Source organism: Esox lucius, chromosome 2 (genome assembly GCF_011004845.1).
Source record: "Esox lucius isolate fEsoLuc1 chromosome 2, fEsoLuc1.pri, whole genome shotgun sequence".
In the NCBI taxonomy this organism is placed as follows: domain Eukaryota; kingdom Metazoa; phylum Chordata; class Actinopteri; order Esociformes; family Esocidae; genus Esox; species Esox lucius.
Window position 1 is genome coordinate 39,124,817 of NC_047570.1, and position 121,896 is coordinate 39,246,712.

At 43.7% G+C, this 121,896-nt stretch overlaps 1 protein-coding gene across 2 annotated transcripts; it reads right to left on the reverse strand.

Annotated features, from left to right (window-relative positions):
• Positions 1-31,865: 31,865 nt before the first annotated feature.
• On the reverse strand, positions 31,866-109,306 carry fbln2 (fibulin 2). 2 transcript variants are annotated; one of them, XM_029125757.2, is made up of 19 exons: positions 109,184-109,292; positions 107,010-107,119; positions 97,652-98,231; positions 94,831-97,339; positions 71,474-71,594; positions 70,332-70,461; positions 65,678-65,849; positions 61,675-61,890; positions 61,254-61,358; positions 52,437-52,538; positions 44,113-44,247; positions 42,349-42,486; positions 40,598-40,741; positions 39,623-39,751; positions 38,295-38,420; positions 37,254-37,370; positions 34,744-34,872; positions 34,105-34,228; positions 31,866-32,491 (listed from the first exon to the last, which is right to left on the reverse strand). In XM_029125757.2, the coding sequence occupies exons 3-19, from the start codon at positions 98,108-98,110 to the stop codon at positions 32,131-32,133; spliced, it is 5,217 nt and encodes a 1,738-aa protein (XP_028981590.2). In that variant the 5' UTR covers positions 98,111-98,231; positions 107,010-107,119; positions 109,184-109,292; the 3' UTR covers positions 31,866-32,130. The 2 variants fall into 2 exon arrangements, with proteins under 2 accessions (XP_028981590.2, XP_034142655.1); XM_034286764.1 differs by lacking the exon at positions 107,010-107,119 and having other exon boundaries at positions 109,184-109,306.
• Between the last annotated feature and the right edge of the window lie 12,590 nt (positions 109,307-121,896).

The window sequence follows — 121,896 nt, forward strand, 5'->3', positions numbered from 1 at the left end:
CTTACACACACATCTCAAACACCTTACACACACATCTCAAACACCTTGCACACACATCTCAAACACCTTACACACACATCTCAAACACCTTACACACACATCTCAAACACCTTACACACACATCTCAAAAATCGTACACACACATCTCAAACACCTTACACACACATCTCAAACACCTTACACACACATCTCAAACACCTTGCACACACATCTCAAACACCTTACACACACATCTCAAACACCTTGCACACACATCTCAAACACCTTACACACACATCTCAAAAATCTTACACACACATCTCAAACACCTTACACACACATCTCAAACACCTTACACACACATCTCAAAAATCTTACACACACATCTCAAACACCTTACACACACATCTCAAACACCTTACACACACATCTCAAACACACCTTACACACACATCACAAACACACCTTACACACACATCTCAAACACCTTACACACACATCTCAAACACACCTTACACACACATCTCAAACACCTTACACACACATCCCAAACACACCTTACACACACATCTCAAACACCTTACACACACATCTCAAACACACCTTACACACACATCTCAAACACACCTTACACACACATCTCAAACACCTTACACACACATCTCAAACACCTTACACACACATCTCAAACACCTTACACACACATCTCAAACACACCTTACACACACATCTCAAACACCTTACACACACATCTCAAACACCTTACACACACATCTCAAACACACCTTACACACACATCTCAAACACCTTACACACACATCTCAAACACCTTACACACACATCTCAAACACACCTTACACACACATCTCAAACACACCTTACACACACATCTCAAACACCTTATACACACTTCTCAAACACCTTACACACACATCTCAAACACCTTACACACACATCTCAAACACACCTTACACACACATCTCAAACACACCTTACACACACATCTCAAACACACTTTACACACACATCTCAAACACCTTACACACACATCCCAAACACACCTTACACACACATCTCAAACACCTTACACACACATCCCAAACACACCTTACACACACATCTCAAACACCTTACACACACATCCCAAACACCTTACACACACATCTCAAACACCTTACACACACATCTCAAACACCTTACACACACATCTCAAAAATCGTACACACACATCTCAAACACCTTACACACACATCTCAAACACCTTACACACACATCTCAAAAATCGTACACACACATCTCAAACACCTTACACACACATCTCAAACACCTTACACACACATCTCAAACACCTTACACACACATCTCAAACACCTTGCACACACATCTCAAACACCTTACACACACATCTCAAACACACCTTACACACACATCTCAAACACACCTTACACACACATCTCAAACACACCTTACACACACATCTCAAACACACCTTACACACACATCTCAAACACCTTACACACACATCTCAAACACCTTACACACACATCCCAAACACACCTTACACACACATCTCAAACACCTTACACACACATCCCAAACACACCTTACACACACATCTCAAACACCTTACACACACATCTCAAACACACCTTACACACACATCTCAAACACACCTTACACACACATCTCAAACACCTTACACACACATCTCAAACACCTTACACACACATCTCAAACACACCTTACACACACATCTCAAACACACCTTACACACACATCTCAAACACCTTGCACACACATCTCAAACACACCTTACACACACATCTCAAACACCTTACACACACATCTCAAACACACCTTACACACACATCTCAAACACACCTTACACACACATCTCAAACACCTTACACACACATCTCAAACACACCTTACACACACATCTCAAACACACCTTACACACACATCTCAAACACCTTACACACACATCTCAAACACACATCTCAAACACCTTACACACACATCTCAAACACACCTTACACACACATCTCAAACACACCTTACACACACATCTCAAACACCTTGCACACACATCTCAAACACACCTTACACACACATCTCAAACACCTTACACACACATCTCAAACACACCTTACACACACATCTCAAACACACCTTACACACACATCTCAAACACACCTTACACACACATCTCAAACACCTTACACACACATCTCAAACACACCTTACACACACATCTCAAACACACCTTACACACACATCTCAAACACCTTACACACACATCTCAAACACACATCTCAAACACCTTACACACACATCTCAAACACTTTACACACACATCTCAAACACACCTTACACACACATCTCAAACACACCTTACACACACATCTCAAACACCTTACACACACATCCCAAACACACCTTATACACACATCTCAAACACCTTATACACACTTCTCAAACACCTTACACACACATCTCAAACTCCTTACACACACATCTCAAACACACCTTACACACACATCTCAAACACACTTTACACACACATCTCAAACACCTTACACACACATCCCAAACACACCTTACACACACATCTCAAACACCTTACACACACATCTCAAACACACCTTACACACACATCTCAAACACACCTTACACACACATCTCAAACACACCTTACACACACATCTCAAACACCTTACACACACATCTCAAACACACATCTCAAACACCTTACACACACATCTCAAACACCTTACACACACATCTCAAACACACCTTACACACACATCTCAAACACCTTACACACACATCCCAAACACACCTTATACACACATCTCAAACACCTTATACACACTTCTCAAACACCTTACACACACATCTCAAACACCTTACACACACATCTCAAACACCTTACACACATATCTCAAACACACCTTACACACACATCTCAAACACCTTACACACACATCTCAAACACACCTTACACACACATCTCAAACTCCTTACACACACATCTCAAACACACCTTACACACACATCTCAAACACACTTTACACACACATCTCAAACACCTTACACACACATCCCAAACACACCTTACACACACATCTCAAACACCTTACACACACATCTCAAACACACCTTACACACACATCTCAAACACACCTTACACACACATCTCAAACACCTTACACACACATCCCAAACACACCTTACACACACATCTCAAACACCTTACACACACATCTCAAACACACATCTCAAACACCTTACACACACTTCTCAAACACCTTATACACACTTCTCAAACACCTTACACACACATCTCAAACTCCTTACACACACATCTCAAACACCTTACACACACATCTCAAACACACTTTACACACACATCTCAAACACCTTACACACACATCCCAAACACACCTTACACACACATCTCAAACACACCTTACACACACATCTTGTTTTGCTGTTCGCTGGGTGCTTGTGGGCGTGTTTGTCTGTTCCGAAAAAAATTCTGGTTTTCTTTTCCACAAAGGAATTGATTTGCTCAATAACTGCATCTAAACTGCAAGTAAAGTATAATTGTGCTCAGAAGTTTGCCTATCCTTGGAAAGTTGATAATATATGTACCATTTGTAAAGAGAATATGAGTGAGCAGGCGAAACACGTCTTTTATTTCTTATGGGATTCATATTCAATTGTTGGTCATAACAGCACAATCATAAAACAAAACATTACAACAACGAATATTAAGAACTAAGTCTGTATACGCTTAGTTCTTAATATTGTGTATTGCCCCATTTAGCATCAATGACAGCGTGCAGTCTTTTGTAATAGCTGTCCCTCCCTGAATTATTGCAGGTGGTATAGCTGCCCGTTCGACTTGACAGTTTTTTTCTGCTCCCCATGGCTCAGTGTCTAGCCTGCTCAGTGCATCCATGTGAGAGCTAACAAACTCATTGACTATTGATGCACAGACACTAATTGCAATTTAAAAAGCCACAGGTGTGGAAAATGTACTTTTAATTGTGTCTGTAACAAGGCCAAACATCCAAGGGTATGTAGACTTTTGATCAGGGCCATTTGGGTGATTTCAGATTTCATTATGATTTAAAAAGGAGCCAAACAACTATGTGATAATAAATGGCTTCGTATGATCACTATCTTTAAATGAAAGAGAGTTTTTTTGCATGATCAGTCATATTTTCAAAATCAGTGCTATAATTTCTCAATTTCTACCAGGGTATGCAAACTTCATATTTTTCATCTGAACAAAAACATTATTTTTGCCACTTGCTTGTCCTTTTGTATGATGAATGAGAAAAATGTATAAAAAATTAGAAAAGTAAATAATTAATCACAACATATCACAATGAGGGAGCAAAATCACAAAATAAAGGATTGCAATATAATTGTATCGTGAGTCAGTATCAGGATTATTTTGTATTGTGGGGTCCCAGGCTATTCCCAGCACCAATTACAACTCAAATATCCACTCTGAATAAGCCCAGTACTTCACCAATTCTGTTCCACCCGAGGCAAGCCTCAACTCTCACTGCCCATTGTACAAAGGAGGATAATTTATTACCTTAACCATCCATTTAGAAAGGACAACATTCCTACACTGATTTGTTACTGAGAGCCACAACAACTCAGCCCACTCTAGTCAGTTGTAGAGTACAGGTGGCGGGAGGAATGCTCCTAAGAAATATGGAGAGGTGAGGAGAAGAAAAAGGAGAAGTTAGGAGAGCTGAGGTGTGGAAAGGAAAGATTAGGAGAGGAGAAAAGAGAGGTGAAGAGAGGAGGAGATGAAAGTTTAGGCGAGGTGAGGAGTGGTGAGGAAAGGAGAGATGAGAAGAGGTAGACTCCATTTTCAGAGAGAAAGTGAGACAGAGGGAGGGCTGGGGAGGTTAAGACAGGGAGAGGGAGACAGAGGGAGGGCTGGGGAGGTTAAGACAGGGAGACAGAGGGAGGGCTGGGGAGGTTAAGACAGGGAGACAGAGGGAGGGCTGGGGAGGTTAAGACAGGGAGACAGAGGGAGGGCTGGGGAGGTTAAGACAGGGCGACAGAGCGAGGGCTGGGGAGGTTAAGACAGGGAGACAGAGGGAGGGCTGGGGAGGTTAAGACAAGGAGAGGGAGAAAGAGGGAGGGCTGGGGAGGTTAAGACAGGGAGACAGAGGGAGGGCTGGGGAGGTTAAGACAGGGAGACAGAGGGAGGGCTGGGGAGGTTAAGACAGGGAGACAGAGGGAGGGCTGGAGAGGTTAAGACAGGGAGACAGAGGGAGGGCTGGAGAGGTTAAGACAGGGAGACAGAGGGAGGGCTGGAGAGGTTAAGACAGGGAGACAGAGGGAGGGCTGGAGAGGTTAAGACAGGGAGACAGAGGGAGGGCTGGGGAGGTTAAGACAGGGAGACAGAGGGAGGGCTGGGGAGGTTAAGACAGGGAGACAGAGGGAGGGCTGGGGAGGTTAAGACAGGGAGACAGAGGGAGGGCTGGGGAGGTTAAGACAGGGAGACAGAGGGAGGGCTGGGGAGGTTAAGACAGGGAGACAGAGGGAGGGCTGGGGAGGTTAAGACAGGGAGACAGAGGGAGGTGACGTCTGAATAAGCCTCAGGTGACGTGACCAGCGTCTATTGCTTCAGTTGGTTAGAAGGAGACATCCTGATTAAAGTGCTGGTTAAGATGAAATATTTCTGTAACTGGAAAATGTTGAAGCCCGCAAGAGACAGTTCCTAACAGATTTTGTGAATTTTTATGTGCTCATAAATGTAAGAAATGTTGTATTATAAATTGTATATATTTACAAAAGCCATGAATTTAAGTCATGAAAAGGGCAGTTATCCCAGGGAGGAGATTAAACCAAAAACATACCTGGTTGTGTTTTCAGCACAGTGTGGTTGTGAATCACCTGTTTAAACAAACTGCTTGACTCTGTCTCCACTTTGAACAAGAGGCTATGATTGAGGCTTGAGTAATGTAGCAATGAGTCTGGGACAGACTGAATGATTGAGGCTTGAGTAATGTAGCAATGAGTCTGGGACAGACTGAATGAGTGAGGCTTAAGTAATGTAGCAATGAGTCTGGGACAGACTGAATGATTGAGGCTTGAGTAATGTAGCAATGAGTCTGGGACAGACTGAATGATTGAGGCTTAAGTAATGTAGCAATGAGTCTGGGACAGACTGAATGATTGAGGCTTGAGTAATGTAGCAATGAGTCTGGGACAGACTGAATGATTGAGGCTTGAGTAATGTAGCAGAGAGTCTAGGACAGACTGAATGATTGAGGCTTGAGTAATGTAGCAATCAGTCTGGGACAGACTGAATGATTGAAGCTTGAGTAATGTAGCAATGAGTCTGGGACAGACTGAATGATTGAGGCTTGAGTAATGTAGCAATGAGTCTGGGACAGACTGAATGATTGAGGCTTGAGTAATGTAGCAGAGAGTCTAGGACAGACTGAATGATTGAGGCTTGAGTAATGTAGCAATGAGTCTGGGACAGACTGAATGATTGAGGCTTGAGTAATGTAGCAATGAGTCTGGGACAGACTGAATGATTGAGGCTTGAGTAATGTAGCAATGAGTCTGGGACAGACTGAATGATTGAGGCTTGAGTAATGTAGCAGAGAGTCTAGGACAGACTGAATGATTGAGGCTTGAGTAATGTAGCAATCAGTCTGGGACAGACTGAATGATTGAGGCTTGAGGAATGTAGCAGAGAGTCTGGGACAGACTGAATGATTGAGGCTTGAGTAATGTAGCAATGAGTCTGGGACAGACTGAATGATTGAGGCTTGAGTAATGTAGCAGAGAGTCTGGGACAGACTGAATGATTGAGGCTTGAGGAATGTAGCAGAGAGTCTGGGACAGACTGAATGATTGAGGCTTGAGTAATGTAGCAGAGAGTCTGGGACAGACTGAATGATTGAGGCTTGAGTAATGTAGCAGAGAGTCTGGGACAGACTGAATGATTGAGGCTTGAGTAATGTAGCAGATAGTCTGGGACAGACTGAATGATTGAGGCTTGAGTAACACACTGCTGTCCATCGTCACAACTATTATCCATTGTTGCAGCCAGCCCCTCCAACAGTCTTTACAGCAGGCCTGTCCCTCCCCAGACCTCAAACAGTCTTTACAGCAAGCATATCCCACCCCAGACCTCAAACAGTCTTTACAGCAGGCCTGTCCCTCCCCAGACCTCCTACAGTCTTTATAGCAGACCTGTCCGTCCCCAGCCCCTTCAACGGTCTTTACAGCAGGCCTGTCCCTCCCCAGACCTCCTACAGTCTTTACAGCAGACCTGTCCCTCCCCAGCCCCTTCAACAGTCTTAACAGCAGGCCTGTCCCTCCCCAGCCCCTTCAACAGTCTTTACAGCAGGCCTGTCCCTCCCCAGACCTCCAACAGTCTTTACAGCAGGCCTGTCCCTCCCCAGACCTCCAAAATCTCCTGGCTCTATAACTATAGCCGCCCCCCTTCTACCTCTCGGTCTCTCTGTTTCTCTCTGATTGTTTCTGCCTCCCCATCCACCCAAAAATAAATGTAAGGCTTCTATAAACATCTTAATGAAAAAAAACAACATGAATATTCCAGTAAGAATCATAATAGCAAATCCTGGAGTATTCTTTCTTACGTTACAAAACCGATCACAGGCCAAGTTCACAACTATTAGTATTACAGAAAAATCACTACTACTTCATTTATAAATGCGTATCACCACATCTTTTTTATTACTCTACGGTTTCACAGACACAATTGCTCCTAGTCTAAGACAAGAAAAAAACAACCTCAATGGAGTTTTCTATTGAACTGAGAGTTAGGAACTGATTAGTCCAGCTAAGGCTAGGATCAGATCAGACACAGTAACACATGAGTTTTTACCAAGTGAATAGGCTACGAGAACGACCCGTCGTTGCGGGTCTGTCCCAGGAGTCCTTGCATTGAAATGGGGTATTTTCAGTGCCAGTGCATAGGACCAGACTCATAATTTAAGCAATCGAATTAGGTCCTCTCGGTTTGGACGTATGCACTGGCATTGAAATCAATCCATTATCCCCATCAGAACTCCCCATGAGAGACCCACAAAGACGCATTGCTTTTGAAGCCTATTCACTTGGAGAAAAGGACCTTGTCATTTTCCCAAAAACCTCTTGTTTTTTCTAAAGGGCACTACTACTGCCTACAGGCTGGTTCACGAGTTATGGGTCCTGGTGTTGGGAGGTGTTTCACTGTCAACCCCAATGAATGTTATCATACACAGAATGTTTCAAAAAATATGTTTCAAAACACACTGAAACACCAATTGTTTTAATTTAATATGAATATTGCTGTTTTAAAGAGGGTAGTTAAATCAAAACATACATGTGAGTAGGTGCAAAGGTTTTTAACCCTAAATAGTGATGATAAAGAAAACCCTGGAGCACCCAAGTTCACTGGACCACCATTAGACACTGGAGCACCCAAGTCTGCTGGACCACCCTAGAACATTGGAGCACCCAAGTTCACTGGACCATTATTAAACACTGGAGCATTCAAGTTCACTGGATCACACTAAAACACTGGAGCAACATTGTTTGCTGTACCACACTAAAACACTGGAGCAACATAGTTTGCTGGACCACACTAAAACACTGGAGCAACTTAATTCGCTGGACCACCCTAGAACATTGGAGTACCCAAGTTCACTGGATCACACTAAAACACTGGAGCAACATTGTTTGCTGTACCACACTAAAACACTGGAGCAACATAGTTTTCTGGACCACACTAAAACACTGGAGCAACTTAATTTGCTGGACCACCCTAGAACATTGGAGTACCCAAGTTCACTGGATCACACTAAAACACTGGAGCAACATTGTTTGCTGTACCACACTAAAACACTGGAGCAACATTGTTTGCTCGACGACATTAACACATTGGAGCAACTTAGTTTGCTGGACCACAGTAGAACACTGGAGCAACATAGTTTGCTGGACCACAGTAGAACACTAGCTGTCTGAGAACATATCAACTCTGCAACAATTTCTAAAGTTAGTGTTGCATGTTGGTTCTCTTCCCAATAGTTATATTCTAGAGTTTAACCATTTGTGCTATTAGCAACTGTGAAACCAAAACGTGTGAATCTGCCTTTCTGTACCTTTACACCACTCTCCTTTACACCAATTAACTTTACACAAGTCACCTTTACACCAATGACCTTTACACCACACACCTTTACAACAATCACCTTTACATCATTCACTTTAACACCACTCACCTTTACACCACTCAGAAGTCACAGGTCATGCAGGAAGTACTAAGGAAAATATATAAATGCAATAGTCATTTTCTGTTCTAATTAAGTAATTTCATGATTGTTCCTGGATTTTCTATTAATTCAAAGAATACTTAAGTAAGACTAAAATGTGTATTGTGGTCAACCTTATTTGACCTATTATCTCTGGGTATAACGTACATTTTTATTTTACAGATTATTTCAGCTACACTTTCAGCATTTTTTAATTTAAAAAATATATATACTGTATATATATACACATATATATATATATATTTATATATATAAAGACTGGCAGATGGGCTAGTTTGGACTGTAACAGTTTTAAGGCTAGTGTACAGGTTTACACTGGGGTTCTAATAGCAGGATTTCTAATGATAATTTCATGTTGGTTTCAACTTTAGCCTACATTTTTTGACTGTCCCACCCATTAACTGATCCAAAGGTTGCATTTATCAAAATACTTTTTAAACCTTGTAACAATGTTAATGAATGTTACTATATTGAGCAACCAAAGCACAGAAATAGACTGGATATCCACACATTTCATATGTTCCTATCAGGTGGTGTTTTCCATGTGTATGTGGATGCGTGTGTGTGTGGATGTGTGTGTGTGTGGATGTGTGGGTGGGTGTTTGGACCTACCCAGCAAGAGGGCCTGGGAACAACCACACAAATGGAAAATAACAAACCCCATCTCCCCTGGGACAACCTACTGCTTCCCCAATGTTCCCTGTGCTTTCCAAAATTCTAGTGGGAAGGGCTGAGGGCTTGTCTATTGGACTGGGAGGTCCCAGCTGAAAGAAAAGCCAGGGTCAAAGGTCATAACTGAACGAGGTGCCAGGGAGAAAGGTCACAGCTGAACGAGGTGCCAGGGTCAATGCAGTCAAAAGGCAAAGATTAAATAAAAGCTGAGATGAGATAGTGAAAGCTAAGATGAGATGAAGGTTGAGATGAGATGGAGGAAGAGAGGAAGCCCAAGATGAGGTGGAAGCGGGAGGAAATGAAGGATGAGGTGACATGGAAACTGAAATGAAGGTTAGGATTACGGGGAGGCAGAGGTACAAATGCTGAGATTAAATTTGAGATGACAGTTGAGATTAGATGTTGGCAGAGATGAACGGAAAACTGAAATATAGGTAGAGATAAAGACTGAGAAGAGATGAAGACTTAGACGAAGGCTGAGTAGAGACGAAGGCTGTGTAGAGATGAAGTCTGAGTAGAGACGAAGGCTGAGTAGAGTAAAAGGCTGAGTAGAGATGAAGACTGAGTAGAGACAAAGGCTGAGTAGAGATGAAGACTGAGTAGAGACAAAGGCTGAGTAGAGATGAAGACTGTGTAGAGATGGGATGGAGGCTGAGATGGGATGGAGGCTGAGATGGGATGGAGGCTGAGATGGGATGGAGGCTGAGATGGGATGGAGGCTGAGATGGGATGGAGGCTGAGATGGGATGGAGGCTGAGATGGGATGGAGGCTGAGATGGGTATGGAGGCTGAGATGTAGTATCAGGTGAAGATCCATTGACAGTTAGCTGATGATTTGATGATAACAATTATTAATTAATTGGATTGAAACAACAACAGACCGTTTGCACTCCAGATAACAAGGACATGCTCTGAAAAATGTACACATCCTACGTTTCTGGTGTACATAGCGACAACTGTGATAATGTAACAAAATTAGGTCTGTGCCTACTCATTTCTGCTAATTTGATTCTGGGGGTGTGGAGTCCGGTGGCTTGTTGTACTTTTCGCAAGAGGCAATCTTCCTCAGAGCCCGCTTATCTTTAATGAATTTGTCATAGAAAGGTATGCACTTTCATCCAAAATGTACTTGAACAAAAAACATTGCCTTGATAGTTACCATGAGTTGCGATTTCACACGCACAGGTGCTTGGGCCTGGCAGCTTGTGAGAACTAAAATATGATTGCATCATAGTTAGACTGCATAAAATAAGGAACTTTAAGACTGACAGGCGTGGTAAATCATGATAACCTGTCACATTTAAACAGGCAGTAGTTCGGACCAATCAAAAAACAGGACCAAGTGAAAATACGGGACAAAACGTGATTTATTCTAAATAAGTTGGGACACCTGAAAACGGACTGAAATACGGGACGTCTGGTCACACTAATTCTGACCAAACGAGGTGGTCTCGGAAGAAAGGAAAGTGGATTCTGGAACAGTGTTGTGGTTGGTGTTATACAGCTCCCCCCAGTGTTCAGTTTATGGAACTGGACTCGTGTTGGGAACCGCCAGGGCTGCTATCTTCTGAACCATATTATCAAAGGACCAATCATATGACCTAAGTGACCCCAAGATAAAAGACTCAGAGCAGAGCAGAGATCTGTAAGTGTGTGTGTGTGTGTGTTGTTTTTGTGTGTGATGTGTGTCAGCATCACTTGTTGAGTACAAAGACTTGCCCTGTCTGCCTGAGTGAGCCAACACCCGAACCTTCGAGGAGGTAGAGACAGACAGAATAAAGAGAGAGCGAGACAGAAGGGGACAGGATGGAGACAGTTAAAAAGGAGAGAGACAGAATAGGAGCCTCAGTAAAACACATTTAACAGCGACTCTACTCTGAAGTCTGTCAGTCTGTGCATATCTGCCTGTGTCTGTCTCGGTCTGTCTGTCTATGTCTGTCTGTGTCTGTCTGTGTCTGTCTGTGTCTGTCTGTTTCTGTCTCGGTCTGTCTGTCTGTGTCTGTCTGTGTCTGTCTCGGTCTGTCTGTGTCTGTCTGTCTGTCTGTCTGTGTCTGTGTCTGTCTGTGTCTGTCTCTGTCTCTGTCTGTCTCTGTCTGTCTGTGTCTGTCTGTGTCTGTCTCAGGGCTCATCATCTCATTAGTCCACATGAAAGACAAGACTCAAACATTCTCCTGGAGTTCCACATTATCTCCACCAGAACGAGCTTCCGCCGACTGCTGTAGCGTGATCTGTAGAGCTGTTTGATATGGGAGGAGAAAGTTATTTAGAGACATTGAGAGATGGACCATAAAGAGGCAAGACTTCAGAGCCTAACGCTTTCAGAGCGGATTTCAGCCCTGTGAAGCCAATCATCTGACTTCCACCTCAGTCGTGGCCCCTGTTTGTCTATTATTTACAGCTGTGAAGGGCAGTTACAGAGGACACGATTTGTCACAGTTCATGAGGTAGGATTTCGAAACGGGCAATATCTGGTTTTTGCCGCTATGCTAATACTGAAAAAAGAAGCATGCTACCAGATGAACAGTGGCGATATGGGTCAGGGTTAGTGTTGGTTGATTAGCAACATGGAGATGTGAGGGACCCAGATGGGTTGGTTGATTAGCAACATGGAGATGTGAGGGACCCAGATGGGTTGGTTGATTAGCAACATGGTTATGTGAGGGACCCAGATGGGTTGGTTGATTAGCAACATGGAGATGTGGGGGACCCAGATGGGTTGGTTGATTAGTAACATGGAGATGTGGGGGACCCAGATGGGTTGGTTGATTAGCAACATGGTTATGTGAGGGACCCAGATGGGTTGGTTGATTAGTAACATGGAGATGTGAGGGACCCAGATGGGTTGGTTGATTAGCAACATGGTTATGTGAGGGACCCAGATGGGTTGGTTGATTAGTAACATGGAGATGTGAGGGACCCAGATGCGTTGGTTGATTAGCAACATGGAGATGTGAGGGACCCAGATGGGTTGGTTGATTAGCAACATGGAGATGTGAGGGACCCAGATGGGTTGGTTGATTAGCAACATGGTTATGTGAGGGACCCAGATGGGTTGGTTGATTAGCAACATGGAGATGTGGGGGACCCAGATGGGTTGGTTGATTAGTAACATGGAGATGTGGGGGACCCAGATGGGTTGGTTGATTAGCAACATGGTTATGTGAGGGACCCAGATGGGTTGGTTGATTAGTAACATGGAGATGTGAGGGACCCAGATGCGTTGGTTGATTAGCAACATGGAGATGTGAGGGACCCAGATGGGTTGGTTGATTAGCAACATGGAGATGTGAGGGACCCAGATGGGTTGGTTGATTAGTTACATGGAGATGTGAGGGACCCAGATGGGTTGGTTGATTAGTAACATGGAGATGTGGGGGACCCAGATGCGTTGGTTGATTAGTAACATGGAGATGTGGGGGACCCAGACGCGTTGGTTGATTAGCATCATGGAGATGTGAGGGACCCAGATGCGTTGGTTGATTAGCAACATGGTTATGTGAGGGACCCAGATGGGTTGGTTGATTAGTAACATGGAGATGTGGGGGACCCAGATGCGTTGGTTGATTAGTAACATGGAGATATGGGGGACCCAGATGCGTTGGTTGATTAGTTACATGGAGATGTGGGGGACCCAGATTCTTATAGGACAATGAACCATAGCCATCACAGTTCTTTGTTTCCCTCTTCTCTCTTTATTATTCTCCGCCTCTGACATCGTCACAATGACCTGCCCAGTTGGACCCGTTGAGACTGCATCCATTCGCTGCGACACCAGCCGTGAGTTATATCTGAACTGGTCTGATATGCTATCAGCTCAAACTGGGTGATTCATGGCTGTCTTTCCACAGGACGATACTCAACACAAGCCCAAATGGAATCCTAATCCCAGAGCGCACTGGTCAGAGGTGGTGTATCTGGGGGATCGGGTGACCTCATGTTTCCATAGATGGGACTCCGCACCCTAGACATTGAGACTGTTCTTCATTCAGTTTAAATGCAAATCTAATCTCTGTTATGATGTTATTTTATATTGAACATTTTCCATTCTGTGCATCTTTCCATTTCGTCTGTGTAGCTAAAACAAGTGCCATAAAAATACGAAAGGCAATTTTCCATAAAGCTTTGTTCCAATGTAAATATCTGATCACTTCCAATAAAAGCCTATAATTACAGTTCTGATAAGATGTAGCCTGTCTGCAAGTCTGATGCTGTGACAAAGAGGAATGCAACAACCTGCACACTTGAATATATCACCTGTATCCAACAATCAGACAGTCTTTCAGAAACTGTGTGGCTGCATAATGAGGCTATGGATCAGAGCCAAGTGCAACATAAACCAGTGTCTTCCAGGCTCTCTAATTGTTCCCAACTGCAGAAACCCATTCTAACTGGTCCAGTGTTGTTTAGACCAGTTATGGTAGACTAAACAGTAACAGGAGTTATAGTAGGCTAAATTGGAGCTGGCATTGTGGTAGGCTGGCTAAATTGGAGCTGGTATTGTGGAAGGTAAAACTGGATCTGGCATTGTGGTAGGCTGAACTTCAGCTGGCATTGTGGAAGGTAAAACTGGATCTGGCATTGTGGTAGGCTGAACTTCAGCTGGCATTGTGGTAGGTAACACTGGATCTGGCATTGTGGTAGGCTGGCTAAACTGGAGCTGGCATTGTGGTAGGCTGGCTAAACTGGAGCTGGTATTGTGGTAGGCTTGCTAAACTGGAGCTGGCATTGTGGTAGGTAAAACTGGATCTGGCATTGTGGTACGCTAAACTGCAGCTGGTATTGTGGTAGGCTAAATTGCAGCTAGCATTGTGGTTGGCTAAACTGCAGCTGGTATTGTGGTAGGCTGGCTAAATTGGAGCTTGCATTGTGGTAGGCTGGTTGAATTGGAGCTGGCATTGTGGTAGGTAGAACTGGAGCTGGCATTGTGGTAGGCTGGCTAAACTGGAGCTGGCATTGTGGTAGGCTGGCTAAACTGGAGCTGGCATTGTGGTAGGTAAAACTGGATCTGGCATTGTGGTAGGCTAAACTGCAGCTGGTATTGTGGTAGGCTAAACTGCAGCTAGCATTGTGGTAGGCTAAACTGCAGCTGGTATTGTGGTCTAAACTGCAGCTAGCATTGTTGTAGGCTAAACTGCAGCTGGTATTGTGGTAGGCTAAACTGCAGCTAGCATTGTGGTAGGCTAAACTGCAGCTGGTATTGTGGTAGGCTAAACTGCAGCTAGCATTGTGGTAGGCTAAACTGCAGCTGGTATTGTGGTAGGCTAAACTGCAGCTAGCATTGTGGTAGGCTAAACTGCAGCTAGCATTGTGGTAGGCTAAACTGGAGCTGGTATTGTGGTAGGCTAAACTGCAGCTGGTATTGTGGTAGGCTAAACTGCAGCTGGTCTCAGGACACTACGTAGACTATTTTACGTAAATCCATGGCACCCGATTTCATATGATATGTGATGTTATGTTAGGTTACATTACAATGTGCCACCAAAACGTATGAAACATAATAAAACATATCTTACAAACGCTATAACAACGTATCAAATGTTACGAACGCAATTAAAATGTAAAATAACATATGAACGCCAGACAAACGTATGATATTTACGAACGCTATGAAAGACACATTTTTCACAAAATGTTTAACCTGTGTTTCAAATCGGCAACATTTGGATAAGAAGGTAGTCACCCAACCCACTGACTCACACTGGATATACAGATGTAAAGGTAAAGTTAGTTTAACATAAGGCATCACAGCACTGGGGTTAAGGTTAGGGTTAGATATCACAGCACTGGGGTTAGGGTTAAGGTTAGATATCACAGCACTGGGGTTAGGGTTAGATATCACAGCACTGGGGTTAGGGTTAAGGTTAGATATCACAGCACTGGGGTTAGGGTAAAGGTTAGATATCACAGCACTGGGGTTAGGGTTAAGGTTAGATATCACAGCACTGGGGTTAGGGTTAGATATCACAGCACTGGGGTTAGGGTTAGATATCACAGCACTGGGGTTAGGGTTAGATATCACAGCACTGGGGTTAGGGTTAGATATCACAGCACTGGGGTTAGGGTTAGGGTTAGATATCACAGCACTGGGGTTAGGGTTAGATATCACAGCACTGGGGTTAGGGTTAAGGTTAGATATCACAGCACTGTGGTTAGGGTTAAGGTTTGGGCTACGGTTAGGAAACAAAAAAGGTTAGGTTAAGGTTTGGTTAGGTCGCACAGCTCCAGGGTTCAGGTTAGGGTTTGGGTTAAGGTTAGGTATCACAGCACTGGGGTTAAGGGTTAGGGTTTGGGTTAGGATTACAAAGAAAACCACTTCAAACATATTTATGTTGTGACAACACCACTTCCCCTCACAATTGACAGGTTCCTCACTGGTGCAGTGGGTAGAGCTCTTGTCTGGAATGTGGAAGGTTGCTGATTTGAAACATGACTTTCACTTTTTTTTTCTCCATTCTGACTCTAACGTTATTTTACTGAACGTAATATATCTTACAAAATCCCCTGGCTAAAATGTACGTAACATTGTCTACGTAGTGTCCTGAGACCAGGCTGAAACCGCAGCAGGCAAGTTATTCAGAGTTCGTCTGGGTTGTTTTTAACCACTCAGTCTGTCAGACTACTGGAATCACGGAAAATGTGATCTACATTTATCTGATGATCTGCTGACCCTCAGAGAGACAGAGAGACTCAGAAAAAGAGAGTGAGAAACAGAGAGACAAACAGAGCGACAGGCGGGAAAAGGGGGGTGGGTGTTTACGCAACATGTGTGTGTTGCAAGGGAACATTCTTCCACACTGTAGAAAAACTATTCTACATGTGCTGCCACCTAGTGTTCACCTATGAAAAACACACTCAGATTCATGGATAACAGTTATAGATAAAAGCATCCTGAATCCTATCGCTGTTCAACCTCTCAAGTTTGGCATCCACTTGGACTAGCTATAGCTATAATTAGCCTGTAATCTGCTACTATGTGATATAAAAAATGATAGATATAGATGTTTTTTTTTTAACACCTATAAAGTATATAGGTATATAGATTCCCTCTAAAAGAGGAACAGTCTGCCTTCTCTGTCTGTTACCTCATCCTTGTCTGGCTTCCACTTCACTTATCGAATAGACATTTAATTACAAGATGATCTAGTCCACTAGCATATTCACACACAGCTCTGCTTTCAATAAGGAGAGGGAGAGAGAGAGAGAGAGAGAGAGAGAGATAGAGGGGGAAAGACAGAGAGGGAGAGAGGGGGAGAGAGATGGAGAGAGAGAGAGAGAGAGAAAGGGAAAGAGAGAAAAGGAGTGAGAGATTGCAAATGGAGACAGTGCTGTAAGGATCATTATCAAATCATTTTCAATGCACACAATGTAAAAAAAGACTTAATGTGCCCTTGTTAAAATGAGACTGTGGCGTATCTCCTTGCCAACGCTACAGTACATTTTCTAAGGAAGACCTCCAGCTACATAAACAAACAGTCTAATCCAACATGTGTTTTCAACACGCTGTGTTACACCAAGATATGTGCACTGGGGGTATTTTAAGTGAAAGCAGCATAATCCATCTGATGGTGAACTGGAAGAGATGAACTTGTTCCATGATGACAGGCTTTATAACCACACTGTGTTTACCAAAGGCCCTGATCACAGGCCAGAAGGTCAGGTTGGATGAGTAATGTTCTGCTAGTAGGAAGGCTGAGCAGCGTACTTTGATCTGCTGTCTCTCCTCTGGATCAAAGTCTAGCAGAGGGCCACGTAGCATCAAGGGGTTTCTCTGGCCTAGCTGCTGACCACAGATCAGAACAGCAGGGCATTGTATTGTAATGTAGATTTCAAATACAACTTAATTACAATCATCTTTCAGTATCCTGAGCAAATATCAAATAAGATTATTACCAAGAATACAATGCATCAGATCATACAGTCCACCAAGGAGACCCTCACTGACAAACAGACTCAACTAAATTCTTCTCATGTTTTGTTGATTTGAACAGTTATTTTTATTTGTCATGAAAGGCAGTACAAAGCAGGATGAAAGCAGTGTTGCAGGAAAGCCATACAACATTATAATACCCAAACAATACTTGTGTACTTAAAATTGTCAAGAAACACAAGGATGTCTTCCCTCAGGGCTGGGGTGAGACTGGGATGTCTTCCCTCAGGACTGGGGGTGAGACTGGGATGTCTTCCCTCAGGGCTGGGGGTGAGACTGGGATGTCTTCCCTCAGGGCTGGGGTGAGACTGGGATATCTTCCCTGAGGGCTGGGGTGAGACTGGGATGTCTTCCCTCTGGGCTGGGGGTGAGACTGGGATGTCTTCCCTCAGGGCTGGGGGTAAGACTGGGATGTCTTCACTGAGGGCTGGGGTGAGACTGGGATATCTTCCTTGAGGGCTGGGGATGAGACTGGGATGTCTTCCCTGAGGGCTGGGGTGAGACTGGGATGTCTTCCCTCAGGGCTGGGGGTAAGACTGGGATGTCTTCCCTGAGGGCTGGGGTGAGACTGGGATATCTTCCTTGAGGGCTGGGGGTGAGACTGGGATGTCTTCCCTGAGGGCTGGGGTGAGACTGGGATGTCTTCCCTCAGGGCTGGGGGTGAGACTGGGATGTCTTCCCTCAGGGCTGGGGTGAGACTGGGATGTCTTCCCTCAGGGCTGGGGTGCGACTGGGATGTCTTCCCTCAGGGCTGGGGTGAGTCTGGGATGTCTTCCCTCAGGGCTGGGGTGAGACTGGGATGTCTTCCCTCAGGGCTGGGGGTGAGACTGGGATGTCTTCCCTGAGGGCTGGGGGTGAGACTGGGATGTCTTCCCACAGTTCCTTTATCATCAATTCTTCTTACTTCCTCAACTCATCTTCCATCCTTTTCAACTCCTTCCAATAAATCCCTCCTTAACACCTCCAGCTTCACCTCCTTCTCCCTCTTCCCTCAACCTTCGGCTCCACCCCAGCATGCACTGCAGCAGGCCCCTCAGCACATTCCCGTTCAGGCATATCAGGGTTAACTCACTGGAGGACAATCTCCTATATTTAGCAGTAATGACAACGCCTTGCGAGGAGGTACAGTAGATAACCAGGACCAGTGAGGTGACTGCTGTGTGTTTGTATGTGGGTTGAATCCTAAATGGAAGTGTTGGAGCAGCTCTGTCAGCAGAGGAAAGGGACCACTTAATATTTTTTCTTCTGATTATCTATTTTTATGAGTGTTTTTCTTTTGAATTTATAACTACACAGATAATTCTAGTTTCCTTACTCACCTTTTAATAGTTGATTTGTAAAATACATTAAAAAGTAAATAGTAAGAAAAAAGCTTTATTTAATTTGATGACATTGTTTTTCTGTCATTACTGAATCTCTTTACGGCAGTGAGAAGAGACTGCCCAGGGAAACCACCACATTCCCGCCAGCGTAGAACACAGAGCTTCAGTATCCCATCATATCTATAAAATAATCTATATGAACTGGGCCTTTGCTGCTTGAATAACCTAAAGAAGAATATTTCTGAGTGTGTGTAAATATACCATGTAACATATTGCAGAACCCTGTCCTGTGTAGAGTTTATCAGATGTCAGGGTTGGTTGCATTCACCAAGCCCTGGTTGAACAGTAGACTGCCCTTCCTTTCATCAGTCAGTGGGTATCAGGAACAGGGTGGGACAGGCTAATAAGAGATAATATAGTTCAGAGAGACCGGATGAGTCCCAAATGGACCCCTATTCACCTTATGGTAAACCACATAAAGAAGTGCTCTGCATAGGGAATAGGGTGTGATTCGAGCAGTGAAGGGAGTGGTCATGTCTGAGTTAGCACGTCATCTGGTCTTGAAATAAAATCTCTATATTCAACATCCTAAGTCTCAAAATAAACCTCTCTATATATAGAACACCCTAAGTCTCAAAATAAACCTCTCTATATATAGAAAAAAGTCTCAAAATAACATCAACATTTCAAGCAGTTGATTCTCCTATACTTTGGAATTGAACTTAGCTGTGGTTATTTGCAGGAAATGCATGGAGAAAACAAAGAAATCCAGACAATTATCTGACATAAATCTTTAGCCAAGCATGACCAAAGTCCATCTACAGAGAACATGGTGTTCCTATTTCCACCGGACATAACGTTTAAGAAGTTAAATGTCATTGTGACTGTAGAAATCTTCCCTGGACCCAGCCACAACTTAGATAACATTTCTAGCAAGGATTGTTTGAATGGTGGAGTAAATACTTTGATCAACTTTATTCAAACTGATCTTCAAAACACATATTTTTATCTCACACCATCATTCACTCACTCAGTGAACCGGGGTTTTATGGAGACCCAGAAGAACCTCACTGCCGTGAAAGACTTAAAAAAACCTGACTGCAATTTGCCACAACACACCTGAAGATGCAACAATCGTTCTGGGACAATATCCTGTGGATAGATAAAATGAAAAAAAGGTTTTTGGTAAAGCACACCATCTCTATGTTTACAGAACACAAAATGAAGAACACCTCCTGAGTCAAACAGGGAGGAGGTTCAGTAAAGAACACCTTCCCCACAGTCAAACATGGAGGAGGTTCAGTAAAGAACACCTTCCCCACAGTGAAACATGGAGGAGGTTCAGTAAAGAACACCTTCCCCACAGTGAAACATGGAGGAGGTTCAGTAAAGAACACCTTCCCCACAGTGAAACATGGAGGAGGTTCAGTAAAGAACACGTTCCCTACAGTCAAACATGGAAGAGGTTCAGAGATGTTCTAGGGTTGCCTAGCTGCCTCTAGGCAATGGGTGCCTTGAATGTATGCATAGCATCATGAAATTAGAAAGATTCCCAAACATTTCTGAGCACAATGTTGAACCCAGTGTCAGAAAGCTGGATATCTCTGTCACAGTTCATGAGTCTTCCAACAGGACAATGACCCCAAACACACTTCAAAAAGCACAGAAAAGTCCACATCAAAATCCCTTCGAAAACCATCTGAAAATAATGGGCCAAACAACCAGTCCAGAGGTGCAGGGAACTCATCCATGACTATAGCAAGGGCATGATTGCAATTATTTGGCAAAAAAGCTGTGCTACAAAATATTGAGTCTGGGTTGTCAACAATTTTGTGCTATGTTTCTGCTATATCTTATGATTTAAAATTATTTCTGGTTCTGTGATATTAACAGTGCAATATTGAACTATGGAGAGCAAATTCTTTGGTTCATTTTAACTTATTCTTAGGGACAATATGATTTACTTGAAGAAAGTGCTAGTGTGCCAATACTTGTCGCCATAACTGTTTATTGTAACGGTTATGGCCGTCACAATTGGGCCAATGGGAACCAACAATGAGGCCAATTGGAACCAAGCGACAGAGATTAAGCTTGTGTATTACGTTCTTTAGAATCTAACAGCACCTCAGAAACATACAACGGGGAACAATAATCAGTGCTGAACAGTGAATTGTGAACTAATAACAAAGTGAAAACAGGTGCGTCCGCGAGGGGCGCTGCTGCCATCATTCTCTGGCCAGTGGTTAGTACATCGACGAGGAAGGAGAGCTTCGGAGCCACGTCATATATACAGTATATTTATAAACCACCACTCTTTCTGATCAGCAAGAGAAGCTGTTGTTCTGTCATGGTTCGTGTTGCACCAGTAAAGGTAAAGAAAACTAGGAGCAAACAGAAAACTCCATGGAGAACCACCATGATGGTAAGCGCCCTGAAAAGAGAATGTAGGAAAGTGGAACGTAAATGGAGCAAAAACTAAACAAATCCACTATGACATCTATAAACAAAGCCTTGGTAGCGTCAACTATGAGTTACGCAGGGCCAGACAGCAACATTTATTGGGAATGATCAACAAGAATATCAACAATACCTGCACTCTATTTGTCATGGTCGACAAGCTTACAAACCCAATAAAGCAGATAGCATCAGAACTCATGTCCACTGTGAAATGTAATGCGTGTGAAAAAATAAGTATTAGACGGAACATCAGAACTACACAGTCTAACACGGACTCCGTACCGTCACCACAACCACCAAGACATAACTTGGTTATTATGTGGCATTTTAATACAATTGATCAAACATCCCTAGGAGAAACAGTTTGACATCTTAAAGCTTCCACATGTTGTCTCGACACACTGCCATCAGACTTTAAAAAAAAAAAAATTACTTTATAACAATTGACCTACAGCATAGTTAATAGCTCTCTGCTATCAGGCATTTTCCCAAAAGTCTCTAAAAACAGCTGCCCCTATTAAAAAAGAACACTGGATGCATCTATATTGAACAACTATAGACCTGTATCAAATCTCCCTTTTATAGCAAAGATCATTGAGAAGGTTGTCTTCAATCAACTCTGCAATTTAGTGAACCCAAGCAGTCTCTTAGACAACTCTCAGTCAGGCTTCTGACCTCACTACAGTATTGAAATAGCCCTGATAAAAGTTTTAAATTATATATGGCTGAATACTGACTCAGATAAAATTACAGTTCTGGTTTTATTAGATCTCAGTGCAGCATTTGACACTGTAGATCATAGAACACTTCTAGATGGGCTTGAAAATTGGGTAGGACTCTGGGACAGTCCTTGATTGGTTCAGATCTTATCTAGATGGCCATTGGTAATCATGAATCTGATAGGGTGGCTATGACATGCAGAGTTCCACAAGGATCAGTTCTCTGACCGCTTCTGTTCAATTTCTATATGCTACCTCTGGGCCAAATTCTACAGAACAACAACATTAACTACCACAGTTATGCAGATGATACTCAAATATATATGGCTCTTGAACCGTATGACAACAGCTCAATAGACTCTCTGTGTCACTGTATGAAGCACATCAATTCCTGGATGAACCAAAATTGTCTACAATTAAACCAAGATAAAACAGAGATTATTGTGTTTGGCAACAAAAATGAAATAACTAGTATTAGTAAAGAGCTAGATTGTCTGGCTCTAAAAACCAAGATCAATTTCATAATCTTGGTGTTCTGATCGACTCGGACCTCACATTTAACAGTCATATCAAAGCGGTCACCAAAACAGCATTCTATCATCTTAAAAATATAGCCAGAATCAAGCCAGGCTTTGTGTCCTAAAAAGACTGAGAAACTCATCCATGCTTTCATCTCTAGTAGGGTTGATTACTGTAATGGCCTCTTAACTGGACTTCAGTTCATTCAGAATGCTGCTGCTAGAATGTTAACCAGGACCAAGAGAACAAAGCACATCACTCCGGTTCTTAAATCTTTGCACTGGCTTCAGCTAGTAGAACCCAGACTCCAAACAAACATGGTCAAGCTGTGTTTAGCAGTTATGCTGCACACAACTGGAATAAATTACCAGAAGATGTTAGACATGCCCCAAACGTATCCATTTTTAAATCCAGGTTTAAATCCATTTTTAAATCCTTCGTATTTATAGTATTTGTTTTTATGCTATTTTTTTATTTTCTTTGTAAAGCACATTGAATTGATTCTATGTATGAATTGTGTTACATAAATTAACTTGCTTGCTGTTCTTTATCTGTTTATTTACAGTAAACCTTACATCATCAAAAGCTAAATACAATGCAAAGACAGGAGAAAATGTCTCTGGTAGACAGCTTGACTATATCAATCAAAATCAATCAAAATGTATTTATAAAGCGCTTTTTACAACAGCAGTTGTCACAAAGTGCTTTACAGAGACACCCGGCCTTAAACCCCAAGGAGCAAACAACAGTAGTGTTGAATTTCAGTGGCTAGGAAAAACTCCCTAAGAAGGTCGAATTTTATGAAGAAACCTAGAGAGGACCCAGGCTCAGAGGGGTGACCAGTCCTCTTCTGGCTGTGCCGGGTGAGATATTAAGAATCCAATTGGAGGAATAAATACATTTCTCTTGGCTAAATCCAGAGTATATTTGATTTTAGACTAGGTCAGAAGTATGACCAGGTGGACAAGGACAGGAACAGCAACGGTCCCCCCAAACCAGGTAATCCGCAGGTGTGGACCAGGACCTCATCTCCTTCTAAAATTTAAAATTGGAGGAAACTGAGAAAAGTTAGTAGTACATCCCTCATGTCCCCCAGCACAATAATATAGCAGCGTAACACCTTGGAAACTGAGACGGGGGGGTCCGGTGACACTGTGGCCCTACCCGGGGGAGGCCCCGGACAGGGCCCAACAGGCAGGAAATCAATCCAACCACATTGCCAGGCATCAACCAAAGGGACACCCACCAACCGCAACCCCCCTGAATGAGGGCCGAGTATTGCTAGCAGCGTACAGCCCAACTGCACAAGTGCGCAATAGAGAGTCAACAACAAGCCAGTGACTCTTCCCCCGAAGGGCATTGGAGGGAGGGCATCCCAGTGGCGACGAGAGCCCACCTGGCAAGACAGCAAGGGTGGACAGTATCAAGCCTACTGGTCACCTTCACGCCCCCGGGCCAGGCTACACCTAATTATAAACCGTGCTGTAAAGATGAGTTTTTAGTAGACACTTGAAAGTTTGCTCTGAGTTTGCATTTCTAACCTTAATTGGCAGATCATTCCACAGGAGTGGAGCTCTATGAGAAAAGGCCCTGCCGCCAATTGTTTGTTTAGAAATTCTAGGTACAATTAAAAGGCCTGCGTCTTGCGATCTAAGGTTACGTGTAGGTATGTATGGCTGGATCATTTCAGCAAGGTAAGTAGGAGCAAGTCCATGTATTGATTTATAGGTTAAGAGTAAAACCTTAAAATCAGCCCTAACCCTAACAGGCAGCCAATGTAAGGATGCCAGGACAGGAGTAATGTGTTCAAATTTTTTTGTGTGCAGCACTAATTGAAGTGTATTTATTAATTTGTCAGGATAACCAGAGAGAAGAGCATTGCAGAAATCTAATCTAGAAGTAACGAAAGCATGGATACATTTTTCTGCATCAGTTTTTGATAGGAAGTTTCAAATTTTTGCGATGTTTCGAAGATGAAAATAAGCAACTCTTGAGACATATTTTATATGTTCTTCAAAGGAGAGGTCAAGGTCAAGGGTAACGCCAAGGTTTTTTACAGTTTTTTGGGATACGACCATGCAGCCGTCGAGGTTCACAGTGAGATCTGCTAACAACGCTCTTTGTTTCTTGGGTCCTAAAAGGAGCATTTCTGTTTTATTTGAGTTTAAGAGCAAGAAATTCTCTGTCATCCACTTCCTAATATCTGAAACGCATGCTTCCAAAATAGCTAATTTAGGGGCTTCTCCATGCTTCATTGAAATATATAACTGTGTGTCATCAGCATAACAGTGAAAGTTAATATTGTGATTTCGGATTACATCGCCCAGAGGGAGCATGTATAGTGAGAAAAGTAATGGGCCCAGAACCGAGCCTTGAGGAACTCCAAAGCATACCTTTGACTTGTCAGAGGATATGCCATCCACACTAACGAACTGATATCTTTCAGATAAATAAGATTTAAACCAGGCTAGAACATGTCCACGTAGCCCAATATTGGTTTCCAGTCTCTCTAAGAGAAGGGAGTGATCAATAGTGTCAAAAGCAGCACTAAGATCAAGAAGCAACAGGACGGATGCAGAACCTTTGTCTGAGGCCATTAGAAGGTCATTTGTTACCTTCACGAGTGCAGTCTCAGTACTATGATGGGATCTAAAACCAGACTGGAATATTTCATAAATGTTTTTTGTCTTTAGGAAGGCATTCAGTTGTTGGGAAACACATTTTTCTAAGATTTTTGAGAGGAACGGGAGGTTCGATATTGGCCTATAATTGTTTAATATGTCGGGATCTAGATTGGATTTTTTTAGAAGAGGCTTAATTTCCGCAATTTTTAGTGAGTTTGGTACGCATCCGGAGGAAAGGGAGCAATTTATTATGTTCAGCATTGGCTGACCTAGCACAGGAAATAACTCCTTAAGTAATTTTGTAGGAATCGGGTCTAGCTGAGAGTTTGTGGGTTTAGAACTCATTACAAATTTTGTAAATGTGTCGAGCGATACGGTATCAAAAAACTCAAGTGTCCCCATTGACACCTGATCAGGGAGGCTCCGGAAATTTTACGGCCAACCGAGATTTTTAGGACCATAACTATTTAGGGATTCAGTTATTTGTTTTCTAATGGTGACGATCTTTTCATCAAAGTAGTTCATGTATTCATTACAACTAAAATGAAGACCCACTTCTCTTGCTAAGCTTTGCTTTTTTGTTAACTTTGCAGCTGTATCAAAGAGAAATTTTGGATTGTTTTTGTTCGCCTCAATCAGGTTGGAGAAATAAGCTGATCGAGCAGACGTGAGTGATTTTCGGTATTGTACTGTACTGTCTATCCAGGCTAGTCTAAATACTTCCAACTTGGTGGAGCGCCACTTTCGCTCCAATTTTCTGGAGGCGTGCTTAAGTGCTCTAGTATTGTCGGTGTACCAAGGAGCAAGTTTCTTGTTGCGAATTTCTTTAGTTTTTAGTGGTGCAACTATGTCTAATGTATTTCGCAGTATTGAGTTTAGATCCTCGATTTGATCGTTTACAGATTTATTTACTCTGTCATTTATGAGCGAACTAGTAAGAATATCAAGGAATTTATTTGTAATCCGAGAATTTATAGTACGGCTTTTGAAACTCATTGTTTGGGGGGCAAGTGAATTTCTTGTTTTAACGGTAAATGTAATAAGACAGTGATCCGATAATCCAGGATTTTGGGGGTAAATTATTAGATCTACAATATCTATTTCTCGTGACAGGACTAAATCTAAGGTATGATTGTGGCAATCTGTTGGACCTGAGACATGTTGGATGAAACCCATTGAGTCGATTATGGCTTGAAAGGCTTTTTGAAGAGGATCATAGGGGTTTTCCATATGGATATTGAAATCGCCAAAAATTAGAATACTATCTGCCATGACTACAAGGTTAGACAAGAATTCTGGAAACTCATTGAGGAACAATGTGTATGGCCCGGGGGGCCTATAAATAGTAGCTATGTAAAATTATTTATCGGCCTGGTTAACTTTCATGAGTAAAACTTCGAAAGAATGAAACTCTGTGATATGTTTGAGAGTAATTTTATATTTACTGTCATAAATATTAGCGACACCCCCTCCTTTTCGGGATGCACGAGGGATATGATCACTAGTATAGCCAGGAGGAGAGGCCTCATTTAAGGCAGTGAATTCATTAGGCTTTAGCCACGTTTCACATAAACCAATAGCATCTAGTTTATGATCAGAGATTAATTAATTTACCGCAACTGCCTTTGGAGCAAAATATCTAATATTTAGGAGTCCCATTTTGAGATGCGAAGTGATACAATTATTTTTATTTTTGACCGAGGTGGAGGAAGGCTTTATCTTAATAAGGTTGTTTTTGTTAGCACTACCTTGTTTAACTTTTCTCAGCCTAGAACGAGTCACAGTGGCAATAGGTAAAGCTGTACTAACTACTCTGGCTATGCTATTGACAGACTCCACTATGCTAGCAGGCTGGCTAACAGCCTGCAGCCTGACCTGCACCCTATCTCATGTTAAAGCTATAGGAGTGAGACTCCTGTCAATGTTCCTAGACAAAAGAAGAGCACCACTCCAGCTAGGATGGAGTCCGTCGCTCCTCAGCTGATCAGGCCTGGTCCTATTTCTGGGAGAGTCCCAAAAAGAAGGCCAGTTATCTACAAACTCTACCTCCTGCGACGGGCAGAACTCAGTTTTCAGCCAGCGATTGAGTTGCGCAAGTCTGCTGTAGAGCTCGTCACCACCCCTAGCTGAGAGGGGGCCAGAGACAATTACTCGATGCCGACACATCTTTCTAGCTAATTTACACGCTGATGCTATGTTCTGCTTCGTAACCTCTGACTGTTTCATCCTAACATCGTTGGTGCCAACGTGGATAACAATATCTCTGTACTCTCTATACTTGCCAGTTTTAGACTTCGCTAGCACCAACCCGCAGATTTGCGGCTACGTCGGTGGCTCTGCCCCCCGGTAAACAATGTACGATCGCCGGCTGATTCTTTAGTCTAATACTGCGTGTGATGAAATCGCCAATGACTAAAGTTTTCAGTTTTTCAAGTCCACCGGTAGAACATGCCTGCCGACCATTCCCCTCCGAAGACGGCTCGGGCCTTGACTCCGACTCCAGTGGGGAAAACCTGTTCAAAGTCTCAGTTGGTTTTAGCAACGATTCAGGTTTAACTGGCCGACGGCATTTCTTCCCAGTGACCAAGAGAAAGTTATTGCCCGGCTGCAGGAGCTGTGCCGGGGGGCTAACAAAACTATCGTTTCTACCTGGTGGCACTGACGCAGATTTTTCTATTTCTACACTAGCATAATCCTTGCCTGGCATTTGCGTCAGAAGCCGAGCCTCTAACTCTGCTATCTTTAACTTAAGACGAACATTCTCCTCCGTGTTGTTGCTACAACAATTACAGTGAAAAGGCATTGTAATGATACTTAGCCTCGGGTGTTCAGGGGTGAGTAGTTCTGTTAATTATGTCCAAAAAGAGTCCCGGTGTAGAAAAGTTGGGTAAGAGGTCAACAGATAAATATTGCGTTGGTAAAACTCTTAAAATAGAATTTTGACCAATTCGTTAATATCGAGTAAATTCGAAAAAGTTTGGCAGGTAGCCAGGTAGGTAACAGCAGGCAGGGTACAGCACGTCAACAATCCCACAATGCAGTTCGTCTCAGCTCGTCTTCATAGCCAAACACAGACATCCACCAGAGATCTACAAGTATTTGCCAACAGGAGACTACAAGTGAATAGGTAAGAGGTATTAAACTGTTCTCTGTGATAAGCAAGGTCTCTCACATGGTGTCCCAGGTCTAAATCAGACCTCTTTACCCCTGGGACCCTTTTAACCTTGTGACCCATCTACCCCTGGAAACCCTTTACCATCTCGTACCCCTTTAACCCTGTGACCCCTTTAGCACGGTGACGCCTTTACCCCTGTGACCCCTATACCAATGGGATCCCTTTAACCCTGGGACCCTTTAACCATGTGACCCCTTTACCCCTGTGACACCTTTATCCCTGGGACCCCTTTAACCATTTGACCCCCTTGACCCTGGTATATCTGTATGTTTAATGCTTATAACAAGGTGTGCAGTTTTGATTTTCAAAGAGACAAAAAATTCTATTGCATTTTATTGAGACGGTTTGTTGATCATTTAATAGGTTGATTGATTGACACAAAACACCATACGTTGCTAGTGTTGGCAGCAAGTGTTTACAGGGATGTCCAGCAGATTCAGGACGTGTATGATGCCCAATCAGAAGGGTCCAGAGTACTGTCCAATCAGCAATAAGATCTTCTCTACTGAAACTTCTCTACTGAAATCATGATGAGTAAACGAGATAAATGTGTTGAATGTTTTAACCCTGAGGTAGTTATACAAGACAGTAACACATTGTAATACATTAAAATATGTCCAGTTACAAGAAAAATCAACGTTAGAAAATGACACAAACAAAGATACAAACAAACAGAAAGTAAACATCAACATCAGTGCTAGAAGTTAGTTTAACTCTCAAGGTAACAATCTCATGTGGGTGTCAACATTTGATGTTTGAGAAAAGGTGACGTCTATACTAGAATTATGTAGCACTGACTTTTCACTGTTAACAATCAATAAGCACTTTCAAAATAAATGTACATCAATGTTATACAATATGAGAAAATGGGATATGACATTTGATGTTTCTCCATTTATCCTCCAGGAGAGATGAGAGAAAAGGCACCGACATAGAAGGTGATTCTATTACACTGACATGTCTTGTATTTGGCAAAGGGTTATGGTATAGCTTGCGAAAGCAAAAGAAAAACAAATTGGTAATGGTGAGAAAGGCTTAAGGCATTTTCTAGATCCATGGTAGAAAATGGGTTTGGTGTGTCAGAGTATTCTACCTTCTGTAGTGTCTCCACTAGGGGGCTTTTAGTGTCAGATTATTCTACCTTCTGTAGTGTCTCCACTAGGGGGCTTTTAGTGTCAGAGTATTCTACCTTCTGTAGTGTCTCCACTAGGGGGCTTTTAGTGTCAGAGTAGTCTACCTACTAGTAGAAATGTATTTACTTCATGTAAATGCATTTACAATCTACAGTCTTTGCCAACATTTGACTCTCCATTTTGGGCGCCTTAGTGATTTAACTAGTATAATGTTTAGCAATATGGGAGACAGTGATTTAACTAGTATAAGGTTTAGCAATACTGGAGGAATTGCTATTTAACTAGTATTAGGTTTAGCATTATGGGTGACATAGTGATTTAACTAGTATAAGGTTTAGCATTATGGGTGACATAGTGATTTAACTAGTATTAGGTTTAACAATACTGGAGGAATTGTGATTTAACTAGTATTAGGTTTAGCATTATGGGTGACATAGTGATTTAACTAGTATTAGGTTTAGCATTATGGGTGACATAGTGATTTAACTAGTATTAGGTTTAGCATTATGGGTGACATAGTGATTTAACTAGTATAAGGTTTAGCATTATGGGTGACATAGTGATTTAACTAGTATTAGGTTTAGCATTATGGGTAACATAGTGATTTAACTAGTATTAGGTTTAGCATAACTAGAACAAAAAAATTTGAACACATTACTCCTGTCCTGGCATCCTTACATTGGCTGCCTGTTAGGGTTAGGGCTGATTTTAAGGTTTTACTCTTAACCTATAAATCAATACATGGACTTGCTCCTACTTACCTTGCTGAAATGATCCAGCCATATATACCTACACGTAACCTTAGATCGCAAGACGCAGGCCTTTTAATTGTACCTAGAATTTCTAAACAAACAATTGGCGGCAGGGCCTTTTCTCATAGAGCTCCACTCCTGTGGAATGATCTGCCAATTAAGGTTAGAAATGCAAACTCAGTGCAAACTTTCAAGTGTCTACTAAAAACTCATCTCTACAGCACGGTTTATAATTAGGTGTAGCCTGGCCCGGGGGCGTGAAGGTGACCAGTAGGCTTGATACTGTCCACCCTTGCTGTCTTGCCAGGTGGGCTCTCGTCGCCACTGGGATGCCCTCCCTCCAATGCCCTTCGGGGGAAGAGTCAATGGCTTGTTGTTGACTCTCTATTGCACACTTGTGCAGTTGGGCTGTACGCTACTGGCAATACTCGGCCCTCATTCAGGGGGGTTGCGGTTGGTGGGTGTCCCTTTGGTTGATGCCTGGCAATGTGGGTGGATTGATTTCCTGCCTGTTGGGCCCTGTCCGGGGCCTCCCCCGGGTAGGGCCACAGTGTCACCGGACCCCCCAGTCTCAGTTTCCAAGGTGTTACGCTGCTATATTATTGTGCTGGGGGACATGAGGGATGTACTACTAACTTTTCTCAGTTTCCTCCAATTTTAAATTTTAGAAGGAGATGAGGTCCTGGTCCACACCTGCGGATTACCTGGTTTGGGGGGACCGTTGCTGTTCCTGTCCTTGTCCACCTGGTCATACTTCTGACCTAGTCTAAAATCAAATATACTCTGGATTTAGCCAAGAGAAATTTATTTATTATTCCAATTGGACTCTTAATATCTCACCCGGCACAGCCAGAAGAGGACTGGTCACCCCTCTGAGCCTGGGTCCTCTCTAGGTTTCTTCCTAAAATTCGACCTTCTTAGGGAGTTTTTCCTAGCCACTGAAATTCAACACTACTGTTGTTTGCTCCTTGGGGTTTAAGGCCGGGTGTCTCTGTAAAGCACTTTGTGACAACTGCTGTTGTAAAAAGCGCTTTATAAATACATTTTGATTGATTGATTGATTGATGGGTAACATAGTGATTTAACTAGTATTAGGTTTAGCATTATGGGTGACATTGTGATTTAACTAGTATTAGGTTTAGCATTATGGGTAACATAGTGATTTAACTAGTATTAGGTTTAGCATTATGGGTAACATAGTGATTTAACTAGTATTAGGTTTAGCATTATGGGTGACATTGTGATTTAACTAGTATTAGGTTTAGCATTATGGGTAACATAGTGATTTAACTAGTATTAGGTTTAGCATTATGGGTAACATAGTGATTTAACTAGTATTAGGTTTAGCATTATGGGTGACATTGTGATTTAAATAGTATAAAATTGAGCACCATATGATCATCCTGGTGAGTCTCTGGTGAACGATATTCTCTTTCGGAGAAAAGTGATTGTTACTGTTAAAGTATTATGACTGAGCACCATTATGTGTGTGTTTGTTTGTGTATTTGTTTAGATTCTACAACATATTAGCTGTAATAAAGACATATATTCGGGCAAGGAAGCTGGTTAATGCTCCTTGTCTTAGAAGTTTCATCTCCACGTCAATCAGGAAGTCCCTTGGCTCTCGAACCTGCCTCTGCAGGTACACAGCACCCATAAAACTATTCAGCTTTCGTGTTGAGAAGTAATTCTCCTCATTGCCACGGATGATGGAGATTGCGATGTTGTCTCCAGAGTGGGCAGGAGAAGGTCCAATCCTGAAGATCTGAGCAGGGATGATGATGTTGGTCTGGAAGGAGAGCTGGTGGTAAGTGATTCTGAGAGGAGTGGACTGGCAGTCTAATGAGTGAGCTGGACAACTGCTCCGCTCACAGCGCCTGTAGAGACATGGATAGAGCATTAGAGAGAGATGATGGGACACTGTCCACATTGAGAAAGTGAAAAAAAATTGTCAATTTATTGAAAATAAGAAATGTAAATCTGTACATAAGTATTCAGACCCATCATTCAGTACTTTCTAAAAGCACCAGTGGCAGCAATCATAGCTCAGAGTCTTTTTGGGTATGCCTCTACCAGCTTTGCACACCCTGGCGGTTTTTCCAAATAGTCCTTGCAGATCATCTCAAGCTCTGTACGATTGGATGGGAAACATTGGGGAACAGCAATTACCAGGTGACTCAAGCACATTTGCTGACTTGTCCCGAAGCCACTCAAGCATTGTCTTTGCTATGGATTGTTGTCATGCTGAGGACTATTCACCTTAGTTTCAGGCTCTGTGCGCTCTGGATGAAACTTTCCTCAAGTATGTATCTGTCATTTTCTCAATTAATTATTCCCTCAGTCTCTTAGTCCCTGCAGCTAAAAAGTATCTCCATAGCATGATGCTCCCACCACTATGCTTCACTGTAGGGATGATACTGACCAGTAGATCAATGGTACCTTCTTCTAAGGCCGTTATTGCCTGCTACTTTAAATCTTTTAAACTGCTAAATTAGTTTGGCCGAACAGCCGGCTCAAGGAAAAGTCTTAGTGGATCGAAACTTCTTCCATTTCACAATGATGGAGCACACTGTGTTCCCTACAACTTTCAATGCATTAGCACTTCTTTCATAACTTTTCCCAGATCTATACCTCAAAACATTATGTATCTTGGAGGTCTACGGAAAGTTTCTTGGGTGGCTTGGTGTTTGCTCTGACATGCACTGTGAAGTGTGGGACCTCATTTTAAATTGAGTCTGATAAACAGAACAAAATGTGGAGAAGGTGAAGGGGACTGAATACTTTCCAAAGACAACTGTTTGACAATGTCAAAATGTAACCTAACATTTCATGTCAATAAAGGCTATCAAATTAAATTAAACTAAGAAATGTGGCCAAGAAGCAAATAGAGGCAAACTGAGAGATATAGATGTTAACCTGACAAAGACAACCCAGATACTACCTCTAGCAGACAGGGACAAGCAGAGGGATGATGAATGCCCATATAATCCCACTGGGTACAGAATGCTGAAATCAATGATCAGCCTGTGGCATGATGAAAGGTTGAATGTAAAATATTAGATGTGTAATCTGTGCCTAGCTGGCAGTGTAGCAGAACTCCTACGAGGCAATGTCACACTGGGTAAAAGCATTGATTACATTGTTCCTAGGGCTGTGTCTACCTGTGTAGGCCCATTCGCCTACACAGGTAGACTCAGTGATATTTAAGAGCTGTAAAAGCAGGGTTTGGTTGGACAAGAATTACTCTTAATTTTTCCTTTTTTAATCTGTTTTACTGTTTTGATTTTACTGTCTGACCTATAATAGTAAGGCTATTCAGTTTGGATAGCTGTTTCTAGGGTAACTGCAATGTGAATTTATGGTGGTTGTCCTTAGTTGCAGGTTTACTGTCTGTGGATACCAGTGTGAAAGACTTTCACAACACATCCACTCCTGCTGTTGGTTCTGTTATATTTTGGTTTGTAGGCCAGGTAGCCATGTGTATCCTTACATGTCTGAGACCTTCCTGTAGTTCAGTGGGCAGGAGAAGGACAGACACTTATAACTTCCCTGGACGTTGTAGCAGCTCTGACTGCTAGAGCAGTTATGCCCTCCTGTAGCACACTCATCAATATCTACAGGAAGACATGAACACACTCATCAATATCTACAGGAAGACATGAACACACTCATCAATATCTACAGGAAGACATGAACACACATCAATATCTACAGGAAGACATAAACACACATCAATATCTACAGGAAAACATAAACACACATCAATATCTACAGGAAGACATGAACACACTCATCAATATCTACAGGAAGACATGAACACACTCATCAATATCTACAGGAAGACATGAACACACTCATCAATATCTACAGGAAGACATGAACACACGCATCAATATCTACAGGAAGACATAAACACACATCAATATCTACAGGAAGACATGAACACACGCATCAATATCTACAGGAAGACAAACACACATCAATATCTACAGGAAGACATGAACACATTTATCTATATGTCTTTATTACGAACAGGCAGGCAGACAGGCAGACATGCAGGCAGGTTGGCAGACAGATAGATATGCAGACAGACAGACAGATAGGCAGGCAGACAGACAGGAAGACAGACCTCGACAGGTGCGTCCATTGGTTGACATGGTGAATCCTTTAGGTGGGCAGGCACACTGGTAGCTGCCTGGAACATTCACACATTTGAATGCACACAGGTTCCCTATACTCTGGGAGCACTCATCGATATCTATCAGAAAAAAAGACAGAAACATGTCAACACACAGATTCCCTATACTCTGGGAGCAATTCAAGTATATGAAGTAACTCAAGAATGCTGGGTATCGTGGTTTGAAATTGCTGTCTATTTTGGGATTAGTAAGACAAATGTTAATAGTGTTCAAGATAGCATCAATGTCTAGCAACTATAACGAGTGGCATGGGACTGATGTGGGACTGGCATGGGACTGACATGGAGCAGCAGGGAAGTGAGAACATATCTGACATATTGGAGAAAGTCCACATAAACTCAGAGGTGCGATACATTGAGGGAAAGGGGATTTTAGTGAAGAGTGGATCAGTGCCTCGTTAAAGTAAAAGTTACAGCTCAAGAAAAATTAAGAGACCACTGCACCTTTTTCTTTCCTTTCCAAAAAGTCGAAAAGGAAGGTTTTGAGTGAGGAACAGAAGGGTTAAAATGAAGAGACCATTGCAAATTGAACGCATCTGTTCCTCACTCAAAACTTTCCTTTTCCACATTTTGAACATCAGTAAATTAAATGGTCTGATACATTGCACCAAGGTGCTGGCTCTGGGGATGGAAAAAGTATGACAACCAATGAATAGAACTAATTAATATCCACAATACATTACAAGATCCGGGGGCTCAGCACAATCAAATCCAAATATCTGCCAAATGAGTGAGAGTTTTTCGACCATGTGACTTTTGCTAACAAAATGTATTCTGTTTAAATTTGAGCTGTCTGAAACTAAACTGGACTAAATAGAAATGGAATCAAAAGTACCAACTTGGCTTTGATGTGGACTAAGACAACTGACTAATAGGTGATTCAGACTAATTAAAGGGACTAAAAGATGAGAAAACCTTACTCTAAGACACTCATACAGTACCACAGTTTTGACAGACCATACCCGCCCCCCTCGCAAACAAATTAAAATGGCGCATTCCTATTAGCTCAACCAATGCAAGTCATTTATTTGGCTGATTTTCAGATGTCCATCGGATGAAGGGACTCGTGTCGTTCATAGCTGGTTAGTCGTCGGATGGCTTTCGTCTTGACTGACATGCGTTGATGCCCATCAGCATGGAACCCCCTGAACCATGTGGGCCTACCCGCCTTGAATGGGTTGTGGGCATGTGTAGTATGCCCATTGGCTCAAAACCTAAATCTGACAGAATGTGTGCAGAAGATCTAGATGCTTCTGTAGGCCCTTGCTAGTTGGAAGCAGAAGATCTAGATGCTTCTTTAGGTCCTTATTGGTTGGAAGCAGAATATCTAGCTGCTTCTGTAGGCCCTTTTTGGTTGGAAGCAGAAGATCCAGCTGCTTCTGTAAGCCCTTGTTGGATGGAAACAGAATGCCTTGATGCTTCTGTAGGCCCTTGCTGGTTGGAAGCAGACAATCTAGATGCTTCTGTAGGCCCTTGTTGGTTGGAAGCAGAAGATCCAGCTGCTTCTGTAGGCCCTTGTTGGCTGGAAACAGAATGCCTTGATGCTCTTGAAGGCCTTTGCGGGTTGGAAGCAGACGATCTAGATGCTTCTGTAGGCCCTTGTTGGTTGGAAGCAGAAGATCCAGCTGCTTCTGTAGGCCCTTGTTGGCTGGAAACAGAATGCCTTGATGCTCTTGAAGGCCTTTGCGGGTTGGAAGCAGACAATCTAGATGCTTCTGTAGGCCCTTGTTGGTTGGAAGCAGAAGATCCAGCAGCTTCTGTAGGCCCATGTTGGTTGGAAGCAGAAGATCTAGCTGCTTCTGTAGACCCTTGTTGGTTGGGAACAGAAGACCTAGATGCTTCTGTAGGCCCATGTTGGTTGGAAGCAGAAGATCTAGCTGCTTCTGTAGGCCCTTGTTGGATGGAAGCAGAAGATCTAGCTGCTTCTGTAGGCCCTTGTTTATTGGAAGCAGAAGATTTGGCTGCTTCTGTAGGCCCTTGTTGGTGGGGAACAGAATACCTAGATGCTTCTGTAGGCCCTTGTTGGTTGGAAGCAGAAGAACTAGATGCTTCTGTTGGCCCTTGTTGGTTGGAAGCAGAAGACCTAGATGCTTCTGTAGGCCCTTGTTGATTGGAAGCAGAAGATTTGGCTGCTTCTGTAGGCCCTTATTGGTGGGGAACAGAAAACCTAGATGCTTCTGTAGGCTTTTGTTGGTTGGAAGCAGAAGACCTAGATGCTTCTGTAGGCCCTTGTTGATCGGAAGCAGAAGATTTGGCTGCTTCTGTAGGCCCCTTGTTGGTTGGGAATAGAAGGAAAAGATAATGTGCAAACAGTGTCTTTGTCCAAGGAATGACAAAGTTTGCAAAAAGTGGGGCTCAATTTACATCCATTTCATCCAACTAAACTGATCTCCCTCGTTTCTCTCTCTCTCTCAATGTCGTTCTCTGAGTATCTGTGTTACCTCCACAGCTGTGTCCATCCTCCTTCAGATAAAAGCCCTGTCGGCAGTAACACTGGTAGGAGCCGTAGATGTTAGCACACTCCTGATCACAAGGGCTTGAGTCACACTCATTCATATCTGAGGGTGGAAAGGGTGACAGTGAAAAGACAGATTAGGTAAATCATCCAGGAATAATCCCCAAATCACCTAGCCAGTCAGGTCACCCCGGAATAATCCCCAAGTTACCTAGCCAGTCAGGTCACCCCGGAATAATCCCCAAGTCACCTTCCCAGTCAGGTCACCCCGGAATAATCCCCAAGTCACCTTCCCAGTCAGGTCACCCCGGAATAATCCCCAAGTCACCTTCCCAGTCAGGTCACCCCGGAATAATCCCCAAGTCACCTAGCCAGTCAGGTCACCCCGGAATAATCCTCAAGTCACCTAGCCAGTCAGGTCACCCTGGAATAATCCCCAAGTAACCAAGATGTTAAAGTCACCCAGAACCTATTTTTAAGTCACACAAGACAATTTGCCAAATCATGCAGGACAAATCAACAAGTCACTCAAGAAAAATCCCTAGTAGACCTACTGCTAGTGTCATAGCATTCTGACAGGGAAGTTCTACAGTAACTTTACAGTCCTAGTAAATTGGTTTACCTTTACAGCCCTAGTAAATTGGTTGACCTTTACAGTCCTAGTAAATTGGTGTACCTTTACAGTCCTACTAAATAGTTTTACCTTTACAGTCCTAGTAAATTAGTGTACCTTTACACTCCAAGTAAATTGGTCTACATTTACAGTCCTACTAAATTGGTTTACCTTTACAGTCATAGTAAACTGGTGTACCTTTACAATCCAACTAAATCGGTTTACCTTTACAGTCCAAGTAAATTGGTGTACCTTTACAGTCCTACTAAATTGGTGTACCTTTACAGTCCTAGTAAATTGGTGTACCTTTACAGTCCTACTAAATTGGTTTACATTCACAGTCCTAAAAAATGTGTGTATGTTTACAGTCCTACTAAACTGTTTTACCTTCACAGTCTTACTAAATTGGTTTACCTTCACAGTTCTTGCCATCGAAGGCCAAAGAAAAGCCAGCAGTACAGGAACACTGATAGGACCCTGGTGTGTTCTCACACTTCTGAGCACACAGCCTGCCAGGGTAGAGCCAGCACTCATTCACATCTTGAGGAGTGGGGAGGGGACAAGAGGAGAGGGAAAAAACAGAGAAGTGAAGAGAGGGGCCGACATGACAGGGGAGGTGTGGGGACAAGAGGAGAAGTGAGGAGAGGGGACAGGAGAAGAGGGGAGATGTGAGGGGACAAGAAGGGACAGAAGAGGAGAGTGGAGGACAGGATAGGGGATGAGAGGAGAAGTGAGTAGTGGGGACAATAGGAAACGGGATGAGAGGAGAAGAAAAGGGATGAGACAAGAGGAGAGGAGACGAGAGGGGACAACAGGAGAGTTGGCAATTTTATCCTGTTGTACAATATCTGGGTGTATATTATCTGGGGGTACATTATCTGGGTGTACGTTATCTAGGAGTAGATTATCTGGGTGTACAGTATCTGTGTGTGAATCATCTCGGTGTAAACGCAACCTGGTTGTGGATTATCTGGGTGTACAGTACCTGGGTGTGGATTATCTGGGTGTACAGTACCTGGGTGTGGATTATCTGGGTGTACAGTACCTGGGTGTGGATTATCTGGGTGTACAGTACCTGGGTGTGGATTATCTGGGTGTACAGTACCTGGGTGTGGATTATCTGGGTGTACAGTACCTGGGTGTGGATTATCTGGAGGTACAGTACCTGGGTGTGGATTATCTGGGTGTGGATTATCTGGGTGTACAGTACCTGGGTGTGGATTATCTGGAGGTACAGTACCTGGGTGTGGATTATCTGGAGGTACAGTACCTGGGTGTGGATTATCTGGAGGTGTCTTTGTGTGTGTTGGTGTGTGTACGTGTATGTGTGTGTACGTGTGTGTGTCGGTGTGTGGATGTGTGTGTCGGTGTCTGTGTGTGTCAGTGTCTGTGTGTGTCAGTGTCTGTGTGTGTCGGTGTCTGTGTGTGTCGGTGTCTGTGTGTGTCGTGTGTGTGTCGGGTGTCTGTGTGTGTGTTGGTGTGTGTCGGTGTGTATGTGAGTGTGATAGTTGGTATGTGTGTGTGTGTGTATGTGTGTGTATATGTACGTATGTGTATGTATGTGTGTGTGTGTGTGTGTGTGTGTGTGTGTGTATCGGTGTGTGTGTGTGTGTCGGTGTGTGTGTGTGTCGGTGTGTGTGTGTGTCGGTGTGTGTGTGTGTGTGTGTATGTGTGTGTGTGTCGGTGTGTGTGTATGTTTGTGTGTGTGTCGATGTGTGTATGTGTATGTGTGTGTGAGGTACCGCTGCATCGTTGGCGTGTAGCATCATACTGGTAGCCAGTCTGACAGTCACAACGGAAGCTGCCAGGGAGGTTATAACACACCTGACCCTCATCACATCCATGGACTCCTGTCAAACACTCATCCAAATCTAGACAGACAGACAGACCGGCAGACAGACAGAGAGGCAGGCAGGCAGAGAGACAAGCCGACAGACAGGTTGACCGACAGACAGACAGACAGACAGGCAGCCAGGCAGAGAGACAAGTCGACAGACAGGTTGAAAGACAGACAGGCAGAGAGACAGTCCGACAGACAGACAGACAGGCAGGCAGGCAGAAAGACAGGCCGACAGACAGGTTGACAGACAGACAGGCAGAAAGACAGTCCGACAGACAGACAGGCAAGCAGAGAGACAGGCCGCCAGACAGGTTGACAGACAGATAGGCAGACAGACAGGCAGAGAGACAGTCCGACAGACAGCCAGGCAGGCAGAGAGACAGTCGACAGACAGACATGCAGACAGGCAGAGAGACAGGCCAACAGACAGGTTGACAGACAGACATGCAGACAGGCAGAGAGACAGTCCGACAGACAGACAGGCAGGGAGGCAGACAGACAGGCCGACAGACAGGCAGACAAGGAGACAAACAGGCAGACAAGGAGAAAAACAGGCAGGCATACAGACAAACAGACATGCAGACAGACAGGCAAACAGACAGACAGGCGGACAGGCAGATGAACAGACAGATAAGCAGGCAGATAGACAGGCAGACAGACAGGCAAACCGATATGTGTCTGATCAGATTTAAAACACTGACTGATTTTTGTTGTGACTGATTAATTGAAATGCTTTTGACAAAATAGACATCAGGTTACCAATACACATTGCACACACAACCACCACAAACACATATTTACAAACACACACTCACAGACACTCACTCACACAGACTCACACACAGAGCGAAACACAGTCACATGCACCAGTACTCACCGATGCAGTGTGTTCCATCAGGACTGGAGTGGTATCCCTGACTACACATGATGGCCTTCCTCTGACAGGTGTAGGAGCCCACGTTGTTGATACAGTTAAAACCAGCACTACACGGCTCCAACAAGGTACTGCACTCATTAACATCTGGAGGGGTTGATACAGTTAAAACCAGCACTACACGGCTCCAACAAGGTACTGCACTCATTAACATCTGGAGGGGTTGATACAGTTAAAACCAGCACTACACGGCTCCGACAAGGTACTGCACTCATTAACATCTGGAGGGGTTGATACAGTTAAAACCAGCACTACATGGCTCCGACAAGGTACTGCACTCATTAAGATCTGGAGGGGTTGATTCAGTTAAAACCAGCACTACATGGCTCCGACAAGGTACTGCACTCATTAACATCTGGAGGGGTTGATACAGTTAAAACCAGCACTACACGGCTCCAACAAGGTACTGCACTCATTAACATCTGGAGGGGTTGATACAGTTAAAACCAGCACTACATGGCTCCGACAAGGTACTGCACTCATAAAGATCTGGAGGGGTTGATTCAGTTAAAACCAGCACTACATGGCTCCGACAAGGTACTGCACTCATTAAGATCTGGAGGGGTTGATTCAGTTAAAACCAGCACTACACGGCTCTGACAAGGTACTGCACTCATTAACATCTGGAGGGGTTGATACAGTTAAAACCAGCACTACACGGCTCCGACAAGGTACTACAGTCATTAACATCTGGAGGGGTTGATACAGTTAAAACCAGCACTACATGGCTCCGACAAGGTACTGCACTCATTAACATCTGGAGGGGTTGATACAGTTAAAACCAGCACTACAAGGCTCCGACAAGTTACTGCACTCATTAACATCTGGAGGTGTTGATACAGTTAAAACCAGCACTACATGGCTCCGACAAGGTACTGCACTCATAAAGATCTGGAGGGGTTGATTCAGTTAAAACCAGCACTACATGGCTCCGACAAGGTACTGCACTCATTAAGATCTGGAGGGGTTGATTCAGTTAAAACCAGCACTACACGGCTCTGACAAGGTACTGCACTCATTAACATCTGGAGGGGTTGATACAGTTAAAACCAGCACTACACGGCTCCGACAAGGTACTACAGTCATTAACATCTGGAGGGGTTGATACAGTTAAAACCAGCACTACATGGCTCCGACAAGGTACTGCACTCATTAACATCTGGAGGGGTTGATACAGTTAAAACCAGCACTACAAGGCTCCGACAAGTTACTGCACTCATTAACATCTGGAGGTGTTGATACAGTTAAAACCAGCACTACATGGCTCCGACAAGGTACTGCACTCATAAAGATCTGGAGGGGTTGATTCAGTTAAAACCAGCACTACATGGCTCCGACAAGGTACTGCACTCATTAACATCTGGAGGGGTTGATTCAGTTAAGCCAAACAGGTCTGATGTGTGTGGGAGGAAGAACACTGAGAGATAAAAACATATCTGTGTATCCCGTCACAGTCCAGTAGTTTGCAACATGGCCAATAGGGCTCACTGGTGCCCTCTGCCTCAAATTAGAGTCCTGGGTGAAGTCTGTCATTTAATAAACGTTTTATGCACTTTCAGATAATTCTTCCATAATGAGTAGCGCTACAAATGTAATACATTATTATTTTTATTATAAACACATTCAAGAACATCCCACCATGGGTTAAACAGAAGGATTTAGCTTTCTGTACCTGAATACAACGTTTGCCTTACCGATGCAGTTTCCATGCGAGTCCTGGGTGAATCCTGTGAGACACGTCTGCTTGGGCTTACAGAGGAAGGATCCTTCGGTGTTCTGACACTCAAACCCTCGGTCACAGTTGTGGCTCCGCACCACACACTCATCGATGTCTGGGTCAGAGGCAGACAGGTTCAATGGTTTTGGCACAGTACTGTAGATGGCACTGTTGGTCAAGGTACTGAAGTACCAGTAGATGGCACTGTAGGTCAAGGTACTAAAGTACCAGTAGATGGCACTGTTGGTCAAGGTACTGAAGTACCAGTAGATGGCACTGTAGGTCAAGGTACTAAAGTACCAGTAGATGGCACTGTTGGTCAAGTTACTGTGGTACCAGTAGATGGCACTGTTGGTCAAGGTACTGAGGTACCAGTAGGCACCAAGAATAACCATTCGGGTAGATTTTTCTTAATTTAGGATGTCTTAATTTGTTTGCATTTTTCTGCCATTTGCCAAGAAGTCAAGTACACTTAGTCCTACAGATATTTAATCAGCAGCCACCTAAAAATGACTGGCAACACAGGATTACAGCATAGTCAACCTATCACAAATCAGAGACACAGTACAGGGATATGTGAGGGATCTGACTGTGGATTAACGTCTGAAGTGGAACGCCCCCAACCAAAACTACAGGACTGAAGTAGAATGGGTAGAAAATACCCCCATCCACAACTACAGGGCTGACATAGAGTGGGTAGAGAACACCCCCATCCTCAACTACAGGGCTGACATAGAGTGGGTAGAGAACACCCCCATCTTCAACTACAGGGCTGACATAGAGTGGGTAGAGAACACCCCCATCCTCAACTACAGGGCTGACATAGAGTGGGTAGAGAACACCCCCATCCTCAACTACAGGGCTGAAGTAGAATGGGTAGAAAATACCCCCATCCTCAACTACAGGGCTGACATAGAGTGGGTAGAGAACACCCCCATCCTCAACTACAGGGCTGAAGTAGAATGGGTAGAAAATACCCCCATCCTCAACTACAGGGCTGACATAGAGTGGGTAGAGAACACCCCCATCCTCAACTACAGGGCTGAAGTAGAATGGGTAGAGAACGCCCCGATCCACAACTACAGGGTTGACATAGAGTGGATAGGGAATGTCCCCATCCACTACAGGGCTGAAGTAGAATCGGTAGGGAATGCAGTCTGTTCTGTCCTTGGGAGGTCTACATTCAGTGCTGTAGTCTGTGCTGTCCTGGGGATGTCTAAATTCAGAACTGTGGTCTGTGCTGGGCAGGGGAGGTCTACTTTCAGAGCTGTGGTCTGTGCTGGGCAGGGGAGGTCTACTTTCAGAGCTGTGGCCTGTGCTGGGCAGGGGAGGTCTACTTTCAGAGCTGTGGTCTGTGATGGGCAAGGGAGGTCTACTTTTAGGGCTGTGGTCTGTGCAGGGCAGGGAGGTCTACTACATGTCATCAGCTCTGGTGTTGAATGGTGAAGCATTAAAGAAAGCTGCAGCAAGGTCTAAAGGAAGATTCTCTGGTAACACTACTCTTGAAACTGGAAGACGAGGTATTAAACAACCCACTGTAAGACAAGCCTCTTCCAGTCTGAGATCAACCTGAAGGCCAACTTACTGTAAGAGGGATCCCGCAGGGTGATCTAATCAACACATATTTACTTTGATGCCTTGCTTCAGAGGACAGTGGATTCATCACTGATCCCAGAACAAAATAGATCCTAATAGATCCTTATTGTAAATATCATTATGACAAGGATATTGACTAACTCACCCTCACAGACTTCATTCCTGAGCTGGTATCCGACTGGACATGGGGATTTCCTCTCACACACGAATGACCCCAGAGTGTTCACACAGCGCTCACTGTTCTGGCAAATGTGGCTGTTGGTCACACATTCATTCTCATCTGTTGGGAAGACAGAAAGACCGATATATTCCCTGGGGTTAAAGGGGTGCGCACGCACACACACACATACACACACACACAAGCACACACACAGATGCACACACACTTGCACTCACTGTTGCCACTGGGTACAAGCAAAAAAACTGGGACCAGAACAAGCAATTCTACAACTGGAGTTCTGTGTTGTTAGCCTAGCTAGTTGAGAGATGCAGGGTTAGTTTAGCTCAGCTAGCTTGTTAGGTTAGCTTATCTAGCTGGAGATGCAGTGTTAAGTTAGCTAGCTAGAGATGTATTGTTAAGTTAGATAGCTAGAGAAGTATTGTTATGTTTGCTAGCTGGAGATGCAGTGTTAAGTTAGCTAGCTGGAGATGTAGTGTTAAGTTAGTTAGCTAGCTGGAATATACAATTTTAAGTTAGTTGGCTGGGATACACAATGATAAGGTAACTTTGGTAACTGGGATTTGAAGTTTTGAGTAAGCTCAGCTTGCTGGGATAACTGAGATGCAGTGAAAGTGTACTAAATGTGAGATGCAGTGTAAAGTGAGCTAACCAGGAGATGCGGTGTAAAGTGAATTAAGTGGAAGACAGTCTAAAGTGAGCTAACTGGAAGATGCAGTGTCCACTTATCTAGCTGGAATATACAGTACCAGTACCAGTTTGTACACACCAACTATGTATATGGTACAGGTAAGAGTCTCATTAGTGTACATTTGTGGTGTAAAAGTCTTGGAGGTAGAGACATTATGAAAGATGAAGAGGCTTTTGTCTGCACTGTGACACAAGTGGAGTATATGTCTAAATGCCAGATACTCGCCAAGAAAAATAATTTCTCTCTAGCTGTGAATGTTTGTCCTGGGTAAATGTTACTGGGTAAATGAATTCTACGGTGCTAAAACCTTTATCTGACACAACACAACAGCAAACAGTGCCACCATGTGTGTTTTTGCGTTTTTATTTTAGAGATGTAATTATGAAGCATATGTTATTATCACAAGGATGGTCAAACATGAGAGATCAGCCCTTTTTAGTACCTTTTGGTCGCTGTGAGGACAAAGAATGGTTCCGACTTAGGGGTTAAGTTGAGGATCAGTCCTTTGTGTTAATGCAAGAGTAGGGGTTCCTTTCAGATTTAGGCATTCTGGGTTAGTTGGTGTTAGGTTTAGCCATTCAGGCTAGATTCAGTGTATGAATACATTTTAGGTTATTCAGGTTAGGGACTTAGGGTTACGAAACAAAATTTAAGGCTTCGTTTTTAGGATTAGTAGTATCTTTTCTGGGATACCCAGAAATATATTAAAACAAATGTGTGTTTCAACAGCAGAAAATCTTTGCGGGGGTGTGTGGAAAGAGATCAGTCCTCCTTAGCTGTGGAGGTCCCAGAACTACTGATTTGAGGACATCGACTGGCCACCCCTCAGAGACGTGGTCAGAAACCTGGAGGGGGGTGTTACCAGGGGAACCATCAATAGTGAAGAGGTCCAAACTTTGCCTGCCTTTTGAGTGAACTGGGAAAGAGTGAGGTCAAAAGATCAAGGAACTGACCAAGGACACATTCATGTTCTCCAACTTGGGAACACTGCCTTTAAAATCAACATTACTGACCATCATTTCAAATCCTGGTCATATTATAATAAAGTAACAGCTTTTCTATTTTCCCCAGGACAGCTTTTCCATGGAATATAATGTAAGCAGCACTAGAGGAACATGTTGTACAGTGTTGACTGCCAAGCGACATCCTGACAAACACTTGTTTTGGGCCTGATTGTATTGGGACAATCTGATCTAATAGACTTATTTGTTCCAAAACATGCAGACAGCAGTTTTCCATATGCAGCCAATCAGATGACATTCAAGCATGTCATGTTCTCTCTTCTCTCTATCCTCTTTCTCTCTGCCTGGTGTCCTTCCCAGAAAATGGGCCTGCTGGGTTGTTACTATCAGAGTTCCCAGAGCAGGACGGCAGGTAGATGGGGACCTCTGAGTCATCCAGGGGAAAAGCCTCCCCCCTCTGTTCTCATAGCTTCAGAGCAGCATTCCTTCCTCCGGGGAGTGTGTGAGAACATGGGGAGGGAGGGTGGACACAGGGAGATTGGGAGGACACGGGGAAGATTGGGAGGACACAGAGGAGTGCGGGAGAACACAGGGAGGGTGGGTGGGATCACACAGGGAGGGTTGGGAGGACACAAGGAGGGTGGGAGGACACAAGGAGTGTGGGAGGACACAGGGAGAGTGGGAGGACACGGGGAGTGTGGAGGACACGGGGAGGATTGGGAGGACACGGGGAGTGTGGGAGAACACGGGGAGGATTGGGAGGACACAGGGAGTGTGGGAGAACACAGGGAGGGAGGGTGGGAGGACACAGGGAGAGTTGGGAGGACACAAGGAGGGTGGGAGGACACAAGGAGAGTGGGAGGACACAGGGAGGATTGGGAGGACATGGGGAGGGAGGGTGGGAGGAAACAAGGAGAGTGGGGAGGACACAGGGAGAGTGGGGAGGACACAGGGAGGACAACGGGAGAAAGCAGAGGAGGAGCAGAAGGAAGAGGGTTGGGGATAGCAGGTGCAGTAATGTGATAATAAGTGGATCATTAACATTGATAACAATAATGTAACACATACACTCACCTAAAGGATTATTAGGGACACCATAGTAATACTGTGTTTGACCCCCTTTCGCCTTCAGAACTGCCTTAATTCTACGTGGCATTGATTCAACAAGGTTGCTGAAAGCATTCTTTAGAAATGTTGGCCCATATTGATAGGATAGCATCTTGCAGTTGATGGAGATTTGTGGGATGCACATCCAGGGCACGAAGCTCCCGTTCCACCACATCCCAAAGATGCTCTATTGGGTTGAGATCTGGTGACTGTGGGGGCCATTTCAGTACAGTGAACTCATTGTCATGTTCAAGAAACCAATTTGAAATTATTCAAGCTTTGTGACATGTTGCATTATCCTGCTAGAAGTAGCCATCAGAGGATGGGTACATGGTGGTCATAAAGGGATTGACATGGTCAGAAACAATGCTCAGGTAGGCCGTGGCATTTAAACAATGCCCAATTGGCACTAAGGGGCCTAAATTGTGCCAAGAAAACATCCCCCACACCATTACACCACCACCAGCAGCCTGCACAGTGGTAACAAGGCATGATGGATCCATGTTCTCATTCTGTTTCCGCCAAATTCTGACTCTACCATCTGAATGTCTCAACAGAAATCGAGACTCATCAGACCAGACAACATTCTTCCAGTCTTCAACTGTCCAATTTTGGTGAGCTCGTGCAAATTGTAGCCTCTTTTTCCTATTTGTAGTGGAGATGAGTGGTACCCGGTGGGGTCTTCTGCTGTTGTAGCCCAGCTGCCTCAAGGTTGTGCGTGTTGTGGCTTCACAAATGCTTTGCTGCATACCTCGGTTGTAACGAGTTGATATTTCAGTCAAAGTTTCTCTTCTATCAGCTTGAATCAGTCGGCCCATTCTCCTCTGACCTCTAGCATCAACAAGGCATTTTCGCCCACAGGACTGCCGCATACTGGATGTTTTTCCCTTTTCGCACCATTCTTTGTAAACCCTAGTAATGGTTGTGCGTGAAAATCCCAGTAACTGAGAAGATTGTGAAATACTCAGACCGGCCCGTCTGGCACCAACAAGCATGCCACGCTCAAAATTACTAAAATCACCTTTCTTTCCCATTCTGACATTCAGTTTGGAGTTCAGGAGATTATCTTGACCAGGACCACACCCCTAAATGCATTGAAGCAACTGACATGTGATTGGTTGATTAGATAATTGCATTCATGAGAAATTGAACAGGTGTTCCTAATAATCCTTTAGGTGAGTGTACATATGCAAGTAGTTTTATGTAACAATACTGTAACACATACATACGCAACTAGTTTTATGTAACAATAATGTAACATACATACGCAACTAGTTTTATGTAAACAATACTGTAACACATACATACGCAACTAGTTTTATGTAACAATAATGTAACACATACATACGCAACTAGTTTTATGTAACAATAATGTAACACATACATACGCAACTAGTTTTATGTAACAATAATGTAACACATACATACGCAACTAGTTTTATGTAAACAATACTGTAACACATACATACGCAACTAGTTTTATGTAAACAACACTGAACCTTCTATGCCAGAGCAACGTTGTACAATTCAAATCAAATCACATTATTTGTCACCAGTTACAACGGGTGTACATACATGACCCTTGCCCGTATTGCAAAAATAATAAAAATATATAAAACATATAGTTATTAAATATACAGTGGAATCTAATAGTGTAGAATGTACAGGGTACTGATTATAGGAATCTGTGGATGCATAAAGTAGGAAAACAGGGTTAGAGTCAGAAGGTTAAAGGTGGGATGGTTGAAGGTCAGAAGGTTAAAGGTGGGATAATTGGAGGTCAGAAGGTTAACGGTGGGATGGTTGAAGGTGGGATGGTTGAAGGTCAGAAGGTTAAAGGTGGGATGGTTGAAGGTGGGATGGTTGAAGGTGGGATGGTTGAAGGTCAGAAGGTTAAAGGTGGGATGGTTGAAGGTGGGATGGTTGAAGGTCAGAAGGTTAAAGGTGGGATGGTTGAAGGTGGGATGGTTGAAGGTCAGAAGGTTAAAGGTGGGATGGTTGATGGTGGGATGGGTGGAGGTGGGATGGTTGAAGGTCAGAAGGTTAAAGGTGGGATGGTTGAAGGTGGGATGGGTGGAGGTGGGATGGTTGAAGGTCAGAAGGTTAAAGGTGGGATGGTTGAAGGTGGGATGGGTGGAGGTGGGATGGTTGAAGGTGGGATGGGTGGAGGTGGGATGGGTGGAGGTGGGATGGTTGAAGGTGGGATGGGTGGAGGTGGGATGGGTGGAGGTGGGATGGTTGAAGGTGGGATGGGTGGAGGTGGGATGGGTGGAGGTGGGATGGTTGAAGGTGGGATGGGTGGAGGTGGGATGGGTGGAGGTGGGATGGGTGGAGGTGGGATGGTTGGAGGTGGGATGGTTGAAGGTGGGATGGGTGGAGGTGGGATGGTTGAAGGTGGGATGGGTGGAGGTGGGATGGGTGGAGGTGGGATGGTTTGAGGTGGGATGGTTGAAGGTGGGATGGGTGGAGGTGGGATGGGTGGAGGTGGGATGGTTGGAGGTGGGATGGGTGGAGGTGGGATGGGTGGAGGTGGGATGGGTGGAGGTGGGATGGTTTGAGGTGGGATGGTTGAAGGTGGGATGGGTGGAGGTGGGATGGGTGGAGGTGGGATGGGTGGAGGTGGGATGGTTGAAGGTCAGAAGGTTAAAGGTGGGATGGTTGAAGGTGGGATGGTTGAAGGTCAGAAGGTTAAAGGTGGGATGGTTGATGGTGGGATGGGTGGAGGTGGGATGGTTGAAGGTCAGAAGGTTAAAGGTGGGATGGTTGAAGGTGGGATGGGTGGAGGTGGGATGGTTGAAGGTCAGAAGGTTAAAGGTGGGATGGTTGAAGGTGGGATGGGTGGAGGTGGGATGGTTGAAGGTGGGATGGGTGGAGGTGGGATGGGTGGAGGTGGGATGGTTGAAGGTGGGATGGGTGGAGGTGGGATGGGTGGAGGTGGGATGGTTGAAGGTGGGATGGGTGGAGGTGGGATGGGTGGAGGTGGGATGGGTGGAGGTGGGATGGTTGGAGGTGGGATGGTTGAAGGTGGGATGGGTGGAGGTGGGATGGTTGAAGGTGGGATGGGTGGAGGTGGGATGGGTGGAGGTGGGATGGTTTGAGGTGGGATGGGTGGAGGTGGGATGGGTGGAGGTGGGATGGGTGGAGGTGGGATGGTTTGAGGTGGGATGGTTGAAGGTGGGATGGGTGGAGGTGGGATGGGTGGAGGTGGGATGGGTGGAGGTGGGATGGTTGAAGGTGGGATGGGTGGAGGTGGGATGGGTGGAGGTGGGATGGTTGGAGGTGGGATGGGTGGAGGTGGGATGGTTGGAGGTGGGCTTTCCTCATTGTTTCCCATTGGTTTTGCTGATGTTGCGGTAGGGGTAGGTTTCTGGTGACTTGCAGTTCTGACCAGGAGGTATCTACCAGTCTGTGCTGTGTGGTATTTCCAGTCTGTGTTGTGTGGTATCTCCAGTCTGTGTCGTGTGGTATCTCCAGTCTGTGTCGTGTGGTATCTCCAGTCTGTGTCGTGTGGTATCTCCAGTCGGCATTGTGTGGTATCTCCAGTCTGTGTCGTGTGGTATCTCCAGTCTGTGTCGTGTGGTATCTCCAGTCGGCATTGTGTGTTATTCCAGTCAGCATTGTGTGTTATTCCAGTCAGCATTGTGTGGTATTACCAGTCAGCATTGTGTGTTATTACCAGTCAGCATTGTGTGTTATTACCAGTCAGCATTGTGTGTTATTCCAGTCAGCATTGTGTGTTATTACCAGTCAGCATTGTGTGTTATTACCAGTCAGCATTGTGTGTTATTACCAGTCAGCATTGTGTGTTATTCCAGTCAGCATTGTGTGGTATTACCAGTCTGTGTTGTGAGGTATTTTATAGGCTGGTAATAGCCTGGGAATAAGGAGAAGATGGCAACTACACTGATCAGAGAACATACACTAGCAGGACATGCTTCTGAATAATCCTCAATGTATCCCTGCCTCTCTATATATATTTATCTTCTGCTCTTTCTTTATGTTTCCTCCTCTAGTCGGCACAGGAAGGATCCTGCATTGTTCATGCACAGTTCTGCTACTGAGCAGTGTTTCCAACTCCTGCTTTCAGCCACATCTACATACATTCAGACACACAAATGATGCTAAGAGAAAGGAGGGGAATGGGGAGAGGAGAAAGGAGAGGGAGAAAGGAGGAGGGAGGAGAGGGGAGGAGAGAGGGTAGAGTACAGGAGATAGGAGGAGAGGAAAGGGGAGGAGAGAGAAGAGGAGAAAGCTGGGGACAGGAGAGCAGAATGCAGTGAAGAGGATTTGGGATAGAAGAAGAGAGGAGAGGGGAGAGGCGGGAGGAGAAAAGAGGAGAGGGGAGGAGAGGGGAGGAGAGGGGAGGAGAGGGGAGAGGCGGGGGGAGGAGAGGGGAGAGGCGGGAGGAGAAAAGAGGAGAGAGGAGAAGAGAGGAAACGGGAGGAGAGGACAGAGGAGAAAAGAGGAGAGAGGAGAAGAGAGGAAACGGGAGTAGAGGACAGAGGAGAAAAGAGGAGAGAGGAGAAGAGAGGAAACGGGAGGAGAGGACAGAGGAGAAGGGAGAAGAGGGTAGAGGATATATGAGAGGATCAATGTATTTTCAGATACAGAATGGGTCTGTGTAACATATTGCACTAAATCCTCCATTCTGGCTCAATCCAGAGCTTGCTGTTTCCTTCCTGCGTCCAGAAAACATGAACCGCCGCCCGCCTGCACTCCCACCATTAGTAAAAACAATGAAACACATGGCAACACTTACAGAGGAGTAATGTGACCTGGAAACATACTAACCCTGTGGAGACATTTAGAGGAATGACGAGAGCTCTACCAGTCACCATACAATCCCTCCCTGTCAGCAAGGACACGGGTGGCTATTAGTTCATTTACATATGTGTGTGGTATGTATCAGCAATGTCACCTGATGGATGCATTTCCGACAACAAAGACCTGCAGTGAAGCAGTGGAGAACAGGCATTCACAATGTTTAAGGAGTTACAGTGGGAGGAGCCCTTGAGGTGGATGTCTGTATCCTGTGTGGGGCCATGCAGGAAGGGTAAGGAGAAAGTCATTGTTTATGGTTCCTAGTTTGTAGGTTATAATTGGCCATGGTTGTCTGGGTGGGCCAGGCTAGTCATCACAGCCTATAACCAGGGGATCCAGTCAGTCACAATGTTGTATACGAACCTGCTGGAATGTGTCTCAAATGGAACTATAGTCTGTTTTTCTGTTTGTTTCTGTCTGTCTGTGTCTGTGTGGGCTGTTGAGTCTTTTTTTTTTCAACTAGAGGACAAAAGCTCAAGGGTATAAAGAAAGCAGATATGTTACACCTCCATCCCAGCAATGATACAGCAACAGAAAAAAACTCAAGAAACGATACTAAATGAAAAGCATGAAACGATACTAAACAGTTTAAAAGAGAGATAAACAGGGAAGATACATTAACCTTCTATCCAATAAGAGAGTTTTGTTTTCAGCAGCAAACACTTTTGTAATGTGTCCATTAATGGTCCCTGTATGGCAGATTAACTCACCTTCACAACTGTGTCCATCTGCCTTCAGGAAGAAGCCTGGAAAACAGGAACAGCGGGCGTGACCTCCAACCTCAGAACACTGCTGCATACAGGGACCATTACCTGGGGAGAAAAGTGAGACAGTTCAGAGAAGAGTGAGAGAATAGTGAGACAGTTCAAAGAAGAGTGAGAGAAGAGTGAGACAGTTCAGAGAAGAGGGAGAGAAGAGGGAGACAGTTCAGAGAAAAGTGAGAGAAGAGTGAGACAGTCCAGAGAATAGTGAGAAGAGTGAGACAGACAGACACAATGAAAATTCAGACCAACAGACAGGCACATTGATAGTTTAGATTGAAATGCAGAGAAAGTTACATGTTAGGCAGACGGACAAATTGACAGGCAAGTAGACAGATTAATGACAGGTGAGTAGACAGACAGGCAGGGAGGAAGACAAACATGCAGATATGTAGGTAAACAGGCAGACAGACAGGCAGGAAGAAAGACAGACAGTTCAGACAAGTTCTGGTAGCAGTCATAACTTCCCCATCCTGGATCAACTGAAAGCTAGGTTCAGAGTAACAACGTTAAACTTAACCTAATCACTACCTCTTTAACTAATATTACTAATATATATTTTATATTTCTTTATTCCTTCAATAATTACTATAAAAAGGAACAATATGTTTCTCACAAATCCATTCTCTACCACATCTATCTGGAAGTTACAGTGTGATCAATAAACATATCAGACCTGGTTCATACATTATGCAATCTCATACTATTTAACACTAATAAACTTCAAGTAATCATTATTGTCCCTGTTTAACAGATCAATATTCTTGAAGAATGGCGTGTTTCCTACTAACACCTTCTCTACCAGACACCCTGAGGGGTTGAACTGTTTGGGAGCTTCCCCGAAATCAATATGCCTATCAGACCTTGTTCATGACCAGCCCCCATCTAACAACCCTGTATCATACCTCCGTTAATACTTCGTTCAACATCACTTCATCAGTTCTTTTCCTGGTTACCAGATCAATATTCCTGAGCAATGACTGAGGTGCTGTGAGGTTCAATGTTTAGAAACACCTCCTGAGGTGAATAGCTGTGAATAACTGTTACTGTGATCAATAAACACATTGGACCAGACACTCACATCCCAATGGAACCTGTCTTATGAGTTAGTGGTCTGTGGCTAGCATAGTCAGAGTAGTCAGTCTGGTTTTCCCCATTGAGGCTGTGACTCGATCAAGGTTGAGTAAAGCAAAACGAGGTGGTGTTCACCATAACAGTCTGACTTGAAGTAAGCCTTGCGCCATTTCCTTCATGAACAAACAAGCCAGTAATAACACCCCTCATCTAAAAACGGGACTACTGAATGTTAGATCCCTTGGGTTAGGGTTAGGGTTACCTTCAAAGGCTGATCCCAGTCAACCAGATAATTTAAGGAGGTACATCCTGTGCTTGTGCCTATTTTCAACAGAATGAATTGCTTCCAAACTTGCTAAGAGTGCTAATAATAAAGGTAATAATAAAATCTCTCTCAAAATAAATTGTAACTTTGGTCTGGATAAATTGAACTATTGGCCAAAACCAAACCTACAATTGCTCTGAATATTTTGAAAAAGCAACTTGCTGTTGCCGAATCATAATTTTTAATAGATTGCACTTGTGAAGGTAGAAAATCATGTCTTCTGTCTGCCCTGAATGTCACCATTGATCACTCCCTTCTTTTGGAGAGAATGGAAACCCATGTTGGACCACGTGGACACCTTCTGGCCTGGTTCAGATCCTATCTATTGGAAAGATATCCATTTGTATGTGTGGATGACCTACATACATACATCTTCTTCCGCTTCATCCGGGGCCGGGTCGCGGGGGCAGCAGTCTAAGCAGAGATGCCCAGACTTCCCTCTCCCCAGACACTTCCTCCAGCTCTTCCGGGGGGACACCGAGGTGTTCCCAGGCCAGCCGGGAGACATAGTCCCTCCAGCGTGTCCTAGGTCTTCCCCGGGGTCTCCTCCCGGTGGGACGGGACCGGAACGCCTTCCCAGGAAGGCGTTCCGGAGGCATCCGAAACAGATGCCCAAGCCACCTCAGCTGACCCCTCTCGATGTGGAGGAGCAGCGGCTCTACTCTGAGCTCCTCCCGGGTGACCGAGCTTCTCACCCTATCTCTAAGGGTGAGAAGCTACCCGGGATTTTGTCCTTTCGGTCCTTTCTTCACCATGACAGACCGATACATCGACCGCATTACTGCAGAAGCTGCACCGATCCGTCTGTCAATCTCCCGTTCCATCCTTCCCTCACTCGTGAACAAGACCCCTAGATACTTAAACTCCTCCACTTGAGGCAGGCACTCTCCACCAACCTGAAGTGGGCAAGCCACCCTTTTCCAACTGAGGACCATGGCCTCGGAATTGGAGGTACTGATTCTCATCCCCACCGCTTCACACTCGGCTGCAAACCGTCCCAGTGCATGCTGAAGGTCCTGGTTTGAAGGGGCCAACACGACAACATCATCCGCAAAGAGCAGAGACATTAATTGTGTGGTCCCCAAACCTGACACCCTCCGGCCCCTGGCTGCGCCAATAAATTCTGTCCATAAAAATTACAAACAGAACCGGCGACAAAGGGCAGCCCTGCCGGAGTCCAACATGCACTGGGAACAAGTCTGACTTACTGCCGGCAATGCGGACCAAGCTCCTGCTTCGGTCGTACAGGGACCTGACAGCCCTTAGCAAAGGACCCAGGACCCCATATTCCTGAAGTACCCTCCACAGGATACCGCGAGGGACACAGTCGAATGCCTTCTCCAAATCCATAAAACACATGTGGACTGGTTGGGCAAACTCCCATGAACCGTCCAGCACCCTGTAGAGGGTATAGAGCTGGTCCAGTGTTCCACGGCCCGGACGAAAACCACACTGTTCCTCCTGAATCCGAGGTTCTACTATCGGCTGTATTCTCCTCTCCAGTACCCTGGCATAGACTTTCCCGGGGAGGCTGAGAAGTGTGATCCCCCTGTAGTTGGAACACACCCTCCGGTCCGCCTTCTTAAAAAGAGGAACCACCACCCCGGTCTGCCATCCCAGAGGCACTGTCCCCGACCGCCACGCAATGTTGCACAGGCGTGTCAACCAAGACAGACCCACAACATCCAGAGACTTGAGGTACTCAGGGCGGATCTCATCTACCCCCGGTGCCTTGCCACCGAGGAGTTTCTTGACTACCTCTGTGACTTCAGCCCGGGTGATGGAAGAGTCCACCTCTGAGCCCTCATCCTCTGCTTCCTCAATGGGAGACGTGACGGCGGGATTGAGGAGATCCTCAAAGTACTCCTTCCACCGCCCCGACGACATCCCCAGTTGAGGTCAACAGCTGCCCACCTCTACTGTAAACAGAGTTGGTAGGGCACTGTTTCCCTCTCCTGAGGCCCCGGACGTTTTGCCTCAATCTCTTCGAGGCCAGCCGATAGTTCTTCTCCATGGCCTCACCGAACTCCTCCCAGGCCTGAGTTTTTGCTTCCATAACCACCCGGGCTGCAGTCCGCTTGGCCTGCCGGTACCCGTCAGCTGGAGTCCCACAAGCCAACCAGGCCTGATAGGACTCCTTCTTCAGCTTGACGGCATCTCTTACTTCCAGTGTCCACCACCAGGTTCGGTGATTGCCGCCTCGACAGCACCAGAGACCTTACGGCCACAGCTCTGAGCGGCCGCTTCGACAATGGCGGTGGAGAACATGGTCCACTCGGACTCAATATCTCCAGCCTCCCTCGGGATCCAGTCGAAGCTCTGCCGGAGGTGGGAGTTAAAGATCTCTCTGACAGGAGACTCGGCCAGACGTTCCCAGCAGACCCTTACAGTACGCTTGGGTCTGCCGAGTCTGTCCAGTTTCCTCCCCCGCCATCGGATCCAACTCACCACCAGGTGGTGATCAGTTGACAGCGCCGCCCCTCTCTTCAACCGAGTGTCCAAGACAAACGGCCGCAGGTCAGATGAAACAACAAAGTCGATCATCGACCTACGGCCTAGGGTGTCCTGGTGCCACATGCACTGATGGACACCCTTATGCTTGAACATGGTGTTCATTATGGACAAGTCCAATAACTGAACACCGCTCGGGATCAGATCAGGGGGGCCGTTCCTCCCAATGTCACTGTCGTTGCCCACGTGGGTGTTGAAGTCCCCCAGTAGAACGATAGAGTCCCCAGTCGGAGCACTTTCCAGCACCCCTCTCAGAGACTCCAAGAAGGTTGGGTACTCTGCACTGCCGTTCGGCTCGTTGGCACAAACAACAGTGAGAGACCTATCCCCGACCCCTAGGCGCAGGGAAACGACCCTCTCGTTCACTGGGGTAAACTCCAACACATGGCGGCAGAGCTGGGGAGCTATAAGCAAACCCACACCAGCCCGCCGCCTCTCACCATGGGCAACTCCAGAGTGGTGAAGAGTCCATCCTCTCTCAAGGAGTGTGGTTCCAGAGCCCAAGCCTTGTGTAGAGGTGATCCCGACTATCTCTAGTCGGGCTGAGCCCGGCCGGGCCCCATAGGTAAAGGCCCGGCCACCAGGCCGAGCCCCAACCCTGGGCCTGGCTCCAGGGTGGGGCCCCGGCTGCACCATACCGGGCGACGTCACGGTGCTTGAAATGTAACTCCTCATTAAAGGGTTGTGGATGACCTTCTGATAAATCTAAGGTGTGCTCTGAAGTTCTCCAATGCTTCATTGTACAACCCTGTTTCCAAAAAAGTTGGTATGCTGAAATGTAAAGAAAAACAGAATGCAAAGATGTGCAAATCATTTAAAAACCTATATTCAAGAGTAAATGGTACATAGACAACAATGTTGAATCTGAGAAATGTTAAATTTCTTTAAAAATATATGCCCACTTTGAATTTGATGCCAGAAACATGTTTCAAAAAAGCTGGGATGCGGCAACAAAAGACTGGAAAAGACTGGAATATCACAACAATTGGCAACAGTTCAGTAACATGATTGGGTATAAAAAGAGCATCCCAGCAAGGATGAATCTTTCAGATGTAAAGATGGGGAGGGGTTCACCACTCTGTGAAAGACTGCGCAGGCAAATAGTGCAACAATCTAAGAATAACATTTCTCTACATAAAATTGTAAAGAATTTGGGGATCTCATCACTTATGGTAAATAATATAATTAAAAGATTCAGAGAATCTGTACGTATTGTACAAGGCAAAAAAAACTATACTGGATTGATGCGATCTTCGTGGCCTCAGACGGGACTGCATTAAAAACAGACACAATTCTGTGGTGGAAATCACGGCATGGGCTCAGAAACACTTCTGAAAACCACTGTCTGTGAACACAGTATGTTGCTGCATCCACAAATACCATGCAAAGGAGAAACCATATATAAACAAGATACAGAAAGTCTGCCACATTCTCTGGGCCTCAGTTTATTTAAGATGGAATGAGGCGAAGTGGAAAACTGTCCTGATGGTCTGACAAATCAAACGTTGGAAATTCCTTAATAGTCATCCTCTGGACTGAAGAGGAGAGGGACAATCCGGCTTGTTATCAGCACACAGTTCAAAAGCCAGCATCTGTGATGGTATGGGGGTGCATTAGTGCACATGGCATGGGTGACTTGCACATCTGTGAAAGCACCATTAATGCTGAACAATATATATGTTTTGGAGTGACATATGCTGCCATCGAGACAACGTCTTTTTCAAGGAACGCCTTGCTTATTTCAGGAAGACAATGACAAACCATATTCTGTACGTATTACCACAGTACGGCTCCGTAGTAAAAGTTTAGCAGCTGAAATCCTATATGCAGAGAGAAAGGGGGAAAAAAATAACTTTCAAAACTACAGCAATTGGTCTCAGTTCCCAAATGCTTACAGTGCTGTTAAAAGGAAAGGTGATGCAACACAGTGGTAAACATGCCCCTGTCCCGACTATTTTGAAATGTGTTGCTTGCATCAAATTCAAATTTTGAATTACTTATAGGGATACATGATTTGCACATCATTGCATTCTCTTTTTATTTGCATTTCACGCAGCTTCCCAAATTATTCAGAAACGGGGTTGTATTATGCTGCCTCTTGGTGATGAAACACAATGCCTACCTTAGAAGCCTGTGTTTCAGACATGAGGAAGTGGAGGTCAGAACAGGTATAACATCTGCTTTTCCCTTGACTCTGATCACTTATTTGATGAAGATATAAAAACATATTTCAAGAGTAGCTTTTTGACATCTTCGGAGCACAGGCGTAGCGTGGTGACGCCAGGCCATGGTGCAACCTGTCCTTACAAAACATTAAGATGCAGTATATACAATGCGGTATATACAATGCGGTATATACAATGCGGTATATACAATGCGGTATATACAATGCGGTATATACGCATGTGAAACCAATCCTGTCGCAGATTAACCTCACAGCCGATGTCTGTGTCCAATAACTACACAGCACAACACAAGATAAAATCCAAATCCCCCAAAATATTTGTCATAGAGGCCAAGCATGGCCCCCACCCACCAAGGGCCCCCTACCACCATGGGCCCCACCCACCATGGGCCCTCGTGCAGCCACACCCCCTGCACCCTGATAGCAAGACAAAACATTTGAAACTTTGTGTCTTCTACACTTTGTGATGCAGAAAATCTAATCCATGCTTTTGTTACTTCAAGATTGGACTATTGCAATACACTTCTCTCTGGTTACCTTGATAAGACAGATAAACATCAATCAGTGCTGAACACGGCTGCTAGAATACTAACTAGAATTAAAAAATTTATCATAATTATCTCAATACACTGGCTGCCTGTTAAGACTAGGAATGATTTCAAAGTTTTACTGTTAACCTAAAAGAGCTACATGGACTTGCTCCTACTTACCTCTCTGATTTGCCTCAAAATCATTCAGATCCTAATAGATTGAGTCTGGGTCTCTAAATCATACAGATCCTAATAGACTGAGTCTGGGCCTCTAAATCATACAGATCCTAATAGATTGAGTCTGTACCTCAAATCATACACATCCTAATAGATTGTGTCTGGGCCTCTAAATCATACACATCCTAATAGATTGAGTCTGGGCCTCTAAATCATACACATCCTAATAGATTGTGTCTGGGCCTCTAAATCATACAGATCCTAATAGATTGTGTCTGGGCCTCTAAATCATACAGATCCTAATCGATTGATCCTGCCAAAAGCAGGAAAGAAAGCTGGCAAATAATATCTGACTCGTTACAAGGCTTAAGGCTGACTATGATTACAATCTTGCACTCCATTAAATTAATATGTTGCTTAGATTAATTCTTATAGCATTTAAGACAGTTTTTGCTGTATTCTTTCAGTTGAGACCCTGGCAGTGTTAAGCGGTCTTGTGAGAAAATAAAGAAAAAATATAACAATTGAAAAAGTCCAACATCAATGTGCATTTGAAAGGACACGGTGAAGAGACAGTCCAACTGTGACACCTGTGCTGTGTGAATATTTCCATATGTGCTAAAAAGGATTAATTGTCCAGGCTACTGCTTTTTCTGAAAACAATTGGTGCGCATCCAGGCAATGTACCAGTATGACCAAACAATCCTTATTTTTCCTTTAACTAAACTTTGATGCTGTGGAATGACTTGCGATTAACAAAATCACCTTCACTCTCACCCAGCGATGCTGTTATCAGAATATGGGTGCAGTCTATGGCACAGATCACTCTGGGAACCCTATGAAAGGAGTACGCTGCATTTAATATACAACAGAAAACGTCACAGGGTCTATATTATTTATAGATGAAGTAGTCAACGTACATTATTGTCTACCTGCTATTTCATAAAAGCTCTCTTTAATAGACTGCGTGGGCAAGTGGCCTGGGAACACGACACATTATCAAGTAGATCTGTTAGAGCAAGAACCACATTGTGAATTGCGCGGCAGACCGTGTTTTTGCTTATGTTCTCCACATCACCCACAGCACACAAAACTACCTGTAGCAAAAAACCCATAATGCTATGCATGCAGTCTGTGGAACTGTAAGCACACAACCTCAATGTATTGTATTTTTCATAAAGATACTCATCAGAGAAAGCCTACAGGTTGTGTCGGTCTCTGGATATTCTTGCTTTTCCAAGAGACCCTGTCACTATCCGGGCACTGAGCTCCACGGGACCTTCTAAGAATGGTGACGCCATTTTCCATCGAGAATTGATTGATCAGTAGGCGGTGAATTGATTGATCAGTAGGCGGTGCTTTTACACGTGTTGATCTGTTAACTCGAATATAACCTGCTGCGGAGCAAGTTAGGTTTGCAGCACAAGTTACCATGGTGATGTAACCCGGTAACAAGTGAACCACCATTGTGACACTGACAACCCAGGGTTCAAATCCTGCTTTGTAGTACAGGCCTCAGGAATAATAGAAGTGTTACATCCCTTTTGCTGTCCCTGCCTCCTTCTGTGTTAGCGTTTTTATTGGCAGATTGGGGACAGGTGAAGATGAGAGGGTGGTTTTGGTGACAGGTTGTACCTGGGTTGAGATCCAGCCAGGAGACAAGAGTCCTCTCTCTCTCATCACTCGTACAATTTAGTTTTGTGCTTTGGTTGATAAGGGTATTTTTATTAGGTGCACCTTCAACACCTACACATTTGACATTCATCCATGCATCTCCATTACACTCACAGGCCCACAATCACATGTCACAGGTTTGTTTTTCACGGTAGATTTATATGTTGTTAATTATTTAAGAACATCTTTGTCACTCCTTTCATGTCAACGTCTTGACTCCCTTGTCATCATCTAAGAGTCGGGTTGTGGCAGAAGGCATTTGACCAGAACGGTACCAGACCAGGTATTACCTGCACAAGGTAGCTGGTCATCCTCAGCGTGGGAGAGATGTGTTGCTGGATCCTCTGTAGGCATCACTCTCTTCTCTCCAAGTCCGTTCACCTCCTCTAGACTCACTGAGGTAATGCAACCACAATACAAGCCAGTGTTATCAGGCTCGCCGAGGCCAAACAACACAGGTTAGTCCCTACCTGGGGATCAGGGGCTATATTCACAAAACACTAGGATGACTCCTAAACAGCGTAAAAAGTTCCTTGCTAAGAGTTTACTCTTAAAACCTTTTCACAAAGCTGCTGAGTCCAACTTTTATAGATGAATAGGTTATAAGAGGAAACTCTTAGCTAGGAACTTTTAGTGTTGTTTAGAAGCCCTCCTAGAGGTAAGACAACATGTTTTGTGAATATGGGCCCTGGTCTCTCAGTCAGTCCCTACCTGGAGAACAGGTATGCAGGTCCTGCATTAAGGTATAACCGTGGTGACAGGAGCAGTGAAATGATCCCCAGGTGTTGACACAGGTGTGGTGACATAACGTCCCCTGGTACAGCTGGCACTCATCCACATCCTGTTGCTGCTCCTCCCTGTCGGCTGGCTGGTCTCCGCCTGGGTTCAGGACGGACAGCGTGTCCTCTGGGAACGTCCTGTCAGAGACTGGGACAGATAGAGATGTATACAATGTAGTGGTGTAGTTCAATTGTTGGTTCATGAATACAATGATAATTAGGACTATCAATGTATTTCAGGGGCCACTGAGGCAGAGGCACAGACAAAGAGACAAAAAAAGACTGCAAAAAAAGATGGATTGGACCAGGCTCTTTCCATGACTCCAATCTGCTCTTACCTTTTCACCTTGACAAGCAACATCTGTTAGTCTACTTGCAGCAGCTGGTAACTATTCACATTCCACTACCAGCCTGTCAATTACACTGCTCAATATGCTGTTAGCCCACCAACCTCTTGCAGCAGAGGAATCATGTTCCCAGCTAATAAATAAACAAGCATACACACACACACACACACACACACACCCACCCCCACACACACACCCACACCCACCCACACACACACGCACCCACACACACAAGCAAAATATTTTATAGGGGGTCTATGAGACCCCATTTCCGTCCTGTACAGTCTATAAGACCCCATCATCTTCATGTACAGTCTATAAGACCCCATCACCTTCATGTACAGTTTGTAAGACCCCATGACCTTCATGTACAGTCTATAAGACCCCATCACCTTCCTGTACAGTCTATAAGACCCCATCACCTTCATGTACAGTTTGTAAGACCCCATGACCTTCATGTACAGTTTATAAGACCCCATCACCTTCATGTACAGTCTATAAGACCCCATCACCTTCCTGTACAGTCTATAAGACCCCATCACCTTCATGTACAGTTTGAAAGACCCCCATCACCTTCATGTACAGTCTATAAGATCCCATCACCTTCATGTACAGTCTATAAGACTGCATCACCTTCCTGTACAGTCTATAAGACCCCATCACCTTCATGTATAGTTTGTAAGACCCCATGACCTTCATGTACAGTCTATAAGACCCCATCATCTTCCTGTACAATCTATCAGACCCCATCACCTTCATGTGCAGTCTATAAGAACTCATCACCTTCATGTACACTCTATGAGACCCCATCACCTTTATGTACAGTCTATGAGACCACATCATCTTCATGTACAGTCTATAAGACCCCATCACCTTCATGCACAGTCTATAAGACCCCAGTAACCCTGACCGGTGCAACAGAACCTTGTCAGTAACCCTGACCGGTGCAACAGAACCTTGTCAGTAACCCTGACTGGGGAAACAGAACTCTGTCAGTAACCCTGACCGGTGCAACAGAACCTTGTCAGTAACCCTGACCGGTGCAACAGAACCTTGTCAGTTACCCTGACCGGTGCCACAGAACCTTGTCAGTTACCCTGACCGGTGCAACAGAACCTTGTCAGTAACCCTGACTGGTGCAACAGAACCTTGTCAGTAACCCTGACCGGTGCCACAGAACCTTGTCAGTAACCCTGACTGAAACAGAATGTTATTTCAAATCTTGAAAGACTGAAAGATTCAAAGAAGAGAGAACTTTCTTGGCAGCTGTCCAGACCCAACTAGCTGTGTTGCCATCTGGACTTGATTCCTTCAAGCCTTCATTGCTCCTCTACTCCTCCCCCCATCTCTCCTCACCTCTCTTCCTCTCCTGTCTTCCTCCTTCCCCCACTCCTCACCACCCTCCTCTCCTCATTTCATTTATAGTGCACCTCTAGTGGATGTCTGACTAGATATCCATCTTTTGCTCTCAAAAGTAAATGAACACCTGACCAATCAGCTTCCAGCAACCAGACACCTGACCAAAAACATTCAGTATATGGCCTACTTCCTGCCAATCACAGTCCATATTTCAGCTCTGTGACAGAAAGTTGAATGAGAAACAAAAGCAATACCTCATCTGAATATTCCCCAGATCCACCAGCCACACATCAATGCAGACTAACAGACCTGTTTCAAGTCATGTCTGGCCTTTGATGGTGATTGGGTGTGCTTGCTGAAATTGTTCATGCTCTTTAGATGTGCCTGCAGAAATCAGAACACTAGACATGTTTCATACTTTCTATTATGATGATTATTATTGAACCACCAAACTGTCCGGTAAAAGCTACAAAAACCAAAGCAACGCTAGAACGTGTTGGCAGACCATTTTCAGATGACTTCACAATAAATGTTTTGTATACTACTACAACCATTTCTACACACATCTCCTTGGATTTCAATAGCCATTGCTCTGACACCTTCCCATTTTGAGTTGGATGTGTAAAATGTTTATACAGTACGAGTCAAAACTTTGGACAACACCATTCATTTCCAAACTTTTGACTGGAACTGTACCTGCATAATCTATAAGGAGATTTTAAAGCGAAGTGTCAAAGCGCCATTCAACATTTTCTAGACCACACTGTAAAGCACTTTTATGAAACTTTTCTATCCCATTCATGCCCTTTGTGTGCATAAAAATCTGTGGGAAATATTTACATTCCCCACTGCTCCTGAAGAGTCAAAGTGACAAACACCTCCCCAATGTGGACATGTGCAGAGTAATTCAACTAAAATTGCTTGAGAAAAGATTGTTGCTGCAATTTGCCCTTTCTGAACCATTAAAGTTCCTCATCAAGGCCCCCACTAAACCCCAGATGGTCTCCCACTAGCAAATGATTCACTAGTCATTTAAGCAGACACTCTTATCCAGAACCATTTTCAGTAGAGGGTGAATACATTTTCACATTTAATAATTATTTTAACTGTTCACCCATCAGAATCTAACCAGCTGTCCTAATCAGGACATGAATGATGCCGTCCTAGTCAGGACATGAATGATGCCATCCTAGTCAGGACATGAATGATGCCGTCCTAGTCAGGACATGAATGATGCCATCCTAGTCAGGACATGAATGATGCCGTCCTAGTCAGGACATGAATGATGCCATCCTAGTCAGGACATGAATGATGCCGTCCTAGTCAGGACATGAATGATGCCGTCCTAGTCAGGACATGAATGATGCCATCCTAGTCAGGACATGAATGATGCCGTCCTAGTCAGGACATGAATGATGCCGTCCTAGTCAGGACATGAATGATGCCGTCCTAGTCAGGACATGAATGATGGTGTCCTAGTCAGGACATGAATGATGGTGTCCTAGTCAGGACATGAATGATGGTGTCCTAGTTGATATTTAGTTAGAGCAGAGTTACTGCAACAGACCCCCTTATCCAGATGTGTGTATCAATGTGTCTGTGTCTCTCTCTTGCTCTGTGTGTGTGTGTGTGTCTGTGTGTGTATCAATGTGTCTGTGTGTGTGTGTGTGTGTCTGTGTGTATGTCTCTCTGTGTGTGAGTGTGTATGTGTGTGTGTGTCTCTCTCTGTGTATGTGTGTGTGTGTGTGTCTCTGTGTATGTGGATGTCTCTCTGTGTGTGTGTGTGTGTGTCTCTCTCTGTGTGTGTGTGTGTGTCTCTCTGTGTGTGTGCGTCAATGTGTCTGTGTCTCTATCTGTGTATGTGTGTGTGTGTCTCTCTCTGTGTATGTGTGTGTGTGTATTTCTCTGTGTATGTGTGTATGTGTGTGTCTCTCTGTGTGTGTGTGTCTCTGTGTGTGTGTGTGTCTCTGTGTGTGTGTGTGTGTCTCTCTGTGTGTGTGTGTGTGTGTGTGTGTGTGTGTGTCTCTGTGTGTGTGTGTGTGTGCGTCAATGTGTCTGTGTCTCTATCTGTGTGTGTGTCTCTCTCTGTGTGTGTGTCTCTCTGTGTATGTGTGTGTCTCTATCTGTGTGTGTGTATGTCTCTATCTGTGTATGTGTCAATGTGTCTGTGTGTCAGTGTCTCTCTCGCACTCTCTATCTATCTGTGTGTGTGTGTGTGTGGTTTAGTACCTGTCTCTGTCAGGGGGTCTGGTCCAGGCCTGGGTGGGTTTTGACTAAGCTCCTCCTCCTCACAGCAGGTGAGCAACACATGACCACAGGGGTACCCCAGGTACTGGTGGGCATCGCAGCCCCTCCCCTCAGAACGCAGAGCCATGCCCAGTGCACAGCAGCTACAGCACACCTGGAAACACACACAGACACACACATGGGCAGACACATACACACACACACACACACACACACACACACACACACACACATGGACACACACACACATCACACTTACACATATACACACATGGGCACACACACCACACATACACATAGACACACACACAAACACATACAGACACACACACACCCACACATGGTTACACACATATACACACATACAGACACACACATACAGACAGACACACACATATACACACATACAGACAGACACACATATATATACACACATACAGACAGACACACACATACAGACAGACACACACATATATACACACATACAGACAGACACACATATATACACACATACAGACAGACACACACATACAGACAGACACACACATATACACACATACAGCCAGACACACATATATATACACACATACAGACAGACACACACATACAGACAGACACACACATATATACACACATACAGACAGACACACATATATACACACATACAGACAGACACACACATACAGACAGACACACACATATATACACACATACAGACAGACACACATATATACACACATACAGACAGACACACATATATACACACATACAGACAGACACACACATACAGACAGACACACACATATACACACATACAGACAGACACACACATATATACACACATACAGACAGACACACATATATACACACATACAGACAGACACACATATATACACACATACAGACAGACACACACATACAGACAGACACACACATATATACACACATACAGACAGACACACACATACAGACAGACACACACATACAGACAGACACACACACATATACACACAAGTAGGTGTTACTACCAAGGGGATGACCAGTGATTTTGTACCTTTAAAAATAATCATGTTACAACACCCCTAACCTTAACCAATCCTTAACCCTTAACCTAACACTAGCCTTAACTTAAACATCACCTAACCCTAGCCTTAACTTAAACATCACCTAACCCTAGCCTTAACTTAAACATCACCTAACCCTAGCCTTAACTTAAACATCACCTAACCCTAGCCTTAACTTAAACATCACCTAACCCTAGCCTTAACTTAAACATCACCTAACCCTAGCCTTAACCTTCATAACCTAACCTTTATGTCTAACCTTAACCTAACCCTAACTCATAAACCTAACCCTTAATGCCTAAACTTAAACCTAGCCCTAATTAGACTCATTTTACCCCTCTGAACCCAAATCAGCTTCTTGACAGGCCAAATGTCCTCGCTTTCCATGATTTACCTTGTATTACCCACTCAGACAGTAAAACAGGAACACACACAGACCCACACACACAAACACACACACAAACACACAGACACGCAAAATAAACAAACAGAAATAATCAATTGCTGGCGTCACAGTGCACAGGGCTCCAGTTCACATCTCTCTCACCCCCCTCTCATTGCTCTCCTCTGACTGTTTAGTAAACTTGAAAAAGAGCTGCTAATGAAACACTAAAGAGGCTCTTACACAGCAGCAGCAGCCAATGGATAAACCTGTTCAAATCCCTGTGTAGAGCTTTACAATGACCAGGGCCCGTCGGGTTTAGACCCAGTCAGCAGACCAGGCAGAACACACTTCTAGGAAAAAACAACCTTTGGTCTCTTTGGTCCTCTTTCTCTAGTCTCTCTCTGGTCTCCCTTTGGTGTCTCTGATCTCTTCTGGTCTATCTCTAGCCTCTTCTCTTCTCTCTGGTTCCTCTCTCTCTGGTCTCTGTGGAACACAGTCTGTGTGGGTAATCTACCTGACTCTAAGGCTTTCCTAAAGGAAATAAACTGGTTTTGTTTAAGCCAGTCTCCTTAGTGTCTTTCTGGTCTCTTTCTCCTGAGTCACTCATTCTAGCCACTGCATTAGACTCTCTGGTACCTCTGGTACCTCCTGAGTCTCTCTCTGTTCTCGCTGGTATCTCTCTGGTTTTGCTAGTTTAACTCAGTTTTTCCCCAAACATTGTGGTTATTCTATTCTAGCCCCATAACGTTTTGCTGGAGTGCAGTCTGCTGGGGGATATATACAGACATTCAAGACAAGCAATAAGACAAAAGGCAGCTTTTTTACTTCCATATGGAATCAATCCAAGATTCTGAAGGTCCAATATTACATCTGGCCTTACTGTGGGATTATACCAAATTGGGATTTGGTATTAGTCCAAAAAAGTACAAAAAAAACACACAGACCTTCAGTTGAATTCCCCTCAATCTGGCAAGAGGGTTTGAAACTGAAATATAATCACCAGGACTAGAAATCCAATACCTCAGGATGTTTAAACTGTCAATATTTCAAATTCACCTCCGTCCCAAATGGCACTGCATTAGGGCCCATAGGCCCCATAGGCCCTAGTCAAATGTAGGGCACCATTAATAGAGTGCCAATTGGGACGCATGTAGATGTCGTTCTTATTGACCTTTCATAGAATACACTATATGGTCTGGTGCCTGCAGTACCAGTCTTGTGGGATACTCAGATCCTGAATGCCAATTGGCTGAAAGCTGTGGGATATGAGACAGCAACTTGTTATTGTTCTATTTGCGTGGGAACCGTGTTACAATTTGTCTCAGAGGATTTTGGTATAATTCTAATAAACAACTGCTGCATCCAGACTTTACACAATGGATTAAGCCTAAGAACAGCTCTTAGCAGTAGTATATTGGCCATGTTACACACCACCTTGTGTCTAGGTGTATAGATACTTATATGTGTGTGTGTGTGTGTGTATATGTATATGATGATGTGTCTGGAACATACACCGATCAGCCATAACATTATGGCCACCTGCCTAATATTGTGTAGGTCCCTTTTTGCCGCAAAAACTGACCCATCGAGGCGTGGACTCCACTAGACCTCTGAAGGTGTGCTGTGGTATCTGGCGCCAAGATGTTAGCAGCAAATCCTTTAAGTCCTGTAATTTGCGAGGTGGGGCCCCCATGGATCGTACTTGTTTGTCAAGCACATCCCACAGATGCTCGATTGGATTGAGATCTGGGGAATTTGGAGGCCAAGTCAACACCTTGAACTCGTTGTTGTGTTCCTCAAACCATTCCTGAACCATTTTTGCTTTGTGACAGGGCACATTATCCTGCTGAAGAGGCCAATGCCATCAGGGAATACTGTTGCCATGAAAGGGTGCACATGGTCTGCAACAATGCTCAGGTAGGTGGTACGTGTCAAAGTAACCTGGCCACCCATGTGATGTAAAAGGAAACGTGATTCATCAGACCAGGCCACCTTCTTCCATTGCTCGGTGGTCTGGTTCTGATGCTCACGTGCCAATTGTAGGCACCTTCAGCAGTGGACAGGGGTCAGCAGGTCACCCTGACTGGTCTGCGGCAACGCAGCCCCATACACAACAATCTGCGATGCACTGTGTGTTCTGACACCTTTATATCAGTACCAGCATTAAATTTTTCAGCAATTTAAGGATCGGACCACACGGGCCAGCCTTCACTCCCCACATGCATCAATGAGCCTTAACCGCCCATGACCCTGTCGCCGGTTCACCGCTTTTCCTTCCTTGGACCACTTCAGATATGTACTGACCATTGCAGACTGGGAACACCCCACAAGGGCTGCAGTTTTGGGGATGCTCTGACCCAGTCATCTAGCCATCACAATTTGGCCCTTGTCAAAGTCACTCAGGTCCTTATGCTTGCCCATTTTTCCTGCTTCTAACACATCAACTTTGAGGACAGAATGTTCACTTTCTGCCTAATATATTCCAACCATTGAGAGATGCCATGATAACGAGATTATCAGTGTTATTCACTTCACCTGTCAGTGGTCATAATGTTATGGCTGATGGGTGTATCAGTGTTATTCACTTCACATGTCAGTGGTCATAATGTTATGGCTGATGGGTGTATCAGTGTTATTCACTTCACTTGTCAGTGGTCATAATGTTATGGCTGATGGGTGTATCAGTGTTATTCACTTCACCTGTCAGTGGTCATAATGTTATGGCTGATGGGTGTATCAGTGTTATTCACTTCACCTGTCAGTGGTCATAATGTTATGGCTGATCGCTGTATATATGGTGTGCCTGCTATTTATATATGACATGTTTGGAATTAATAGATAATGTGTAATTTTTACATGACGTGTCTGAAATATATACATGACGTTTCTAACAGCTTAATTTCCTCTAATGACGTCAGGACCCACACTGGGAACAAAGTACTGACCATAGTCAGCTGCTGAGTGGGATTACGATTCTTAACTTGGTTAGATATTCATTTGTTTTTCATGAGTATGTCTGTCAGTGTATCTGTGTGTCTGTTATTGTGTCTGTGCACATGAGTATGTCTGTTAGTGTTTTTGTGTGTGTCTGTGCACACAAGTATGTCTGTGAGTGTATTTGTGTATGTCTGTGAGTGTATTTGTGTATGTCTGTGAGTGTATTTGTGTATGTCTGTGAGTGTCTTGCCTGGTAAGAGTCTGCAGCACACTGATTTCCCTGGTCCGGATGACAGCTGTCTCCTCCTCGAGCGGCAGTCATCCCAGCTAGACAGCTGGTCTCTTTAAGAACGCCCCGACAGCACTGCTGCTGGGAGATACTGCAGGGGATATAATTGGAGGAGACATTAACAAAATTCCAAAACCCTAGAATTGGACAGCTTTAGTACAGACTTCCATATCACACTAAACATAACATGTAGAATAATGTTGTTAACCTGCTATTACCTGGGTCTTAATAGTGCTACATTACATATCGTTCTGAACCAGTTATGGAATATGGTCTTTGTATTGTAGAATCATGGTCTTTGTATTGTAAAATCATGGCAAGTATTGTAGAAACATGGTCTTTGTATTGTAGAATCATGGTCTTTGTTTTGTAGAAACATGGTCTTTGTATTGTAGAATCATGGTCTTTGTATTGTAGAATCATGGTCTTTGTATTGTAGAATCATGGTCTTTGTATTGTAGAATCGTGGTCTGTATTGTAGAATCATGGTCTTTGTATTGTAGAATCATGGTCTTTGTATTGTAGAATCGTGGTCTGTATTGTAGAATCATGGTCTTTGTATTGTAGAATCATGGTCTGTAATGTAGAATCATGGTCTTTGTATTGTAGAATCATGGTCTTTGTATTGGTACCTGGATCATACTGACATCATGGTACCAGGATCATACTGACATCATGGTACCAGGATCATACTGACATCATGGTACCAGGATCATACTGACATCATGGTACCAGGATCATACTGACATCATGGTACCTGCATCATACCAACATCATGGTACCTGCATCATACCAACATCATGGTACCAGGATCATACCAACATCATGGTACCTGCATCATACCAACATCATGGTACCAGGATCATACTGACATCATGGTACCAGGATCATACTGACATCATGGTACCAGGATCATACTGACATCATGGTACCAGGATCATACTGACATCATGGTACCAGGATCATACTGACATCATGGTACCAGGATCATACTGACATCATGGTACCAGGATCATACCAACATCATGGTACCAGGATCATACCAACATCATGGTACCAGGATCATACTGACATCATGGTACCTGGTGTTGGATCAGACTCACCTGCAGACAGAGTGTTTGTCTTCCTTCAACACAGGCATGTTATTGCAATGCTGTTTCTCTGAAGCCCAGCGCCGACCCACTTCACAGCAGTTTCCCACCTCCTCAACAGATGTTAGACCAGCTAGAAATACACACAGACATTCACTTAATAGTCTGTTTATTTACACATTATCCCATGTACCAATGCCAGGGATGAGGGTTCAGTTCCCACAGAGGCCAGACACCCTTTTCACGGAAACGGATCACTCCTACAGACACCACCCTGTTCATGGAAACGGATCACTCCTACAGACACCACCCTGTTCACGGAAACGGATCACTCCTACAGACACCACCCTGTTCACGGAAACGGATCACTCCTACAGACACCACCCTGTTCACGGAAACTGATCACTCCTACAGACACCACCCTGTTCACGGAAACTGATCACTCCTACAGACACCACCCTGTTCATGGAAACGGATCACTCCTACAGACACCACCCTGTTCACGGAAACTGATCACTCCTACAGACACCACCCTGTTCACGGAAACTGATCACTCCTACAGACACCACCCTGTTCACGGAAACGGATCACTCCTACAGTGAGCTAAGTGGTCATAGCTTACTATAAAGCAGACAGGCATCGAGGCAATTCATAAGTAATTGACAGATTGTTAGAATGGTCATAACGTGATCAAAGTGACTTTGAGAATGGCACAATGTTGTTGCAGCCAGGCAACTAGATAGAGAATCTAGAAAACATCCCCTGGTGTAACTGTTATGGTATATCCATGGTGTAACTGTTACAGTATATCCCTGGTGTAACTGTTATGGTATATCCATGGTGTAACTGTTACAGTATATCCCTGGTGTAACTGTTATGGTATATCCATGGTGTAACTGTTACAGTATATCCCTGGTGTAACTGTTATGGTATATCCATGGTGTAACTGTTACAGTATATCCCTGGTGTAACTGTTATGGTATATCCCTGGTGTAACTGTTAAGGTATATCCCTGGTGTAACTGTTAAGGTACATCCCTGGTGTAACTGTTACGGTATATCCATGGTGTAACTGTTACGGTATATCCCTGGTGTAACAGTTACAATACATCCCTCATGTAACTGTTACAGTATATCCCTGGTGTAACTGTTATAGTACATCCCTCATGTAACTGTTACAGTATATCCCTGGTGTAACTGTTATAGTACATCCCTCATGTAACTGTTACAGTATATCCCTGGTGTAACTGTTATAGTACATCCCTCATGTAACTGATACAGTATATCCCTGGTGTAACTCTCCATGTTTCTTTCTCTATCTCTTTCCTCTATCACTCCCTCGTCTCTCTCCCGTATTTCTCTCACTCAGTCTATATCTTCTTAATATCCCAGAGTCAAAGGCAACATAGAGAAACCATATTTTTCTGAGATCTTGCATGTGCTGCAATGCTTAGTGTCTATGGATGTCGTATTGAATTGCAAATCATTCTGACATCAGGGCAAGTCAAGAGTGCTTCTAGAATACTTGAAAATTAAATTGACTATCATGTCTAAACTGCCATACCGTGTTTCAGGGCATCTGAGATCGAATCATTCCAAAATCCACTGTGGAATACACTCTATAAACATGTGCATAAAACTCGGTCAAAAGAGAAAATTATGAAATACAACACCAATTGAATGCATTAAACATTATTTAACCAGGCTCTGAACCAGTCAGTGGGTTCACTTGAATCATATTTCATTTAAAGGAGTCCTCATAATACCTACGCAATCAGCCATGTAACAGACACAGCCATTCAACAGAGGAGTTGTGACGCATTTCAGTTTTCATGTCTAAACCCATTTATAAAGCAACCAAACAAACTGCATTTTGCTCCTTCCAATCCCATGTCACCTCACGGTGTTTACTGGCTGTGCTCAGCATGGTGCTGGTGTTCTGAGGCATGGAGGATGACTCCTCTCTGTCTGCAGGGCTGATGCTCCCCACTGTCTGCCCATTACACAGATAGCTGCCTCTTGGCTTTGGAGCTGTTTTTATCCACACACACATACAAACACACACACAGACTGACACACAAACCTATTACTGTACAGACACAACCTGCCAAGCCCCAGTCTATGTGTTCTTTGTACATCAATACAACATATTTTTGCTCTGAACACTGAATGGATCTGACAGAGACAACGACCAAATGAGCCACTGGAGTATGGAGTTGTACAACTGTTGTTCCTTGGACAAAAAGAAACGTTTAGACACAACATGTACAGCTCAACGTAATGGATACAAAGGAGAGACGGGGGATATTTGGGTAGGACACCGGGAGATTGGGGGAGACTTTGGTAGGACGCCGGGACATTGGGGGAGACTTTGGTAGGACACCGGGAGATTGGGGGAGACTTTGGTAGGACATCAGGAGATTGGGGGAGACTTGGGTAGGACATCAGGAGATTGGGGGAGACTTGGGTAGGACACCAGGAGACTGTGGGAGACTTGGGAAGGACACCGGGAGGGACTTGGGAGGACATCTGGAGATTGGGGGAGACTTGGGTAGGACACCGGGAGGGACTTGGGAGGACATCTGGAGATTGGGGGAGACTTGGGTAGGACACCGGGAGGGACTTGGGAGGACATCTGGAGATTGGGGGAGACTTGGGTAGGACACCGGGAGGGCCTTGGGAGGACATCTGGAGATTGGGGGAGACTTGGGTAGGACACCGGGAGGGACTTGGGAGGACATCTGGAGATTGGGGGAGACTTGGGTAGGACACTGGGAGGGACTTGGGAAGACATCTGGAGATTCGGGGAGATGAACTGCCTGCTGGCCAGTCGTCTGTTTATCTGTTTGTCTGTCTGTCTGCCTGTTTGACTGACTAAAACCAGTTGGCTAGTAGTTACTCTTTCTGTCACTTTTTCTGTCTATCTGTCTGACTGGAACCAGCTGGGTAGACAGAAATTATAATTGTTTAATATTCAATATACTATATGGAGCATTAATTGACAAGCTTCTGAGGAACAGGATGTTCTTGCTGATAACCTTTAGAGGAACAGGAAGTTCTCATTGATAACCTTTGTAGGGACAATAAGTTCTCATTAATAAGCTTTAGAAGAACAAGATGTTCTTGTTGATAACCTTTAAAGGGAAAGGAAGTTCTCATTGATATCCTTTAAAGGGACAGGAAGTTCTCATTGATATCCTTTAACGGGACAGGAAGTTCTCATTGATAAGCATTTGGGGCACCTCTCCCAGCAACCATGGAAGTATGGAAGAAACAGCAAAAAGGGAATCCCACCCAGCACTGTCTGCCCCACCAGGAAAAACAGTTTTCTTAGTTTCCTGTTTAACTTTCACAGACTTAGAACATGATGGATGTTGTGTTTCAAGTCGTTAATCTTAACCCAAACCCGACACTGAAATCTGAGGCATTTGCGTGTCATTGTGTGTTTATTTGTGTATACAGGGCCAGACACTCAGGTCTGTTTGAATTGGCTGTGCTCCCAGTCTGTCAGTACTGTCAACGTGTGTCTTTTTTTAACAATATCAAACAGTAGAAATAAGGGGATATCAGAAAAACTTAGAGGCAGTGAAATTATGCAAGCCTTATATCCAGCCACTGAAAACCACCCTCCGGCTGTAAGAGTTCCAGTCAGGAAAGTGTGATGCCACTTACAGTTCGTTCCCCAAGTGACACACTGCACTCCCCCTTAAATATCCACGGCCCCATCACAAAGCTAGCTGGTACACACTAGCGCTGGTCCAGATTGTTATGTTAACCACCATTGCCTGAACAGTCACAGCAATGTCGAGCATATAGACACTCTACATCCCTGGCAGGAGCTAACCTCTACAGTAAAGAACAACCTGTCTTCTTTTCCAATGTACTTCCTCCTTGAGAAAATGAGGTCCCCTGCTGTAAAAAGGCCAGGTCATTACGCTCAAAGGACATTAAACAACATGTCTTTTAAAACACTTTAACTACTTCTCATTGCTGACTTGGAAAGTACTGTACATGATTATGTGCTATTAGTGAGGTCATGACGAATGAATATAACCCATTCATATAACTTGTTTCCATTGAAGCACTTACTTCACTTCTTGGACCAGCACCTAGCCAGTGAATATGGCTAAAAGGCACCCTGTTCACTATTAAAGTGGACACATTTTGACCAGAGTCCCATGAGTCAAAAGTAGTGCACTATTATAGTAATAGAATCCCATGGCCCTCTGGCATATTATGCAGAGCTGAACCCTGACATCAAACAAACAAGGATGATGACACCTCGAACTGACTGAGTTCTCCTATGTAGTGCAGTTCTTTTGACCAAGCTCCAAGCCTCCTAAATGAAATAACAGAACCTTATATAGGGAATCGGATAGGGCAGAATTTGGGATGCAACACTATTAGCCACCATTAATGGAAGGTTGGGAATGGACCAAAACAAGGCTGGGTACAGACAGACTAGCAATTAGACAGATATGAACCAAGACAAGCAGTCAGTCAGACCACCAGGCAGACATATAGTGGATATAAAAAGTTTACACACCCCTGTTAAAATGCCAGGTTTTTGTGATGTAAGCCAAAGATAAATCATGTCAGAACTTTTTCCATCTTTAATGCGACTTATAACGTGAACAATTCAATTAAAAACCAGACTGAAATCTTTGAGGAATAAAATAAATAATAATCACAATAACTTGGTTGCATAAGTGTGCACACCCTTAAACTAATACTTTGTTGAAGCACCTTTTAATGTTCTTCTGGTGAAGCCATGCTTTTGTGGATTTTTATGTGTACTTTGGGTCTTTGTCGTGCTGAAAGGTGAACTTCCTCTTCATCTTCAGCTTTCTAACGGACACCTGACGGTTTTGTGCCAAAATTGCCTGGTATTTGGAACTGTTCATAATTCCCTCCAGCCCGACTTCAGGTTCCAGCTGAAGATAAACAACCCCAAAGCATGATGCTGCCACCCTCATGCTTCACTGTGGCTATGGTGTTCTTTGGGTGATGTGTTGCGCCCCCCGCTGCCCGGAAGCCGCAGCCTGCGCCCCCCGCTGCCCGGAAGCCGCAGCCTGCGCCCCCCGCTGCCCGGAAGCCGCAGCCTGCGCCCCCCGCTGCCCGGGAGCCGCAGCCAGCGCTCCCCGCTCCCTGGGAGCCGCAGCCAGCGCCGCCAGCGCCCCCCGCTGCCTGGGAGCCGCAGCCAGCGCTCCCCGCTCCCTGGGAGCCGCAGCCGGACCCTCCGCCGGACCCTCCACCCTCCGCCGGCTCCCCCGGCTCCTGCTCCTCCGCCGGCTGCCGACCTGCCGCCGGCTCCTATTCCTCCGCCGGCTCCCCCGTCTCCTATTCCTCTGCCGGCTCCTATTCCTCCGCCGGCTCCCCCGGCTCCTACTCCTCCGCCGGCTCTCCCGCCGGCTCCGGACCCTCCGCCGGCTTCCCCGGCTCCTGCTCCTCCACCGGCTCCTATTCCCCCGCCGGCTCCCCCGTCTCCTATTCCTCTGCCTGCTCCTATTCCTCCGCCAGCTCCCCCGGCTCCTACTCCTCCGCCGGCTCTTCCGCCGACTCTTCCGCCGGCTCCGGACCCACCGCCGGCTCCCCCGGCTCCTGCTCCTCCACCGGCTCCTGCTCCTCCGCCGGCTCCTACTCCTCCGCCGGCTCTTCCGCCGGCTCCTGACCCTCCACCGGTTTCCCCGTCTCCTACTCCTCCGCCGGCTCTTCCGCAGGCTCCTGACCCTCCGCCGGCTCCCCCGTCTCCTATTCCTCCGCCGGCTCCCCCGGCTCCTACTCCTCCGCCGGCTCTTCCGCCGGCTCCGGACCCTCCGCCGGCTCCCCCGGCTCCTGCTCCTCCACCGGCTCCTATTCCCCCGCCGGCTCCCCCGTCTCCTGCTCCTCCGCCGGCTCCTACTCCTCCGCCGGCTCCTACTCCTCCGCCGGCTCCTACTCCTCCGCCGGCTCCTGACCCTCCGCCGGTTTCCCCATCTCCTGCTCCTCCGCCGGCTCTTCCGCCGGCTCTGGACCCTCCGCCGCCTCCCCCGGCTCCTGCTCCTCCGCCGGCTCCTATTCCCCCGCCGGCTCCCCCGTCTCCTACTCCTCCGCCGGCTCTCCCGCCGGCTCCGGACCCTCCGCCGCCTCCCCCGGCTCCTGCTCCTCCGCCGGCTCCTATTCCCCCGCCGGCTCCCCCTTCTCCTGCTCCTCCGCCGGCTCTTCCGCCGGCTCCTGACCCTCCGCCGGTTTCCCCGTCTCCTATTCCTCCACCAGCTCCCCCGGCTCCTGCTCCTCCGCCGGCTGTCGACCCTCCGCCGGTTCCCCCGGCTCCTGCTTCTCCGCCGGCTGTCGACCCGCCGCCGGCTCTCCTGCCGGTTCCTGTCCCTCCGCCGGCTCTCCCGTCTCCTGACCCTCTGCCTCCCTGGCCTGTCCCTGCGGCTCCGCCTCCCCGGCCTGTGCCGGCGGCTCCGGGCGCTGAGCCTCCGCCGGTCCGGGTGTGGTCGTCCCGGTCTTGCGGTCGGGAGCCCGCGCCTTTGGGGGGGGGTACTGTCACGTCCTGGCTGTGCCCCTAGCCATCTCTGCGCTGGGCTCGGGGCATAGCCAGGACAGGACAGGAGGTGGCCTTTAGCCACCTCTACTCCTTTTTTTGGTTTCCCCAATTGGAGGCAGGTGTTAGTCATTGCCTCCAATTGGGGACCCTATTTAAGTTTAGTTTGTAGGCCCCAAGGCGTGGTTCATTTTGGTTTTGTTTATCCTGTGTAAGGAATACCCACGTCACTGGTTGCTGCTTTTTGTTTTGTTGGAGTCCTGCATTCTTTATTTTGTATTAAATGGATTACCTTACCTACCTCTACTCTGCGCCTGTGTCCTCTTCATCCCACAACCGTGACAGTACCCTTCTCCTGACTGATATCTTTCAACAATGTAAACTTATGCAACAAGGTTATTGTAAGGATTTTATTTTTCATTTTCCCCCCTCGAAGATTTCAGTTTGTTTTTCAATTGAATTGTTCACATTATAGGTCACATTAAAAGTGGAAGAAGTTCTGACATGATTCATCTTTGTCTGATTTTTTTACATCACATAAACCTGGCATTTTAACAGGGGTGTGTAGACTTTTTATATCCACTGTACAGGCAGGCAGGCAGACAGAGAGACAGGCAGGCAAGCAGACATAGAGACAGACAGGCAGGCAGACAGACAGAGAAACAGGCAGGCAGACATAGAGACAGACAGGCAGACAGACAGAGAAACAGGCAGGCAGACATAGAGACAGACAGGCAGGCAGGCAGACGGAGACACTGACAGGCAGACAGACAGACAGACAGACAGGCAGACAGACAGAGAGACAGACAGGTATTCAGACAGACAGGGTGATATTATTTAGTGACAATTTGTAATATTATCCCCCAGAAATGTCAGTTGGTAGATTTCTTTACTTGAACAAAAACTATACATATTTTTTATTTTTGCAGGAACGTGTAGGCGGAGCCGGCCTAAAAGAGTGAATGTCACTGACTGACTGACACAATTCTCTCGTCTTTTCATTTGAAAAAATTAAAAAATAAAAAAATCAGTTTTTGTTAGTGATGGCCATTCAAGGCTTCATTACCATTCTTCTAGCAGCTGGATATTATGCTAGCAGTGATAAAGTCTGTGAAAAAGAACAGACAAGAATAACATTGGAACGGACATTAAACATAAAATGTACAGTCACGATTGTTAACTATATTAACTGATATAGTTCAATGATGGCTTTTATTGTGATAAAGAAAATCTGAGAGCTGCCAGCATAATATCCTGCTGCTAAAATAATGCTAATAAAACCTCGAATGGCCATCACTTGTTATCGTCACCTATATTATTATTATTAGAATTTATTAGGATTAACCCCTTGAGATGTATCATCTCGTTTTCGAGGGGGTCCTTACAATGAAACACAATTACAACTTAAAAAATATAAGATAACAATTAACAATACATCACAAACAGGGAAACAACAAAACACCAACCAAAAAAAAAAAAAATTATAATAAAATATATATATATATAAAAATAAAGAAAAAACAACAATACACATAACAATAACAACAGTTTCAATGATAGCATGTGCAATCTACTTTAAAATAAAACAATATAGATTGTTTAAAGAACCGAAATGAAGTAATGGATTTAATATCCACAGCAAATCTAATAGGGCTTTAAACATAAATGCTCTCTTACCAATTGTTTTTTTAACACGAGGAACGAAAAAGTAAGTCTGTACAGAATGCCTAACTTGGTGGTTTGAAGAATAAAGAACAAAATATTGTTTGAGATAACTAGGATAATCAAAGTAAATGCATTTAAATATAAATTGGAGCCAGTGAATCTGCCTTCTCAGATTTAAAGATGGCCACTGAAGTGCATCATACATTGTACAGTGGTGAGTAGAAAAATAACATCCTTAAACAAATCTGCAAATTCTATTATAGGCCAAATTAAGTGAGGCAAGATCATATTTTAATGCAGTCTGATAAACCACATCACTAATCAAAAAATGGAAATATTAATTGAAGAACTAGTTTCTTACGAACACTAAGAAGCAATATTGAGATTGATGTAGAATACTCATTCCAACATTGACTTTTCGAAGAACCTGATTAATGTGTGGTTTAAAGGAAAGTTTAGAATCAAGCCATACACAAAGATATTTAATAGTATCAACTCTATACAGAGGAGTACTGTCTTTACATGATATAACACAAGAACAGGTTTTGGAATTAAGTTTATATTTAGAACCAAACATCATAGTATATGACTTGGTTTTATTAAGCACTAATTTATTAGCCAAAAGCCAGTCTTGTAAACTATTAAAATCCAATTGAAGAGATATTGTAAAGGGTCAGGATGAGATGTATATATAACAGTATCATCCGTATAAAGTTGAACCTGACAGTTTTTAAGAAGTAATGGTAGATTATTTACATAAATAGAAAAAAGTAGTGGTCCCAAAACTGAACCTTGAGGCACCCCTCTTTGTTGAATCAACAAATCAGATTTATTCCCATTTAGGACAACACATTGTTTCCTGTTATGCAGATATGAATTAAACCACAAAATTGTATTTTTAGAAAATCCAATAGCATGAAGTTTATCTAAGAGCAAATACCAGTCAACCAAATCAAAAGCTTTAGTCAAATCAAGAAAAATAGCACCAGTGAGCTTGCCATTATCTGAAGCTGAAAACACATCATTTGTAAACTTAAGTAATGCCGTAGTTGTGGAATGATTAGACCTAAAACCAGATTGAGATGATGATAGAATATTATTAATACATAAATAATTTGAAAGTTGTTTATAAATAAATTTTTCTAAAACTTTAGATATAGAACATATAATAGATATTGGTCTATAATTATTGAGATTGAGTACATCGCCTCCTTTATAAAGTGGAGTAATGTGTGCACATTTCCAGATCACCGGCAACTCACAAAGAAAGATTAAATAAATCAGCTAGTGGATCCATAAGAATGTGTAAAGTTAATTTAAGATACCTATTTTCAATTCCATCTAATCCTTCAACACTAGTCACTTTTAATTAATCAATAGCACTCTGAAAATCAATTGGAGCAATCTTCTCAAATGAAAATGAACTATTACATGATACAGTCTCATTACAAATATCATTAGTCAAGTAAGAGGCAGATACTAAAGTAGACCAAACTGAAGGAAAATGCTGATTAAATTATTGCGCAATAGATAAAGAGTCATGAAGTATTGTATTATTATCAACACTAATTTGATTCACTGAATGTTTATTTGATGTATTAATAATGTCTTTAATTTTATTCCAGAATTGTTTAGGATTTTTATAATGAAAAGAAAGACATTCTTTATGATAATTAGATTTAGCATTTCGAGTTTTAGTCTTGCTCAAATTTCTCAAATGTCTATAGACTTCCCAATCAGCATTACTTCTTGTCTGACGAAATGTTGCCCAAGCTTTGTCCCTTTCTATATTGATAGATACTGTATCAATGTCATTCACAAATGGCTAATTAGCTGTTAAAACGGCCAGTGGCAAAAGAGGATTTGTTCAGGATAGACAAAAACTTCGCTGGCTATAACCTTGGGTATATACTTAATGGGAAGCCTAAAATGAAACTGTTTACTATATTGCTACTATTTCTGGTGGATTTTCGAATTATGTCTTAAGATTTCTTCAGGATAGACAAACACTTCGCTAGCTACACGATTCTCTTGCCTTTTCACTGGACAAAAAAGTTGGTTATCGTCACCTATATTGATACAGTAGTTATTGTATCAATGTCATTCACGAATGGCTAGTAAGCTGTTAAAACAGCCAGTGGCAAAAACCATACATTTCATAGATGCTATTTGTGGTGGAGGTAAACTTAATAAGAAACGTTACTCAGTTTAACGCTAGTTAATGGTGTCTAACAAAATATTCTAACTTTGCATTATCTTCATGAGTGAAAATAATATCATGGGAAGAGGCTATACTAATGCCCAGCATGTGTGCAGTTCGGTGGTGTAGTGGTTAACGACAATGCTTTTCATGTGGGTGACCCAGGTTTGTTTCTCAAGAAGGCAGCCATGATTATTGCGGGCCGGCTGAACTAGGCTTGTCTGGTTTCTTGTTTAACTTTATATTTGCCCTCACAAACTCCAAGGTGTGTAACAAACATACATTATTGCTAACCTTAAAGTTTATGTTAAAATGTTACCTTTATTTATTAAGAGACATAAGGTTGAGACCTAAGATTCTTTACAGCTGAACCCGCATTACAGCCAATAAAAACATACAAATACGGTAAAAGAAATAGAAGGTAATTATGAAAAACAGTGAAATTGAATAATTATTTATCAAACATTTAAAAAACCTCAGTTGCTAACATCAGAGTGACGCTACATAAATGCTTGAATATCATTTGCTCCTTTTTCATTTTAATTTGGGGTAATAATGACAGTTCTCTCAAATAGATAGCGTGCTGCAATGAAAGGCATTGATTAAGGCATCAACAATTGCATTTTTATGAGAACTGAACCCAGTCAAAAACCATCCGTTTTGGCACTGAGGCAGAGGAACAGTTCTTCAAGGTTTATATAGTATTCAAGAATTTGTCCGGATTCCCATTTCAATGAGATCAATCAGTGTATTTTTATAGTATTCAGATTTTCCTTTCTTACAAGCTTTATATACAAGTTCCTCAATTGTTTAAAAGCCTGCCACTCAGAACTTGAAGCTGTAGCCTTGGCCAATGCCACAATTGTTTTATGAAGTATCAGATGTATCATGAGTGAACCAGGGTTTTGGATGACTTCTTCACAATGGACGGTTTCCACATGAAATCTTAACGGATTGAATTAGGTGTTTTCTGCCACTGATCCACAGATAAAAATAAATATGTAAAAATGAAAAATAAGAACTGAAAATTGTTACGAATTAATTACTTACATAAGACAGAAAGTAACTGATGGCATAAGTATTCACCCTCTTTGGTGTGACACAACTGAATGAGCTGCGGTGAAACCAATTTCTTTAAAGGTCACTTAATTAGATGTGCAAAGCTGGTCAGAGACACAAATATTGTCTAAACGTGGCGAATTGTTTTCAGCTGGCACTGAATATGGAGCATGCCTATATGCAATGATATAGAAAACACCAGTGATAATTTCTAGCAGTGGCTAGGCCCCAGGAAACACCAGCACACTAGCTAGGCCCCTGGAAACATCAGTGATATACTCTAGCCCTAGCTAGGCCCCTGGAAACAACAGCACACTAGCTAGGCCCCTGGAAACATCAGTGATATACTCTAGCCCTAGCTAGGCCCCTGGAAACAACAGCACACTAGCTAGGCCCCTGGAAACACCAGTGATATGCTCCAGTGCTAGCTATGCCTCTAAAATAGCAGAAGCTCTTGTGACATTTGAGCTTCTGAATTCACTTATACATACAGTGGGGAGAACAAGTATTTGATACACTGGCGATTTTGCAGGTTTTCCCACTTACAAAGCATGTAGAAGTCTGACATTTCTATCATAGGTACTCTTCAACTGCAAGTTACGGAATCTAAAACAAAAATCCAGATAATCACATTGTATGATTTTTAAGTAATTAATTTGCATTTTATTGCATGACAAGTATTTTTAGATTCCGTAACCCGCAGTTGAAGAGTACCTATGATAAAAATGACAGACCTCTACATGCTCTTTAAGTAGGAAAACCTGCAAAATAGCCAGTGTATCAAATACTTGTTCTCCCCACTGTATGATAGAGTGGTGGTCACGGATATCTAGGGGGAATAGAACACCTGCCAAATATTCATCAGGGCTATTTGTCAATAGAGCTGACTAATATAGAACTGGCTAATTGGAATATAAACCATCCCGAGTCCTCATAGGTGAACCCATCATTTCCTACTCTGTGCTATGTCCTGAGGCAGGGAAATCTCAAAGATGCTTCTTTAAAGAAAAACATAAAAAAGACTTTGATAAATCAATTAATGTAAGAAATATTTCAGCCTTCTAAAGATTATCCAGTCTTAATCAGATTAAAGACAGTCTTTCTCCTTTGCTCTGCCTCTTGACTCATCTGATGTGTCTCTCAGGAGCGCTAAAGCATTTAGTTACATCTAACTAAGCATGAAAGTGCTTCATTGATTTATCTGACGCTCTGGATCATAATCTAACATAGTATAATATCATCATACTCAGCAGTATCTGATCTCTCTGGCTGACTGTTTGATAATGTTGGTATTTCATTAGGTACGTGATTAGTCAGAACCGAAGCAGCAACTACTCTCCCTGGGGTAAAAATCTAAATCACAGCAAAATACAGAATGTACTGTACATAATTATACACTACAGTAAAACCACACGACAAAACACATCATAAAACTGAAAAGTGTTTAAAGAACCTTCCATATTGACCAGTATTTAGACGACCTACTGTACCAAACTGACCAGTACTTAGATGACCTACTTTAACATACTGGACAGGAGACTTGACCACACTTCATGTCTGAGGCCTTTAAAAGTAGATCAGCTAACTAAAACAGCCTTGAAGACATTAGAGCCCTGAAGAATGAGTTCAGTCTGGGAGCCTCTGACTACAAGCAGGATTGGTGGTGTATGTATAGAATGGTACCACATCCTCTGGAAAGACCTTAACAAAGACGGGAAAGACAAATGCATTAAGTATGTATCTTTCTGTGCACAGAGATAAGCCCAAAGATCCCTGGTGACCCTAAGCAGAAGGGAAACAAACTGGCACTTAAGCACTAATCTGCCTTATTCAGGAAAACATTCTGTTTTCTCTGAGTCTATTTACTTGACATCTGACACGTGTACGCAACTCAGTCAAAATCAGAGAACAACCATGTCTGACTGCTTGCTCTCTTTCTGTCTTTGGCCCATCTAAATTCCCACATATAGACAAGGACAGAGTAATCTTGAGATTTAGGTATGATCACTAAATAAATCACTAGACATCCTCTTTTTACGAGAAATAACTTAATCTGCACTCTCCATACACCGCTCTCTCTGTCTTTCTCTCTACATGCTGGGAGTGTGAGTGCATGCTGGGAGTGTGCGTGCATGCTGGGAGTTGAGTGCATGCTGGGAGTGTGCATGCATGCTGGGAGTTGAGTGCATGCTGGGAGTTGAGTGCATGCTGGGAGTTGAGTGTGTGAGTATGAGTGCTGCGTCAGGTTGGATGACTTGGGTTTCTTTTCTTGGGAGTTTTTTCCTTTTTCTATGCATGATTTAGTTATTTTCAAGATGGCTTCAGGAGTGTTATTGAAGCTTCTGTCACTATGGAGGAGGTTCTGGTTGCCATAGGAGGAAATGTATGTTTGTTCAAGTCACGCAGATTTTTTTGAGCTGTTGGAGTACAACCAATTGCATTTTGGGATGTTTGCAGAACTGTCCAGCTGGATTGTGAACCCCCCCAGAAACTGAGACAGGTTGGTAGGGGCCGTTTGACCTGATCACTGGTTGTTTCTCAATCTCCACTGGGTGAATGTCTTTCTTCCAGACTATATATATTTAGACCAAAGTATAGTTTTGGTTGGTGAGGTGTAGTTGCCTTACTTCATTTGTCAGGGTGAATAAGCAATTTGGATGACACAGAAGAATTGTATTCAGGGCCAGAGGTCTGTGGACATAATGGGCATGTTTGAGAGGATGCTGGCAGCTAGACTGAAGGTTACAAACTGTTACAAACGGGTTAGGAACCATGTTTTTGTTTGTTTGAGTATTTACTATGTTGTGGCTCCTAGATTCAATAAAGATTGAATCTCTCACTGTCTCTCACTCTCTATCTCTTTTTCTGTCTGTGTGAACCAACTACATATTATACTGGTTTGTCTAACTGAGATAATGTTGTTTTGCTAAAAATGTGACTCCACATATAACAGGAAAGGACAACGTTATTGAGATTCACATAAAATATGCACACAGTCAAATTCGATCCATTTATGATGACTGTGTTTGTATCACCTAGAACCCAGCGAGCAGACCGTTTTGAGGAGTTCTGTCATGATGACTGTGTTTGTATCACCTAGAACCCAGGGAGCAGACCGTTTTGAGGAGTTCTGTCATGATGACTGTGTTTGTATCACCTAGAACCCAGCGAGTAGACCGTTTTGAGGAGTTCTGTCATGATGACTGTGTTTGTATCACCTAGAACCCAGGGAGCAGACCGTTTTGAGGAGTTCTGTCATGATGACTGTGTTTGTATCACCTAGAACCCAGCGAGCAGACCATTTTGAGGAGTTCTGTCATGATGACTGTGTTTGTATCACCTAGAACCCAGCGAGCAGACCGTTTTGACGCGTTCTGTCATGAACACTGTGTTTGTATCACCTAGAACCCAGCGAGCAGACCGTTTTGACGCGTTCTGTCATGAACACTGTGTTTATATCACCTAGAACCCAGCGAGCAGACCGTTTTGATGCGTTCTGTCATCAGGTTAGAATCACACAGATGTGTTTCTCCTTACACAGCATCCAAAGGCACAGAGAAAGGTTGAGTGGTAAAGGAAGAGAAGTATTTGATCGAGGTTACTGATCCAAGGTAAAACATTACAAACTCAGTGAGCCTTAACACTGAACAGTGGAGACAGGAAAACCTGGCTGTAGAGGAAAGGCTGTACAATCACTGTACCACAGCAGAACCAGAGCAGAACCTGAGAGAGAGCTGTACAACAGCAGAAACTGAGACAGAACTGTACCACAGCACAACCTGAGACATAGCCACACCACAACAGAACCTGAGACAGAGCTGTACTAAAGCAGAAACTGAGACAGAACAGAAGCTGAGCAGAACCTGAGACAGAGATGTATCACAGCAGAAACTGAGACACAACAGAACCACAGCAGAAACTGAGAGACAACAGTACCACAGCAGAACCTGAGACAGAGCTGTACTACAGCAGAAACTGAGACAGAACTGTACCACAGCACAACCTGAGACATAACCACACCACAACAGAACCTGAGACAGAACCATACCACATGTAAGACCACCTTACAGCCACATATTTCCCTCAGAACATACAAACAGACTTTGAAGTCTAACATTGGGAAACTCCAGATTTGTTGGGCACAATACCTCAATATTCATCCATAGCAGCATGATGTGTTGTCATGAGGAAACCACCACAAACAACATTGTGAACATCACCCATATCCATGTGTTTTCCTTGTCATTGTCACTAACACGTCACCCCTGTGTATAGCCAAAACAACACAATGTATCATTTTAAGACCTGTGTGTATTATCTACTTAAAATGTTACACATGTTTTTCTTTGACATTTATTTTGTTATTTAATATTGCAATTTTTATATTATTACTTTCCACTTGCTTTTGGCAATGTAAACAAATGTTTCCAATGCGAATATAGCCCTTCAATTTAAATTGAGTTGAGAGAGTGAGTGCAAGAGAAAGAAAGAGAGCGCAAGAGAAAGAAAGAGAGAGCGCAAGAGAAAGAAAGAGAGAGGGGAAGAGACGGAAAGAGAGAGCAAAAGAGGAAGAGAGCAAAGGATGGAGAACTAGTGGAAGAGAAAGAAATGAGGAAGAAAAGAAGAAAAGAAAGTGAGAGAGAACAGATGGCAATACAAAATATAATCAAAATATGTTCTCCCTCTCTCTCTCTGTTTAATATTTCTCTAGTAGTACCAGTATGCCCTTTGGCCTCTACTCAGTTGCAACACACAGCAGAACATTTAAAAGGCTAATGACATTAATGCTCATTCAGTTGCAACTCATACAGCATAATATTGACCAGGGGACCTAGTTGCAGTGTGGAGGCCCACGGCTTAAATTGAAGTCCACGGGTCAGCTGTCTGGAGTGGACCATCTGAAGGTCATGTTTGGTCGGAGAGTGAAAACAGACAGATGCTGACTCATAATAGGGTACACTATTTAGAGAAGAATGTCTCCCCTAATCTCCAAATCTACCCAAATCTCTTCTAATCTAACCCAGTCTATCCTGTACCCCAATCTCCCCTATATATTTCAATCCACCCAAACTAATCTTCAGAAATATATCCCAGCCTAGCCATTTCTTCACCAAGAAGTATGCATTATGATTGAGCACGCAGGCACCCTGACCTGCCACAAGGATTCACTGAAGCACAAATAGACAAGCATTCCTGTCCACTTGGGACGGGCTGATACACTGTCGGCATGAGAACAGGAGATGGCTGCTTTAGCTCAGGGAATCGCTATGAATCTCCTCTTCCAATCACCCCTCACATATCTCAGCCAGCGTTCTTGCCATCCACGCATATAAACAAAGGGAAAAATTTAGGCTGACAAAAGACCAGCTAGGCTTTCAGCTGCCAAGGGTGTTCTTCACTGCAGAAAACCCCCACAGCTGAAACAATGGGAGCATGATGGGAGCTGGTGTCGTTAGCCGCCATCTGGGAGACAGTAATTTCTGTCTGTTCTCAATGTGTTCAGCAACACAATAACATGTTCACAGGTAGAATATTTAGCAATTACATATGACTCAACCCCAAGGCTGATTAAAATGGTAAAATAACAAAGTCAAGGTCATCAAGTTCTTTGCAGGTCTCCCAATAAAGACTGATAAACAACATGCTAACCAAACACAACATGCTAAGAGTATACTTCAGTATTCACACCAACACACTCAGATCTCTCTACGTTCACCAGGTCTGTTTATATGTTCACCAGGTCTATCTCTATATTCATCAGGTCTGTCTTTATGTTCACCAGGTCTATTTCTATGTTCACCAGGTCTGTCTTTATGTTTACCAGGTCTGTCTATATATTGAACTGGTCTGTCTCTATATTCACCAGGTCTGTTTCTATGTTCACCAGGTCTATCTTTATGTTCACCAGGTCTGTCTTTATGTTTACCAGGTCTGTCTATATATTGAACTGGTCTGTCTCTATATTCACTAGGTCTGTTTCTATGTTCACCAGGTCTATCTTTATGTTCACCAGGTCTGTCTTTATGTTTACCAGGTCTGTCTATATATTGAACTGGTCTGTCTCTATATTCACCAGGTTTGTCTTGATGTTCACCAGGTCTGTCTCTATATTCACCAGGTCTGTCTCAATGTTCACCAGATCAATTTCTATATTCACCAGGTCTATCTTTATGTTTACCAGGTCTGTTTCTATATTCACCAGGTCTGTCTTGATGTTCACCAGGTCTGTTTCTATATTCACCAGGTCTGTCTCTATATTCACCAGGTCTATCTATTTGTTCACCAGGTCTATCTCTATATTCACCAGGTCTGTCTCTATATTCACCAGGTCTGTTTCTATATTCACCAGGTCTGTCTTGATGTTCACCAGGTCTATTTCTATATTCACCAGGTCTATCTTTTTGTTCACCAGGTCTATCTTTATGTTCACCAGCTCTGTCTTTATGTTTACCAGGTCTGTCTATATATTGAACTGGTCTGTCTCTATATTCGCCAGGTTTGTCTCGATGTTCACCAGGTCTGTCTCTATATTCACCAGGTCTGTCTCAATGTTCACCAGATCTATTTCTATATTCACCAGGTCTATCTTTATGTTTACCAGGTCTGTTTCTATATTCACCAGGTCTGTCTTGATGTTCACCAGGTCTGTTTCTATATTCACCAGGTCTGTCTCTATATTCACCAGGTCTATCTTTTTGTTCACCAGGTCTATCTTTTTGTTCACCAGGTCTGTTTCTATATTCACCAGGTCTATCTTTTTGTTCACCAGGTCTATCTTTTTGTTCACCAGGTCTGTCTATATATTGAACTGGTCTGTCTCTATATTCACCAGGTTTGTCTCGATGTTCACCAGATCTATCTCTATATTCACCAGGTCTATCTTTATGTTCACCAGGTCTGTTTCTATATTCACCAGGTCTATCTTTATGTTCACCAGGTCTGTTTCTATATTCACCAGGTCTGTCTTTATGTTCACCAGGTCTGTTTCTATATTCACCGGGTCTATCTTTATGTTTACCAGGTCTGTCTCAATGTTTACCAGGTCTGTCTCTATATTCACCAGGTCTATCTTTTTGTTCACCAGATCTATCTTTTTGTTCACCAGGTCTTTCTCTATGTTCACCAGGTCTGTTTGTATGTTCACCAGGTCTGTATCTATGTTCCTATGTCTTGGTTTGTCATTAGAGATGTTTGAAGTATCTCTCCTGGTTCTGTATGTCTTGGTTTGTCATTAGTGATGTTTTGAAGTATCTCTACTGGTTCCATGTCTTGGGCCTTACTGATAGAGAAGATCACCCACAACAACACTAACACATCTCAAAGACATGAAGCACACAAGTCTGTATCCTTTACATTTAGTTTCACAAGCACTATTATTAACTGTCTTATGTAGAGTTATCTGATATAGTTATCTGATATATTGACTATGATCTTAACTGTTAACCTCCTCCCAACACCACATCTAACATCCAGCAATGGGTCTATCCAGAAACATGTGCATTTTGAATTTATTGGACAGTGAGAATGTACCAGACATTTGCTTTGGTTGGAAGCTGTCCAGATCCAAGCTGGCTATTGAATGTTCCTGGGGATCTACACATGGAAGCAATGTTCCCTTTAAGCTGCACTTGTGTGTGGCCACATACTGCTGACTAGAATGGTTGGGCTGCTAAAATGCCAACCTGCACCGACACCAGATTACAATTCATGGAGTAGCACTAATAGTTTGACCAACTACATAAAGAATATATCAGCGATTTCCTCAAACGCAGTCAAACCAACAATATATCAGACCCTGTTAGACTCAACACAAATCAAACTCTGTAAGGTTGAGACTGATTCTGTTTTAGGTGGAGCCAGACAGAGTGTTTCAGGGTAGAACTCTACTGACAGTAGTTAGCCCATGACTGACCTAACCTACTCTAATATTCTACTGACAGTAGCTAGCCCGTGACTGACCTTACCTACTCTAATATTCTACTGACAGTAGCTAGCCTGTGACTGACCTAACCTACTCTAATATTCTACTGACAGTAGCTAGCCGTGACTGACCTAACCTACTGTAAAATTCTACTGACAGTAGCTAGCGCGGGACTGACCAAACCTTCTCTAATATTCTACTGACAGTAGCTAGCCTGTGACTGACCTAACCTACTCTAAAATTCTACTGGCAGTAGCTAGCCTGTGACTGACATTACCTTCTCTAATATTCTACTGACAGTAGCTAGCCCGTGACTGACCTTACCTACTCTAGAATTGTATTGACAGTAGCTAGCCCATGACTAACCTTACCTGCTCTAGAGTTTTATTGACAGTAGCTAGCCCCCGACTGACCTTACCTACTCTAGAATTGTATTGACAGTAGCTAGCCCATGACTGACCTTACCTACTATAGAAGTGTGTTGACAGTAACTACTCCACGACTGACCTTACCGACACTAAAACTGTATTGACAGTAGCTAGCCCACGACGGACATTGCCTACTCAAGAATTGTATTGATGGTAGCTAGTCCACGAGTGACCTTACCTACTCTAAAATTCTACTGACAATAGCTAGCCCATGACTGACCTTACCTACTCTAGAATTAAGGATTAGTGGATTACCTTTTGAGAGAATATAGCCATGCATGGAGCATACTTGATATTAATATTATTTTCTAGTTGGCCGTTCATTCTGACAGATCTCAGTAATTACTTGATTCTAGTCAATTCTGGCAGTACTATGTAATAACATTATCATTCGGTCTGTTCTAACAGTTCTAACTGTATAATAACACAATCTGCTCTGTTATGACAGTACTGAGTAATTACATCATCTGGTTGGTTCTGACAACACTGAGACGAGGCATCCTTTATATGACACTCTGACAAAACAAGCTCAGATATTTATAATCAACCTTATTCAGTCCAGTGACAGACTTCCATCACTTAAAACAGTGGGTGATGTAATAGATGATAAATATCACCCTGACAAGAATGTTCCCAGGGCTGTGTCCCAAATGCAGTCCTATTCCTTATGTACTCAATTTCTTTAGACCAGAACTTAAGGCATAGTGTACTAATCAATTCTCTATATCCCTATGTAGGCCCTATAAAAATGTAATCCGCAAATGAATTATAGGAGAGACCATGTGAGGACTTGACAGAGCCAAGTGACTTGGTGTGTAGAAAGAAGAGGAGGGTCTGAAACAGAGTCCTGTGGGACAACAGTTGTGAGAGAACATGGAACAGACACAGATCCTCTCCACTTCACCTGGTATGAGCAGCCTGCCAAGTGGGATGACATCCAAGAGAGTGTTGAGCCTGAGAGGATCTGATAGTTCATAGTATTGAATGCAGTGGATAGATCTGGGAGGATGAGGAAAGTGGAAAGATATGGGAGGATGAAGAAAGTGGAAAGATATGGGAGGATGAAGAAAGTGGATAGATCTGGGAGGATTAGGAAAGTGGATAGATCTGGGAGGATTAGAAAAGTGGATAGATCTGGGAGGATTAGAAAAGTGGATAGTTCTGGGAGGATGGCAATATCAGTCTAAAATAGATGACATGAGAGTTGGTCAGAGATCACACTTAATTGTTTTAGAAAATTAAGACAAAATGGAGGATGTGAGCAACACAGGCCAACTTAAAGTCAATGTGAAAGCAGCCAATCGCCAGGAATAACTGAAATAAGTAACTGAAGGTGTCCAGAGATAGTCAAGAGAAGGGAGGAGGAGATGAGGCCAAGGGGACCAGTAATTTCACATTGAGAGACATTGGTGCTTAACTGAGTTCTGTTTCAGGTACCAGCGCACCAGTCAACTCCATAGGCTGAGAGAAAGAGGTGTACATGTCATCAACCTGTCAATAACCCTTTTTAAGAAAGAGGAAGATGAAACTGAGGGAAGATGAAGTTGAGGGAAGATAAAGTTGGGAGGAGTATGTGGCTAGGCTGAAAGAGAGATTTAAATGAGGATGAACCACTAGAAGTGGACTTACAAAACTCCCAAAAAGTGCAGAACTATAACTGACCTGTTCCAGAAAATTATATGGCAAGGTGTTTCCGCTAGATATCAGTGGCCAATCCCCAATTGTATAAATTGGAGATGTCAGATTTCTGAAGGCCAAACCACATTTTATCACTAAAATAAATTTTTGAATTGTTAACCAATAAGCTTTTTAACAAGACCTCTCCCAAAGTGACTTCGAGTGCATTCAGCCATTTCAGGGGCCAAAGCAGCTCCACAGTATTGTTTTTACCTCTATAGCAGATACGCATGCCTGTTCTATGAGGATAAGAGTCAAGAACAGATACAATCCCTGATGTCATTCTGAAATATCTGATGCTATTCATACAGGCCAAAGAATAGAAAATCAACTTTTAGCTAGGACTTGCAGACTTTGATGACATTAAGAAGCTTATTTATCAAACCTATTAGAAAAGCAAAAGCAGATTACTATGTAAATATGCTAGCTACCTGTAATGGAATACGTTAGCTACCAAATTCTGGAAAACAGTTTAAAACCACCACTGTATCTGTTACTGATCACTGACATAACAGATAGTGTTGGACTCTGTACCTGTTACTGATCACTGACACAACAGATAGTGTTAGAGTCTGTGTCTGTTTCTGATCACTGACACAAAAGATGGTGTTTGACTCTGTACCTGTTACTGATCACTGACACAAGAGATAGTGTTAGAGTCTGTGTCTGTTTCTGATCACTGACACAAAAGATGGTGTTTGACTCTACCTGTTACAAAACAGCGATGAGTATTCATGCCCACCCTGCCTTCTCTCTTCCCAACGAGCTCAAACATTCTGTGCATGGTTTGAGGCGACTGACACCATTCCTGGTGGAAGGCTTGCCGAGGACCAGGACACCTGCACTCTGTCCCTAGCCATGGCTGACGTGAGGAGAGCTTTGAAAAGAGTGAACCCTTGGAAGTCAACAGGGCCAGAGGGCATTCCAGGCCGTGTCCTCAGGGGTGCACTGACCAACTAGTGGAGGTTTTCACCCCTATATTCAACCTCTCCCTGTCTCTGTCTGTAGTCCCCATCTGCTTCAAACAGACCACCATTGTCCCTGTACCAAAGAAATATTCCATCATCTGCCTGAATGACTTCCATCATCTGCCTGAAAGCACTGACCTCCACCATCATGAAGTGCTTCGAGTGGCTGGTCAGAACACACATCTGCTCTACCTTTCCTGACAACTTGGACTCCTTTCAATTCGCATACCGCCCCAATGAATCTACAGACAATGCCAACACCCTAACTACACACACCGCCCTCTTCCACCTGAAACAAGGTTTGTGGACTACAGCTCAGCATTCAACACTATGTGCCCACTAAGCTCGTTCCTGAGTTCAGGACCCTGGGACTTAACACCTCCCTTTGCAATCCTGATGAGTCAACCCCAGGTGGTGAGAAGGGGCAACCTAACCTCCTTTGCACTGACCCTGAGCACCGGAGCCCCCCAGGGCTGCGTACTCCATCCCCTTCATCTGTGTTGTCTTGGTAGGCTGTCTTTGATTTTGTCATCTTGATCCTGAACACTCATTGAAGACATTGAAGAACAATAACCACAAGTTTAGGCCATACCTTTTTCTCTCATGTAACTACCTGGGCCTGGGGTGTATCCATTCGGCTAAACAATGTTTTTCAGTTTCACAATAGTTTATGTTTTGTTTGGCGAAGTAAACATGCCCCCTGGGAACTACTGCCACTAACTTTAAGTTAGACAAATGGACTTGTGACTTGACTTGGGCAAAAGGGACTTGGGATACAACTTCAGATTTCACCCCCACTCAAAAGGGATTCATTGGGATCCCGCAATAATGTATATAAATCAAACTCTGGATTGATGCGTATCAGTGAATTGTTACATCACTACTAAATAACTTTCAGGATGAGAAATCGACACTTTACTCACCCTTCTGAGTCTTAGAGTGAAAGACTGGAAAAGATTCCCTCTCCTCTTCCTTCCCTAGGTCAGCTGACACCCTGAGAAGAGGCTGGCTGGTTGCACTGAATCTCACTCTCAGGGGGATATTGTGGTTATGTGGAGGCCTGGAGGCTGGGTGATGAGCCTCGGACTGTCCAATCAGGGTATGGTTGTCAGGCTTCATTTGGGTTGAGTGGTGTTCAGGCACTCTGGGAGTTGTAGTTCTAATTGCATGAGAGCCTAGGATCCTGGTCAGGGTATTGTGATCAGGGTTTGTGTTGAGATTGTGGTGTTCAGCTTGTCTTGAGGTTGTTGTTCTGTCTGTGATGACCTCAGGTTCTCTGGGAGTTGTAGTTCTGATGGGTTGGTGGTCAAGCGGTCTGGGATATGTTGTTATATGATTTTTGTGATCTGGCAGTCTGAAATATGTAGTTTGGTCCTCCATGGGCTTAGGTTCTCTAGGGGTAGTATGGTACGGCTTCTGGGTCATGTAGTGAAGAGGCTTTGTACCACTGGTGTGGTCCTGATGTACTCTGGGGGATGTAGTAGCAGAAATGCTCTGGTGGCCAGGCTGTCCGGGGGTAGTATTTCTAAATGTGTGTTCCTCATGAATTCTGGGGGATGTAGTACTGTATTCTACTGAAGCCTTGTGACTTCCTGGTTCTCTGATAACCGCAGCTTTCACATGGTTACTAGGTGTAGTCTTCTCTTTATTTTCCTCTCTCCTCTGTTCTTCTACTTTCTTACTCTCTATTTCCTCCCGTAACGTCATCCCCTGTTTATCCAAATCTTGCCACCCAGGTGAGGTGGTACTCTCCAAAAGAACGTCTTTCTCCTCCTCCTCCTCTTCGCCCCCCTCTTCCTCCTCATCCATCCTTCTTTCCCAAGTGTCCCAATCGTCCAAATCCCCAGCTTCCTGCAGGTGAGGGGGTTTCTGGCTTTCTGAGGGTCTCTTCCAGGAAGAACTAGATGTGGCGTCCTGCAGGTTTGAGCTGGTACTGCGGGTGGTAGCTGTCTCAACTGCGGTGTCTTCAAGCTGACTGAAGGTGGTTTGATATTCTGGACTGTCTGTCTCTCCAAACCTCTTTTTCTCAGAACTGTCTGTCCATCCTAGGCTGTCAATAAGTCCAACCTTGTCTGTCTGCTTTACCCTGTCTTTCTCTGCCACCCTCATCCTGTATATCTTTGTGGACCTGTCCGTCTTCCCTAGACTGTCTGTCTGCCCAAGCCTGTTTGCCTCTGTAGACCAGTCTATGTGTTTAATAGTATCTGTGGTGGTCTCAAGGACCCCATATCTCTCCTTCAGCTCCTCCTTGCCTTTGCTATCATAACCCCTGTTTCCATGTTGACTAACAGACCTATCATACGGCTTATCATAGCCCCTGTCATACCCCCTCTCGTGGCCCCCATATCGCGGCAGTGGAGCTTTCGTCCCAAAGTAGGACACAGAGGTTACAGAGGACTGTGTTGGAGAGGTCACATCATCCACAGGAGGTTCAGCTGTGTCTGCAGGAGCGTAGTCATATTCTTCATCCATGTCCTCATCCATGTGTCTGTCTGGTTTGAACACGGGCAGGTAGGGTTTGGGGAGGGGGCCTGGGGGGACTGGGGCATTGAAGGGGAATGGGGGGAGCTCCGGACTGCTGAATGATGGAGGGACGTCAGGACCATTAAAGGAGAACGGAGGACGGTTGTAGGAGGATCTGTCTTGCTCAGTCTCTCTGAATATAAGAAGTCTGGGTGGCTTGTCCTGAGAGCTATAGGGATGAACAGGAGGCATAACCTTTCTTTCTCTAACTACCCTGTTCAGGTTGTCCTCTGAGATATACGGATCAATACCGATGGGTTGTCTGTCTTCTGAGCTTTCCAGATGAAGACCTGTTGGGGGTCTGTCCTGAGCTCTATCCGGGTGAAGACCTGTAGGGGGTCTGTCCTGAGCTCTATCCGGGTGAAGACCTGTGGGGCGTCTGTCCTGAGCTCTATCTGGGTGAAGACCTGTGGGGCGTCTGTCCTGAGCTCTATCCGGGTGAAGACCTGTAGGGGGTCTGTCCTGAGCTCTATCCGGGTGAAGACCTGTGGGGCGTCGGTCCTGAGCTCTATCTGGGTGAAGACCTGTAGGGGGTCTGTCCTGAGCTCTATCTGGGTGAAGACCTGTGGGGCGTCTGTCCTGAGCTCTATCCGGGTGAAGACCTGTGGGGCGTCGGTCCTGAGCTCTATCTGGGTGAAGACCTGTAGGGGGTCTGTCCTGAGCTCTATCCGGGTGAAGACCTGTAGGGCGTCTGTCCTGAGCTCTATCCGGGTGAAGACCTGTAGGGGGTCTGTCCTGAGCTCTATCCGGGTGTGTAAGTGGACGGATGGGGCGTCTAGGCTGACCATCCGGTTTGTTGTTTATGGGGGTGGCAGGCATGGATTTGTGGAGGGCATTGGAGTTGCTGCGGACACAATCAGGGACGGGGTAGCAAATCATCTGTCCCCCGTCTGTTGGACAATGACAGACCTGGAAAAACAGTAAAACGCCTTTAGAACATTGCATAACGCTGTTAGAATATTTTAAAGGACACTGTTAGAACATTTCACAGAACACTGTTAGAAAATGTTACACTACAATTTTACAATAATTTACAGAACGCTGTCAAAACAATTCACAGAACACTGTTAGAACATTTTAATGGCACCTTAGTTACTTCATTATGTGTTAATTGAAGAAATTCACATTTGTCAATGAAGTACATCTCCAGGGCTTTGAGGAATAAAAACTGACAAAGATAGACAGTCACAGACAATAATTCACAGACAGAAATACACAGACCTGACAAGCCTCCAGGTGGAAGGAGTGTCCAGCCTCATACTTCTTGTTGTCATGGACACATCCGATGCGCTGGCAGGTGACACAGCCGTCGGCCGGCTCCGACACCTCCACGCAGTTCGGAGGGACTTCAGGACACGGCATGAAGTGACAACCGATACGACCGCCGCCCACTGGACACAAACACTCAGTGCTTCCGAAGTCCACGAAGTAGGACTGCCCCTCAGGGACCTTCCCGTTGTTGAAGCCAGCGTGGACACAGTCGTAGTACTGGTAACCCTCACAGGTGCAGCCCTTCTGGAGACAGGTGGTGCAGCAAGCCCCTGCCTCCAGCCTCTCCTCCAGGCAGTTAACCAGCTCAGGGCAGTCTACTCCTGTGCAGTCCTTCTGACAGCCCCCGCTGCTGGCCCTAAGAAGCAGCAGGAGGAGGACCGTCTGCCCTGGTGGGGGCCCAGTCATCATGACACACGATTGGTTACCCCGTCAAGACAAAGTTGTTCCACAGCCTTTTGACGTTTGGTTTTGTAGTTCTCCTCGAGGATCTGGGTACTTTTGATTGCTGTTCTTAGGAATTACCACCAGTCTAGACAGACAGACAGACAGAGTGGTTAGGACCAGTCTAGACAGACAGAGTGGTTAGGACCAGTCTAGACAGACAGACAGACAGAGAGGTTAGGACCAGTCTAGACAGACAGACAGAGTGGTTAGGACCAGTCTAAACAGAGTGACAGAGAGGTTAGGACCAGTATAAACAGACAGACAGAGTGGTTAGGACCAGTCTAGACAGAGTGACAGAGAGGTTAGGACCAGTCTAGACAGACAGACAGAGAGGTTAGGACCAGTCTAGACAGACAGACAGAGTGGTTAGGACCAGTCTAAACAGAGTGACAGAGAGGTTAGGACCAGTCTAGACAGACAGACAGAGAGGTTAGGACCAGTCTAGACAGACAGACAGAGTGGTTAGGACCAGTCTAAACAGAGTGACAGAGAGGTTAGGACCAGTCTAGACAGACAGACAGAGAGGTTAGGACCAGTCTAGACAGAGTGACAGAGAGGTTAGGACCAGTCTAGACAGAGTGACAGAGAGGTTAGGACCAGTGAAGAACTGTAATTCCTAAACCCTTCCTCCAAATTGGATGTGAATACCTTTAAATTAAAGCTGAGAGACTGCACTTTATTCATTATTTATCTGTAACTTCAATATATTTTGGTAAACAGCCAAAATTACTAAACTTAAGTCAGTAGCCAATTATTTCCAGACCTAACTGTATAATAAATGGATAGATATGCTGACACTATCAACAAAAATAGTTAATAAAGTTGACAATGAAATGCCATCATCAATGCCTCTTTTGGCTGCCCTAGAACCCTATAACTCATGGTAGAGACAGTGTCTAGAACCCTAGAACCCCTGGCAAAGACGGTGTCTTGAACCTTAAAACTCCTGGTAAAGACAGTTTTAGTACCCGATAACTCCTGGTGGAATTGATGTTAGTACCGGATAACTCCTGGAAGAGATGATGTTAGTACCCGATAACTCCTGGTGGAATTGATGTTAGTACCTGTTAACTCCTGGTAGAGATGATGTTAGTACCCGATAACTCCTGGTGGAATTGATGTTAGTACCTGATAACTCCTGGTAGAGATGATGTTAGTACCCGATAACTCCTGGTAGAGATGATGTTAGTACCTGATCATTCCTGGTAGACATGATGTTAGTACCTGATAATTCCTGGTAGACATGATGTTAGTACCTGATAACTCCTGGTAGAGGTGATGTTAGTACCTGATAATTCCTGGTAGAGATGATGTTAGTACCCGATAATTCCTGGTAGAGATGATGTTAGTACCTGATAATTCCTGGTAGAGATGATGTTAGTACCCGATAACTCCTGGTAGAAATGATGTTAGTATCTGATAACTCCTTGTAGAGATGATGTTAGTACCCGATAACTCCTGGTAGAGGTGATGTTAGTACCTGATAATTCATGGTAGACATGAAGTTAGTACCCAATATCTCCTGGAAAGTTTGAACTCCAGAACCGTCTGATTGCCTCCTTTCTTAATAGAAATTCTGAGTATATTTCTCTAAGAAACATTGCAATTCCCATCCCATCAGATAATACAAAAACATCCCATTACATTTGACAACAGACAATAATCAACATTATTTGTTTTGTCTTTTTTGGGTCATTCTTATAATTGTTGGCAGTTGATTACAGAAATGACATTCTTCTATAGAGAAGATCACCTTAAGAGAGAGGAGTAGAATGATGGAGGAAAATAGACGAAGAGAGAAGAGAGAAGAGGAAAGAAAAGCAAAGGAGAAGAAAGGAGAATAGAAGAGGTGAGGACAGAAAAGGATGAGAGATAAGGGAGGGAAGACCAGTAACATTGTAGGTTACTGTTGAGTCACTTGGTCTAATATGGGAGATAAGGGAGGGAAGACCAGTAACATTGTAGGTTACTGTTGAGTCACTTGGTCTAATATGGGAGATAAGGGAGGGAAGACCAGTAACATTGTAGGTTTCTGTTGAGTCACTTGGTCTAATATGGGAGATAAGGGAGGGAAGACCAGTAACATTGTAGGTTACTGTTGAGTCACTTGGTCTAATATGGGAGATAAGGGAGGGAAGACCAGTAACATTGTAGGTTACTGTTGAGTCACTTGGTCTAATATGGGAGATAAGGGAGGGAAGACCAGTAACATTGTAGGTTACTGTTGAGTCACTTGGTCTAATATGGGAGATAAGGGAGGGAAGACCAGTAACATTGTAGGTTACTGTTGAGTCACTTGGTCTAATATGGGAGATAAGGGAGGGAAGACCAGTAACATTGTAGGTTACTGTTGAGTCACTTGGTCTAATATGGGAGATAAGGGAGGGAAGACCAGTAACATTGTAGGTTACTGTTGAGTCACTTGGTCTAATATGGGAGATAAGGGAGGGAAGACCAGTAACATTGTAGGTTACTGTTGAGTCACTTGGTCTAATATGGGAGATAAGGGAGGGAAGACCAGTAACATTGTAGGTTACTGTTGAGTCACTTGGTCTAATATGGGAGATAAGGGAGGGAAGACCAGTAACATTGTAGGTTACTGTTGAGTCACTTGGTCTAATATGGGAGATAAGGGAGGGAAGACCAGTAACATTGTAGGTTACTGTTGAGTCACTTGGTCTAATATGAGAGATAAGGGAGGGAAGACCAGTAACATTGTAGGTTACTGTTGAGTCACTTGGTCTAATATGGGAGATAAGGGAGGGAAGACCAGTAACATTGTAGGTTACTGTTGAGTCACTTGGTCTAATATGGGAGATAAGGGAGGGAAGACCAGTAACATTGTAGGTTACTGTTGAGTCACTTGGTCTAATATGAGAGATAAGGGAGGGAAGACCAGTAACATTGTAGGTTACTGTTGAGTCACTTGGTCTAATATGGGAGATAAGGGAGGGAAGACCAGTAACATTGTAGGTTACTGTTGAGTCACTTGGTCTAATATGGGAGATAAGGGAGGGAAGACCAGTAACATTGTAGGTTACTGTTGAGTCACTTGGTCTAATATGGGAGATAAGGGAGGGAAGACCAGTAACATTGTAGGTTACTGTTGAGTCACTTGGTCTAATATGGGAGATAAGGGAGGGAAGACCAGTAACATTGTAGGTTACTGTTGAGTCACTTGGTCTAATAGAGTGCAGTAAGGAATAGTGTGTTAAAAGGTAATATAAGATGTTATTCAGGACACAACAAAGGAAGCAAGTGTAAGTTACAGACTGTATTTGCTCTACAGTAACCCGATGGTGACCATAGTAACCATAGTAACCCCATGGTGACCATAGTAACCCCACAGAAACTAAAACTTACATTTCATGTTGCTCTTAAAACAAGAAACAGGGCAGCCCTCAAGCAGCCAAACCACAAATTTCACAGATAATGTTTAACACACATTGAGTTTAAATGTATCCCAAAAAATCCAGCTATTAGTCATTTCACAAAGTCCCTGACATAAGAACAGTTTATCAAGTGAGATGAAACGAAGAGGAAAACACTTTATTTTTACCTCCCTCCTACTGCCAACAGGGTGTTTATTTTACTATAGTTATTGCATGTGCAGGTGTGTATGTATGTGTGTGTCTATGTGTGTGTTTGTGTGTGTGTCTGTGTGTGTATGTGTGCACACAGGCTCATCCATCTTCAGTGAGTCTAGCCTTGTCTAGTTCTCCTTCCTAAGTCTGTCAGTCTGACACACACACAGCAATAAGTGGTGACAAAACACTGACAGTGAGACAGGTCAATGAACAACTCAGAGAAGGTGATGTGCAACTATTGTTATTTATCTGTCCAATGCTGTTTATTCTGCTGGTTTGTTTAAAAAATATATAATTAAAGAAGTGATCTAAAAGAAAGTAGTTTACCATATCAAAACATTGGGGTAGATTAGAAATGTAGTTCAAAAGAATTTAAAGAGACCAAATAAATAAGTTCAGTTGAATGAATTAATACAGAGATAAATCAATGTCTACAACAAAGGAAATGGAAAGAGATTGAAGTGAAATGTGTTTTGGATTAAATAGAACATTTGAGCTCAGCTCACAGTTCAAAAAGGAGAGGGAGCACTAAACCAGAATGCCACCCTAATGATACATGTTACCCAAATCAATTCTTCTCAAACCAGATTGTGTTTTAGAGATTTGAGCCAATTTATAAAAATACATCTAAATGAAATATCTCCTGTACATACTGTATGTGCACAGACCCTTCATTCACAGTCTTCTTGGATACACCACCAGTTTGCCATGCCTGGATTTGGGCAGTTTCTCCTATTATTTCTTGTAGATCCTTTCAAGCTCTGTCAGATTTGATGGGGAGTGTCTGCGAACTGTAATCATCAGGTTTTCCTACAAATTTTAAATACATTTAAATTCCGGTCTTTGGCTTGTCCACTCCAGAACATTCACAGACTTGTCCGGAATCAACTCCAGTGTTTTCTTGGCTATGTGCTCTGGGTCTTTCTCATGCTGAATGTTGAATATTTTCCATAATTGGAGGTCCTGTGCTCTCTGAATTGTGTTTATTTCAAGGACCTCTTTGTATTCTGACAAGTCTTCCAGGTCCTCTCAGTCTCCCAGGACCTCCCAGTCTCCCAGGTCCTCCCAGTCTCCCAGACTCACAGGCACTCCAGACTCCCAGACACTCCCAGTCTCTCAGGACCTCCCAGGACCTTCCAGACTCCCAGGCACTCCCATGCCCTCCCAGTCTTTTAGGTAATCCCAGACACCCAGGCCCTCCCAGTCACCCAGGCCCTCAGAGTCCCTCAGTCTCCCAGTCTGTGTGGATGACAAATCCACATCTTTTGAAAAGATATAAGCGGTGGCCATTCAATCCCACACCCAAGAACCAATGAACAGTAAAACCACTTGTATACTAGTGGGTCCCACGGCTCACAGAGTCCCACGGCTCACAGTGGCCCACGGCTAGTAGAGTCCCACGGCTCATAGTGGCCCATGGCTCATAGAGTCCCACGGCTCATAGAGTCCCATGGCTCATAGTCGCCTACAGTTCATAGTTATCATAGTTATCACTTTGGTGGATAATTTGTGGATTACGGCCATGCTAAATGCAACATCTGTAAAGAAGGTCAGGATTCAATCCAGTCGTATTGATGTCTTACAGGGTTCTGGTCAACATAATGATGTATTTCAGGGTTCTGGTCAACATAGTGATGTCTTACAGGGTTCTGATTAATATAGTGATGAATTTCAGGGTTCTGATTAATATAGTGATGTCTTACAGGGTTCTGATTAATATAGTGATGTCTTACATGGTTCTGATTAATATAGTGATGTCTTACAGGGTTCTGGTCAACATATTGATGTATTTCAGGGTTCTGGTCAACATAGTGATGTCTTACAGGGTTCTGATTAATATATTGATGTCTTACAGGGTTCTGGTCAACATAGTCATGTCTTACAGGGTTCTGATTAATATATTGATGTCTTACAGGGTTCTGGTCAACATAGTCATGTCTTACAGGGTTCTGATTAATATATTGATGTCTTACAGGGTTCTGGTAAACATATTGATGTCTTACAGGGTTCTGGTCAACATAGTGATGTCTTACAGGGTTCTGGTCAACATAGTGATGTCTTACAGGGTTCTGATTAACATATTGATGTCTTACAGGGTTCTGGTCAACATAGTGATGTCTTACAGGGTTCTGATTAACATATTGATGTCTTACAGGGTTCTGGTCAACATAGTGATGTCTTACAGGGTTCTGGTCAACATAGTGATGTCTTACAGGGTTCTGATTAACATATTGATGTCTTACAGGGTTCTGGTCAACATAGTGATGTCTTACAGGGTTCTGATTAATATAGTGATGAATTTCAGGGTTCTGATTAATATAGTGATGTCTTACAGGGTTCTGATTAATATAGTGATGTCTTACATGGTTCTGATTAATATAGTGATGTCTTACAGGGTTCTGGTCAACATATTGATGTATTTCAGGGTTCTGGTCAACATAGTGATGTCTTACAGGGTTCTGATTAACATATTGATGTCTTACAGGGTTCTGGTCAACATAGTGATGTCTTACAGGGTTCTGGTCAACATAGTGATGTCTTACAGGGTTCTGGTCAACATAGTGATGTCTTACAGGGTTCTGGTCAACATAGTGATGTCTTACAGTGTTCTATGATTAGGTTGCCATCTGAGCCTCAGACTGTGCTGAATAGGCAAGGCTCACAGTGAGGTTTCAGTGTCACTAAAAAGAGCTAAAGAAACACCTTAAACCCCATGTTTTATCACTCCTGGACTAGATCAGCTAAATAAACATTCCCATAACCAAAAGATTTATCGCCGATGGACTGGATCCAGGCAGGGAGTGCCTGTGGAACTATTAGTCAAATCTCATGCAACAGTACTTCAGAGCAATCATGAAACCCAAAGCATCTAGCTATATGAGAGCAGGGCCAGTAAAACTAGCAGTGTCTCAGTGTGTCATAGAACAGGGCCAGTAAAACTAGTAGAGTGCAGATGTGTGACATAGCAGGGCCTATAAAACTAGCAGTCTACAGATGTGTGATAGAGCAGGGCCAGTAATACCAGCAGCATCTAGATGTGTGATAGAGCAGGGCCAGTAATACCAGCAGCATCTAGATGTGTGATAGAGCAGGGCCAGTAATACCAGCAGCATCTAGATGTGTGATAGAGCAGGGCCAGTAATACCAGCAGCATCTAGATGTGTGATAGAGCAGGCCCAGTAATACCAGCAGCGTCTAGATGTGTGATAGAGCAGGCCCAGTAATACCAGCAGCATCTAGATGTGTGATAGAGCAGGGCCAGTAATACCAGCAGCATCTAGATGTGTGATAGAGCAGGGCCAGTAATACCAGCAGCGTCTAGATGTGTGATAGAGCAGGGCCAGTAATACCAGCAGCTTCTAGATGTGTGATAGAGCAGGGCCAGTAATACCAGCAGCGTCAATGTGTGTGATAGAGCAGGGCCAGTAATACCAGCAGCATCTAGATGTGTGATAGAGCAGGGCCAGTAATACCAGCAGCATCTAGATGTGTGATAGAGCAGGGCCAGTAATACCAGCAGCATCTAGATGTGTGATAGAGCAGGGCCAGTAATACCAGCAGCATCTAGATGTGTGATAGAGCAGGGCCAGTAATACCAGCAGCATCTAGATGTGTGATAGAGCAGGCCCAGTAATACCAGCAGCGTCTAGATGTGTGATAGAGCAGGCCCAGTAATACCAGCAGCATCTAGATGTGTGATAGAGCAGGGCCAGTAATACCAGCAGCATCTAGATGTGTGATAGAGCAGGGCCAGTAATACCAGCAGCGTCTAGATGTGTGATAGAGCAGGGCCAGTAATACCAGCAGCTTCTAGATGTGTGATAGAGCAGGGCCAGTAATACCAGCAGCGTCAATGTGTGTGATAGAGCAGGGCCAGTAATACCAGCAGCATCTAGATGTGTGATAGAGCAGGGCCAGTAATACCAGCAGCGTCTAGATGTGTGATAGAGCAGGGCCAGTAATACCAGCAGCTTCTAGATGTGTGATAGAGCAGGGCCAGTAATACCAGCAGTGTATAGATGTGTGATAGATCAGGGCCAGTAATACCAGCAGCATCTAGATGTGTGATAGAGCAGGGCCAGTAATACCAGCAGTGTATAGATGTGATAGAGCAGGGCCAGTAATACCAGCAGCGTCTAGATGTGTGATAGAGCAGGGCCAGTAAAACCAGCAGCGTCTAGATGTGTGATAGAGCAGGGCCAGTAATACCAGCAGTGTAGAGCAGAGCCAGTGAAACCAACTTTTTCCAGATAGTCGAAGGCAGAGAGGTAGACAGGGAAAGAGGTCATAGCAATGTTGATGTGTTAAATAGATGTTCAATTTTCTTAACATGACTACAATACTGCCAAGCTTTCCTCTCATTTGTCTGAGCACATAGAAACCCGCACCCTGCACATATACCCTACAGAAAATAATAAAGCTTTGTATTAGAATATTATCAGAAAGCTAACAAAAACATATTATTTAATTAATGACAAACTCAGTAACCGTGGCAGCATTCCACCATGACCCGTGACCACTCAGTCATTCCCATGGTCCACAAGTCGTCAGGGATTCCTCCTTCCACTGACTCTCGCTTTCTCTTTTAAGTGTCCCTTTCTCCCCTCTACATCTCTCTCCTCCCAGTCCAGCTGCTTTCTGATTACTCCCTCATGTCGTCCTGACCGAGCCAGCCTGAGTCAAGGGAAGGTACTGAAAATACATACCTTCAATATGCTTCCGGAACAAGATTCCGAAAAATACTTTTTGTAAGCATCGTTTTAATGACCAGGAGATAAATGTTGCCTTTGTCATCATGATACACCAACAGTGCACAACTAACAATGCATATCCTGGTAAAAACTCTGGATATCGTTAATTCATTGTTATTTAATTCATTTTAATAGCATACATTAATTTATATATTCGCCATTAGCCTAAAGCAAAGATGTTACAGATATAAAAAACAATACTTATTTTCCTACCTAGAATACGACCTTTTTTCTAGGAAAGCTATTTTTAGGATGGAAATGTACTAACATGATTTGAAAAATGAATAAATTGCATTTAGCATTTGAAAAGTTTAGCATTTAGCCAATAAGTTTGAGAACTCGCAACAAGGCTATCAATCAGTCGCTCGAACATGTCATTTAAACTGAGATGGTTAATAGATTTATGTCAAAGGCGCGCGTAACTTAAATCACACATATGTCATTTAGAGGTGCAACAACTATTCAAACGAGCGTGTCAGACAATTTAAATTGTTTAAAATTATCGTGGATCATTTGAATTAATACCTTGGCTTCCATTCATGGTCATAGGGTTGAATAAAAGACGCTCCGGTAAAATCCCTGGATAGTCGCTACAGACCGCCCGAAGACCGCTGCACTTCTTTGCTGCTACTTTTCTTTGAAAAAAGAGGGAGGTGCAGAAGTTTCAGTTATCCACTCTACGGTTTATACATTGCCCGCTCTTTAGCCGGTCCCATCCACCAACAAGACAGACCTTTATGACCCCGTCCTGCCTTCACGGAAAAATTGTTGGATGTCTTTACGTTTAGAAAATAAAATGTATATGTTGTTTTGTGTTGTGAACTGCCTATCCCTTTCAATAAGACGGTTAAAGAACGTGCTACTCTAAAAATAATATAATTAATTTCAGCGCTTAATAAATAAACGAATTTATTATGAGTAAAATAAACAAGCGACATCAACCTCGGTGTCATATGACCCAAGGCTATTGGTGAATGATTGTGTATTTACATGCCACTGTTTGACCATCAGGCCATTGGTCAATAACATAATAAACACATACCCCATCTGCCCCCAACACAACTATGCAGGACACCTGATAACCGGTAATTGCTAATTAAACAGCTTCACTATACTGCTCCAAGACTCGCCAAACCCCATCATTTAGATGGATGTATAGGATATACGCTTACACTGTAAAGGATATACACTTAACATGTAAAGGATATACTCTTACAATGTGAAGGATATAATCTTACTATGTGAAGGATCTACTCTTACAATATAAAGGATATACTCTTACAAAGTTAAGGATATACTCTTACAATGTAAAATATATACTATTACAGTGTTAAGATATACTATTACAATGTGAAGGATATACTCTTACAATGTTAAATATATAATCTTACATTGTAAAATGTATACTATTACAACTGTTTCCAAAATGTTGGGATGTTGTGTAAAATGCTAATAAATGATGAGCAAATCATTTATCCCTATATTAAATTGAAAATTGTACAAAGACCACATATCAAATGTTGACACTGAGATATTGTTTCTTGAAAAATATATGCCCACTTTGAATTTGATGCCAGCAACATGTTTCAAAAAAGCTGGAATAGGGGCAACAAGACTGGAAAAGTTGTGTAATGTTTAAAAAACAAAAACAAATGGCCCATCTCACAACTAATTAGGTTAATTGGCAACAGTTCAGTAACATGACTGGGTTTAAAAAGAGTATTCCAGAGAGGATGAGTCAGTCAGAAGTAAATATGGGGGGGAGGTTCACCACTCTGAAAGACTGCGCAGGCAAATAGTGCAACAATTTGAGATTAACATTTATCAAAGTGAAAGTTTCAGGATCTCATCAATTATGGTACATAATGTCATTAAAAGATTCAGAGAGTCTGGAGAAATCTCTGTACGCAAGGGACAAGGCAGTCTTTCGCACAGTGATGAACCCATCATCACTTCTGACAGACACATCCTCTCTGGAATGATATTCGAATTCCCAATCATATTACTGACCTGTTGCCAACTCGACTAATTAGTTGTTTGATATTCCAGGTATATTCCAGATATTCCAGTTTTTTTTTTTAGGATTATACAACTTTTCCAGTCTTTTGTTGCCTCAGTCTCAACTTTTTGAAACATGTTGCTGACATTAAACTCAAAGTGAGCATATCTTTTTCAGGGAACAACATTTGATATGTTGTCTTTGTACTATTCTATTGAATAAAATGTTTAAATGATTTGCACATCATTGCAATCTGTTTTTATTTACATTTTACACAGTGTCCCAACATCTTTGGAAATGGGGTTGTAAAAAAAAGATCTAACATGAGCTAATTAAGTCATTTAAAAACTGCTGCTGCAGACCTAAATAAAATAAATAAATCCCAGAATAAATCCCATAACCTGGGAATAAACCCAGGGAATAAATCCCTGGGAAAAAATCCAAACCTTCGGTTGAAACACAACGCTCTAAAACATGGGCTGAAATGGATCCTGTGTTATTAGTACACTCTTGGGCCAAGGGAAAGGGGTTGAGATCCTTATGTGTTTCGCTTTACTAAAGGTCATTTTCTTGACCAGACACTAACCTTATGCCAAAACCATCATCCACTGTTCAGTCTTTACACACACAAATGCATTGCCCCCCCCACACACATTCACCACAAACCTTCCTAGACACACATAGATATGCACACACTCACTTGAGTGATGGACTGAGAGGTCTGAATGGTTGTTAACCTCCGTCTCGCCCAGCCGTCTGTTTGAAGTATCCATCTGAAAGCATAATAAATCTGGACCTGCAAAGCACTTCATTTGTGTTCTACAATATTATCTACAGAGAGATTGAATGGGATCGCTCAGCAAGCAGGACAACTGCCCCTCCTATTTGGGTAACTGACCTAGATACAACTGATCAACTGACCCATGGTCAAGTGTCTTCATGAACAACATTCCACATCTCTCCAAATAGAAGCCCTAAAAGCCCATATCTCAGGGGGAGGGGTAAGGTCAGGCTGGGCTGAGTGGTGCATGATGGGATATAGGCGGGGTCTGGGTCAATAATAGGGGACAATCTGCCTTTCAACTGAAGTGTAGTAAGGATTAGAAGGGATGATTGTTGTTACCCTCGCTGGATTTGAACCTGGGTCTCCTATGTGACTGACTGTGTCTTTAATCACTACGCCACTAAGCTATATGTGAGGGTTCTGCATTGTTAAACCAATTAGTCGAAATTCCACGGTTCTTGAAACTAGTTCCTTACTTTAGCTAACATCGTTAACTAACATTTCTTATTAAGTTTACTTCCACCACAAATAGCATCTATGAACTGTATGGCTTTTGCCACTGGTCGTTTTAACAGCTTATTAGCCAGTAATATGCTTACTGGTATCTATTAACTTACTACTTGGATTAGTCATAAGAACTGAGCAATTGCTGGCAAAACTGAAGATGAACTTTACACTTTTCATGGCACAACAACATCTTTTTTTCCTTTCATTCATGAATGACAATGGTAACTATCAATATATGTGACAATCTTTTTTTATTGTCAAGTGAAAAGACAAGAGAATCGTGGAAATCCCTTCTCTTCTACTGTGCAAGGGGTTGTGATCTATATTACCGCATAAAGCATGCATTGATGCATACTTCAGAAATCCACCAGAAATAGTTTAATTTTAGGCTTACTATAACATAGCTACTGTAGCTTGTAGCCAGCTAAGGTTTTGTCTATCCTGAACAAATTCTGATGCATGCTTTGTACTGTCGGTGGTGAGGATCAAACACTGGTCGCCCACATGGCAGTCTCAGTCGCGTCCCTAACCACTACGCTATTTAACACATGGCAGTCACAGTCGCATCTCATACTGTACAAGTTACAAATTGGCTCTTGTTTGTAAAAGATAATAATTGTCTTTTTCACAGTAATTAATGTAATGCAATATGGCCTAGACTGGTGGTTATGTTGGTTTTCTCCCCATTTTGCCATCATTATTAGTTAAACTCACTATAACAAGGAGATTCTCTGGAAAATAATGTCTTGAAGGTTGATTCCATGATGTGTTGATGAGAAATGCTTTAAGTACTGCATATTCATATATTTCATTATTTTAACATAATATTCAAAGTTAAAATATATGACATGCATTGTATTTATATATTTCATGAACAAATTTAGGGCACACATGTAAATACATATTGAGAAATCCTCTACATACACTGAACAAAATTATAAATGCAACACTTTTGTATTTGCCCCATTTACCGTGAGCTGAACTAAAAGATCTAAGACTTTTCCTATGTGCCCAAAAGGCCTATTTCTCTCAAATATTGTTCACAAATCCATCTAAATCTGTGTTAGTGAGCACTTCTCCTTGGTCAAGATAATCCATCCACCTCACAGGTGTGGCATATCAAGATGCTGATTAGACAGCATGATTATTGCACAGGTGTGCCTTAGGCTGGCCACAATAAAAGGTGCAGTATTACTGTAATGGCGGGGTCTGGGGGGTCCGAAAACCAGTCAGTATCTGGTGTGACCACCATTTGCCTCACACAGTGCAACACATCTCCTTCACATAGAGTTGATCAGGTTATTGATTGTGGCCTCTGGAATGTTGGTCCACTCCTCTCCAATGGCTGTGCGAAGTTGCTGGATATTGGCAGGACCTGGAACACACTGTTGTATACACTGATCCAGAGCATCCCAAAGGCAAAGGAGAAGTCCAGACAAAGGAGAATTGCTCACTAACACAGATTTAGACAGATTTGTGAACAATATTTGAGAGAAATAGGCCTTTTGAGTACATAGAGAAAGCCTTAGATTTTTGAGTTCAGCTCATGATAAATGGGGGCAAAAACAAAAGTGTTGCGTTTATAATTGTGTTCAGTTTATATGTGTATATATGTTTTGCATAAGTTTCTGTGTAGGTTGTTCAGAGAGAGATCATTGGGAGTCAAATACTGGACAGAGTTTTGAACAAGAAACTGAACAATTGCTAGTGTGAATCCTTGAAACAACAAAATGGGAAAAAAATGAAAAAAAGCTGTAATATGCAACCTAGCAAGATCTGTCAAACCAGACTTATGTGAACTATGAGTTTTGGCCTCCAGGAGGAGAGCAAGATGTGTAGCCTGATCAAAAACCTTGGTAACAAATGTTCTGAACCAAATAAAACACAGAGCTCATCCACCAATCAGATTCCGTTCCATCACCATGGCCTTTCCCTTTGCATAAAATCCAGTTGACATCAGAGACTGTACAGTTCACCGTGTGTTATGGATTACTGGACCTCAAATAGATCCTTTAGATCATTCATAATAATAATTCTTTCCACACAGTGAATCTTTTATCTGGCCTTCTTACTCAACCTGTACATGTCCAATGTAACTCGACATACTGTCTCTTTTACCACAAACTCTGCGTATTGCTTTGTCATTTCCTCCCATCTAATAATTTAGGTAACACTGCAAAAGACAGATTAGAAGCTAGGCAGAATATAACTAACATAACTGAGTGAATTCAAACGGAGCGTGTCATGATTTCATTATCAAATAGACATTCACACATATGGCTGATTATTAATAATATTGTTTTTAATTCATAGAGCACTTTAATTGCAATGCTTAATATATTCATTGATAAGCCTGTGAGGTAAGTTGTAGTGGCCTACACTATGTCACAATGGCAATGGAACAGTAGGCCCATTGCATCGCCAGTATGGTAATGGCGTTTTATTGAAATCATAGTGCATTTCATGACAAAATGTATTCTATAGCAGAAAGGTCCAGCAAACTACTCAAATATTTTGCTTTATCTTTTGACCAAATGGTCATATCAAGCTATCGATGTCTGCAAGTTTACACAACAAAATAAACGTCTTCAGTCCTCTACGATACGTCTTGGAAAACACATTGTGAATAAGCCCTATCTCATTAGACTATAGTATCTACAGTATGTAACTTGATGGGGCTGTTGTCTCTCACAGGTGTGTAGAGAGCTGTCTGTGGTACTCCTGATGGGGCTGTTATCTCTCACAGGTGTGTAGAGAGCTGTCTGTGGTACTCCTGATGGGGCTGTTGTCACACAGGTGTGTAGAGAGCTGTCTGTGGTACTCCTGATGGGGCTGTTGTCTCTCACAGGTGTGTAGAGAGCTGTCTGTAGTACTCCTGATGGTGCTGTTGTCTCTCACAGGTGTGTAGAGAGCTGTCTGTGGTACTCCTGATGGGGCTGTTGTCACACAGGTGTGTAGAGAGCTGTCTGTGGTACTCCTGATGGGGCTGTTGTCTCTCACAGGTGTGTAGAGAGCTGTCTGTGGTACTCCTGATGGGGCTGTTGTCTCTCACAGGTGTGTAGAGAGCTGTCTGTGGTACTCCTGATGGGGCTGTTGTCTCTCACAGGTGTGTAGAGAGCTGTCTGTGGTACTCCTGATGGGGCTGTTGTCACACAGGTGTGTAGAGAGCTGTCTGTGGTACTCCTGATGGGGCTGTTATCTCTCACAGGTGTGTAGAGAGCTGTCTGTGGTACTCCTGATGGGGCTGTTGTCACACAGGTGTGTAGAGAGCTGTCTGTGGTACTCCTGATGGGGCTGTTATCTCTCACAGGTGTGTAGAGAGCTGTCTGTGGTACTCCTGATGGAGCTGTTGTCACTCACAGGTGTGTAGAGTTCTTAGTATAACATGACAATACAATATTAAATACTTCTAGTATAACATGACAATACAGTATTAAATACTTCTAGTATAACATGACAATACAGTATTAAATACTTCTAGTATAATATGACAATACAGTATTAAATACTTCTAGTATAATATGACAATACAGTATTAAATACTTCTAGTATAATATGACAATGTCAAAGAATTCACGCATGACATCACAGTGTCAAAGACGAGCCAGGGCAAATAGCTTTTCCCTGCATTGTACACTACCTCAGTACACTATTCCCTATGCAGTATACTAATATGACATTATACATTTTTTGTACACTACTATGATGCGCTATTCAGTATGGTACACTAATATGACATTACATACCTTCTAAGGTACCCTATTCCCTATATAGTAAATATATAGTACTTCTTACCAGAGCTGTAATGTTTCAGTTCTATTGTTGTTTTAGCTTGATGTGGACAGAAACCCTGTGGTCTGAGGGTTATTTCCTGTAGGTGTGGACAGAAACCCTGTGGTCTGAGGGTAATTTCCTGTAGGTGTGGACAGAAACCCTGTGGTCTGAGGGTTATTTCCTGTAGGTGTGGACAGAAACCCTGTGGTCTGAGGGTTATTTCATGTAGGTGTGGACAGAAACCCTGTGGTCTGAGGGTTATTTCATGTAGGTGTGGACAGAAACCATGTCGTCTGAGGGTTATTTCATGTAGGTGTGGACAGAAACCCTGTGGTCTGAGGGTTATTTGCTGTAGGTGTGGACAGAAACCATGTCGTCTGAGGGTTATTTCATGTAGGTGTGGACAGAAACCCTGTCGTCTGAGGGTTATTTCATGTAGGTGTGGACAGAAACCCTGTGGTCTGAGGGTTATTTGCTGTAGGTGTGGACAGAAACCCTGTCGTCTGAGGGTTATTTGCTGTAGGTGTGGACAGAAACCCTGTCGTCTGAGGGTTATTTCATGTAGGTGTGGACAGAAACCATGTCGTCTGAGGGTTATTTCATGTAGGTGTGGACAGAAACCCTGTCGTCTGAGGGTTATTTCATGTAGGTGTGGACAGAAACCCTGTGGTCTGAGGGTTATTTGCTGTAGGTGTGGACAGAAACCATGTCGTCTGAGGGTTATTTCATGTAGGTGTGGACAGAAACCCTGTCGTCTGAGGGTTATTTCATGTAGGTGTGGACAGAAACCCTGTCGTCTGAGGGTTATTTGCTGTAGGTGTGGACAGAAACCCTGTGGTCTGAGGGTTATTTGCTGTAGGTGTGGACAGAAACCCTGTCGTCTGAGGGTTATTTCCTGACAGTCAAAGGCAGTGGAGGGTTTGTGTGCTCATGCAAGAAAAGCATGAGTTTTATGGACTCATTTTCTTTCCTTATTTTGAATAAATGTTAGATGAAGGAAAACGTTAACATTCTGGGTAGGGTTGGAGTAAGACTTACTTACATTACTGGTTAGATTTAGGGTTAGGCATTAGGACTAGGTTATGTTTAGGCATGAAAGTTAGGTAATTGTTAAGGTTTGGCTTAGGATAAGACTTAACATTTGGATTAGTAAAAGTAGGATATTTTAAGGACAGTCAACTTTGGCGTCCCTATTTAAATAGCTAAAGTAAATGTGTATGTGTGTGTGGGGGGTGGTGCCTGAGTGGAGTGATTTGTAGGACTGACAGAACTGAGGAGGAAGGGGAAATGGGTTTGGGTGGGACAGCAGTCTGGAATTCTCGTTAGGCCACAGGACTGTCAACATGGTACAGCGTCAGCCGTTAGGAGTCCAGCACGCCAGTAGGAACCCAGTCTAATGCTGGAGGATGTTTCTGTTAATGCTGGTTCAGAAAGACAAGAGGTTTCAGAAAGCGCCAGAAAACTCATTTCGAACTGAGATTCTATGGAATGCAGACGTATAAATTGTACTTTTACTGTAAACATTTTGGATCCTGTTCAACTGGCTTCCACTCAGACAGAAGACTCATAGATACACATCTGCTTTGACTATTGGAAACACATTCCTCCTGTCTCTCTCTTCAATTTAAGGTAGAATCTGGTTTCTCCTGTATGTCTCTTTGATTTGGGTGGATCTACGTGGACTTACACCAAGCTTCCACTGATGCCAGAACAAGGAAAAATAATGACCTGTGATTTGAAAGTCTTTGATTGAAGATGAAGTATGACAAATTAATAGCAGAAATATTCCTTTTTCTAAATTGTCATCAACATAAAAACTGTAAAGTTTGTGCCAATGCAATCAGTGTTGAGGTCCAAATGGAACTCTATTCCCTATATAGTACAGTGCTATGCCACCTATTCCCTATATAGTACAGTGCTATACCACCTATTCCCTATATAGTACACAACTATGACACCCTATTCCTTATATAGTACAGTATTGTGGTACCCTATTCCCTACATAGTACACTACTAGGACACTCTATTCTCTATATAGTACACTAATATGGCACCCTATTCTGAAAATAGTATACTAATTTAAATCCAGTCTAGATGGTCTATATTGTTGTTCCAGGGAGGTGATTGTTTTCGTACCTCATCCATTTGGTTTTGATCTGTTATTCAGCCTCTGATTTCATGAAATATTCATCTGTTACCTGCTGACTCTCAGCTGGAGCTCAGGGAGAGAACAGTATAAAGCCAAATGGAGTTCTCTGTGTCTCCTCTAATTTGGATTGTGGTGAAGGGAAGGAATGATCGAACCAAAGAAATAAAGAAAGACAGAGAGAGGGAAAGGAGAGACAGGGATAGAGCTGGTGTGTGGGGAAGACAGAGAGATGCAACATGACAGACCTTGTATACAGTAAACGCCAAACAGTCTTTTCATGCTTTGATGATTTCATAGAAACATTTGACTCAATTTGGTGTCAGGATCAGCTAAACAAATGGGAAGCAGTGTCAGGGGACCCACAATTGGCAAGGGCACTAGCACATTCTGCCACGTCTGGCCTCACCCTACTGGACTCAGATTATATAAACGAATTGGCAAGGGCACTAGAACATTCTGCCACGTCTGGCCTCAACGTACTGGACTCAGGTTATATACACTGATCAGCCATAACATTATGACCACCTGCCTAATATTATGTAGGTCCCCCTTTTGCCTCCAAAACAGCCCTGACCCGTTGAGGCATGGACTCCACTAGACCTCTGAAGGTGCACTGTGTTATCTAGCACCAAGATGTTGGCTGCAGATCATTTAAGTCCTATAAGTTATGAGGTTGGGCCTCCATGGATTGGACATGTTTGTCCTGCACATCCCTCAGATACTCGATTGGACTGAGGTCTGGGAAATTTGGAGGCCAAGTCAACACCTGGAACTCGTTGTGTTCCTCAAACCATTCCTGAACCATTTTTTCTTTGTGGCAGGGCGCATTATCCTGCTGATCGAGGCCAATGCCATCAGGGAATACTTTTGCCATGAAAGGGTGCACATGATCTGCAACAATGCTCAGGTAGGTGGTACATGTCAAAGTAACATCCACATGAATGGCAGGACCCAAGGTTTCCCAGCAGAACATTGCCCGAAGTATCACACTGCCTTCGCCGGCTTGCCTCCTTCCCATAGTGCATCCTGGTGCCATGTGTTCTCCAGGTTAAACGACACACACACACCGGCCATCCACGTGATGTAAAAGGAAATGTGATTAATCAGACCAGGCCACCTTCTTTCATTGCTCCGTGGTCCAGTTCTGATGCTCACGTACCCATTGTAGGCGCTTTTGGCAGTGGACAGAGGTCAGCTTGGGCACCCTGACTGGTCTGTGGCTACGCAGCCCCATACGCAACAAACTGCTATGCACTTTGTGTTCTGACACTTTTCTATCAGTACCGTATAACTTTTTCAGCAATTTAAGCTACAGTAGCTCATCTGTTGGATCAGACCACATGGGCCAGCCTTCACTCCCTACGTGCATCACAGAGCCCTGGCCATCTATGACCCTGTCGCTGGTTCATCGCTTTTCCTTAATTGGACCACTTTTGATTGGTACCAAGAACACCCCACAAGGGCTGCAGTTTTGGAGATGCTCTGTCCCAGTCATCTAGCCATCACAATTCGGCCCCAATCAAAATCGCTCAGACCCTTACACTTGCCCATTTTTCCTGCTTCTAACACATCAACTTTGAGACCCACTGGGAGAAAGATAGAGACACTGCAGAGACCCACTGGGAGAAAGACAGAGATACTGCAGAGACCCACTGGGAGAAAGACAAAGATACTGCAGAGACCCACTGGGAGAAAGACAGAGATACTGCAGAGACCCACTGGGAGAAAGACAGACTCTAGAGACCCACTGGGAGAAAGACAGAGATACTGCAGAGACCCACTGGGAGAAAGACAGTGATACTGCAGAGACCCACTGGGAGAAAGACAGACTCTAGAGACCCACTGGGAGAAAGACAGAGATACTGCAGAGACCCACTAGGAGAAAGACTACTGAGATGATGATATAAATAAGAGATGTCTTACATACACACACACAAAATCTAAGAATTGAGCACCATTCTGGAGGCAGCATACATGCCAGGGCTATTGATTTCCTTTACCCATCAAAAACCTCCAACTTTTTACTAAACATTTTTGTGGTGCTTCTTTGAACAGGCTAACATTCTGGGCTGGGAGCTTTTATAGACGATACAAAGCAGTTTAAATTGTATTAGATATTTAGCCTGCAGTCTGAAGGACCACTTCCAAATAGGCACCCTGCTAACAATGGATCCTGATCAGGCTACATGCTATATAGGAACTAGGCTGGCATTTGGGATGCATCCTTAGCTGAGTGTGAGGACCATTGTATTATTCAGAACTTTCCCTCTCCCTTCATCTTCTCATTTTAATGAAATGTCTCGGAGGTCATGTCTCGGAGGTCATGTCTCGGAGGTCATGTCTCGGAGGTCATGTCTCGGAGGTCATGTCTCGCAGGGAGAAGAGGAGCTGAAGATGTTGTAGTGAGGGAGAGAAGGTTGTTTCAGACCACCTCTATTTATCACAGCATCCTCTGAGGTTTGTCCTCTAATCAAAATATTTCTCATCTTCCTCTGTCCCTAATCTCTCCCAGGGAGAGGACACTGTCTGCTGCCTCTACCTGTAGACCCCTGGTCTACTGATTGAAGCCTCTATAAACCTGTAGACCCCTGGTCTGCTGATTGAAGCCTCTATAAACCTGTAGACCCCTGGTCTGCTGATTGAAGCCTCTATAAACCTGTAGACCCCTGGTCTGCTGATTGAAGCCTCTATAAACCTGTAGACCACTGGTCTGCTGATTGAAGCCTCTATAAACCTGTAGACCACTGGTCTGCTGATTGAAGCCTCTATAAACCTGTAGACCACTGATCTGCTGATTGAAGCCTCTATAAACTTGTAGACCACTAGTCTGCTGATTGAAGCCTCTATAAACATGTAGACCACTGGTCTGCTGATTGAAGCCTCTATAAACCTGTAGACCCCTGGTCTGCTGATTGAAGCCTCTATAAACCTGTAGACCACTGGTCTGCTGATTGAAGCCTCTATAAACCTGTAGACCACTGGTCTGCTGATTGAAGCCTCTATAAACCTGTAGACCACTGGTCTGCTGATTGAAGCCTCTATAAACCTGTAGACCACTGGTCTGCTGATTGAAACCTCTACAAACCTGTAGACCACTGGTCTGCTGATTGAAGCCTCTATAAACCTGTAGACCACTGGTCTGCTGATTGAAGCCTCTATAAACCTGTAGACCACTGGTCTGCTGATTGAAGCCTCTATAAACCTGTAGACCACTGGTCTGCTGATTGAAGCCTCAATAAACCTGTAGACCACTGGTCTGCTGATTGAAGCCTCTACAAACCTGTAGACTCCTGGTCTGCTGATTGAAGCCTCTATAAACATGTAGACCCCTGGTCTGCTGATTGAAGCCTCTATAAACCTGTAGACCACTGGTCTGCTGATTGAAGCCTCTATAAACCTGTAGACCACTGGTCTGCTGATTGAAGCCTCTATAAACCTGTAGACCACTGGTCTGCTGATTGAAGCCTCTATAAACCTGTAGACCACTGGTCTGCTGATTGAAACCTCTACAAACCTGTAGACCACTGGTCTGCTGATTGAAGCCTCTATAAACCTGTAGACCACTGGTCTGCTGATTGAAGCCTCTATAAACCTGTAGACCACTGGTCTGCTGATTGAAGCCTCTATAAACCTGTAGACCACTGGTCTGCTGATTGAAGCCTCAATAAACCTGTAGACCACTGGTCTGCTGATTGAAGCCTCTACAAACCTGTAGACTCCTGGTCTGCTGATTGAAGCCTCTATAAACCTGTAGACCACTGGTCTGCTGATTGAAGCCTCTATAAACTGCTAGAAAGGCAAGTCCAATGCTGACTCCTCCCACTTCAGTCTAATTTTTCCAAAATGTCTCTTCAGGCAGACAGAGGGGAAGCTGATTGGAGCGTTTCTTTCCCCATGCTGTGGACTTCAGTAAGCAGCCATGTGTCCCACCAAGACTCATATCACTAAAGTCACCTCAAAACTGTTATGTCAATTAACCAACTGCATTATACTTATACTACTCCCTACATGTAGATTAGTGACTTAACTGGAATTGCCTGTCGACACATGTGCAGGTGAACTGTAATTTACTATACAGCAAAAGATCCTCTATAACCACTTCTGATCGACTATCTCAGCTGTAATCTGGCTCACACATAACACACACAGAAACACACATAACTAGCACAACACTCACACAAAGTGAGGACATTACAGCAATGTTAGCCAGTCTCATATTGCCATAGAGCTGTCATTATGAGTTAGAGTTCTGCATAAGTCTGGTTCTTAGAGCCCCACCCAGACCATGTTGGCTACCCAGGTTACAAGAACCACCTGAAAAGCATCAGAATGACAGATTTTTTCCCATTACCCTAAAGAAATATACATATATGAATGCCCCAAGACATCATTAAAATGTAATTAATTAACTGGCATCTTCTGCATTAATTGAATTGGGGCTCTGCTTCCCTGAACCATTCAACTTAATGATAGTTATGAACAGGACGCTCAATCAAATACCACACAAATCAAATACCTTGTTCCACTTTTTGTAAGCTGTCCATCCATGATCAATCGGGTCGTTGTTCTTAAACAAGAGACCCCGAAATGACTTCAATGTACATAATTTGCTGGCGTATCCTCTGTGTATCAGCATTTGTTTATTCATGATAACCTTCCATTTCTCTCGTGGTTACGTTAGACATTTTCACATCAGCTAAAATGTTTCCTAGAAAAGTAGTGTTGCTATTAGGCTACCTAGCGGATAATCTATCTCACCTCCAATAGAAATAATGTTTTGTCTTAATGTTCCCCACACACAAAATAATAGCTTTAAACCGCGAGCCGGCCGCGGGTTGAAATAATGTTTTGTCTTAACGTTCCCCACCCACAAAATAATAGCTTTGAACCGCGAGCCGACCGCGGGTTGAAATAATGTTTTGTCTTAACGTTCCCCACCCACAAAATAATAGCTTTGAACCGCGAGCCGGCCGCAGGTTGAAATAATGTTTTTATTCCACCCGCTTTAGTGATTAATTTGTTGTTGTGTTAGTGCCCTTGTCTGAAGCCAGCAAGTTAACTGTCCTGTATTTTGCTGACTGGGGAGAGCTGAACATGGCTCGAGCCAAAGACTGTTCTACATGCTGATAAATCACGAAAAACAAATGAAAATCCACAGACAATATAGACAATATGGAACTTGAGGAGGATCAGGTGGAACGAGGGGGAAGGGATGAAGAAGAAGATGTAGGAAGAGGAGGTCTAGATAACGGAAAATTATTGAACAGGTGTGTAAAAGAAGAGGAGGAGGTGGAGAAGATGAGGAGAAGAAATGGGTGTGGCTGTCTTCCTGTGGCTGTCTTTCTGTAACTGTCCTGTAGCTGTCTTCTTGTAACTGTCCTCCTGTGGCCGTCTTCCTGTAACAGTCCTCTAGTGTCTGTCTTCCTGTACCCATCCTCCAGTAACCATCCTCCAGTGGCTGTCCTCCTGTGGCTGTCTTCTTGTAACAGTCCTCCCCTGGGTGTCTTCCTGTGGCTGTTTTTCTGTAAATGTCTTCTTCCAGGGCGCATTATCTTTCAGCAGGATAATGCGCCCTGCCACACTGCACACATTGTTCGGAAACTGGTTTGAGGAACATAATGAATAGTTCAAGGTGTTGCCCTGGCCTCCAAATTGCCTAGAATTCCATTGAGCATCTGCAGGATGTGCTGGACCAATATGTCCAATCCATGGCGGCTCCACCTCTCAACTTACAGGACCTGAAGGATCTGCTGCTAATTTCTTAGCGCCAGATACCACAGCACACATTCAGGGGTCCTGAGACAGAGTTTGAAAACATCTGACTGACAGACAGACGGATAGATAATGTACCATGAAACATTATAAAAAAATTCCCTGATTTCTGACACTGTAGGAAAAAGGGAACATCAGTTACCAAACAGAACCAAATGTTGAGTCTTAGTTCATGTGTTGCTTGAAGAAAAGTATAAAACACCTAATGCCCTCATGTGAAAAGACAATTTCCCCCTTAGACTCAAAAAGTGGTTACAGCCCCTTCAGCAGGAATGAATATAACCAAAGGTTTTTAGTCATTCAGTGACATCTGTTGACTTTCCAGCATGAACTGTTCATTTCATGTCCTGCTATAACATTTCAATAAAGTTTTGGTCTGGAATTAAACTAGGCAATTACACCACTTTAAATTCCTTGTTCTTCTGAT

What these genes read in the sequence shown, in the direction of transcription:
- fbln2 (XM_034286764.1), bottom strand. Translation starts at nt 98,110, where the DNA reads ATGATGACTGGGCCCCCACCAGGGCAGACGGTCCTCCTCCTGCTGCTT. An exon ending in GACAAACACTCTGTCTGCAG is followed by an intron (nt 70,462 to 71,473) that starts GTGAGTCTGATC and finishes TATCCCCTGCAG; the next exon opens with TATCTCCCAGCAGCAGTGCT. An exon ending in GGATGGACACAGCTGTGGAG is followed by an intron (nt 34,873 to 37,253) that starts GTAACACAGATA and finishes TTTTTCTGATAG; the next exon opens with ATATCGATGAGTGCTCCCAG.